Genomic DNA, 141,612 nt, shown 5'->3' with positions numbered 1-141,612 from the left:
ATTTGAATGTGCTGTTGGGTAACCATTTAATATGTAGGCCTTTGCCATGCCTGTCTCTGGTGAATTTGATCACAGTATTGAACTGTCCAAAGGGTTTAAAACAAGTATTATAGCTCTTCTAAATTATCTTATCTCACCCTTCTGGGGTTGAGTTGGTGCTCATTGTCCCCTCATCATTTCTGTGTTTTGTGTTTACTTATTTTGTAAATGATAAACAAGGTATTAAGATATACAATTGTGTGGCCTCTTTGTGGTGCTTTGGTTTCAATAAAGAATCATCCAATCATGTGAGCCACTTTTGCATCTCAAGACAGCCTGTATCTAGATGCTCCAGTTATTGCTCTTCATCCAGGCCAATTATAAGGCCCTCTTTAATGGCATTCAATTTGATCTTTCCCCTTTGTCCCTAAATGTCCCTGCCATTGTTTTCCCATTAGAGGTTATGAAAAAATGTAATCTGTGGAATACGGGGGACCTTGGAAGTACAAGGATTCTGGAGGTAAAACAGAAAGCTGGCACAGCAAGTGGAAAAAAAGCATATCAAAAAGTGCATTAGTTGCCAGTCTGTATGCTGCAGGCTGAGCCCATCTTTGTCCCTTTACCTTTTCTCTTGCTTGGAGTATCACAATGTGTTTTTTTACTTTATTTTTATATTTTCATCTCCTCTATGTTGCCTTAGCCAACCCTGCAACCGGTCCAAAAGTATGCTTGTACAAAAGTTTACAATTGTTGTTCTCGATTAGGAGAGTACGTGATTCATGATCATGTTTCTGCTCAACACAAGTAGTTTCATTATGAAAGTACTTTGTGAAAACTGAATTAACTGTGAGATCTTTTTCAAGAAGATAAATCGATTTTAACCAATGCCAATCGATTTGCGTCTGCTTACTTTCCTAAATGTTTTTCAACCTTGGGAACAAACAAAGCCTCATTTAATTTTCTCCTTTCTGTCGCTATCAAACCATTCCGGTAAAATGGGCCATCGCTTACATTCTGAACATGCTACAATACCTTCACCCACCGGTAAACTGCAAGAGCTCCTGCTAGTATGTTCTCATCCACCCTTTGTCTCTTTTTCCTCTTTTTTCACTGCTCTCTCACTCTCTCTCTCTCTAGTGTGCTATTTTCTCTCGGTCAGGTCTGACACATCCATGTTATTCATTTCTTAGACATTCCATCCACAAAGGCCGCAGCCCCACTTTCGCCACCAGTCTGTCCAATTAAAGTCTGTGTTTAGCGGCATTGTGGGATTGTGTAACATGGTCTGAGGCAAAGGCCCACATGACGCACCGATGAATAAAAGATGGCATGTGACATCAAACATGTTAAACTCCTGAGGCCCCTTGGAGCCAATGGGGTTCAAGCTGAAGAGGAAGAGACGAGGCGTGCGTGCGGGTGGGAGTGAGTGAGTGAAGATGCAGTGTGCATGGGTGGAAGATTGCCTTGTTCTCCAAGGTGTTTGGTTGACATCACCGTTGGCGGGAAGGCGTGGTAATAGCAGTCATAGAGGTGAACCCAACATAGATTGAGTTCAGTTCCCTGAGTGGAACAGCTGTTGTGTCTGTCTTTTCCGCCTACATTGGTTTTCGGTTCACCTGTCATTGCTGGTTTTCTCGCTATGTAAAGGTATGCGTCACCAAAAGCAAAAACAACAGGAATGCCTTTTTTTTAACTGCAAGATGTTGGCCGCCTTCTTATTCATTGAATATGCATCCAATGTTGATCAGCGAGGGATCATTTGCAACGTAGATTTACTTTGGCACAACTTAATTCCTTTGTTTCCTTGGCTTCTTTGTAAAGCCTTGTCTTACTTCGCTCCTTTATGTCCATGCTCTAAAGCTTCTTACCTAAATCTGGTGTGAATACCTCCCAATTATGTCAGCTAAGTTTGGGGGCAAGATGATAAATTAACCCTACTTGGTTCTCCCTTCTCCCATACAAACTGCTTTTTAAAACTGGCATCGAAAGGTTCATGGCCAAGGCATTAGGATACCCTCTTTGTCCATTGATGGTAGAAGCCATAATGTGAAGTCTGCAAACGTTTTCTTGTTTGTTTAAGGTCCCAGCTACAAATATCCACATACTTGCAGGGTTTTTTTCCATTTGTTTTGAAATATACAACAAACCAGATGTGATTTTTACAGACTTGAATAGGAGAGAAGATTTTAATATTATTCAATATAGAGGGTTTATATTGTGCAATGATGCTTATGCAGATGACTGGAATAGTATTTGTATATAAATAAAGCCTGAATAATACCCAATGGAAAGGACATTTAATTATTGAGAGGTCAAGAGCTGGTGAAGCAAATGTGAACAAGTGGGCTTATAGACATTAATTAGGAAGTCCAACACATAGTATTTTCCGCAGAGCACTAAAAAGCTGCAAGAACTGCCTATTGTTCCCCTGTATATGCTGCAAAACTTTGTTTTTTCCACCAGCGGTTTACCTCCCGCCCACCCTCTTCACCATAGATGATGGCCCATCTGATTTAAAGACGCATAACTTCCTCCCACATTCCAACATATGTCCTTGAAGACTCAGCATATTGTTTGGAGATATATACCCAACAACATTCACTACAGTAATGACTTTTGCCATGTTCACAATGAAAAATACCCGGAAAATGGCCGAGAGATTATTTCAGGTTATCTTAGAAAAGGGTGGGTGTTTTCCAATAATGCGCCACTAAAATGAGCACACAAATCTACGAAGGACCTTAATCACCCATGGGTAACATAGGGATGGTGTGCACAGTGAAACATTAGTCTTTGGTGTTCACTTGCTCGTGATGGCCAATACCCTTTTAGGCATTGCTTGAGTGCAGATACCAAAATACACACTTTTGTTTTTGATGTTTAAAGGAATATGTAACACATTTGTGAAATGAATACACACAGCAGGCCTTAAAGGAAATCGTTTAGCATTTTTACTTGTAGCTTCCTCTCCCTTCTCCCCTTCGGAAGCTTCCCTGTACTTGTTTTTCTAAACCCCTATCTCAGACACACAGACAGGCCTACGTCAGCAAGATGGAGGAGCAGATTGACTATGGTTGGTCCTGGAGTCTCACTTAAGTGTGAGATGGGGCTCAGGGGGAGAGAGAGAGTAAAAGTGTGAGAGAGAAAGAAAGAAATTGCAGCTGTGCTCTATATCATTCCAACCTATTATTCTCATCCTCGTCTCTTTCCCAGTGACAGGTGTTAAAGGGGAAACAAGTGCGAGTGGCGCATTGAAAATGCAACATTAACATTAAAATACCCACTTGAGTGGGATAAAGAGAAGCATGATTTGCCTGCTAATACCTGAACCGAAGGTCTTTGTGTGTAATGGTTTATCCGTTGTGTATGTGTGCGTGTGTGTGTGTGTGTGTGTGTGTGTGTGTGTGTGTGTGTGTGTGTGTGTGTGTGTGTGTGTGTGTGTGTGTGTGTGTGTGTGTGTGTGTGTGTGTGTGTGTTAGGCAGATGAATGGATGTGTGGTTGGGCGCTGTAGACATAAGTTATTTAATTCTCTTGTTACCGTGATGAGCATCGTCTTTTAAGATTTCCTGTGACTGTTATAGTCTGACTCATTTCTGTTAAAAAGCTTCAAGATCACTCATGTCGATCTATGTACCAGAGTTTGCCACGCCTAATCTATCCTTAAAAAAATAAAGACTGTGCGTGTGGCTTGCCTGCAGCATCAATACAGACACAAATTCGCACACAAGCATGTTCTAAATGTCAGTTTAATCCTGTATTTCCATCTGTTCAGTATTTAAGAAGAATGTGAAAAACATATTTATTAATACACTGGCTCAGGGTAGACTTACCACTTGCTTGACCTGGTTAAAAAATTCCTTATCTTCTATTGAGAAGCTTTTAAAGAGAGAGAGCGAGAGTGATGGAGGGAGAGATGTCTCACCTTTAACAACAGCATGTCTCTCACAGTGAACCTTGGAAATGTAGGCTTAAATATTATACGTTAATCACTGAAAAGTGAGCACACATGAATGAACACCTCCCAGCGAATAGCCAAGAACATACATCGGACGTGCATGCAGACTGCAGGGAAATGTGGATGTGGGCGTTGTCGGCGTTGACATCTCAGTGGTAATGAAAGGTGCGGCCGTGGGATTTAATTGACAGCCCGGCTGACAGCCTCTCCAGTCCCGTCTTCTCAAGCTATCACTCAGGCCATTCTTTATTTTTATGACTGGTGTTAAACTGCCATTGTCACTTTTTATTCATGGGAAATGTGTTCGATTTTTTCTGCTCTCAACACAACTGAAAACCATTAGGCCTACTCTTTAAACAAAGGCCTGCAGGCGTTTTTTTTTGTCTTGTAGAGAAATGCATTCAAAATGAGCTTGAAGCATTGAATAAATAAAATACTGTGCCCAGACCTGCACAAATGTCATGTATTAACCAAATAACAAAGCAAAGAACTAACCCTCATGCATTTAACGAAAAAACAACACTTGGTATGCAACCGCCAACCCATTGCTATCACCTTTTCTTAGCGGTTTTTGATCTAGTAGTTGTGGATCCGTTTCTTTTGCGTCTTGACAGCAGGAAGATAGCCGACAAGTAGGATTTACAATCACAAATTAATTTCATTGTCAGTGACTTTTGCGGCAGTATGACTTGTGGAACAAAAGATAACCGAAACTGACGTTTTGAAACCACTGATCAGAGCCACACGCACTCACGCGAGAACACACAAACACACACACACACACACACACGCACACACACACACACACACACACACACACACACACACACACACACACACACACACACACACACACACACAAAAGCACATTGATAAACCCCAACATTTCCGAATAAAACACCATGCAACTTGACACTCTTTTTCGAAGTTTGGTTACGGGGTGTGGCTTAAAGAGGAGTCGCAATAGCTCCCTCTGCTGGCCGCACGACCCAGTGAGTGAAGGAGTAGTACCAGCTGGTCACACTGCAGAGTTACGTTAGTGCCGCCAGTGTAATGAATTATCCGACGTCTAGCCAAAGTGAACTGTCAGTCAGTGAGTCACAGAAAGCGATAGCCATACTGCAAGCCTTAAAGCGAAGCGAACCAGCAGAAGGCCAAATGTTTAAAGACAAAATGTGGAAAGTAATGCACAGCCTGTCTTTGTTTAGCACATTTTACCGTGGCACTTGTTGAGCGTAACCATTTTTTTCGAGGGCTTGTGAGGATGCATTACTAACCCCTTTTAAACTGAAAGCAAATATTTGGGGCCCAACAAGGATAGCCCCCTCCAGACGAAATGTCCGCAGCTGTCCTGCGGCTCATTCAGGAAATGGAAACCGTATCGTTGACTGCCCTCAGAGCGACCCCCCTCCCCCTCCCCCCTCTCTCTCTCTCTCTCTCTCTCTCTCTCTCTCTCTCTCTCTCTCTCTCTCTCTCTCTCTCTCTCTCTCTCTCTTACTGTCTCTCTCTCTCTCTCTTTCTCTCTCTCTCTCTCTCGCTCTTACTCTCACTCTCTCTCACACTCTCCATTGAAACAGAGTGTAGGTACAGAATGGAGAGCGCACACTCTCCAGAAATCAGCTCCATTGAGCATCTGGCGGACCATAATTACCACCCACTGCATCTGAAGTGTTACTATTTTGGACGCCTTGCCGTGACTCCCACACCAGGGACAAGGGACACATTTTATGATTACAGATCCACGACCATGCATCACTTGGTTAGGCTCCCAATACTACAGTTAACAGCCTGCTGCTCTCTATCTGTGTGTGTTTGTGTGTGTTTGTGGGTGTGAGCCTGTGTGTGTGTGTGTGTGTGTGTGTGTGTGTGTGTGTGTGTGTGTGCGTGAGTGTGTGTGTGTGTGTGTGTGCAGACAACTGTTTGTTCGGTTGTGTGCGCGTGTGTTTGTGGGTGTGCGGCATGCCACTATCTCACCAAGTGAATTTGCATAGTTTGTGTGTGTGTGTGTGTGTGTGTGTGTGTGTGTGCCTGCGTGTGTGTGTGTGTCTGTGTGTGTGTGTTTGCATGCGGGTGTGTGTGTGCATGCGTGTGTGTGTGTGTGTGTGTGTGTGTGTGTGCGCATGTGTGTGTGTGTATGTGTGTCAGTGTGTGTACACATGGTGTGCATGTTGAAGGCTGGGGGATGGTGGGGGGGGGGGGTGTGCTAACAGAGGGACGTTCTCCTTCATTGACACTCGCTATGTGCTCTGCTGTGGGGGTGCGGAAATGCCTTTCTTGGCAAGGTGCGCGTAACATGTGTGCCCGGTAGGTGGCTGTTTCTACACGTGTGCCGCGTGCCAACTCAGATGCACCAGGCTTCGGAGAGGAAGCCATGCCAATCTCCTGCCCACTCCGCAGGGTTTATTTAGAGCCGGAGACGGGCGAGCATAGAGGTGACAGCAATAGCATCACGATAATATGGACTCGCATCGGAGGGTGTTTTCACCCTTCCTTCGTTTTCTCCCAAGATATTCAACCGATACATTCCAATCCAATCCAAATATATCTCCTAATGAACGTAATCCCAGTGCACTTTCTTTGTAGCTGCTCCGGTTTTGGTTTTGTTCTCAGCCTAACCTTGGAAAAAAGCAGTTGACTACATAGACCAAATGTAAATGTGATCATTAAATCCTGAGGCCTTTGTTATAGTGATCCGAATCGGGTCTAAACCGTTGCCATGCCATTGGCCCTCTCGGTCTCTCTTGGGTCTGGTGTCATCATGTTTTCAGTCTGCTGGTTGTTTTCTGGTCTGGCTGGGGTCTCCTCTGACTCGAGCAAAAGGCTTCAGGAGGCAGAGTGTCGTCTGAACACGTAACTTGTTCTCATTATCGCAAACAGCCTTGAGCCGGCCACCGTCATTAGGGAGCATTAGTCTCAATCCAATCGCCTATCGGTAACGCTACGCCACTGAGGCCCGAAATCTGTCCTCATCCGATAGGCCAATTCTCAGAGCAATGTGGACTGAATAGCAAAGACGAGGGAGCGAGAAACACAGAGAAAGAGAGAGGAAGAGCGAGAGGGAGTCAGCAAGTGAGACCGCGAGTAGAAGTAGAAGTAGTAGTAGTAGTAGTAGTAATAGTAATAGTAGAAGTAGTGGGAGTTGTTAGAAAATTGAAAGGTTTGTGATTGTGATGAGTTTTTCGACCTTGCTGTTCCTAACGGCTTTAGAGAGCCCCTTTTAATATTTCCTGTTCCTATCGAATCATACCATTTTCTAGAGGTCAAGCATTACAATGCCCGCCATCTACTGAACCCAACATGCTTATCTGATGGGGCCTTCTAACCTTCAGTGTTTTAATCAGTGAGATAAAACTTTCTGCAGCTAATTGCATCGCAGCTACGCCAGCCTCAAGTGCAAACTTCCTCACTATAACAAAAAACTTGTCGTTTAACGTTCCTCTTCGGTGACACACATAGAGTTTAGGAATCACTTGAAATGATTCTGTGTTGTACCACGGTACAAGTTAAAGACAATTGTACCAATCTTTCATTGAACTGGTGAAGACCTGAAGTCTTGTGTTAGTGCCTTTGATAGCTAGCGGCCATGGCTATACATCCATGCAAGGTCCTAAGAGACCACTTTAGGGTGTACTTGTAAGGTAAAATCCACCAGTCAAAGCAACACCAGCTTCTTTCACGGCTTCTCTGTCACTACATTATGAAAGGCTACTGGTATATTTATGCACGTGTGTTTATGCATGTGTGCACGCAGCACGAGTGAAGGGCTAGTTGCATACATCTACGATAAGTAGCCTGATGCTTAGATATGGCTGCCACAAATAAGTCAATACATGGAAATGTTATTGAATGAAACATTTAGAAAGGCCAAGATCAACTGCATAAAGATCGAAGAATTATAGAACAGAAGAACGAACAGAAGAATGAAAGAAACAAGTCAATAGAAATAAGTCAATAGAAATAAAACAAAGGGTTTTCATGGTCTTCTATTTTGAAAAAATATTATTGACAACTATTTTCCTGCAATGGCTCCTTCGGACCTGAGTATTCACCGGGTAAGTCTTCAGGGTCACTTTGATATACGCTCCCAGGACAACCTTTCCATCCACAGGGACAACCTTTTAATGACCTGTGTCACTTATTCCCCCTCCATTCCATCATTGAATGTTAGGTAATGACGAAATATTGATGAAATCCATTTACCTCTTTACAAAAAGCTCAATCTACTAAATAGGTCTGCCAAGAAACTGGCGGTGATCTGTATTCTCAAGTATCATTCAGGACCGGAGAGCTAGCATGACCACTACTTAGCGCCATGCTGTGAAGGATATTACTCTAACCAGCCTGGATGGATGTCACAAAATGATACCCATCACGTAGTTTTGTGCCTCAACCACCCATCTTGGGTTGCAAACTTTGATTGTTGAGATGTACATCAAACCATTATAAGCGTAAATATGTGCTTTTACAGAATTGGAGGGGATTGAAAGAAATGCACCTGAAATAAAGGAACAGAAAGCTTTTTTTATTATTTGTTTAACAAACACATCTATTGTAACTGGAGGGAAAGCATGCCTTTTGATTAATTTGAACAAACAGACTCATTAACTATAATCAAACGTAACTATTGATCACACATTCATCTGCTCCCAAGATCTTGAACCGCATTACAATTTAATTAAAGATTTTTATTAAAATGACAAAAGAACAAAACTTGTGCATTTTTGTCCACAAAAGTTTTGTGCATTTTTGTGCACAAAAAACCCCTCTCAACTTGTTACCCAAATCATGTGTGTGTGTGTGTGTGTGTGTGTGTGTGTGTGTGTGTGTGTGTGTGTGTGTGTGTGAGAAAGTGTGTGTGAGTGTGTTTGTATGTGGTTGTGTATGTGTATGTTCAGGGTGTTACAGGTAGGGAATTTGAATTACCTGGCAACCAGGCAACCCCGTTCTGCTTGGACAGCTGCTGTCAGCGGGAGTTGGAGGACCTGTTTGTGTACGTGCGCGCGCGCGTGTATGGTGTACGCGCACATGCACAGCTGTGTGTGGAGGGTGGCTGCATTGTAGGATGGATGAGAAGAGACAAGAAAGGAGATGTGAATGACTGAGCCCCAGACGCAGACACACAAGCATCTGGTAATGACCAATAAATAAAACAAAATTAGACTAAACAACGCTCCTTCATGTTTATTGAGTCAGACATCCTGTTAAACCGACACTTTGCTGCTCTTCCCAATAAATGCAACACAAAGAGAGAAAGAGAAATATTAGGTCCGGTAGGCAGCAGTTTTCTCTTCTTCACATCTGTCTTCAGTCCTCAAAAGGCGAAAATGAAAGCATCTCCACGTGCAACATGATTGGCTGATACAGAATCAAAGGCGCCTCACTTAAAGCAGCGAGTCGGCAGTGGGAATACCGCTGGTCTCCGCACACAGCTCCCCATGTGGCAGCTGTCTTCTTGCACTTGAAAGACTCATTAGTTGGACTTTTTCCAACTGGGTGTAGTGGAGGAAACTCCCACTCCAGCCACAGCCTCAGAACTACAGCACAAGTTCTGAGGCTGCTGACTACAAGCCGCACGCTACGTTGGGGACCACATGACAAACTCTAGTATAGAGCAAACACTGAAAGTGACGGATTTGCTTTTGTTGACTCAAAAAAATGTTACGGTTAGTCTCTTGGTTAAGGGGAGTTAAACTCGCAGTGGAAAAGGATTCGGCTATCGGGGGGAAAAAGGAGGTGCGGAAAAATGATGCAGAGAATACAAAAATTTGAAAAAGGGGATATAGACAAATTATGGAGAGAATATATTTTGTGGAAAAAGGAGGTGTAGAACAATTATGTAGAATATTTTTGGGGAAAAGCGAGGTATAGAAAATGGATGTAGATAATAAACAAATGAGAAAAAGGAGGCAAAAAATAGAAAAGAATCTACTTTTGGGGAAAAGAGAGGTATAGAAAACCGATGCAGAGAATAAAAAAAATAGAAAAATTAGGTATAGAAAAATGATTGAGAGAATATTTTTTTTGGAAAAGGAGGTATAGAAAAGAGAGAATAAAAAAATGAAAAAGGAGGCATAGGAAAACTATTGATAGATAAAAAAAAAAGAGAAAAAGGAGTTAAAGACAAATTATGAAGAATAACAATTTTGAGGAAAAGGAGGTAAAGAAGAATTTCGGAGAATAAAGAATCGAGAGAAAAAGGAGGTAAGGGAAATGTCTAATTACTATATCTTGTTTTATAGAAAAAATATGGAGAGAATACATTTTTTTAAAAAGGAGGTATATAAAAAAATGAAGATATAGAGAAATAAGGGAGAATAACAAATCGAAAAAATAAGGTATAGAAAGTTGATGGAGAGATTATATTTTTTGGAAAAAAGGAGCTATAGGAAAATGATGGAGAGAATATATTTTTGTGAAAAAAGGAAGTCTGATGGCTAATCAAGGTACCTTTAAGGATGTCCCCCCAAGGTGCTATTTAACCTTTGAAATAACTTATTGGGAGCAAGACAAGGACCTGAGCCAGCAGAGCTGACCACTGCTTGTTTAACCCGGTTACCACAGCGACTCATCTCGTTATGAATCCATGGATGTATTACAAATTAGTAAGTAGATGTCAGACACACACACACAAACACAATCAGAACACACACACATATATATTTATAGATATATGCCTATATATAGACACATACATACATACATAGAGAGGAAGCGGTATGAAAACGTCACCATCATGGTTATCTTCATCATCATTATGTATACATACATCACTTGAAAATCAGCACAGAGACTGTGAGTCTGTGTGTGTGTGTTAACATCTAATCATTAAAAAATGCTACAATAGAAACACTTAAAAATAGCGACATGATGAACAAGGATAGTAGTTTGTAGAAAACAATTTGAATTAAATATTTTATACCTTTTGGGTTAGCATATTGGGTAAGACATATGTATTTAAACTAATTGAATCAAGAAAAAATAGAATCATTCCAGTTTCACACCTTTCGTAGCTATTCAACGTGCATAATGCAGAGTTTACGAAGTGCACTTGAATGCAGCGTGAAGTCCCTTTCGGTGCAAAATCGCTTTACCATACAAACCAATATAGATGTGCAATCGCTTTTTCAAGCGTCAAAGCTTCTCCGAAGTGCCAAAAGTGGGATCGCAGATCCATGGCATGGACGGCGCTCTGAAGCCGTTTGAGCCGCTGAAAACGTGTGCAGGACAGTGCAGGGCCTTGGGGTGTTGGTCTCCCAGCTGAAAAGTACTCCGTTCGATCCCTCATTCCCTACCACCTAACCTGTAGGCATCCTTGGGAATACTGCCTAACCTCTAATAAGCTCGATGTTGACCTTGCCTAACAGCAGCCTTACCTAACCAATCAGAAGATGCCCTGACCCAAAACCAGCTCCTTCATGCATGACGGGTATTTCGTATTCCGTACTCTGGTCCTAAAGTCTGTCTAGGGCTTCTGAAACTCAGGGACTCCTCTGATAAAGTCAGAACCTGCCTTTTAGCTCTTATGATAGGAGACTCTTCACTGTTGTTTTAAAAGTGGGCTATATTACATACAGCCCTGTTAGACGCCCGATTTGCTCTAATACTGAAGCAAGAGAAAGTTTGTGTGTGTGTGAGAGAGAGAGAGAGAGAGAGAGAGAGAGAGATAGAGACCTTTTCTGCACCATCTCTTATTCCTTCTTTCGTATATGCACGTCACTGCTTATAATGTACGTCAGCGCATGCAAAGGCAAGGTTAAGGGAAAGTTAATAGCCTGTAGTTATAGCCTGCCTTCACAAAGCAGTTAAAATCAGAACGGGAAGAAGCTTGCCCTGGTGATATTCCTTATCTCTGGTTTCATCCAGCCACTGCTATGATGCCCCACTTTTGTGTCACAACTAGAAACCTTTATGTAGCCTACTTTTCTCCTTTCTCCTTGAAATTGCCTCAAGATCGCTGTAAAGTTCTTCCTTTTACTTGTCTCCTTCTGTTTTTTAACCTTTTGCTTGCTTCTTTTTTAACCAACGCCTTCCATCCACCACTTATTTTTCTTTCTGCTGTTCCCTCTCTCTGCTGCCGGTACGACTCTGGTGTCTTTAAGCTGAGGCAGAGATATCAGGCAAGGCAGTCATGCAGAGATCCATTAGGCAAAAAACCAATTTCACACGGAGCCAATTTCATAAATATGGAGCAAGGGGCCCACCTTCAGCTGTGCTTGACTTGCTTCGAAAGGGATATACCCAACCATAAACAAGGAGGCCGGAGTCAGAAATCCTTTTTTTATCCCTCTGATGACACTGAGGGTGCAACTGCACAATTTGCAAACAGTTTTAGCTGGTTTCAACATATTTCGGAGCTACAGAATGTGAGGAATGTTCACTATAAAATCCCTCTTCTCTGGCTCTTACAACTGAGGTTAAACGGGGCAATGGGCAAACAGAGACCGAGCAGAATGGAATACACACCCTAATCCTGTGGGATGAAGACCCCAGCCTCTTCAGCCCATCTTAACGGGCAAAGCAAGAATCCTAATTGAGTTGAATTCTTCCCAGGTGAGAATCGAGAAATATGTGTATGTGCACGCGCACACACAAACACAAACACACACGCACTTTACAGGGCTGGACTGGCCATCTGGCAGACCGAGGACTTTACCACTGGGCCGACGTGCCTTCTTGGGACAAAGACACAACCGTGCTGATTTGATTTTCTTTGTGTGACCGATCAGCCCATTGTTTCTTTTGTTTAATTTACAGTGGGGTGGACTAAATCACTTCTTTAAACCCCTTCCCCTTAGGCTCAGTTGATTCATTTGCATCTGCAAAAAACGATGGTCAAAAAGGATAATTTATCTTAACTCGCACCTCAATCCTTGTAGAACCTGGTCTAGTGTTAGATAAGTCCAGTATAGAGCATCATGGTATTACATGGCCCTCCTGGTGCCTTGTAGAACCTGTTCTAGTGTGCTATGAAGTTAGTTAAATGAGTACAGTATAGAGCATTAGGATGTTACACGGCCCTCAACACAAATAGAAAGCGCAAACCTCCTTCCAAAATGTTTTGAATTGGTTTGGGACAAAATACCATCCCTGTCCATCCCTGACACACAGATGCAACCACTGATACACAGACACTAATGCACAACCAATCACAGCTAATGCACCATCCAAAAGTTGTACCAACAAACCCACAAAGGGAACAACTCGTTTCTGCAAGCCAAGATGAAAGATTTTTCTTGATATGTGCTATGAAAGCATTCAGCAGAACTTGAGGCAGATTCAAGCAAGGAAAGTAAAACTGGAACAGAAGGACATTGGGGCATGAGGTGAATGGGCCGGTCCATTTCAGTTCAATGTGAGGCTAAATCAGCAGAGAGCAACAACTCACAGCAAAACCATTCTTCAATCACCCACATGTCCTCAAAACACAAAACACCCAGCCTAACTTGAGGCATTTCTTTGCAGTTTGTTTTCAGACACGTAGTTGTTATTCTCAGTGACTGTGTACAAGTTTACCTGAATAAACAAACACTTTTATATGATGACCATCAACTGGCTCTCATAAAGCCTTCGATCATCTCTCTCTCTTTTTCTCTCTCACTCTTTCTTCCCCCTCTCTCTACTTTTTATGACATTGTTTGTCATAAAAAAAAAGATTTACCATGTTAGCTAATTGAAAAAAAAAAGCACATGAAGACACATTTTGTGATCCTGTGTAGCGACTCGGCAGAACGGTCCAAACTGACCTTTGAAATACTCAGACTGGGTTTGGATGTAAAACATACCAATAGGGTAATAATAAACCTTGAACTCTTTTGATGCACACAGCAGAGTACACACACACACACACACACACACTCACACACACACACACACACACACACACACACACACACACACACACACACACACACACACACAAACACATCCGAATGTACCTATTTTAGGTCCATGTGACTTTTCACAGTGTCTTTCTGTACACCTCTGTTTATCATTGAGGTTTCATTACTAAATAGCCATTGTTCATGGTCCTCGTTCACCACCCTTGTTGGGTTCTGATCTTCATGTGCTATCACGTTTTGAGACTTGTGGATGAACGTCACATTTCCTTTTGCTGTTATTTAAAAAGGTATTTGACAACACCAAAGCCACTCATAGTCTCTCATCCAGTCTAGATTGATCCTTATTTTCTATTCCACTACTTTCTTGAATGTTTTCCTCCTGCTCACAACCAGCATCTGGCTATAGATGGTCAAAGAAACGTTTCATTTTTGATGTCTTCCATTGTTGTTTTAAATGCATCGAAACAGGTCTCTGTGGTGCATTGGTCAATGAAGGCGATGCAATTTTAAGCCTGATTGCTTAACACTGATGTTTCAGGAGAACTTTAGGTGATCAAAGCAGCAGGCTGACTCTATTTTAAAGTCAGCCTCCTTCATGCTTCGGCATGGGTCCAAATAGTCATCCACACCTGTTTTATGGAGTTCCCCAACCTTGAGGAACAACCGGTCAGATGGGACCTAATTTTCATCGAGGACAATTGGAAGATAATGTCATGTAGTGACTTTTCCTTACTCCACCCATGTGTTGAGATTCAGAATCCTCCAGGTGGTTGTTGGAGGCATGTATGCCTGGCGGCTATATTATTCTCGATTGGCTGAAATATTGGTATATTGTTGTTTTTGTATTTTATGTCCTATCCTGATCTCTGTTGTGAATGAGTCTTAGTTTTAGGTTTAGAAATTGGTTTTGGATGCCTTTCGAGATGGAAAGCTATCAACAACTCCTTGGATTTTAATTGTGGCATAATCTGCTTGTTGTCTTTTTGGGCTGGTAGCTTGCTTTCACAGTAAGTGTGAAAAGCCAAGTGTTTATGTTGTCTAGCTGCATTAAATCAGCTTACTCTATTATTTTGTTAATTGGGTCGATTCAACTTCGGGGCAATTGCTATTTTCGAATGTGGACAGTTGGTGTGGAGTAGCTTTGTTCATTAACCAAAATTAAATAATGATTAAACGCTTTGAGACATCCAGTTTGACACAACAATAGAGAAAATTGGAAGGTGATCAAAAATTCTTCGGCACATATTTAGTTGGGTTTGGAATGCACTAGCATCTGATATTTATATCAGGGTTGTAGAATTCCCTGTCATTTTATCATTATGTTTTCTGTATCTCCCCTCTAAACACAAAAATGAATGATCACACACACACACACACGCAGACACACACACACACACACACACATACACACACACACACACACACACACACACACACACACAAACACACACACAGAATGTGGCTTGATTCTTGTCTCAGAGAACAGAATACATCTCCTGATTTGTGACCACACCGTAGTGATATCATACACGACTACAGCAATACAGTGTTCGTTCTCATTTGGTAAAAGTTATGTCTTCAAAAGGGATCCGCTTTTAGTCTGCTTTACCCTGGATCCAAAGCAAAAATGGGATCAACATTAGCCAGTGTTAAAATATTTACTCAGCCTGGATTCATTTCGAATGAGCTTAAAGAAAGCAAGGTCATGTTGAATGTTTAATATGTTCTGCTGTTGTTTGAGACTCACTAGACTTTTCCAAATGAGCACATCTGCCTCATTCATCCAACGAAAAAAAGACGGATAGCATTAAGAGTGCCAATTTTTTCACCAAAACAAAAATAAAATAATAATTTAGGACAGCATCGAACACACTGTATATGTAACTGCTATTTTGATGTAAATTATGTAAAGACCTGTGTTTCACCTTAAATGACGCTAACAAAGACGAAGCAAGCTCATTAAGATAAAGTAGCTTTAGAACAACTTGTCACCGACTGTAAGACTGTAAACATGTGTCACATGTCTCTGTCTATCTTCCTACCCCTTTAATTTTTCACTACACTCATATTAAACAAATTCTCCACTATATTTACTCATGCAAATCTTACTTCCTGCATTTACCTGCATTCCCTCCATCCTTGTTCCTTGACTCACTTTCTCCCTATACTTTAGCATCTATCGAGTTATGAGTGACTATTGCAGGGCTACTGTTGTTACTTCATCACATAACTAATAAAATGTTGTGCTTCTTGGCACCTGGCTTGTTGGAGTCCCCTGGACGGTTCAAGGCAAGCTCAGTGTTCAGAAATGTGCTCACAGTGTTCAGATCTGTAGACAGCAATAGAGAGAGAGAGAGAGAGAGAGAGAGAGAGAGAGAGAGAGAGAGAGAGAGAGAGAGAGAGAGAGGGAGAGAGAGAGAGGGAGAGAGAGAGAATCATGGCTCAGATGCAGAGCCTTTGATGATTAGCTTTTTTATGAAAAGAATTAAAGTAAAATTAAAAAATGCCTTTTTGATATGGTTTTGAAGCAATTTTCTCGGGGGGCCACACACTGTCAGTGTCATTGAGGGGCCAATAGAAGAAATGTCATTTTATATTATCATTTATCATTCCTGAGGACTAAAGTGTCAGCGTAAAACTGCCTTCGGCTTGAGGTACACACTTTGTTAACTTTGTTAACAAAGTGTTGTTAGCTTACTTTGTTGGTCATTTCAGACAAAGGGGTCGATTGGGACCGCTCCCTTTTTTGAAAAATATGCAAATGCTCAATACACAGACGATTAGGCGGTGTGCCGGCTACACTAACCAGTTAATGTTTTAATGGTCACGGAACAGAAACCATCAGTGATTCAGATCAGACTAGTCCACCACCAATGATATTGACCAGGAATGCCTAGTAAAGAAGATGGATGGATAGATGGATAAATAAATAGATGAGGATGAATAATTGAGGGAAAAATATTAGCATAATGTGTATGTGTGTGTGCCTCCCCGTGCTTACCCATCTGACTTCACCTTTGCGTTCTAGACCAAAGTTGGATTTAAACCTTAACGGGCCGCATAGGGAAATATCCCTGATGCTGCTTGAATTTTAATAACAGAATTAATGGTAAATTGCCCCTCTCTCTCTCTGTCTCTCTCTCTCGGTCGCTGTCACTGTGTCTCTCTCTCTATCTCGGTCGCTGTCACTGTGTCTCTCTCTCTATCATGGTCGCTGTCACTGTATCTCTCTCTATCTCTTGGTCGCTGTGTCTCTCCCCCTCTCTCTCTCTCTGTCTCTCTCTCTGTGTCTCTCTGTCTCTCTCTGTCTCTCTCTCTCACTTACTAACTCTCTCTTACTCATTCTCTCCCTCTCACTTACTCGCTCTCTCTCTCTCACTTCCTCACTCTCTCACTCATTCAATCATACACTAACACACACACAGACACAGACACACACACACACACACACACACACACACACACTCACGCCACACTATTTCTTCAACTGAAACAAGAGATGTAATGGCAATAAGTGCAGTTTTTATGTGCTGATTGCTGAATGCATTCTTAGCATCCTTAGTCTTGAGCCCATCGTGTGAGGCACGTAACGAGGGGAGAAAGAAACAGAAAATGGGGGAATTTTTTGGCTGTAATTGCAGCTTAACAAGAGAGACGGTCATTTAGGAAGGTATAATTCCACCGAGCTCATCAAGCGAGCCAGAGCGGTTGATTTTGAAGCAATGCTGTGGCAGTTAGTGTGTGTAATACAGTGTGCATACGCGGGTGTTTGTGTATGTGTGGATTACAGGATTTGTGACTTGAGACGGCTTGAGGGGGCTGAACAATAGGTTGAATCCCCCCATCCACACACACACACACACACACACACACACACACACACACACACACACACACACACACACACACACACACACACACACACACACACGCTTTACACAACCCAATATCTAGTTAATCCTATTCTCATTTCCTTTTTTTCCAAAATTGCATCTCTATCGGCAAAGGATGATTGAGTTCATAAAACTGATCACATTTTCTTCCCTCTTAAAAAAGGCCCACCTTGACTTGGCTGATCTTTTTTCATTTACCAAGAGATTATTACGGAACCTGTAAAGGGACATGGGGTAAAAAAAAACGTAAACGTTTTTTTGGTATAGAACGCAAAGGTAAACGTTTTTTTTTAGATCTGGTTAGTCAGATGGTTTTTCACGTCAGCTGAGCTACGAAGCTGTCCATGGTGCTGACATGGCAAATGCGGCCCAAACAACTTTGCTTTCCGATATTTTGTTTATTTCCAATAGCCTAGGCCAGAGTCCTGCACGGGTCAATTTTTTGAGACCCGCACCCGCAGAGTTCAGCACCAGATCCGCCCATCACCCGTGATAATATCAAAATGAAATCCTCACCCGCCCGGACCGTTAATATTTGTCCCATTACCCGACCCGTGCCCGCGATAAATCACACACAAGTTAAAATCATTCAAATGAATGTGCTATATTTTTTATCTCGCACTATTGGAGCACGTATACTCTATTTCACTCCGCCTCCAACTACGAGATGGTTAGTGTTATAGTGTGTTCCTGAATCCTCGGACGCCAGCCTTTCGAGTTGCACTTCTGACGCTCCGGTGCTCGGAGCATTTATAGCGTTCCCGTTCAACTTTGTGATTGTGTCATGAAATTGGCCAGTCATTGTTTACTGTTAGCTACATTAGCCTCTTTAGCAAATCAGCCCGGAAACAAACAACACAACTTTACATTGTATTGTACGCACAGCAAGACCATGCAATGCATAAACTGGTGCAGGAATAAAGTAGCAATGTAATCAAGTGACGTCACACAAGATAACTCCACAGAGGTGATCGCACGAAGGATGAGGTGCAAAGGAAATGCCCTGTGTGGAAAGCAAGCTCTACTGACTTATAGATGAACAGCAACCGTGTGAAGGAGCTGCCGTGAAGACTGATGAGGAGGTGTGTGGTTGGATTCTCTGTCGAGGGTCTTCACAGAGAGGTAAGGGGGGATGTGCTGAAACTTATTGCTTTCAGTAGGGACTTAAACTCTTCCTGGTATCTTCCGGAGATCCCCTTCTTAATGAAAATCCCACCCCACCCCCCTCCCCACATACGCACGCACGCACACACACACACACACACACACACACACACACACACACACACACACACACACACACACACACACATGCTCTTCCTGTTACATGCTGAGCTATATAAATATATATAGTATGTACAGCACACATGCAGCTCTCCACTCCCACACACAGTGTGTGTGCAGGCTGAGCTACAACTATAGCATAAATATGTTATTGTATGTGTATGTGTGTGTGTGTGCCTGATGAAACATTACTTCCTTTCATTATGTCCTGGGGGGGGGGGGGGGGGGATTCACGCAGCGGTCGGTCAGAGGGGCTACGCCCGGGGGCAGACAGCCTGTGACGGCCCCCTTACTCTGCTGGCCCCAACGCCTGCTCTCCAAACCCATTCCACAGCCCCACGCAACACCCCTTTACCCTCATCACACCACCAAACAAATCAATGAGAAGGAGAAGAAAAAAGCGCCGGGAAACACCCGTCACTTGGCTCCAAATCCCTGCTGCTGGGAAGCAAAGCATATCAGGCCACCCTGTTCTCTCCCCCCGCTCTCATAGATAATTCATTTGGCCCAGCATGAAAACGCATGTCAATTAGCCAGGTAGTCTTTCCAACCCCCCATCCTTTGGATGAAAAACAGCAGGGGCCCCACTCTTCATGTCATCGGAGCGCAGTGTGGACACACAGTGTGGTTTAGCATTCCTGGCCACGGCTGACTGAACTACACACTGTTGCTTAAAAGGAGAAGCAGCAGAGCCCAGCAGATCAGGCGTTTATTTGGTTGTTTTTGATCCAAGCAGGGCCTCATCTGGGCCTTTTTCCCCATTCAGAAGGGCTTTGTCAGAGCTATTACTTTAACAAGTCCCTCAGTATCTATCTCAGAGATACAAAACCACAATTCACGAGAGATCCAGGACTATTATTATTCTAGACTAGTATTATTCTTTTCTAATTCAATACATTTTAGCAATTTCATGCTGGGTGTGTCAAATCGAAGAAATACATCAGTTGTCACTTAAAAAACACCATTACCTATCGTGTATGTAAGCGTGTCCAAATGCAGTATACACAGAGCTGCTTCCGAGAGGTTACATCAACTGATCTCTCCCACTCCAAGCCCCGGGCGATAGGCAATTCTGAGGGGGATGTCTGTCTGCATCCAACCGGTGATCACTTTCAAATTCGAGCCATGTGCAAGCAGTATCAAGTCCCAGACAGAGTGAGCAGGGGGCCAGGTGGAAGCGAGAGGAAAAGGCATTTCTTTGCTGTTTGTGACTCAAACATTAATTCTAGTGTAATGAAGCCTTTATTTTTTTGTAATCAGATTGCCAGTTTTGGCTAAATTTTGGATACGTTTCCGGGCCCTCAGGAAGACGCGGTTAAATACGAGTTAAGAATCTAGACCCAAGATGCACTACGGGGCCCTTTGAACCAGCAACCCGGCAACAGGCAGTAATGTCAAAAGCAATCTTTTCCAGTACAACACAGTAAGGTTAACGTTAACGATCTTGCACTTTAATCAAACAGGGATTTGAGACCACTGAGCAGTACACAATGTGGGGGCCTTACCAGGGGGTTATTGTCATGGGACACCCTTGTTGCCGGCACTGTTGCCAGGTAACCATACCGGCAACGAGAGCGTGATCGCTACTGGTGTGGTCCTTTGTTGAATAATTGTTCCACCACCTCGATTGAGAAAACCAGCTAGTGTAGTTATCATGAACAGAGAGCATTTTTTGGTTTACGACTTAGAACAGCCACATGCTAGATCTGTAGAGCTTCTCGTACATCTTGTATGGGAGGTGAGGTGAGGATCAGTGGGCATCAGGAAAAGAATATATAAATTGTCTCAGACAAGACACCCACACCCACACCCACACCCACACCCACAGCCACACACACACACACACACACACACACACACACAGGAACATAGTGAACCATAGTAACCTGCCATAATAGAAGAAAAAAAGACAATTCCAGAACCTTGTTGATGTTGTTTTATAGATGTATATTTTTAATGATGGACAACAATGTATTCAAATGCAAAGCAGCTTGACATTTAGTCCAAAAGCTATACATATATACACATAAACAACTTAACAGACCAGCAATCATAACACTGTAAACATCAAACAGATCAGTTATCCTAAAATTGTAAACAGTTAGGCTGAGGACTATTTAACTCATTATTTCGTTTGAGATATGATAAAATAGTACTTTATAAATCCCAGATGGGTAATTTGGGTCAAAAGAAAATGAACTACTTGAATGCCAGCTCCCTTCGGCACCTTCCAAACGGTGTTTCGACATACATTTTTACAGTTCAAAAGCACTTTCGCTTTAATCTGAATCTGAAAAAGAATGGAAAATCGGATATCCAGGGAGGCACTGAACCATCGGCCTGCAACAAAAGGCTATATTTAGGGTGCTAAACGCAAGAATTACAGAGATTTTGGGAGGAAGGTCATCAATATAAACTGTCCAGCTTAGAGAAGATCTAACCAACTTACCCCCCGCAGCACACAGTGGAGTTCTGTCGGGAGAGGAGTGTACTGGTGGAGTGTAAACAAGTATAAATAAAGAAACACCACCCTGAGGGATGTTCTCTATTATTCGCAAAGTAAACATTTTTGTAAACATTGCTGTTTTCTCTCGACGCATCGGCAGACCACCCCCCACTTGACCCGTGGGACCAGAAGGACAGCGAAACGCACATCAAAGCCCTTTTCTACATATACAGAACACAGCAAAGGTAGACGCGTGAAACGCAGTGTGACAGATCCGAGGTCAGACCTCGCAGACACACACACTACAACTGACGAGCGGACGAAGTCTGTCTCGGATGATTCTTCCGGATGAGCCTCAAGTTCCAAGGATCAATCGACTGTCACCCCTCCCCTGATGGTGGTGTCGGTGGGGGAGTTGGGGGGGTTCTTGCCTCTACAGCAGCAGCCGCCTGGATTCTCTCTGTTGGCTCTCTCTCTCGCGGTAGTGGAAGAGGCTGGTGGTGTCCAGGTCCCCGGCGTAGCTGATGGCCTCGGCAAACAGCTTCACCACCTGAGGCGGGACCAGACACACAACAGCCTCAGGGTTTTGTTTTTGAGTTGAGCTTTTCTGACGCTTTACAAGGATTTGTTATTTGCCATCGTCTCGATGACTACCACGGTGCTGTGTTGCAGACGCAAAAGAACTGAAAATGATAAGACAATCGCCACATTCCCAAACAGAATATGATCATAGATAAGCACGCCAAATTATGAAAGTTTAGTCTGAAAACAAGATGGAACCAGCATTACCAACCCTGGTTAGAGGAACCGGAGTATGCCTATTACTGTAAATTGCTCCAGAATTGAATTTAATAGTCGGTAGAAGTCACGCTAGGCTGAGAAGGTCATGTTGAACCGCTTTACTGGCCTGCCACAATTCAATTTCAGATGTTTAACTTCCTTTGAGCTGTCAGTGACGTCAGTTTACAGTCCCCAGAGGGAGAAGAAGAAAAACATTACAAGAAGGAAAACCACCAAGAATGATACAGAGTTCTCTGATAAAGGATTTGACAAAGCAATATCCAAAACATGCGCCAGAAACATATATTACACTAACAGAGTTCCTCTCTCTTGGATATTGCTCCCTCCAAAACATGCTCTGAAGTCCCTTCCTCCGTCTCGCTCCATAAACCTGGAAAGTCCCGCCCACTCTCTCGCCACGAAACACATGTAACGGCAAGTCCCGCCCTCTGTTTTGCTTGCCGCTAAACCCATATAACTGAAAGTCCCGCCCGCTCTCTCACCACTAAACCCATGTAACTGAAAGTCCCGCCCGCTCTCTTGCCTCTGAACCCATGTAACGGAAAGTCCTGCCCTCTCTCTCTCTCGCAACACTTAAGCCATGCAACTGAAAGTCCCACCCGCTCTCTCGCCGCCAAAGCCATGTAACTGAATGTTCCGCCCTCTCTCACGCGCAATACATGCACATTGGAAGCACCCCGTCCCAGACGTCTGTGGTGACGGGGTAACGCCTGTTCACCTACAGGCATGGGGTACAGAGAGCATACTGACCTGGTAGTTGGTGATGAGTGGCACACTGTGGTCCACCGCCATCCTGCGAATCAGGAAGTTGTCCTTCAGCAGGCGCGTGTTGTTATTGGGCAGGTTGACCACCAGGTCAATATGGCCCTCGTTGATCAGGCTGCACAAAAACACACACACACAAACACACACACGCAAATTTGGGTAGAGGTTAAGCAATATCCATTTTAGTGATGTGAGAGCTAAACTGATATGGAGGACCTGGGCCTCTGAATGATCACTCAAAATTAGAGGGCTGTGTGAGTGTCAAGTTAAACAACCCCCCCCTCCCCCACACACACACACACAGGTGAAGTATCAAGAATTACAAGTGTTATCCCTGTCAGGGATATGAGATGAGTGTTGTATGCTAATTAAATCACAGAAGCACAGACGTAAACATGATTGGCATGAATGCCACAGGCATTCATTCCTTGCTGTGAAACAATGTCCTTGCCATGTCCTTCCCATGGAACAATGCATTCAGGTGTTAAGTGTTTAAAAAACATTAGCTACAGCTGATGCAATTGCCGTCATTGCTGTGTGTGTGTGTGTGTGTGTGTGTGTGTGTGTGTGTGTGTGTGTGTGTGTGTGTGTGTGTGTGTGTGTGTGTGTGTGTGTGTGTGGATTATTTTGCTATTATATATTCTCGTTGGCGTTTTAATCCTCCTTCCTCACCAACTCATTTCCAGACATACGCTCCAGATGGCTGTGTTTCAGTACGATCGTGGCTTGTTATGGAAACCTCGCCGCCCTACAAATTACAGGGTTTCTCTTCTGCAGGCCGCTTGCCATATATTATGTGTTACTGTTTTTTAAGTATGATGCGCATAAATGGAATGATTAAAATATGCCTCCAAAAAAGGGAACGAGACTTCCATGCTTATTGACAAAATAACAATTATGCTCATCAGAGGTAAGGCCGTTTACCGCTGTTGGATAAAGCAATGCTCTCTTTCTTTCTCTTTTTTTCTTTCTATAAACATTTTTATTATATTTCTATTTTGGTGACAACAATGGACATGAAGTCCAACCTGAGTTTTTTTTTTAACACAATCAGTTCCATTGACAAAGGACTGCCATTAGTCGTAGACCTCTTTTCCTTGCTGGTAAATCATTGTCGTGTATTCTGTCAGACACAATGTTTTGATGGGCAAGCCAAAACAGGTGCACACATGTATTTTGTTATCTCTTTGGCAGGTCTGTTGCTGGTTACTACAGCAACCTATTTGGATTAATCACAACATAACCATTAAAAGCCCAGCGTTAGAGTTATAGCTAGTTTGCTGAACCACTCATTGCCACTATGCCAACTTCACTAATCATTCTACATCAATCAGCCGTAGGAACTCACCTTGCCAACGTTTACACACACAAAGGTTAAAATCGGCTGTTAAACTGTTTAGCTTTCCCCTAATCTTCCAAAGCAAACGCAGAGTCCTGAAACTCATCGCAGTCCTGCCATGTTGGTTAATGAAATCAAGCCAGGCCAATGAATCCCTCCCCCAAAGGAGGACTCGGTCAGCCAGAAGGTTCTACCCTGCAGCACTGATGAGCAGAGTGCACAGCGTGCCAAGATAAACGAACTGCGTGTGTGTGTGTGTGTGTGTGTGGGGGGGGGGGGTTATTCTTCCATGTTGTAGTGTATGGTCGGACACAAACACAGCTCTGTGGTGGGCTGTGCTGTGGAGGTGTGTCTCAGGGGGCAGTGCCTGAGGATGGGTATGGGGCCCTCACCTGATGATGCTGGGCAGACTGCTGTGCTCGTCGTCCTGGGAGGGCCAGGCCACGGGCGTGGCAGGCACGTCGTTGGCCCCCAGCCAGGCCGAGGTGGCCTCTGTGGCGTACAGCTTAAGGACAGAGGAAACAAGGGTGACTCTTCCGGGGGAAATAGATATTGTGCGATTGTTTACAGGTAGGGCTCAACACATGGATGAGCATCCGGCAGATGTACTTTCACCTCTTTCGATCAGTGTTGAGGGGGTTTATGCACAGCGGGGAAGTCATGAATTTATTTGTTTAAGGAATAGACGAGGAAGTCTGGGTGTTCCCTGTTAGACGCAGAGGTGTCTTCGGGTACGATCAATGCTTACCTTGAAGCCCTCTTCTTTCAGCTGATGTGCTGTGGCCAGGAAGTTGGGCCGGAACGAATGCTGCGAGCGAGAGGGAAAGACGGATGGGAGCGGATAAGGAAGTGAAAGTAAGACTTAATTAAAGAGTACCGGTAAGTAAAAGAGCTGTCTCAGGAGTGATGTTGAAGTAGTGGAATGTCCCATTCTCACAAAGTTCAGCAGAAATTGGCTCCATAATATCATGCTACGGTGTTAGCCACAATCGTGCATGTATCCCCACTCAGTGCCAACCACCATAAGGAAATCACATGTTAAATCATCTCCCTATCCCATCTCACTAGACTATCCCAGTTAGAATGTAAATGTATTCTCTTTGAAACGGTGTATGGGTTACAATGTTTGTAACCCGTTTTGGGTGAAATGTTCAAAAACGGTTTGAGTGTGGCCATTTTGTAGTCCTGCTTGTGAATAATTATTGATATTGTTTATTGAAACTCTAGTCTTCTCATTCTACATGTTTGAAGATTCAAGTAATCTCATTGTAAGTGTTGAGGAGTGAAGGAGGAGAGAGGGATAGACAGCCTAGGTGTGGCTCTGCTAAGAGTTTTGCACTTCAGGTTTGGTTTATTCTGTATTTTGGTGACGTACAGTAGTAGGGAATTACACACTATCATGGCTCGATACACTACTGTACGATGTGTGTGTGTGAATGCTTAGAGAGACCTCAGTTTGCTCGAGAGCTGGGGGTTTGTCCGGGCAGCCAGGAGAAACTCAGTTGCATCTTATTTAAATTGGATTTCATGGGGTATCAGAGAATCAGCCTAGCTGCTGTTTTGCACTAGGTGCGGCTTTCCAACCACTGTTTTTTTAGCAACTAACCATGCCACTCAACCCTAATCTGGGTGGGATAGTGCTGTTGTTTGCAGTAATTGGCAAATAGTGATGTACAAAAGAAAGAGTGCCTATTTTCCACAAATACGTTTCTTCTCATTTTAGTAACCAAAGGATTTAGAAGTCACATCCCAACGACCGCCTCCATTTAGGAAGCATAGGAGAATTGGAATGTTAGTTATAATGTTGGTAGTAAGGTTTTTGTTACGTCATTGTTTAGTAGTAAATCATGAAAATACTTTTTATTATGAGAGACATTGTTGTGTTTGAAACTGTTACATAGTTTTTATGCGTGACGTGGTAAACCAGTTTCTATTGGTGTCAGTCACAGAGGCAAAGAACCTTGGGGAATTCCACACTGTATATGTTTCATGTCAGATAAGCTACCGTTCAAAATACCTCTGTATTCTGTAAGATATGCAGCTTTTGATCCACGCTCTGGCTGGCAGGGCAAAGCCATAACATTTGAGCTTCTCTTACAATACTTTGGGATCGATTACACCTAATCCCGCGCTGAAATCTAACAGTACTGCTCCCACCACTTTCTTTTGATCAATTTGTTTACTCCAGTCATCTGTCAGATTGAAGTACTTAACGCTCCTCTGTGAGTGTCATCAGTTTGAAATGAACAGCATACACTCAAGACACATTTCGCTAAAATGATGATGTTCTCTGTAAAATGTGTTTTGACGTTTACTTTTGAGATGGAAAAAAAAAGTTAGATTGTATTTTTCTTTTTGCTACATTGGGTACGATCTAATTGGATCAAAATCCAAAATGAAATTCGTTCTGAATATCGACAGCCAGATGATCAAAGGCCACTCACTACCACCTTATGCTAGTCTATTGCCTGTGACCTTTCAATATGTAGGTATTTTCTCTCAAAATATGCAGGATTTATATCTCTCCAACACACCAGCTTGTTGTTATACTCCCGATTGTTTTTTCTTTTTATATAATCAATATTTTCCCATCAACAGCTTTATAAGGTGGTTGAATACATTCTGTTTGTAAAAGGAGCATCAGTAAACAGCACATTGGGTAGGCGTGAGGCAGCAACACATTCTTTACGGGCAGTGCATTTCTGTCTAGACGTTGGAATCTCAAACACTGAGCTGAAAGTGAGTTTTAAAGAAGGAATACTCCCCCGAGAAGACTACTTCAGCCCTGATATAGCTTCAACATTAATCTTAAAGATCTGCAAAACTGATCTGCAGTATCCCCATATAGTGGTACATTTGTGATTAGTGCGTGAATGTAATTTCACATTGGCACCCAGTATGCCCTTCAATGCTCTTTTTATATGTCAAGAAGCCGAGAGAGCCATGCTCTTGTGTGATCCGATTGCTAAAGTCATGGCCAGATTCAACTTGGTTCTAGCAACTACAGATATTTCTACTTTGTCATGAAAGATAAAACTTTCACAGGCCTTGTCTGCTGTTCTTAAATCTGAACAAAATTAGAAATTTCTCACAAATGAGAAATGAAAGGCAAAGAAAGATTACTTGGCAACACATGCAGAGACATGTTTTTGCGTTCTTACAACAGTCCTGCACAACACACATGCTTTCATTTCGTCAAGGTTGTCTGTCGAGAAAAGGTAGACTATGCATCCTCATTCACGATTACACAATACAAAAGTACAGAAGCCGCAGCGACCCCGTGGCAGCCTAGCGAGAGTACTGTGGTGAAAACAGTGTCTTCAGGAATACATGTTGCAGCGGTGAAAGGCGCGATGCTTTGAGAAGTCTGATTTAGAAGTTATAAAAATAAGTATGGTCTACGGAGGAAGAAAATGTGAAAATATGTAGTTTTCCGCATGCAAGAGTAAACGGGGAATGGAAAACATTGCGTGGAACACGCGCACAAAGGTATTTGGAGGGCCTCTCTACCAACTGGCTGGCATGGCCGTGGACTTACCTGAATGCCGATCAGAATTCCCTTTTGAGGCAGCTTAAAACCTGTAGAGAGCATGGCCTTCAGGAAGGCAGAATAAATGTTTGGTCCAAAACAGGCTACCTATAACGAGACAAACACACACACACATATACACATCAGCTACACACAAAAACAAGTGTGCAACGCAAATGTTTACCTTGGCCGTCTCCGTCGAACTTCAGGAAGTACAAATGCAAAACAATAAGAGGAGAAGCGAAGAAGAAGCGATACTTGGTGTGTGTGTGTGTGTGTGTGTTTCCAAATATGCTCACTTCTCCGGTGGAGGCCATCTCACAGCGGAGCACTGGGTCCGCATCCCTCAGGCGAGGCCAGGAGAACATTGGGGCCTGACAAAGGGGCGGAAGATAAACGAAATATGGATTATTTATTTATTTAAAGATGGAGGTGTAGGGGTTATGCATTCACGAGATGTCTCACACTTTTTGTATGAAAAAAGGCCCCTCAGAAAGGTATAAACATTGTGGCAGATTGGCCTTTTTTTCAAATAAATTGATGGTATATTGTTGTGCACGTTCATCATCATGACAGCATCTGCTCCGTTTGAAACACTTGTTGATTGTGGGAAAAGCCCTTTCTTTTGCTTCGCCGATGCACGGGAGTGCTGTGTGGAAGGTGGCAATCACAGGTGATACAAATCATCCTGCATTGTGATACTATAGTTTATAGGCTGGGACAGTAGTTTGCTCATGGCTATATGAATCATAAGGCAGTCAATGCGTATGACGTCTATGAAATGGTTCGCTTTAAATTGACCATCAAATATGTATAGCTTATGTCAGCCATCTCCTGGGACCCCATAGTGATATAAAGCAACCCAAAGTGGTACCCCGGACCCACGGTTGGGTACCGCTGGGCTAGGGGCCACTTGAGAGTAAATTATTTCCACCAAAATAGGGAACAACTAGGCTGCCACCGAGGGGTGAGACAAAGCTAGCATTAAAAACACCCCACAAATAACAGAGACAGTGCACGACGCCTACGGCAGCGTGTTGGGATATGAAAACTATGGAGCAAAATGGTTTGAGTTAAATGATGCATAGAGGGTCATAAAAAACGTATACATTCTTATTTTATTCAAGCAATATTGTTTGTTTATTTTCCCTTTACACACCCACCTCAATATGCAAATGGTTAACACAACCTCCCCCATTTCTACAGCAGATATAACAGAAAGGTAGTCAGTTCAGCCGAGTGAGGTAGGAGACAATGATAACAAACAAGACACAAGCACAAATATGTCAAACCTTGACATTTCAAACAAACTAGTATGCATTTTATTTATTTGTACACATTATATTTGTATAGCATTGCAGGGTTGTAATTTTTGGTCAACTCTTTAAGAAATAAGGTCTATTTTATGATGCAGAAATTCCCAATCCTTATTATGCGTGTGCCCCGACATGGCCGGTGGGCTTTGGGCTTAATGCAGCCACAACAAGAACAGGAGGAAGCAGAGGGAGACTCACTGGCCGAAAGCTTTTGAAAATTGGCATTGATGGCAACCCCTGAGACACACAAACCTTTTTTCAAGCAGTAGCCTTTTTCGTTTGAAGTGTCATCGGCTCTATCCTCTTCCTCACTCAAAAATTACATTTTTATCCAGTTTGGGTTTTTCCAGTTTTACAAATGCCAATGCTGTGGTTGCCTTAGCAGCCTATTATACACAAATAAATATATATATATATATATATATATATATATATACTGTATTCATTACTGTGTTAACTGTAGATAAATATACCTTACATACATACATATAATTCATAGTATAATCAATGCGGGAGTGTACAGGTACACACAAATCAGCCAAATACACTCGCCCTGTCCCATGTGATGACTGCCCACTCTGAATAAGCATTAAGATAGAGATGTGGAAATGTCACAACATGAACAATGTTATCTTGGCGCTCCAGACAAGCTCGCCTGGAAAATGGCAGAAAATAAAGTGAGACGTCTCTGTGAGATGTTTCTTTTCTTCTTGCTAGGGAGTTTTGTCAGATATAAAAAAAAATGAAAACATGATACATGTCTCCATCTCTCTATGTTCTTTTCACGCTGGGTGGGAAAATGAATGAAAATCTGTATGTATTATCCCCATCCAGCTAGCATTTAGCACCAATATGGCCGCTCCGAGAATAAGGCTTATACCGGGGCATGCTAAATGGAACCGTTAGCCTTTGGAGGGAGCGTTTTCCTATGGCTTTCTCTTCATGTATGTCAGGGCTAACCACCACTGATCTGCCACCAGATCAACCCTCTTGCCACATACACACACACACACACACACACACACAAACACACACACACACACACACACACACACACACACACACACACACACACACACACACACACACACACACACACACAAAATCGTCAACAGACACTGAACCCAGGGCCGTGGATAACTGTTGTGTGGATGTTGCTGTACATCTGTATACATAAGCCAGAAATTGCACAAAGGGGACTTGTTAGTGGCTAGACATCGCTGCGCAGTGACTATGGGTTGAGGCATGGTGGTTGAGGAACGGATCAGTTCTGGTTCTTCCCGGGGAGCCGCTGAGCTGTGCCGGATTGCCCGGGCCCTGAATGTTACAGAGGGGCCCCAAGCTGCAACAGGAGGCCTTGTTTGAACAGGCTTAGTCCTGGCATTGAGGGATTTGGGCATTGCAGAACCCTATTTTAAAGAAGAATAAGACTGAAGGGAGAAAGTTGCCAACAACGGGACCAATAAAAAGTGGTGGTAAACCGACAAGAGAGATAGGAAGAGGATAATAACAATCTCTTAAAATATCCTTATTTTCTGAATAAACTATATTTATTTAATCGTCAGAAAGAAATGGGATTGTAACCAGCAGCAAAAATCCATCATAAATATATGGCCTGTAAAGGCCTTTAAGACTGAACTTGTGATTAAGGGCTGTACAAATAAAATTGAATTGAACCAAATTTAAACAATTACAAAGGCAAAAATGGCTGCTGTCAACTGTCTGAAAGACTTAATTGAAAAAAAATGGTTCCCCTCCAAAAAAAATCTAGCAACCAACAGAAATAAAGGGGGAGCCACAACACAGATTATCCAAAAGCGTGAATGGTTAATGACCCCCAATTAGTTTGAGGTGGCCGATATCTTTGACTCAGGAGTAAACTCTGGCAAATGTTCTCCTGAGCCCGGTGTCGGGAAATATTTGCCTCTCCTTGTTTAATATTCACTGCCAGGGTGCAGGGCAGAAATTGAAAACTTCAACTGAGCGGGCGGGGGGGATTATGCCTGCGCGATTGCCTCTCGACTGCGGCCATTGTCAGTGGGCTGCTGTTGTAATTAGAGGGAGAAATGACTTTCGGAAGGGAAATTTCTTCTGGAACAGCTGGGCGATACGTACACTCCTCCCACACACACACACACCCAACCTGAGAGGTGAGCGCCAGTGCAGGCCTGGCTGTTATCGCCCCCTCTGTTTTCACTGCAATGCGCCTATCTGCAGGGATGAAGCCGTAATTGCTACCTTCTGTTACGCGATCTGACACCGTTTCCTTATAATGATGTCTTGCTGGTAGGGCTCTGCTCATGGTGGGGCTCTGCCACCACGCCGCCACATTCAGCCTACTGAAAGACGCCCGACCGGGACTCCGTTATTAACATGAAGGCGGTGACAAGTGGCGATTACCTTTTTAAAAATTGCCTCAGATCTCTCTTTGGTCTGTTTCCGGATCAACCGGGGCTCAAAGAGGATCTATCATTAGACTGTTGCAGGGCACGCGAGTGAAAAGCTTGCTTGACTTGATCAAATTGTTTCAAAAAGCATGCCACATAACGGTAGTAGCACCCCAGCAGAAAACAGGCTGAACAAAGTAATGGGTGTGGGGGGGCCTCCAGTCTCTAAACACAATTGTTCTGTTTCACTAAAACGCTTACACTTTCACACACATACTGCATAACAATGTCTCATGAATGTGTGGGCGCCCGTCTTGATTTGATAACTAGCCTTTTTTTGTAGAACTGCTGTTTTCTCATATATATAAAACACACAAAAAAAGCAACAGAGGTACCAATTGCAGTGTGTGACAGCTCTCCTGTCACACCAGCAGACATCACGTTAATAAAAACTAATATTGGATTTTTCGTGCAAATTCAAGAGCCAATTCCCTTTTACCACTCACACCAATCACGGCCTAGCGGTTTAACGACCCATCGCTCACCTTGATGCCCACGTAGTCAACAGGAATGATGGGGTTCTCTAGCGACGGCAAGCTGGCCTCATCCAGTGGCTCACCGACCATCACCTTGGTAGCGGCGTTGATGAAGTCCACGCCGATGGTTTTGGACACGAAGGGGAAGGAGCGCGAGGCCCGGAGGTTACACTCAATAACCTGCAGGGTGGACAAGCGGGGAAGACACGCTAAATACACAGTTCATTCATAAAATATACTTCCAGCCCATACAGACGTCAACGTCAATCGTGTTCAAACACACATGGGCAACATCTACGAATCAAACGCAAGTGCAATATTAAAACATGAATGCCACAGATCAAGGGAATGCCACAGATCAAAGTGATCAATGGGTAGGATATGACAGGTGGGGTACCGTTACTTACCATGACGTCATTGCCTTTCACCAGGAACTGGGTGTTAAAGGGTCCTGAAATCTCAAAGGCCTGAGCAATTTTCCGAGTGGAATTCTTCACCTGACGACAAGAAGAAAAACACACATTAAACCCAACTGCTAAACATACTCAACATATGAGTCTACAAGTGTCTACGAAAGACCAACTGTATGTTGCAGGGGGACTGATTAAGTTCTAGCTTGGGAATTGAATGTGTGAGGTGTGTTCATACCTTCTCCAGCGCCCCCTGGCTGATGCTCTGAGTGGGCAGCATCAGGGTGGCGTCGCCTGAATGTACGCCAGCATCCTCCACGTGCTCTGTGATGGCGTGGACCAGAACCTGGAACGGTCAGCAGTCACATACAGTCAGAACCTATTTCCATTCTTAAACATGAATAGGGGAAATGACTGCCTTTTCCAAGAGTGAGGTTTGAGTAAGATTTTGTTAGTGTGTGTGTGTGTGTGTGTGTGTGTGTGTGTGTGTGCGTGCGTGTGCGTGTGTGTGTGTGTGTGTGTGTGTGTGTCTGTATGTGTGTCTGTGTGTCCGTGTGTGTATATGTGTGTGTGCAGCGTGTCATTTGCAGATTTACACTGCTGCTACATTCATCAGCACTGTTCTGATAAGGCCTATAATCATCTCACTCATCCAAAAACCACACACACAGCAACACACACACACGCAGGCACGCACACATGCAAAGTACCACTCCAGGTCTAACAGAAATGTTTGGCATTCAATGAAGAACATTCTGGAAATATGGTACTAGAATCAAAGGAAGGCCTGTACGTGAATTTAATGTAAAAGAAAAAACATTACCAGGCCATTGCACATTATTATTAACAAGAAATAGGAGCGGTACTACTCGAAGGCCCTATTCATTCTGGATTTAAATGGCCTAAGTGTAGAATATCTTCACGTAAAAATCCCTCTAAATTGGCAATTCTTGAAGAGGTTGCCACATTACTTAAATAATGTGACTTTCCCCGTCTCTCTCTGTTGCACAAAACATCCTGTTTGCTTGTTTCAATTATATTTTAAAAGGGCGGATTTGCCTTGAAAAAGAAAGGAAGTTACGTCCTATCGAGGATGATGGCAAAAATGTCTGTTATTTCATAATCGTTTTATTTGTACGACATGCCCTAACACAGTTTCTAGTGAAAAGTACATTTCACGGTTGCATCTATCAAATGTCAGCTACTTTGGGTAGCAATACTGCAGTGGAGTGAATATCGAATTGAAAAGCCATCCTGGCCTTGTGTCGGTTAAGAATGTTGGCCTGACCAAAAATGGTTGTAAGGTGATCTCTTGCACTTGTGGAGAGTGATGTCAGATGACATTGTCCAGGGCAGTTATCCCATATGAAGGGCCACCCCGTGGCCCTTCATATGGGATAACTGCACTGGGCCCCTGAGGGTCCTCAGGGGCCGATGGCTGCTGACAACTCTTGTACACTAGAAAAAAGGTCTAAGATAACCACACACGCGCACACAGACTCCTCACATTCCTGTTTCACCAAGTGTCTTGTAGGTATATGTAGTAGTTAACAAGTGGATCATTTGATACTATATATACTATAATACATAATTTGAAACTTGGGACAACACAAAGCTAAGCCAAGATACAAGATAAAGAATCGAGGAAAAGGCATGAACTTTAGGCAATCTAATAGGAAAGAGAAAACCTGAGCTACGTCATGTTGATTCTAAACTCATTTCCCGGGTATTGGTTTCATTCTTTCTACCCCCCTCGTCAGGTCTGTCAGGGGCCTAATGTCTTTTGACTGGAGATGAAGGAAAGTGTCCTGCTCTCGTTGTGAACCGCAGGGAGAGTGAGTGTCTGCCGCTTCGCCTTCATGTACACAGCAAAATAATAGACGACGGGGGACACGGCAGAGCTACAAAGCAGGGAGGGCTGGGGCTGGAAATGTGATGGATCACCGTGAGTAGGTGGAATTAAATGGAATGGGAGACACATTTTTCTGAGCTGTTTTTCGGAGTTGTGCAACACAAGGCTGCTGTTGGAGGAAAGATGTATAACCTCAATAAATGGGCTCTTTAGCTACTAGATAAATGCTCTTTAACTATGGTAAATGATGAGCAAACAGTTTTCTGCATGCTGAGGGGGTTTCGGCCTACGCCTGATGGATACATTTAAAGGGAATAAGGGTTATATATTGGACCACATTTCTGCAAAACCACGATATACAGAGGAGCCCGTACCACATATATCATATCATGGTATCGCTAGTTTGCTGTAATATTACTTTTCATTCCTTGGTTGGTTTTTATATCTGTCTCTGTCAGCATTGTATCATTGGGTCTTAATTTTTTGTCAGCGTTTCGTTTATTTGATATGTTTCTATCTAATTGTATCTACTATTCATATATTTGTGACTATTTTGTATGTTTCTATGTAAATGATGGGTGGAACCACAAATGGGTTGTCTGCGCCAAAGCCTGAATTCTGAAAAATGTTATTCACGCATCTTGTTTACTTTTAATGTTTGTCTAAATAACACGATTAAGTGAGTATGAAATTCAGATAAAATCAAGAGGAAAAAAAGGCAGGCAGTGAAAGATCAATATGCTGCTTTCATACAAGAAACGTTCATTTGAACTTGATTACTGTACTTCTTACTTTCTATGCCGTCAAATCATTGTTTGTCGTTGTGAACAATAGTGGAAAAGTAATCAATGCCCTTCTATGAAGGTCTTTCTGGTCTGTGGCTTGAAACATAAAGTATGCTCTCATCTCGACCACCCCCCCCCCGCATGCATTAGATTGGCCTCTCACTACTGCTAACACCACTGCGATCCTACAGCTATTTACTTCTTCCATTACATCCCTGTTTCAAGAATGGCTTTGGTTTAACGTTTATCTGACCACTTTTACAGCACATTTTGTCCTGTTTGACGCTGACTCAAAAAGCAACCAAATCATAAACCAGGCTTTGTTCGAGGTTAAAAAAAATCAACCGGGTCTAAACACCAGCCGCTTTCTTAGTTCTGATGGCTGGCTATGTTCCAAACACCCGACATAAGAGTGTCCAACGCTTTGCTCATCATGTGTGGACCGCTTTAGCGGCTGATTGCTTCAGCAATCAGGTGCCATAGGCTTTGGAATGGGCAACCAATGGGAATTAAGGCTTGCAAACAACCTTTGTGATTGCTAATCATTGACATTTAAAATGATACCCAGAAGCTTTGTTCTGCTGATGCTTCAGTAAGCTACAGCACTAGCGTCTCCAGGAACCCTGTTTAAGGGTGATCCACTATAGCTAGTCATCATATACTTGAGATAAGGCAACTGTGCAGGTCTTACCTTGCCCGCTTTTGCCACTGCGTCCACCTCAACTTCTCTGGCACCAATGATGAACTTGGTGATGACCACAGGATGCTCCTGGGGGACAGAGGCCAAGACACAGAAACATCTTAACAACAGCACATAAAATAATGCTTGAACGCCCCCCCCCCCCCCAAGGTTGTAACTGTGTGACATGGTGGTATGATTTACGGTTGATAGGGTTTAGGGTTCGGATAGAACTGGAAAAACGAGGGAAAAGAAACAGACATAATGACACGCCTAAGAAAAGGGAAAGACCTCATGAATAAATGGTAATACTCTAGATACTTTTTAATAGAGATTAGTTTGACGTACTGTGCTTGAATACGTACAACTTTTAATAAGGGTAAAATAATCAATCAGGGCTTTTTATGCGATAAACCAAACCAAAAAATGACTTATTCTGAACATATAGTAGAATAAATGAAAATAGGCTCTGTATTCGAAAAGAGCCCATATCACAGCTTTTGCTGTTTTGTTATGCAATTCATATAATGATATTGATCAAATATATTATGCAGCCTTAGGCTGTCCACAAAATCTGGAATACCCACTTACACCCACACCATCTCACACACACACACACACACACACACACACACAGACACACACACACACAGGGGCTAGTACCGCAGCTCACCTGGGACACCTGAGAGGCTTCTTCCAGGAAGCGCTTCATCTCTTCCTCTCCATATGCCACATTCATGGCAGAGCCGCTGTGAAAACAGATCAGCACTGTTTGTTTCCCATCCAGAGAGATAGAAAGAAAGACGCATCCGTCTGCTTTATCATTATTAGGGACATGCTACATATTTAATAACATAGCTGAGAATGTGAAATGAGAGGCAGAGGGAGAAATAAAAGGAAAGAGAGGCTGAATAAATTCAATAAATGGAGATTAAGTTGATATATTTAGGTCCGCGGACACCAGTGTTTTTAGAAACAGTGCAGAGATAGTCATTACAAAACAGCACATTTCAGCACATTATTATTTGTTGTTGTTTTCGGTTTTAGATTGCTGGGCCCTCCACCTGTTAAAGGGAGGTAAGGAGAGACGAGGAGATAGCGAGACTAGAGAGAAAAAGGAAAGGACGAAGGCTGGGTGAGACAGCAAGTGAGGAGACAGACAGGCAAAGATGAAGAGGGACGAGGCGAGGGGCTAGGGGGCTTGTAAATCCGAATGCAACTTGGGATTCTCTGTTGGCGGTAGTCTGCAATGTTGAGAAGAATCAAGAGAGTCGTAGTACTATAATCCCTTAAATCAAAGTAAATAAACAACAACCTAGGCTAATGAAAATGTTATTTTGCTTATATTCCTGATGAATTGACCAAAGTACCATTACTACCAACATAAAAAACATTTTAACCGTCCGATGCATCCAAAATAGCATGTTTCGATGTAAAAGCCCTGTAAAGACACCACAGGGAGCTCATCATCATCGTTTACACTAAAGCATTAATTCACGCAATAATGTCTAGATTTATTTTACATATGATTTTTGCATTCCCTCTGGAATGATCACAAATACCATTTAAAGTTCAACAGTGCTCAAACAATCATATGCATTTGTGGGATTCCCAAGGTGGTGTACTCGGTAAAGTACAGAGAGTCTAGCAATGCATTTGCTAGACTTACCCATGGCTAATGTATTGGTCGAGAAAATGTTTTTATCTAAACCTGGAAATGAGCAATGTGGGGTGTTCATAGGTTTTGGGGTTCTATGTCTGTGTACAAAGACTGCAGGAAATAAAACACTCAAAACCCATTAGCTTGGATGTCAAGATGAGAAGATCTAAAAGGCTCTGATGCTGGGACACGATAAGAGAGAGTTCACACTAGCCTGAGGGCATGGTATCAGCACCGATGAGAGGGTGGAGAGGATCAAGGAGGGGAGAGAGTCGGGTGTAGGAGAGGAGGAGAGAAGGGTGTAGGAGAGGAGGAGAGAAAAATGAAAACAATGGAGGGAAATAGAACAGAATCAGTACAGAGGGAAGGGAAGGAGAGGAGAGGGGAGAGTATGGAGTAGGGGAGGAAACAAGGAGAGAAAACTATGGAGGGAAAGAAAACTGGAATGAGTACAAAGGAGAGAAGAGGAGAGTTGAAGAGGAGTAGAAAGCAGGGACTAGGAGAGGAGAGGAGAGGGGAGGCGACGAGAGGAGACGAGAAGAAGAAGGAGACGAGATAAGAAAGACGAGAAGAGAAGAGAGGAGAGGAGAGGAGAGGAGAGGAGAGGAGAGGAGAGGAGAGGAGAGGAGAGGAAAGGAGATGATAGGATATGAGAGGAGACGAGACAAGAAGAGAGGAGAGGAAAAATATGGAGGGAAAGAGATTGGAGTCAGTATGGATAGGAGAGGAACAGAAAATGATTCAGAGCTGAGCAGGGGAGAGGCCGAGAAGAGAATGATTAGGAACTAAGAGGAGACAACATCAGAGAACACTTGAGAATGAGGACATATGGGAGGAGAGAGAGAGAGAGAGAGAGAGAGTGTAAGGATACGGAGAGAACAGAGGAGAGAACAGAAAATAAACCTCTAGAGGATAGGACACTCAAGAGAGCAATAGAGGGATGAAGAAAAAAAACGCTTGCATCCACAAATGTGTTGAGAGTAGGGCACTCAAAGGAATATGACAAATGCCGTCCTTATGTATGTATGAACAGAAAAGTGTGTTTTGGAGCAGTTACCTGAGAACGTAGGAAGGTCTTAGGAGACATGGGTAGCCCACCTTGTTGGCAAAGGAAATGGCATCTTCCTGTAGGGGCAGAGAGGAAGAGTGGGGTCTGAGAAGGGGGTGCATGCCAGGGGCAGACTCATTCAGTACAGACACATGACGACTAGGTCACCTTATTAATACGGAACAAGCTACGGCCTTGTTTTCATGCTCAGCACTATCGCAAGCAAGGACAGAGTGTGTGGAAGGACGAGGGGACTTCAGTGTGTTTAATATGAAATAGTAAAGGCATGCTTTGGAATATGAATGGAGAATATGAATATAGAATAGGCTCTGGCTACAGAGTACTGCCTCTGCTCTTTTCCCTCCAAGGAATTAAATCTTCATCTCATGTTTAAGGAAAAGTAATCACAGGGATTTCATTAGATAACCAGAGAAGTTTTCTGAGGGTGTCAAATGGTAATTATTTTTGTGGTTTATCAAAAGAACCCTCAAAGACAAATGTTCACCTTATGTCTATATTTATTAATATAACCAGAGGGGCGGGATTAATTGTTCCCTTAGAATAGCAGTAAAAGAAAATGAGTTTGTGCGTCTGTCTGGGTGGATTGAAAGTGTATTTACACTGGACTATAGTTTTATCTATTGACCTGCTCGCATTTTGAAACTAACCCCTTCATCTCTTTTTTCTGAGCTTTTTTGTTGGTAAATAATTAGCCCGTTTGGACTTGACGATATCAAGAAGAAGAGTTAAAGGTCAGGATGTCACACATAATTGCACACTAATCACCCTTATTTATCTGTTTATTAATTGTCTTTCCAAGCTGCTTATGGTGCAAGAGCCACTGGTAGATGTCCTAACGGCCACTGAGTCGAAGGGCATTCTGCCTTAGTAAGCAGCACCGATACACTTGGACTGAGATAACCCAGTCACGGAAAGCCATTCCATTCTACAACCCCTTGAATTAAAAGGAGGGTCTCCAACGTGGTGTTCGAGTACAAGATAAAACTTTAATACATTTCATTTCTTCTCACAGGGGGGATGTGGACTTAGTGAATGACATCACACACACACCCCTTCCCTGTTATCACCAGGTTCTTTCTTTGAACCTATTCATGTTCTAAGTTCTCCATCTCTTCCCTTCATCGCTCCTTCACTCTCCTTATTATCAAGTCTCTTTCCGGAGACATTGTGCTGCGTCACCAGTGTGTCTCATCTTAGCCCATTAAAATAAAGAGGCGGTGAGCTCCAGAGAAGACCGCCTGCGAAGCCAGCAGTGAAACAGACTCTGGAGATGGCGGATGGCGTATGGCGGGACAGCAAAAGGGGAATTCTTCACCAGCCAAAAAGAGATCCAGGCCCCCTGATGCAAGCACACGGTCATGTCTGCCCTACACAGTAGTTCCCTCCACTCCCCCCCCCCCCCGCCCCGTCTAGGCCTGAGGGGCCAAGGTCAGCCCTAATGGAAGAGGCACATCAAAACAACAGTTGCCAACACACACGGGTGCTGCAGAAGTTTCAGCTGGGGCAGCAGAGGTACTGCGAACATGACAAAAATAACTTGAGACATCCACAGAGGGAGTGAGCTGTACATGCTGTACACATTGTCCGTAGGTACGCAGGAAAACTGCAGTTTAGTTTGGCTGTGGGTCTCCTTGCTGTATGGCAGCTGAAGTTATGACTGAAAATGATTGGCAATGTGACTTGCACAAGGGTATTTATAACATTCACTATACAGCAGCCATTTATCCTTGCTAACTCCATTTTATAGTGTCAACGGAAAGGGGTTATGTTTTCTCTGTGTCAGTTTGCAATTAAGAATGCATCTACCAATACAACATATACTGTATACTTGTCACCAGCAGGGGGGCTATGGCTGTTGGATTGACACATCAGGGGCTCATCTCATTTGATTGGCCTCTTAGGGAGCTGGAGAAGCTCTACCTTAGTTATAAAGATATCTGATAAAAACTAAAAATCTGAGGAAAACTTAAAAGTTAACACGGCCAGCTACTTTGGATCCTAGCTTTAGGATGTGTTTTTTTTACCCATGGGACAACCACACATTTTACGGGTTTTGTTAATTAATTGAAGGGCTATATATAGAATTTGTCCAATGTATTATAGCTGTATTTCCGTGTGATTATTGTAAATAAACCTGCCATCATTCTGTATCTTAAACAAAATGTACTCAGTCATTCAATCAACCAAGTGCCTAGGTTACCTTCGCCGTCTTCGCTGCGAGTCATTATGATGACTGGCGGAAGAGGCCAGGCGCTACACTAACCAACACACAAGCTGCACAGCGCACAGTGCTTCAACACGGCCCCTGTGTGGGCCCTCACCAGGGAGCTGAGGGCCCTCCAGGGTGCCTGGGCGATGCCGAGGTTGTCCAGGATGCTGGAGAAGACAGAGCGCTCCTCGGCCCGGTCGATCTGCAGGGGGCTGGTGCCCAGGATGTTCACCCCGTTCTGGTGCAGCGGCACAGCCAGGTTGTTGGGGATCTGGCCCCCCACCGACACGATGCTGCCCGAGCAGCCCTGGAGAGGAGAGAGAGAGAGAGAGAGAGAGAGAGAGAGAGAGAGAGAGAGAGAGAGAGAGAGAGAGTGAGAGAGAGAGAGAGGAGAGAGAGCGAGAGAGAGAGAGGAGAGAGGAGAGAGAGAGAGAGAGAGAGAGAAAGGAGAGGAAAGGGAATGACAAATAATTGGAGGGATTGCCAAAGGGATGGAAAAGAGATGACAAACAGGTTATTATTGGTACGTTAAGAATTTGCAACGATGAAGTTGAATGCAAAACACAACCAACCTCTGCCTAACCTTATGCTTTACACTCAGAATAGATTAAAGGTCATCTAACAGCTGATGTTGGTCATTCCTTGGCATTACTTGAAAGAGTGCTTATGCGTGTGTGTTTGTGCTTGTGTGCGTGTGTGTGTGCAAGCGGGCAGGTGAAAGTTCTCTATAATGGAAACTCTACGAGCGCCTCTTCCATCCTGCATGATCCAGGGTGGATGCCGTTTCCATGGCAACTACAGGTTGCACCTCTTCACTATTCATGGTTCACTGTCCCGGGTTTATCTCCCAGCACTAATGCTGGGTTTGCGCACGCACGCACGCACGCACACACGCACGCACGCACGCACGCACGCACGCACTCACTCACTCACTCACTCACTCACTCACTCACTCACTCACTCACTCACTCACTCACTCACTCACACACACACACACACACACACACACACACACACACACACACACAAACACACAAACACACAGCATGCAAGGGACGGTGTTTGTGGGGGGGGGGGGGGCATATGTTATCCTAGTGAACAAACAAACACTTAATCACACTCTGATCCTATTGCCACTTCTACTGGATTACATTTCCTCTGGAAAGGGAAAGTCAATTGGCATTAGCCCATGATCACAGAAAGAACATGGGATCAGTTGCACAAAGAGCCATGCACACACCTGATAGCGCTGGGGGATAAAGCCTATATACAAAGCCTCCAGCACGTCTTAGCAAACTTTCAGTGGGCAAGATGCGCCCAGACACATCTCAAAGGCTTATTTTGAGTTGAAAGCCATAACCAATTTACTCAACTCAAAAACTGCATTTTGAAAATGTCTAGTTTGCCAATTGTTTCAAAAAAGAATAAAGGTAAAGTTATTGAGTGTTACATATATAAACAATTGCTTGGCCTCAAGCAGGTACAATTCTATATGTTATTTTGGACCGTTACTAAATGGCAAATTTAAAATTTAGTTAACTTTTATTTCTGTACAGTTCAACTTTCACAGAATCTTCCAGTTTAGAGTTAATATACAAGTTTAAATAAAAACAGGAGTCACCAACAAGGATATTTGACAATGAATTGATGCATCATCCATGCGTACGTGAGCCGAGTCGTTGTTTTTCTGGGGGAGATGAATGGACTGCCCGTCCAGTGCTCTGCAGGAATGCTATGGTAAATGACTTCCTCTTGGAAAGTTTTCGTTGCAGTAGTACTGTATCGGTAAGCAAATTCAAAGCAAATCATAATAGTGGAGAAGAATGACTCTTCATTAAAACACTAATACACATGGCCACTGGGGCCCCACTTAAAGTGCTGCTCGGCGTCACCGTCAGCGTCACTGTGTATGTGTCCCCGGGGAGCGTCACGGACCGCTACTTCCTCCATTGAAACCAATCAATGCACAAACAATGATGTCATAACTTAGGACGAGTGATAGTGGTGAGTTGATGCTAGTGTTCGAGAACGATCAGTTGGTGTTGGCGTGTGCCTGAATGTGTGTCTGTGTCATTGTGTGTGTGTGTGTGTGTGTGTGTGTGTGTGTGTGAGTGTTTGGTTTGATGTGTGTGTGTGTGCGCGTGTGTGTGTTGCTGTGTTTGTGTGTGTGTGTGTGTCAGTGGGTGCATGTGTGTTGCTGTGTGTGCGTGTGTGTTGCTGTGTTTTTGTGTGCATGTGTGTTGCTGTGTGTTTGTGTAGATGTGTGGGTTAGTTGGTGTGTGTGTGTGTGTGTGTGTGTGTGTGTGTGTGTGTGTGTGTGTGTGTGTGTGTGTGTGTGTGTGTGTGTGTGTGTGTGTGTGTGTGTGCGCGTGCGTGTGCCCACTCTAACCTCTTGTTGGGTGATGTCCAGGACACGCTCCAGGGTGAGCTCCTCAAAGTAGAGGCGGTCACACTCATCAAAGTCAGTGCTGACCGTCTCCGGGTTGTGGTTCACCACCACCGTCTTCTTGCCCATCTGCCGCAAGGCCCGGATGCTGGACACCGCGCACCAATCAAACTCCACACTGCTGCCTGGTTGAGGGCCCACAAAAAGGGCCTTATAAGGCGTTCCTGACACAAAGGTTCTAATACATAGAAAAGCACACGACTGCTATTCAAAAGAGGTGCAGGAAAGATAGATGTATTGGAATCAGAGGAGCACGCAAGCAGACTTGAACACAACGACACGTGCAGGATTTTCTATCAGGAATTAAATGAGCGATGTAAAGAAATCCATTTGAGGATGTTTTATAAGAGTCCGTAAACAAGCTGGCATTTGCCAAATACAATTAAAGGTTATTACAGGTTGAACTGCCAGATAAATGAATGTGCGTCTATCACATTTTAACCGCAAGCAGTGACTTTATAGCGATCTTTGAACCATGATCTTAAATTTGCTCGGGATTACAGTCTTACACTCTGAACACAAATTGAGGTTATGGAGAATTATAATAAAAGTAATCAAGAATGACTCTTGGTGTTGCTTGGCAACCATTCAGTCGTCGTAACATAAGTAATAAAGCTTTACTGACAGCAACATTTTGACATTTGAGAGTCCTCTTTTGTGTTTTTGAATAACAAATGTACCATGAGCAATATAATAATAGTAGTTTTACGAGTTGGTTACTTCACTCTTAACAGTGTGTTTTTCTAGCGAGTTTTCTAAGAGTAATGCATTCATTGTTATGTATAGCATATAGATTGCTATAATTCAGAACATCCACAGAATGTCTCAATAAACCATGACAGTGAAACAAGACCGTACCGATATGGTAGGGCCCACAGCCAAGGACCATCACACCCCGGTCTTCGAAGGACAAGTCATGCTCCTGTTGAACATTTACCATGAAAAACAATGTTTTGATGCCCAGTGTTTAGATCACATCAAATAAAGCATGAAGCATAGCATACATTAAATATGTAATATTGTAAAATAGGATAAAAAAATAAATCAATGTTAATTGTGTGAAGCAATATTGAACATTTAACAGGTAGGATCTTTGTCATGAGTGTACATAATCATTGCTGTTTGGGGTGTATATCATTTGGTACCGTTGTCAAACACAGGTCTGATGCTAGAAAATATTACATTTTTCACACACACACACACACACACACACACACACACACACACACACACACACACACACACACACACACACACACACACACACACACACACACACACACACACACACACACACACACACACACACACACACACACACACACACACACACACACACAGACCTCTCCGTGGTAGGTGCAGTAAAGGTAGTTGGTCATGGCAGGATATTCTGCTGCCAGAGTATCAATCTACAAAGGAAGGGAAAGAGGATATTAATAATTCAATCAGTAAAACAAACTGTTTTCCTGCATCCCTAAGTTCATTACTAGGGCACGCTAATTCTTCTACTCCTGGCCAGTGTTTATGTGACTCGTAAGTTCTCCAAAGCTGAACATTAGTACTGGGTATAATACAATATTGTGATTGCGATTATTCATTGCGATGAGCAGATTATCGATATTATATGAAGCTAACTGTAATACAAAACAATAAAAGATAAAGCAATTGCTGAGTTGTGACTGTGTGTAATTAGACTTGAACGTGACTGCGCACAACTTCAAATGTTTGTTTTTTTTTAAATAAATCTATTTAAACAAATTAACGACAACCATTCACAATTAGCTCAATAAAGAAGCCTAAATCACAATTTCAATTAACATGCAATTAATTGTGCAGCCCTACAATGTATATAAGGAAAAAAAGCAATGAATAAGGAATAACATATTGAGCGATGTTTTATTACTACATCAATAATGTATCTACTTCCCAGCTGCAGAACTGGTTCTTTGTATCTGTATCTCACAAAAATGACAAAAAAAAAGAGTCTGTGTATGTATGTTTGTCCTTCGATTTTCTTGACAACTGTTCATCCGACCGACTATGCACTTGTCGGGGGCTGCGTCGCTGAGGACCCAAAGAAGTGCACTGTTGAGTGTCGTGTTGTTTGGATGAATGGTTCTCGACAAGTCTGCAAGCACGGGAAGGAATCGGGCCTGTTCCGTTAAGGCACGTCTTTAAAGGGAAACAGGCTCTGCCCCTCGTAACCATCGAAAAGGTATAGACACTGTCACTCTTAATACGACACCTTAGAGGGACGCAATTAATGGAGGTGGGTGGTTGGTCCCCACCACCACCCACCACCACCCAGCAGGACTTGCCTGTTTGACCCAGGGTCTGATGTTGTGGGCCAGCCTCAACTCCCTGGCGGCCGAATCGCTGGAGCCCATGATGTGACCTATCTGTCGGTCCGAGAAGCCGTCCTGCTTGGCCTTCAGCAGCAGCTGCCTTGGCACGGTGACACTGCAGGGGGACAGATGGACACGGTGAGGGGAGACAGATGGACACGAGGTCGGGAGAAGCTCGTTGGATCTGGTAAGGTGTCAAGACAGAAGCATTGCGGTATGACAAATAGCGTTTACCGACTGTTTAAGGACGTAAGTGAAGGGTGCGTGTGGGTGTGTGTGCATACATGTTTGTTTGTGCGCGTGTGTACGCCTAGGTATGTGTCTATATGTCTGTCTGTCTGTCTGTCTGTCTGTCTGTGTCGGTATGTGTGGGTGTTCTGTATAGGTGTTCCTCCAAGTCAAGTCAACCAGGAGTGTCAGAAGTAAAGCTCCCGGGTCGCGGCTGGCTCCCCCTGTCCGACGGACCCGGGCAAACAAGGCCGGCCGGGAAATCGATGCCCGGGCCGGGCGACCAGGAGCCAGCACGACAGGTGGCCAAGTGCAGCCGTTTAAAACCCCTTTACCAATCGATAAAGGTTTCATGCACATGAGGTTTGAAGGAGCATTTGGAAATATATGGGAGCAACGGGAGAAAAGGGAAGAAATCCTTTCCTTCCCCCTCTACGGCACAGCCGGCTCTCTCTTCCCCCGTGTGAATTATTTATGACCCGGTACCGTAACGATATTGGAAATGTCAAGTGTGTTTTAACTCCCACCGCAGCCGGTTGAGTTGAGAAATAACAAACCCCTGTGAAACGGCCACGGGAGAGAAAGAGAGATAGAGAGAGATAGAGAGATAGAGAGAGAGAGAGAGAGAGAGAGAGAGAGAGAGAGAGAGAATGGGGCTGCGAGAGACAGAGAGATAAAGAGAGAGAGACGGGGAGGAGAGAAGGGGAGAGTAAGGCAGAGGACTTCTCTATGTTTGGAATCACAGAAAGAGCTTCAAAGTGCAGACATTTGATCAAGAGCACTTACTCGTCTTCCTTACAAGAAGCATCATCGGAAAAAGTATTTTATTCTCAAATAGGCTTGTATAGGAGAGACACACAAACATTTCCCAATCATGTTTTCTCAAATGTATTTGATCAAACGCACACAGAGACGGATGGAGATAAAGCACAAAAATGTGCCCTGCCCGTCTATGGGGTTGGACCTCACATCATCATCACAGCAGCGTTGACCCTTACAAGAACCATAAATACCTCACCTTACATCACCTCAAATCCATTAATGAAAATGGTGGTAGATGACCATTAAAGAATAGAAAAACCAGTTGCTGTGCACTTTGTCACTGGCTTTCAACTGACTGCCACTTACTATCCAATTCCTTTAAAGTTGTGTATAAAGGAATACCACACACCCCGGTTTGAGCCAGACCACGCCCACTATCACATCTAAAAATAAATGTATTTAAAGGCCATCGTGTGATAGGATGACGGTAGAATCACAACTCCACAAGAGAACAATGTTCAAACATGCACCTGCCTGCCCACACACACACAGACACCCCCCTAGGCCCACACACACCCCCCACAAAGACACCAGACAGGACGGCAGCGCTGCAAGCCCACCTGCGCCCCACTCTGCGATCAATCAGATCTAAAAGCCTGTTTCCCACGTCCTGAGTCTGTCCGTCCACTAATCTCCCCGCCTAGCGCGGCGGACCACAGCCACAGCCGGTGCGCTTTCGCGGTGGCCAGCGGAACGGACACCGGCCCATTAATCATTGAAAGGACTGAGCTTCCAAAGCTGAGATAGAGTGACCCGTTGAGCCCAGACCGCGGGCCTGAGGGCATCCACGCTGGCTTTGAGCCTTGTGCAGTGGGGGGGGGGGGGGGAGACGTGGTGGTGCCAGTGGTGGTGGTGGAGGAGCTGGGTGGTGGAGGGGCCAGCTGAGACCAACAAGGTGGGGAGTGGAGAATCAAAACAAAAGCAAAGAGAGAGAGGGAACCGGTAAGGGAGAGGAGGAGAAAGAGGTCTTGAGCCGGAAAGGAGGAGACGCGGCCTGAGGACCCTTGGAGTCTCCGGGAGCGAGGTTAGGAATAAAGAGTAGGGGACGGGAGGAAGAGAGCCGAGGAAAATAACCGAGATGGACCGAGAGTATAGAATGTGCAGACATCCCTATAAAGATTAAAGATCATAGATAGGCTGGACAAGAGGATGCTCTATCCACCACGGGAATAGTTTAGAGTGTAAACTTAAACTTTATAGGGCTATAATTTTACACACACTTTGGAGTCAATGCTAAGTGTGATTTTCAGGTCTTGATTTCAAGATGATTTAAATTGTCTTAGTCATTATAGAATATTACGAATAATGGGAAATATGCACACAGATACACACAAAAGTGTCAGATTGCAAAGTGAGTGAAGGAGAGGGTATTCATGGGGTAGCATCGTTTCTAGTGTTCTTAGGAAGTACTTCTAAACAAAGAATTAAAAGTACATACACAAATGTAGGTCTCAAAGGGACACCAAGAAACACGCACACAGACAAACAGACATACAGACACACACCGTCCTCAACTGACACACAAACAGCTTTCTCAATCCAACAGTGACATCTAGTGGGTCAGGTTATGAAAAGACTCAATCTAAATCCTCTCAACCAATACCTTATGTGCTATGGGATACCATCCATCAGAACAAAACAAAGATGCTGCAGAAAGGCCGACTGACTCCTTATGGGCCGTAAGATTAATTAATTATATCAGTGTTTAGTCTGGCATGTTAAAAAATAACCACTACAGTTCAAAGGAATTACAAAAGCCTTAATATCCGACTGGTATAGGCCTACTCCTAGCACAACATTGGCAAGAGTAGGATCGTCCAGTTTGGTTCCATGCTTTTTATCAATCTCAGTCCCCTGATATGTTAATGTAAAAAAAAAGAAAAACATAGATGGTAAAATGATCACAGGTAAATTGTAGTTTGATTTTGGATTGCTCTAATGATGGGACTCTTCTCCATGTTGTGCAGTGCAGTGGGTGCCAACAGCACCAGACTGATGTACCTTTCATATGACCCATAAGCCTGGCATGGTATGTGTTTCTGGGTGGTGTGTTACCTGTTGAAGTTGGTCAGGTGCTGCTCCAGCAGTGTGATGCGGTTGAGTTTGTGCAGGAACCACTTATCTATCGCTGTGAGCTTGTGGATTCTGTCCACGCTCATACCGCTGTGGAGGGCCTGGAGAGAGAGACACAGACTCAGACCGAGGCTCTCCTTAAAACAGTAAGACAGCAGCTTCCCTTTGTCTAAGGATTTCATTTTCAGGACCCTTCTGTTATTCTGCACAGTATATCCAGCAGATTCTGACATACAAATGACTGGGATAGCCGTTCTGTCCCCCAAAAGCCTTTCTATTTGCTTCGGCTGGTTCTGGAACAGAGCGATCTGTGTTAAATCTGTGAATAAAGACGTGAACTTGCAGTAGGTGAACTGACAGCCACCTTGAAAGGGGGTGGGTGGACGGGTGGGGGTGGCGTTCTGTGTTTGATGGCCCGGCAATGCGACGAGCATCATTAATCCATAATTCCCCCCACACGCACACGCACACACACACGCGCACACCGACACGCACAAACCCACACGCACGCACGCACGCACGCACGCACACACACACACACACACACACACACACACACACACACACACACACACACACACGCACACACACACACACACACACACACACACACACTCACACACACACTCACACACACACTTCCAAACGATCTCATTCCACATTTAAGGGGACCATCTATCTCCGGAGTCAGGGACGCCTGGCTGCTCGCTATTGGGTCTCTGACAGCGACTCACGGTCGCTGACGACCTTCTCACCGCAGCAAAAAAAAAGGATTCACCTTACAGCCATTAGTCCTAGTGAGCTGGTGGAGATAGCGACGCCCCCCCCCACCCACCCAGCCCTCCACCACCAGACAGATGAATGGACAGCCCCGGCTGGAGGTCAGAGAGCACGCAGCAGCACCTTTGCCAGAGAGAAGACGCGGGTGCTGGAGGGCACGGCCAGCTCCTGCTCGAGGTCCTGGGCAGCGCCCCAGGCCTTGTTGAGGGGCAGCCGCGGCATGAAGCCGTCCACGGACGGGTGGCACATCCTCAGGGCCTTCTGCATGCTCTCCTCAAAGGTGCGGCCCACCGCCATCACCTGGAGGGCCGGCGGCGTCGGGGGGGGGGGGGGGGGGGGGGGGGGGGGGGATGATGAATGGGAAGGGCGAGAGAGAGAGAGAAAGAGAAAAAAAAGTGAGAGAGAGAGCCGGAGACAAACAACAAAAGAGATTTAGGGATTTGTTTGGGGGTTGTGGTTGTGGGGACGTTGCGTCAGCACTTAAAGCTGCACCATGTTTTCTCATTGGCGGCCTCTAGTGGCTGGGGTTGTAGATATATTTATGGACTACGATACAACAATTTATTGAGAGAAATCCCCCAGACAGTATTTTATATGTGGATGGGTTTTATTCCTGATAGAGTTTCTAGGTCAGATATTTTCATATGGAGTGTACAATGTAGATGAAATAGAAAAGTTCCATAGTGCAGGGTGAATTTGTCCTCTTATTATCTATATTGCATACTAGTAACACGACGTGTGCAAGGAAAGGGAAGGCACTAAGAAAGTAAGTAACCCCCCCCTCCATCCCACCTCTCCGACGCTCTTCATAGCGCTGCCTATTTCCCGGGACATGCCCTGGAAGCGGTCCAGGTCCCAGCGGGGGATCTTGGTGACGATGTAGTCCAGGCTGGGCTCAAAGCAGGCCGTGGTTTTCTCCGACACCGCGTTCTTGATCTCCGGCAGGGGGATGCCCAGTGCCAGCTTTGCTGCCACAAATGCCAGCGGGTACCTGGGAGATGTATCCCGGGGTCCAGGGACAAACACATATGAGTGAGTTAACAGTGATAACAGGTCATCCAAATACTATCGCAGATACGTCAGAGGGACAGGGGGAAAAACATATTAGAGAAATAAGATGTGAATGCCATTTCACTATATCTGTATAGTGACACATTCAACCATTTGGCAGGTACAAATTCAGGGCTACACACTAAAACACTCGCTTTTGGCCGGCAGAATTTTCCCACTCTGGCAGGAAAAAATGTTCGAAAATTCAGAGCCAACATTTCGAATGTTGGACCTTGGCGTTCACCGTCTTACCCGGTGGCCTTGGAGGCAAGGGCTGAACTGCGGGAGAGTCGGGCGTTGACCTCGATGATGCAGTAGTCCAGGGAGAAGGGGTGGAGGGCGTACTGTATGTTGCACTCGCCCACGATGCCTAGGTGGCGCACCACCTTGATGGCGGTCTCGCGGAGCATGTGGTACTCCTCGTTGGAGAGGGTCTGGCTGGGGGCCACCACGATGGAGTCACCTGGCAACGAAGTTACCCGTCATTTCTCCCATCACACACTCTATCGCCAATTCGTGGTGAATCAATCGGTTCTTGACACTGTATATTTCATCCCAATAAATTGTTTGCGATGCGGGTATGGTGCCTCAGTATTCTAATATCTTATTTAAATTGGATCCCAGCATTTTATTCAATATCACAATAGCCAAACTCACAGGTAATGGTCATTCTTAGCCTGGATATGCATGCATAATGTATGCATGTCATCGCCTACAGTGGCATCCAGGTCTAATGAGCAGATGGGTGAATGAATTAAGCAGTAGTGAGACACTAGTGGAATCTTTCCAGTACCGGTGTGTATGCCCAGCGGGTCGAAGTTCTCCATGTTGCAGACGGTGACGCAGTTGTCAGCGATGTCCCTGACCACCTCGTACTCCACCTCCTTCCAGCCCATCAAGGCCTTCTCCACCAGGATCTGTCTGCTCATGGCCAAGGCCTTATTCACACACACACACACACACACACACACACACACACACACACAAACACACACACGCACAAATGCAAACACTTCAAATATCTGACCATGACTCGTTCTGAATAAATAATACAATCCTCAAAGTCTTCTCAAAGTCTTAATTACTTATATTCCCTTTTTAGTATAAATGAATAGCCATACTTGATGAGCAGGTTCACATTGTGAAATACGACCGTCAAGATCAACAGTCAAGTTCCCTGCAGGCTTCGAACAGAGCGGCAGACATCCTTCTACCCCGTATGAACCAAGCCTGTGTGCGTGCGTTCATCGATGCCCTTTGCTCGGCGCACCTTGCGAGCTGTGTCCTCCAGTCTGGGTCGGTCGCCGCACAGGCCTGAGCCCAGACCTCCCAGGGCGTAGGCCGAGCGCAGCATCACAGGGTAGCCGATCTTCTCCGCTGCTTTCAGGGCGTCCACCACCTGGGGGGAAAACACATTCATCACGACACCAGTGCTTCTTCTGGGACATTTTTCTAGACTGTCTGGGTCTCATGTCTGGTTTGGCTTTCACTTTGGATGTCGCTTGTTCAGTTGCAATGGGTCGGCTAGTTCCTTTTTATAAACAACTAGCTGATTGAATGGCTTGAATTGTAGCTGGAGTTGAGCTTGAAGGAGCAGTGACATCCCAGGATCCTTTAGTAGAAAAATAAATAGTTGTAGTAGTTTCCACATATTATTTAGAACAACAGAAAGAATATGTGACCTGTAATAAAACAGTTACAAAGTACAGGTTTTACCTTTTTACTTAATATGCTGTAATATAGCTAATGTTCTGCCCCACTCAGTCCTCAGGGTTCCTCTGTGCTGGGGCGGCTTGGTGGCTCAAACCTACAAGTGCGCTAAGTAGGCGGTAAGCCTACTTAGTGCACTTGTAGGTAGCCTACTGGTCCTAGGCAACATGTCCTTCTGTCTCTTCTTCAACCTAAACTCCCATCTCCGTTCACTCATATCACATAGCCCATCATTTTTCTTTTAAAAAGGTTTCCTTTTTACCGACTCCACAGCGAAACTAGGGGCGATCTTCTCGTTGATCTCCATCAGTTTCTCAGCAAAGAGCTGCCTGTCCTCCGTGGCCATGATGGACTCCACCGGGGTCCCCAGCACCTTGACCCCGTACTGCTGCAGGATCCCACTGTTAAACAGCTCCACACCTGCGCACACATCACAACATACACAGATGGACCTATATCAGGAACACGTTTTGGCGGAAAATGAATACCTGCCACGAGTAAAGGTGTAACGGTTCTGAAACCCAGACCATAACCTTGCTGCAAACGTCCACGGGCCCCAGTCGCGGTTCCGTCCTGCCGTGTCGCGGGCGTGAACTCCTATGTTTTTGCTTGTCTCCAGCAAACGTTCATCACCCACATCGCTCATTAAAACACTCACACGACAACATTGCTAAAAACGGTTCACAAAGTTGCCGTGGGTTGTAACCACGGGAACCCCCTCCTTGTCCTTCCTAGAACTATCGCCCATAAATGTATCTTTTTAAATCTCCTCATGGTCAAATGATGTTCACACAGGGGGAACATGAGCCAAACGATGGGATCATTTACGATTTAAGACAATTGATTTAATCTGTGTGGAAGTTCATTTAAAAATGTCCGTCATTCTTATTCACCGCCAACCCATCAGGACGCATAAAGAATACATTTAAATCGAATTCTGACCTGAAAGATGACAGAAGAATCGTTTCACTTCTAGCCACCAGCAAATGGCAGACATGTTGTAACACTCTGCAGGTTACATATATATATATACAACATACAATATATATTACGCTAATGGAAAACACCAAAACATTGTCAATCTGCCGATCAGTGTTTAGCGTGCATGTAAACAAACTTAGCACTGTTGTTGGAACACAGTGCCGTCCCCTCACCACAGTTGAGGGCGGTCTGGCCCCCCATGGAAAGCAGGATCCCATCGGGCCGCTCGGTCTTGATCACTTCCGTGACAAACTGAGGCGTGACGGGCAGGAAGTACACCGAGTCGGCCTGCTTGGTGCCGACCTCGTTGGTCTGCACCGACGCTATGTTCGGGTTCATTAGCACCGTCTTCACGTTCTCCTCCTGAGGCAGCCCACACATTATATATGGATCGTGTTATGAAACCCGATTAAAAAATGAGATGAAAAAAGTCACACGATGAGAGTTAGAAAGTAGGTGTTATTTATTCACGGATTCATTCAGCCCCGGGTACATTCCGACAATTGAAACAATCATTAAAAAAATTACAATGCAAAGAAACGAACAAAGAATTCTCCTCAGATAAATCTATATGAATGTTACGTTTGACTTTGATCTTATTTTCTTATCAAAGGCGAGGACAGGGCAAAGATTTTTACGCCCTTCAAATCTCCTGAGAAGAGTTGTATCATGTTGGCTGCTAAACAAACAGCCATCTGATGACAATGTAGTATGCCACAAAATGCAGCTGCTCACATCTCAGGCAATAAATGGCCGGTTTATGTGTCGTCCTCTTTAGTTAATGAATTCAAATGTCAAAGTAGCCGGCAGCATAAATGAGCATTCCTACATGCATTGAAGATGGACAAATTAACAAGCCTCTCTCGAAAGTCTGTCCCAAATTATCACACATCACTAAGACGCTTTCAGATTGGTGTTATCTTGAAATATTAAGTATTATGAAGTTTGCGTGTACCAGAGAACACTCATTTGACCTTCTGTTCTGAAAGAGGGGCTGTCTGTTCGCAATAGAAAAGGTCCAAAAGCACAATTGTCATCAAAGGGATGCGCAGCTCTTGTTTTTTTCAATTTTACTGAATAATAAGTTACATTTTGTTGGAGGCAATTCAGGCAAGTCTGATTCAGTTTTTTCAATCCCATAAGACAGAGTTGAGTAGTGCACAGAAACTGATCATTGGAATTGACAGTGGTGCTCCGTCTGGCCTGGGGTATAATTAAAAGTGTTTTCAAATGTTTTATACCCCTGGCATAGTCTTAAAAGCCTTGTGAATGTACCATTGACGATATCCAACATAAACCTTTTTCGATTTGCTGTATATATTTTACAAACACATTTCGAAAAGTGAAATGCAGATATAAGTGTGGAAAACACTACATTTTTACCACATCATTTTATCCGATCTGGTATATTGAAATAAATGCAACTGCTTGGTATGTAGCTAAAGACAGGAGTTTTGTAGCTAGCGACCGAACAGATAAGCCGCGTAGACGTTTCAAGGACGAAATTAACATTCTTCTTCTGCAACAATAGAAAATAGTTTTTCCAAAGGCTTGGTATTTTTTTTGGTTTCATTAAAAGCTGAATAAATGGGTTTTAGATGTAATAATCATCATCCCTATGCTAATGTGTTCATTGTTTTGACCAGTGTGTTTCTTTATGTAAATTAGCCCTTTGTGTTGGTGCATTGTTCATGATTGTCTGTATCTGTAGCCTGATAGGTCTCTACGCTGTCCATCATTCTTGCCTGTCAGTGGGTTACAACTTTCAGTCAATTCTTTGAAATTGTTACATTTTTAGGTTTTCTTAAAAAATACCCCAGGTGACCTCTGGGTAAACTACGTTTGTACTTAACCTATATATTATGTTTTGCAAAACAAATATATGTCCTTCTTTTCTATTTGTTTTGGAAAACAGTTGCAGTTGAAGCTGTACTGTGTAGGTTAGCAGGCAGGTGGGTTGGGTGGGGGGGGACCTGGATGGATTGACTCGTGGATGGGCCCATCATATTCTATAAACATTCTAGTTCAGACGTGTTTTAATGGAGTTAATAGCCGCGGTAGTAAAATGTGTGCAAATTAGTGCAGGTTTAAGATGGCAGTATACTTAATATATAAAAGGTGCACATCTCTCACCTTCAATGCTTTAATGGCCTGGGACCCAGAGTAGTCAAACTCTCCTGCCTGGCCAATGGACAGTCCCCCGGAGCCCAGCACTAGGACCTTGGACACCTAGAGCATTGCAACCATGCATCACACACAGACCCTCAAGCAAACGGCTAAACATAGAGCAGTTTGAGTCTTAAAGCCCAAAGCACATGGCTACGTACAGCTCTGCTACATTTGGGCTACGTGTGCTTTGTTCTTTTAAAGATAATATGACCACACTACAAGTATAAACAGGAATTTTCTAAAATAAGTACTTTTGACCTTGACCATTGTACTGAAAATCAATGCTTACGACTGGTTGGATCAAATAAGTAAAAGCAATATGGTGACCTTTTAGGGGTGTGAATGGATTGGTATCTCAGGATTAGATTCCATTTCAATCCCTGGAGTCACCATTCAATTAAAAATGTAATCGTGATAAAAAAATAATATATTTTTTATATTTATCAGTTGATTTAAAAAATGTAAACGCACAAAAGCAATCGTAAAACACAATTTAAAAAAATGGAAAACAAAGGAATTTGATCTGTGGAAGCTGTGAAGCGATTAAGAATCGTAGAATGTAAGACATTGAGATTCTTAGGTGAATAGATTTTTCTTTCACCACTAAAACCTTTGGTACGTCTGTGTGTTTTGAAGTAGTTTATAATGAGTGCCTTGACCAACCTTTGTCCTAGGAGGGATGATAGGCTTTTTGGGCATGACTGACACAATGTTGCCGTCCTTGCCCTTTTTGATCAGCGATATGAAGGTGTCGAAGAGAAACTGCAGACACAAAAAAGGGACAACAATCCAACCCACCACTATTCAGTTAGAATGATAATCAGCTCATAATATTCCATTGTATTTGTTTGACCCTGAAATAATATTTGCAGAATGGTGTTCCAGTGCAAGGCTGGCCGTCTAGTTGAGAGAGATCTGCCATCAAGAGAAGGGTTCTGTGGAGTGTTCAATGCGCAGTGTTACCTCTGTGTCTGTGGGACCTCCTTTAGCCTCGGGGTGGAACTGGGCAGTGAACACTGGCTTTGAGTTATGCATTATGCCCTGGAAACAAGGGTGGTTGTAAGAAACAAAATGACAACCTTCAATCAGACATATTTTTAAAAAAACATTGGGTTTAAAAAGCAATATAATACGGAATATAAAGGTAACAGACTAAAGGGAGATTCTACCGCAAAGTTTGTGGCTAGCTATTGTGATTGTTTGAATAGAAAAACACGAGAACTAGCTATCGTGTTAAAAGTATTTTTTAATAAAAGTGAAAATACATTATTTAAATAGATATCCCTTGGTATAATGGTAGAATAGCTTGTTGTCTATTTTCTGGGATGAAAAACAGAAGCATAACCACAGTCAACACAATGTGGAGTTACTGCATGGAGAGGGATAATGACGTGTCTATTAAGCAGGTAGAACAGGTATTTAGGTTCCTACTAGTTAAAAAAGACCTGTATTTCTTTATTCAAAGGGTGACACCAAACATCAGACTTGTTTGCACATTAGAAAGTCAGGTAAATTAAGAAGAAAGAATAAAATATCTTTGGGGAATTCACCTCATTGGTGCCATCATTGGCATTGACAAATAGCGGACTCCATCCTGGCGGTAGAGACTCAGTGTCGATGCCGTAGCCGTGGTTCTGGGCTGTGATGAACGCCTGGCCCGTCATTACATTCAACACTGGCTGATTTTGCCCCCTGATAGACGGCAAAGACGCATAACAAGATTGTCTACGTGCTCTTTCTTTGCAACATGAGGTTCGGATTAACGGTAAGTTAAAAGCATTATAAAAGGGCGTTTTTCCCAAGAAGGTATAGGAATGTGTGAATGCCGGGTATGCAGGTCACCTGTTGCCCATGGGGAGCTTGTAGGACTGAGCTCCGGCCGCCAGAGCAGTGATCTGGTTTCCCATGCAGATCCCAAACACTGGCTGGGGACGGTCACTGTCCAGAACCTTTTGTAGGACACACAAATGCCAAAATTGGCAGTGATGTGTTACGTTCTACAGACTCAACCAGTGAGTATGATGAGTTTGGTGTCATCTTAAAGGATAATATCTCTATGAAATCTGAATGTAAAAGAAGCCTGTATTTGTTTGCATGATATGTCTCAAGTGTAAAGTGTTAATGAGACATCACCTACATTGCGGACATTTTGAATCAGAGCCTGGGCTAGGGAGGGGTCTCCTGGCCCATTTGAGATGAACAGACCATCATAGTCTAGGCTGATGAGGTCTTGGTCCCAGGGAACCAAGTGGACCTCAGCACCACGCTACACACATAAACATAAACACACACATTTTATTTTCAATGCAACTCACTACATTTATTTTTGATTTGCTGAATATATATATATATATTTATGGATAATATAATGCTAGCATGCCTAAAAAATGCATGCTATCATTCAGGTTGCATTACTGGTACAATATTTTTTATATGAACAAGAAATAAGAATGTATAGATGAAATGATCATGGAAAACTTAGCCATCAGCCAAAACGTACGTTTTGGAATAACGTCAATGAAGTCTTTGATACAATGTTCTACTTGTTCAGCATTTTTAAGTCTCTCACCTTGACCAACAAGCGGATAATGTTATGCTTGATACCACAGTCGACAGCCACTATTTTGATGGGGTTTCCTTTACCAAACACTTTGGTTTCCTGGCAGGGGGGGTCACAGGTTATTCGTACTTCAGATTATACATTAAATAATAATAATACATTTTTTCAATAAAAAGGTTTATTGTTTATTACCTTGGTGGAGACATCTGCCACCAAGTTTTTCAGGTTTGGGTTGAATATATCAACCGGCTCGCCGGCAAATTCAATCTTGCCCAAAACTGTTCCCTGTTCGGGGTAAAGATCGGAGTGTGTCCTAATGTGGTTCACTTAACAGTTCTTAACAGTTCACAAGAATTCCACTATTGTGTCTACCTTGTCTCTGATGATCTTTGTCAGCATCCTAGTGTCTATCCCATACAATGCAGGGACCTGTATGAAGAGAAACAACAATTAGCACCTTTTTTAATAGCTCCCATTATTATTTAGTTTGTATTTCTAGGCAAAAAAACTCCAAAAAGTAAAGCACCTCTTTGGCGACAGGTGGCTCTATAACTCGCAATAAAACCAAAACGATGGCCGTCCTCGCTCATTAGATAGATATAGATCAATAGATGAATAGATAGGTCTACTTTATTGTTCTCCAGAGGGATCCCCAGGGGATCAATAAAGAATTTGCTAGCATTTGCATTTAAGGTTTCACACAGAACATTGGGGCCCACAGCGAGTCTGCTCACGCAGAAATTGCACAGGCGGTGACATGTCTAGTCAAATTACCTTCTCCTCCTGAAGCCAATGTCCCAAGGATTTGACCGAGTTCCAGTGGCTGTACTCGTGACTGTAATCTTGCACCAGGAGACCAGAAACCTGAAGACCCAAAGCATATGTGCGGTTTATTACTCTGCTCTTGTACACTGTGATCTTATCTATCAAAAATTCAAGATTATCAAGCATACTTGGGTAAAATAAGCCAATAATAGGACAGGAGCCTGCAAAATCTGAATATAGGTCTCTAAAGTGTTGTCTTTTCAGACCACGCTTTAGTGCATGTGAGTGACCTGTATGCGCTCAGACTCCACGTTTCTCCTGAGGCCCAGTTCATCCAGCTCGTGGGTGTTGGGGACCCCATAGTTCCCCACTATGGGGTAGGTGAGGGTCAGGATCTGGCCTCTGTAGCTGGGGTCTGTCAGCGCCTCAGGATACCTAGTTGGCAAACAGGGGAGTACAAGGGCTAGACAAGATTTCATAGCAACGTAGCATCACTATCCTACATCACTTTACAATAAAGCTGACATGAATGCCGAAAGTGTTTGAAGAAATACACAAACGTATAATACGATACAATATTAAAGCTGGTAAAAAGGTAAAGTAATATGTAATTGCTACTATTTGTTCATTTGGATGACGCTTTTATCCAAAGCAAAAAAGGCCTACTGATAATTAGGCAGGGAATGGAAGAACCGGCCAAGCCATTACACAATCCTGTCCCATAACACAGGCTTCTGAACACATGCAGAGGTTAGCATGTGACCTCCCCATTGTCTAGCAGTAGGGGATTAGTTTCTTTAGCTAGCAGGGGTTTTGGTTAAATCATTAGGGTTGTAATGATGGACCTCAAAACTTCAGAAGCAACAAAAAGTGGACATCTTTAAAGCATAGTATTACATTGCATTGTAACATTTTATGTGGTTTATTTCTCGTTAAACGCGCACCATCAAACCAGAACATGACGCACAATATTGGCACGCACAATATTGGCATACACATATTACAGCAATACTTTTGAGGTATGGCAACCACACACAACGTCACAAAATACTGATGACGTCATCGTATTTCGAGATTCTAACAGGCTTTCTACCAGAGGTTATATTGCACTTTCAAATATATTGAGTATTTAATTGGCCATGATTGTCTTCTTACCCAACGAGGCCAGTGTTGAACACTAGCTCCCCAGCAGCGGAACCATCATGCCCGAATGAGTATCCCTTTATCCTTGTCCCATCTTCTAGAACAAGATGGGCAGTCTGGGCCTGGATGAGATGGAGATACGATAGAGCGAGAGAAAGAAAGAAAAGAGAGAAAGAAAGAAAAAAAGAGAAAGAGAGAGAGACAATGTCTCCCCATAATGGTAAAATGATTTAACAATTAATTACTGAGCAAAGAACAAGAAAACCTTACTTCGAACATTATAATAACATCCCAATGCAAGTCTGAATTGGGCGACCTGACTGACTGTAATCAGTCCATAGGCATAGATTGCTGCATTATACAAATGATTACCCACATCACATTGTGACGAAGAGCATATACAATTGCCTATGGTCACGTTTAGTCTATAATTGCAGGTTCTTGTTTAACCACAGAGTGTCACTCGATAACATATCGGACCCTGGACAAGCGACACTGCCAGCGGGAGGGCGTACGGGACCATTGAAATCTGGAGCTTGTCAGGCTATCTGGGATAGGCGCAGGGGGGACCAGGCCCCCCTAATGCCCCCACACAGCGCGGAGCCTGCAATGCTTCCAAAATGGAAGCAGTCTGCGACGTTAAGTCCCGATGCACAAGATGCTGAATGAAATGTAAGGTTAATTTATCAGATGAAAAATATTATCAACTTAGAATTTAACTCTGATGGATAGAACCCAGTGGACTGGTTGTTAAGTCGGCTAACCTATCTTGTCGAAATGATGCAATACCACTAGAAAAACAAATCCACCAACCACATGTGTAAAAACTTTACTGAGAAATGACCCGTCTGGATAGCCTCTTTAACTGAATAAACTTGTTTCAGGCACATTTACTTTGGCCACGTTGTCCACAGCACATCTGCAGCGCATAGCGATAATAGTTTTACTTTTATGAATGACATGGTACATAAAGTCCTGCCTTGGTAGAGTATGAGAGAAACACACCGCATATCATAGGCTGTCTTTGGCTGCTCATGAAATCCTATGATAACCAGACAAATGACCCCATACGGGACGATTGCATGAACTAATTTACCTTCACACTGAAAAGTTTGGTGCAGGAGCGCATCCATGAGCTGGTTTTCCCCAGCCTTTTGCCAACGAGACATCCATGCCGGAGGGTTTTCACAACGTTGTAAGCGAGCAGGATTTTTGTCATATTATTTCGTGGAGAGAACTATACTCAACCGCTGTTAACGACGGAGTCAGGACGCTTGGAGTAGAGCGCACTGCTTTCAAAACGTGCACTGAACTATGTACAAAGTTAGGTATACTTGCTGCTGTGAGTTAGGCTCAACGAACGAGAATTGAATCCGCGCCGCCCCGCGTGTACTACGATGGTACTACTACGTAGTTGTTGTAACCACAAAGTGATCTCTGTGGTGGATACCGGTTGTCTTTCTCATCGCTTACGGCACCCATCGTTTTCATTGGTACGAAGAGCCCATAACAAATAGGAAGCTCTTAAACTCGGCGAACGACTTTATTACAAGATACAATATTCATGAGCATTACTTGTGGGTTATGTATACAACTTAATCTATCACCCCGTTTGAAATATAAACAACATGTCCGATTTATTAGAGAAAGCTTATTTCTTGTAAATTATGTTTTGATTGGTTTGATTTGTGTCGGCCTATAGTTACTACCTACTTTCAAATAAGTCTAACCTGCTTTATTATCAGTGTTGGCTCGGTGACTGCCTGGAAAACTGACAATGGTCTTTATGAAGTGGGATTAGAGCCGGTGCCACTATGTGCTGATCTTGTACAAAAGGGCCTTCAGTTGGAAGACTTTGCCTGCAGACTGCTTGGTTCAGCACTTTGAGCACATTCTCTTTGTAACGGGACTGCTTTTATGGATCACATTACAACAAACCCAGCCACCGACCAACTGGCTGTGATAGGGCTATTAGGGCAATAAATAGGCCTACCTAAAAAATGCATGGGTCTAAAATAAACACCGTGATTAAAGATATAGGCCTACCTATTACACAAAAACTAAACAAGGGGTCCCGAAGCTACACAGGATTTAAATCAAATTTATATTATGTAATTGTTAGGCCTACTCTTATATCAACACGATTTTGACACGAACATTTTTGATATTTTTTTGTTGAACAAAATCGAAGAACCAGCCAAGCGCAGATTACTTTTGAACAATCGGGACACTAATTCCCGTTGGTCCATGGTGCACTAATGACCTCCAGTGGTCGTTTTCTGATATTACCGCAATCAGAAAACTACAGTTTCGTCAGTTGAGGTACACGAGTAAGTGTAGTGTAGTAACGGTTACAATATCAACATGTGAAAAGTATACATGACAACAGCATTTAAGATTTATTTATTTCGACTGGATTGTGAGGCGTATATGTATTATAGTTAAACGGTTATGACAGGTAGATGCCACTGTCTTTTCAAAGTTTATTGTAAATAACCACTTTCCTGTATCTTGATTTTGAAAAATATAATTAATCAGGGTGATAGGGTGTGGAATGGTCATAGCATACAAGCTAGAATAATTATGCACTTGTAAACTATTTAGCACACTAGTCATGTCAGCCTTTAAAACCATGTGTTCATGTTGCTAATGTTCAATGATGTATGATTGACACTGTATGTCGTGTCCTGTTCTTTTGTATATATATATATATATATATATATATATATATATATATATATATATATATATATATATATATATATATATATATATTGTGTCCAAGCCATCTGACATGAATAGTTTGTTGATTGATTGATGTCTTCACTCAAATGTCCATCACGCAACAGTCAGAAATCTGTGTTAAAACAACTTTAAAATAAAAAAGGCCACTGATAACTTTATGTCACTAATACAATAATATTACAATAACGCCAATGTAAGAAACATGAAGGAAAACTATTAAGAATTTACACACAAATGCAATACATACAATACAAATAAGTTCCCTATTTATAATAATCAATAAATGATGGAGAATGATTTGTGAAGTGTTGTAAAGGATCCTGGCAATCAGTATTCATTTCATTTTAAATGTGTTGAGGACATGACGATCTTTATTGTCATTAGTGGTTGAAACACACATGTGTGGGCGGGGCCAGTTAATGACTAGGGCTGTCTGTTGCTATTCTCAGAAAGTAAAAACCCCTCCCCAAAAGCAGCACTTGCTATCCAAAATAATTCACTCACATAAGATTGAAAGATTGCGAGTGGATGCCTGTGTGCTATATGGCTCTGTAGGATTGGGAGGCTGTGATTAGTGACTTTTAAAAACCACTTACCCATTGGCTGGCCTATGACCTCATGAGGACCATCGTCTGTTAACAGTGAAATGGACTCCGCATTGTCAGAGATCCCAGTGCAAACTGGAGTCGGCCACAGTCCTAAAGATATATTCATCTGGGATTATTATCATCTTCTTTCCAGCTCTCCAATTTGAGAGATGATGCTAATAGAAATACTACAATATGACAGTGTTAGCATCATGTGCTGTGATTTTTTCATTAATGTTATCCTAGATAGAATATGTTAAAATATGAGGCCAATATGCCCCCATGTTAACCACCATGTTGAAGAGCTATATATTTCCCCTGCAAAGTAAAAAAACAAGCTTTTGAGATCAGGATTTGCATATATTCTACACATTATTTAAACTGAACCTGAAAAAGCATGTTATATGTAAACATGGTAAAATAGGCATTGAACTGACAATACAAAGCAACATTAGATTACTAACAGTATTTTTTTAATGTAATCAACATGTAGTCCTTACTCAAATGATATAACGAATTGTTAATTACTTGTGTGTTCAGCACTCTTCATGAACTTAGTACAGCAAATACAGAATAATATCCGGCCTAAGAGCCTCATTTTACGATAGTGAAGAGTAAAAGGTTGTCCTTTGGATGCTACTCCCTGTGTGTCCCTCTGAGAATAGTTGCCCTGCGAGGAGCTTAAAACAAACTGCCAAAATATTTTCAATGTTTGGGGTAAGCCCTCATAGCGGGTTTCAAGCGCTATGTCAAGACGATCCCTAGCAATCTCCAAGTCATGGACGGGCCGAGGCTGCCAGACAGCATCTCCAACTTCTCTCTCTCTCTCTCTGGGTACTGATGCAGAGTCACGCTCAAAAAAGGCCAGCGACTATATAGGTTGGATTTTGCCAAGCCCCAACTCAGTCGCTGTCTGACCCTGTGGGCAGATTTGTGGGCATGAGAGAGAGAGAGAGAGAGAGCGAGAGAGAGAGAGAGAGAGAGAGAGAGAGAGAGAGAGAGAGAGAGAGAGAGGGAGAGGGAGAGAGCAAGAGAGAGAGAGAGAGAGTTTGTGTGCGGGCCATAGAGACTGGATCAGCCCCCCTTAAGGAGCCATGGCCCCCACGCGCTGAAATCCCAAGAAACTTCACACCTCTACGGAGGCGGGTATAAATAGGTCCCATCTGTCCCTCCAGGCTCAGTTACAGCTTCATTCCTTTTTGGAGTGCTTGGATGTGGAGGGTGGGCGGGGGTTGGTGGAGGCAGTGATGGCGACATGGAATGAATGAGGGAATCAACGGGGGGCTGTGGGTGGCAGGGGTGGGGGGAGAATCCTAATTCTACTCTTCAGTCATCTCAGAAGCTTGTCTGGCGGCTTTTATGCATATATTTGTATATATCCTGTGGGAACATTAATCAAAGTCACTTTGAACACTCACCTCATTTCCTTGGCACACAAACATACAAACATGAGGGAAAAAGGCCAGTGAGAGAGCGTCTGCTGTCTTAAGGATAGGATACACATGCCTATATCCTTATAGCCACAGTTCCTATAAGGATAGGAACTGTGGCTCTATTCTTCAATTGTGTTTCACCCTGTTGTTAACTCTCTTATTTCTGTGGTGCACATCGTCTTCAAATATAAACAGCACAACTCGTATTGTCTGAGCAAACGTTTTTGAGGATATGGTGTGTGTGTGTGTGTGTGTGTGTGTGTGTGTGTGTGTGTGTGTGTGTGTGTGTGTGTGTGTGTGTGTGTGTGTGTGTATAGACACATCCATTTCCTGGATTCACAATGATGAGACCTCTATCATCTAGCACCACATCTTATCATTCCAATGGGGGACATGTAATGTATTAGGCCTCAACCTGTGCAAGAGGAGACTGTGGGGTGTGTGTTGATGATTGTTGGTGTAAGCATCCCCACCTGGCCCGAGTCAGACTGATTGGACCCCGGGGCTGGGTGAGGCTGCACGCCTGTTGCACAATGAGCAATCAATGTGTACAGGTTAGACCAGCCATCACCCACACACACACACACACACACACACACACACACACACACACACACACACACTCCACAGTACACATAAAAAGTTTTCTTCACAGAAGAGGCTGAAATATGAAAAAAAGAAAGATCTTTGGCCCCGTCTACACGACGCTGTACGTTTTTAAAACAACGTTTTTCCTTCGCAACTTCAAAAAAGATTTGCACCCATGCGACTTTCAGAAGGAAAAATACGTAACGTAACTTAGAGTGAAAATTGTGTAGTAAGTATGCAAGGCCAGTAAGTACGGAAGAGGATTAGGGCCACACATAAAAAAAAAGTAAGTTCTGACTTTATTCTCAGAATTCTGACTTTAAACTCAGAATTCTGACATTAATCTCAGAATTCTGACTTTAATCTCTGAATTCTGAGAAGAAAGTCAGAACAACACATGTTCCAGTTTCACTCACCTTTTGGTGAGTGAAACTGGAACATCTTCTGGAACCCCTCGAACCCGCAAGAAGTCGCTAAGGGAAGACATCTTGGCACAAGTAGGCTTGTGCTACTGGCTGCTCTGCGTGTGGTTTCCTCCTACTGCATAAAGCAAAGTGTCTCCCACGGAGGGTGGTCCTTACAGGTAGTTCTGACTTTAAAGTCAGAATTCTGACTTTTTTCCCAGAATTCTGAGATTAAAGTCAGAATTCTGACTTTAAAGTCAGAACTACCTGTAAGGACCAACCTCCGTGGGAGAGACACTCTGCTTTATGAGTTTTAATGAGTGGCCCTTATCCTCTTCCGTAAGTAGGTGATAGTGTAACTTTTCAAAAAAGTAAAAACAACAAAAAACAGTCATGTACTCACACCAAAAGTGAAGCAAATATTGTAGGCTACTCGGGCAAGGTTGCTCGCGCAAACTGCAAACATTTCTCGTGCGAGTGATTCAATATCAAGCAAAATTCTCGCCAAAGTTCAAATACTTGAACTTTGATCACGGCGCAGCATTCGAGTCATTCAAGCCATCTGGGGCGCCGGCTTAACAGTTTAGCGTTACATTTGGCCTGCTATGGTTTGTTTGTCTGAATGAAATAATTGTGTCTTAATATTTATGCATAATTTGAACAATATTTTTTTCCCCAAAAAAGATTTGCATCTCAAATTGTGAATCTCTCGATCCAGACTTCCCCATCCTTCTATTTAATGATATTACTGTGTGGTAACACCCTGTCACACTTGTTTGGAGCAGAACCACGTTATGCCATTCCTCAATTTCAAGAGGTTTTCTGTTTTCAATGCACATTTTCGTACTCCCAGGGCACAGAAATGAGACCCATTGACCTCTCAGCTGTGTTTTTCTGCTTCCCCTGGCACAGCCCATTGCCTGCCAACTGCACAATAACGGTTGGCTGTGAGCAGTAATTACTTAAAGTGATACACCAACGATCTACCTCCCTCTTGGGTGCAGACCTGCCATGCCCTTGGTTTTAATGTACACTCAAGCTACTTGCTCCCTTTAGATTACTTACTGACCTCATGTGAACATGATACAGCTTTTGCGTCTGGTGGTGGCCTAGCTGGTGTTATTGAAAGGAAAAGTTGTTTGCTCAAGAGTCCCGGTGCAGATTACTTCAATTCACTGATGCAGTATTTGGAAGGGCGACATGCCAGTATGGTTAAGTGTTTAAGTGTGACTCTTGAGGATACCAGTTAGCCACCCTAACTGACCCGGCTTCCTCTTTTCTCATGGTCTTTTCTTTCTGTATGATTATGAAAAATGGTGGTTTTCAGGTTGGGGCATTGAAACGGCGTATATGATCAACTGTAAAATAAATCAAAACAAGAAGAAAACTGCAGTGAATAAGATCTTCTTGGTCTACTGCTTCAGTGAGGCGGGGGAAAACATTAAGACCTGGGGGGACAGGTGCAAAAAAGAAAAAATAGGGCAAGGTTTGCCCCTGTACGTCAGCGTGCGTGTATGCATGTGTGTTTGTGTAAATGAGCGAGAGAGAGCGAGAGAGACAGAGAGAGAGAGCGAGAGAGCCCATAGGACAGCTGAGCCCCCCTTCCGTCCCACTCAGAGGGAAATAGCTTGGAAGTCATGAGGAATCTTTCCCAGTACCTTCTATCCTCATATACATGGGTCTGGGGAGGAGAGGAAGGGAGGGGGGGGGGGGGGGTCCAGGACCGATATAGATAAGAATGAAAGCAGGCAGAATGTGTGGTCTTAGTCCTGCCTGAGTTACTGGCATCAGCAGCTGAAAGGCCCTCTGGATTCATTAATTCCCCTCTTGATCCTCCACATCTACCAAAGAAATCAGGGTGGTGGTGGTCAGGGTCACTGCCGGGTGACAGTGAAGGACAGATCGACAGTGGTTGAAATAATGCCCTATAGACGCTCAAAACTTATTGGAAAAATGCTTTGGAAAATGAAATAATTATATATACTGTAAATATAGGATTACCCGTTCATCTAAAGGCCTACTTACACCCATTCCACCAACACTGTTGTATTCTCAAATACAAAAAAGAATAACAAATAATTGTTAATTTGTGTGTTTTCACCTTTTAATTAACAACTTTGGCAATTTGTTGTTTTGAAACTACTAAATTATATGGTTTGGAATCATATCAGTTCAACCTAAAGGATGACCATACATAGTGCTCCAAACATATGACCATGAGAGGGTAAATCTAAATTTGACCCTTGTCTCTCCTAATTCTCCACTCCCCTAGATCCCATATGCTAAGGGTGAATTTGCTATGACCCTATTCATACAGAGACTTACAGGTAAACCAATTGCACTCTTTAAATTTAGAACATGAAGTGTGTATTGTGAGTTAGTTAAACCTAACAAACTCGTTACAAATATAATGAAAATTCATTGCGATTCTGGAGTAACGGTAACGTCGCCTCTAGATCGGCGGGTAATCGCTTTCAAACGTGTCCATAACGCATTTTCCATTTACAGGAAAGTTTTACTTTGGATTAAATCCGAATGAATAAGGGAATGGATATTAGCTTTGCCCTTGTATGAACCGTTGTGAATGCCTCAAGTGGAGATGCAAGATACGTTATCAAATCCATTTACCTATGAACTATTATCAATGAGTCCATGAACTATTCCACAGACATGCGCAAGGCCAAGGCAGTGCATAATTTGGCACACAAATGTTGCATTGAGAGGGGACCGAAATTGCCAAGTGACCTAATTCAACCTTTGGATCGTAAAATCGTTTTCCCAGGCTCGATAGATGGCAAAATAAACAGAAGTCCTATGTGGAGTAAGGACGACTCCGACGCTATTTACAGAGGGGTACCCGGGTACCCCCTTCCCTCCCCTTTCCCTGCGCCGTCCAATCCACTCACAACGACTTCTTTGACGGAGGTAACGACCAACATGCCCCATATATATACGCCCAGAAGACAATTCCCTGCTCCGAGTCCCCTCCACTCTTGTGTCCTAACCTCAAACGGGAATTTCTTGTCAGGTCCAACCTAGACTCATAACACAGAAAAATGGCACCCAAAAAGGACGTTAAGGCTCCCGCAGCCGCCGCCAAGAAGGCTGAGCCCGCCAAGAAGGCCGAGCCCGCACCCGAGCCCGCGGCCCCACCTCCACCAAAGACCGTGGACCTGTCCGCCGTCAAGGTAAGAAGCCTCCCTATGGACTGAGAGAAGCGTGGACATAGCCTGAGAAGAAAATACCAGTTCAGAACAAAAACTGGATTGGTATAAAAAGGTTATCTGACGATGATGATGATGAGTAGGGTGGTGTGAATATGCCTAATGAACTATTGACCGTTTGCGTTATCTCGGTGGTATATATTAACATTAAAATTGAAGTTGATTCTGAACAGTTCATTTGCAATGGGATGACACACGTTTTGCTGGAGGTGCACGCACTTATTGGCCTTGATGGTGCACCGAATAGAACAAGTGCGGCTCATTGGTACCCAGTGGTACTACCCAGTAGGACTGCCCAGAACCAGGGATAGTGGCTCCGTGAGGCGTTGCATCCCACTTCGACCTTAACCACACCCATCGCGTCTTGTGATTGGACTAAATGAACTGGGACAAAAAGGCCGACTGCTTAAGTGGCACCAAATGAGGAGATGTTACTGTACCTTAAGATGGACCTCCGCGTATCAGTTACCTCCATCTGACTATGAAGCTAAATTTGGCCAAGACATTACTTTAAGTCACGATTACACTCGGTCCAGACCTTTATCAGATCTACCGAACCGGCGCGTCATGCGCACACACGTCAACGTCCCACCGAGTGGCGGGATGTGGATGAAGCAACAAATAACTTGTTATGGAGACATTTTATCACGCATCATATTTCTTAGATTTCTTTGGGTTTTGGGTTGTTTGCAAAACTGTTTGTTGTATAACTACAATCAGCCTATTTGGACTGTGTCACCGAAAGCACATCACTTAAAGTCCATTAAGTGTGACAGCTCATAACTTCACAGTGGGCGCGCAATTGCGCAAACACGCGCACACATATACACGCAAACACACGCGCATACACATTTGCGTGGGTCCATCACTAGTGCCACGGATTTTCAAGTAGTGCCACTATGCTAGCCCTTGATGTAATAACTACAGTTCCATAGCATACCTGACTGAATGGATTTGTTGCATTGGTCTCTAGGTGGAGTTCACCCCAGACCAGATGGAGGGTGAGTACACTTTTTCATAATATGTTTTCCTCATGCATACTTTCATTCAACTGTTGGTGACTTGATCCCCTCAATAATAATATGCAAAAGATAAAAACAATCAAACAATTCATTTTCGAAAATTCAGGACGAAAATGACTAGAAATGATTGACTAGAAACAGAGGGATGGGCTAATTATCGTAATGCTATGCCATTCATTCATGATATGGTGATTGAATGAATACAGGAACAGACAGTATTTCCATAGTATTTGCGGTGGGCGCTAGACCGCCCCTCAGCCATCCCGACATCAGCGTGTATACGCTGCGGTCAGCATTCCCTTCCATTACCCAGGTCATGCGGGAGCACCTGCCTTTAAAAGGAGGGGGCTCATGTTCCCAGCTATGTTTATCAATTCCAAGGCGGTCCTTTTATAGGGACCCTTGTCCTTGTAGCCTGAGAGCGAGAGAGGGAAAGAGAGAGAGAGAGAGAGAGAGAGAGAGAGAGAGAGAGAGAGAGAGAGAGAGAGAAAAAAGGAGAGAGAGACAGCTGAGCAGTGCAGGCTAATAAAGAAGCCTCCTTTATATGATACGCCTAATGCTTGTGTACACAAACTCGGAAGTCAAGGCTATGGCGATGGCATCCAACCCATTTCAACGTCTTGTTATTATCATACTCATTCTTGATTCCTGTCGGCCTGTCCAAAACACATTTTCAACAAGTCTAAACTCTGTCCCCGTCCCTTCATTCCACCTCATCCACAAAACCAGGACTAACCTCCAAGTTTACTCATACATGTCCAGGTCAAAGTGACAGGTCATTCATGAGTTGCATCGGCCACCTACAGTTTAAAGTCCACTACTCCAACCGTTTGTAGGCTTGTCGCGTAGGCCGGTTCATACCTCAATTAGGAATATTAATTTCCTATTTTGTTGATGATTGTCATTTGATCCCCTCTGGAAGCTATTAGGCCTTAGCAGTTATAGGCTACAGCCTGTATAGGTATTTTTGTTACGCAAATTCTGACTCCCTTGTCTCTTCTGCCCACATGACAGATTACAGGGAGGCCTTCGGTCTGTTCGACAGGGTGGGTGACAACAAGGTATGCTACAACCAGATTGCCGACATCATGCGCGCCCTGGGACAGAACCCCACCAACAAGGAGGTGAAAGCCATCCTGGGAAACCCCTCAGACGAAGGTAGGAGACACCAGGGGAGGAAGAGCATCCTTAGTAGAGAGGAACCGTGTTACATATTTATGCTTACTTTGATCCATTTTAATGTGAATAAATACAACATTTTAATCCCTTGGGGATACAGCCAAAAGCAAGTAATTTGGCACTGTCTTAAAAGGGACTAGATGTGTATGTACAATTAAATGAGTGCAGGGACATCATCACATGCCCTTCATTTGAGTCATTGCAAATACCTATACCACAGATATGGATATGATTTGTTTTTCATTCTGTGTGATTACGAAAGAGTCAACACCTTCTGAAATGTACACAATGTGCGGCATCAAGTCTCACCCTACCATTGCTCCTGCTTGAAGTCTTCATCTGAAAACACCCTGTTGGTCGTTTTTTCTTCCACCACAGACATGAACTCCAAGAGAGTAGACTTCGAGGGCTTCCTGCCCATGATGCAGACCATCGTCAACAGCCCCAACAAGGGAACACTGGACGACTACGTTGAGGGTCTGCGTGTATTTGACAAGGAGGGCAACGGCACAGTGATGGGCGCTGAGCTGCGTATTGTGCTGTCAACACTTGGTGCGTGGTGGCAGTACAGTTATCATGACAATGTTAATAATAATGAATGAATTGATATATGCTGGAACAACAAGTGGAGAAAGCAAGAAGAAAACAATAACATAGAATAATCCTATGGCCTTTGAGGCCAAAATAAGGTTTATATATATAAATTCTATATTATATATTAGGCTTTAGGCTTCAGTTTAGGCTTCAGTCAGGCTTCTTTTAGGCTTCCTCAAAACGAAAAAAGTTTTTTGTATTTATTTAACAAATTGTAATACAATCAAACCATATTTTATTTATTTACTTTACTTAATGCCTATTAAAGAATTACGTTTGTTGGATACTCTTTTTAAAGACGCAATGAATGTAAAGGTTATGGTGAGTAGGACAAGGCTTTATTCCTTCCATGTTGTCTCGCCCCCTATAGGCGAGAAGATGACTGAGGCCGAGATTGACGCTCTTATGCAGGGACAGGAGGACGAGAACGGCTGCATCAACTACGAGTGTAAGTCTCAAGATCCACTACACTTAAAAACTCATAAAAACGTTAGGTTTTATAAATACCATCTAAATATCTTCGATACCTTAACTGTACTCCACTTTGACAATGACATGTAGTCCATATATTAACTTTTAACTTAAAATATAATATGGCATACATAATATATTGATTTATAATATGTTAATAATACTGAACTACCCGTAACATTGTTTCACCTAAATCATTTTCACTGCAGTCAATTTTGTTAAAAAAATAAAGTACTTGCTAGGTTTCATTGTAAACATAATTATAATCTTAAAACATTAACAAAACAGCAACAATATATAAACACTCTGAATTTGAGGTAAAGGTCAAAGTTTTAAAACCTTTCCATCTTTCTTTTCTTACCCACAACCCCCATTTCCCATACCTCCTTCTCCTTCGGCTGCGGTCTGGTGTTCAGCTTTCGTCAAACACATCATGTCTATTTAAGGACCCCGTCCACGGAGCATGGTTTCATGTTGCAGACCCCATGGTGTCGAGACATCTACTCGCTGTTGCCCACCCCTGCCCCGGGGGAACTAGGGAAGGGGGGGAGGGAACAAAGGACTTTGAGATGTCACTCGTTTTATTTTGTTTTGTTTGGATAGACTTTTTTGTCTTCTTTATCTTCCTACTCTCTCTTGTCCAATCGGTGCTCTCCATGCATTTCATCTCATCTCACCTCATCTGCTCTTCCTCATCCCCCTCTTCTTCCTTGCTCCTATGGAAGACGTTATGCTAGTACACGTCAGGAGACCTGGCCCACGTGTGTTTGGGGAGGGGAGGGGAGGGGCAGTGGGGCTCAACGATGACCATGAGTCGCTGGCTTGGCCCAGGACTTGCCGTTCAAATCAACATAAAACGTCCTAACCTGCCCCCTTAAGTTATAGTATACTCTCCTCTGCTGTTTCGCAAATAAACTTTTCACAAACTCCAGTTTTAGTTTAATCTAGTTTTTTTGGTGTGTTCTTTCTTGGTTGTAGATCATGCACCACGGTGCTAAGATTAAGTGAAGCCAGGTTCATATTTGTTGCCAGACTTAAAAAGGAAATAGAATCCCATTGTTTTGAGGGAGCCAAGCAAACATTGCACAAATCTCAAATTTATTTTGGACTGGGAATTTTACCTTTTGCGTCTTTCCAGACATTAGTTTTGTGCTTTGGCTTAATCATCAAATATATTGATTTCTTTTTTATTTTACTAAAATGACGACAGCACTCCGATATCAGTTTTTGTCCTTATTTTATTGTTATTAATTGCTTTACCTAGAGTCATATCAACAGGAGAAAAACTGCATACATCAACTTGACCTTTAAAATACATTTACAGTTGCTGTAGGGTGGGTTGGCAGTACAGGAATAAAGGGAATGCAGAAAAAACACAGAAGCAAACAAACACTAGCAGGTGAGGGTTCTAAGAGCTGGGGAAGGAGGCAGGATGTACCACAAAAGTGTTAGCGGAAAAAGAAAACTAGATTAACACGTCCTAACATATGATAGAGGAGTATTCCCTTTTTTGTCATTTTTCTTTTCTTTTATGAAAATGTCATTTTTTTAATGCGTTTTCTGTTGGTTTTCTTCCATCGTTTTCTCTCTTACCCTACGCATTGCCACAAAACGGTCCGACACAGTTGCATCCTTATATCAAAAACAAAACAGAAACAGCTTGAAATCTCCAAAAAAACTCAAAACACACGCACAGTTTCCGGAGACTTTCCCCATTGAATCTCAGGTCCAATTTGTGTTCTGTCTAGTCCAAAGACCCCTTCTTACGGGCCCGGTGACAGCCTGCCTGGGATAGTGGTGCTGTAGGGGGGGTCCTCACTATCCAATCTATTTACACTTTTATCCAAAGCGACCTACAGGGAATTCAAATACATGTACTTAAGGAGCAGGTCGGGGTTGGGGCATCTGGCACCAGGATGACTACTACAGGTATACGGCGAACAGTGAGGATCCAACCCAGTATCTGTTTGAACCCAGTAGCCACTACTCTATCATGCCCCGATACATACACCATCCAATCCTCTCGCTCCAAGGAAACAATCATCTACAGCAATCGGAGTCACTCTGCAAGGCATCACAGTTTGAAAGACACATATATTCTTTAGCCGTTATTGGTTGTTTGTTTTCTTCCTAAGTGATATGTGTGGGGTGATGGATTCTTTTTCTTACGTTTGGTTCTCGAGTGAAAAAACACAAGCACAGCACATTTCTAGGAGGCCTGCTTGCACACTGTAAACGGCTAAAAACTACAAAATATACTTTTTTTTATCCAATTATTTCAGGAAATAAACAAATGATTGTAATACTTTGAAGTACAAAATAGCTTCTTTTTCTACAAGAGCTGATACATGCTTGCATATCATGGACTTGTTTTTTAGCAATTTTGAACTTTGAATGCATTCTCACAGTTACCAGACAATTATCCAATCGTTTCATTTTCGAATCAAATTCAAAATGATGGAGGTGTCAAATAAGTTGTGTTTTATACATGTATTTATATATATATATATATATATATATATATATATATATATATATATGTATATATATATATATATATATATATATGTATATATATATATATATATATATGTATATATATATATATATATATGTATATATATATATATGTATATATATATTTATATATATATTAGTTAAATATAATATCTACGAATGATGATAAGAATACTTGATTATTTTGCGACGGGGGGTGGGGGTTGTCTGGCATCCATGCACATTTTAAATAATACGTGCTGCTAGGGATCGGTGGTCACATGACGTGTCTAATTAGTGTGTAGCGAAGAAAAAGCACCGCAGCATGTTCCTAGCACTGATCCCGGACCTGCGGAGCTGCCACCTGGACAATGTTCCATGCGAACCACGGTGAGCAGGTCTCGGGACCAGTGCTCAGAGACCAGGACTATTCTATTGACAATCGTAGTGAAAAGATACCAAAATGGAAGGGCCAACGCGCATTGGGGTGGACTGGATAGGAAAACAGAGGAACCAAATGATGGCGGATCCTTCCTGTCGTCTCGTAGTTGTTATGATTAATTCACTTTTTTTAGATGTGTGCGTATGTGTGTGTGTGTGTGTGTGTATTTGTTTGTATGGGGAGGGAGACGCAGTGGCAGGTGGTTAATAAGTAAGAGCTGTGGGTAATCATAGAGCGTTGTTGTTGTGGGGCGGTGGGGTAGATGGAGGGTATTCCTGGCTGGCCGTGAGAGGTGACGGTGGGCTGCGTGGTTTGGCAGATCTTGGCGGGGAGGAGGGTTTGTTCGCCAACGCGAGGCCCTGTTTTAGTCAGTGGGCTTCTGGAAGGAGAGCAGTGGTGGAGGTCGTGGCTGGGGGGTGGAGGGGATTGGGGCATGGGTGGGCTTGGGCGCTGGGGGATAAGGGTGGTGCACCTACGGTGGCTCACAAGCCCTGTTTGGCCAGGGCGGCGGTGACGTCCTCGGCCAGCGTTGCCAGCTGCGGGGACTCCAGCATGTCGAGGCTGCCGGAGGAGGACAGCAGCCGGCCCCCCGGGGACCCCCCCTCGACACCCTCGCCCTCCGACTGCGACGTGACCACGATGTCCGCGCCGGGGTCCCGCGGCTTGGCCTGGAACATCACCTTGTGGCTCTCAATCTGTGAGGGCGGTGGTGGCAGGGGGAGGAAAGGGATCGGATCATATTAAGAAATCGGCTCATCGTTTCTCAGGAAATGGCGACACCACATTCACATCAAATGTGTTAAGTGTACCCCCTGAGCTGGCCTTTGAGAAATGCTTTTGGGTTCTTTTCCCCCCTCCAAATTGGTTTCAATAGGTTGAAGACAGGTGTGTCGCATCAATGCTTAATGAGCAGGTACTGGTAACTAAAAGAGCCAATCCCAGTTAGAGCATGTAATAGCATACATTTAACCTATAGGGCGTAACATACAATGCAAACCAATTTACAAATTGATTTTGGAGATTCATGTCCAAATGGCGGAATAAAGTTTAAGTATACACAGAAACGTACAGTTTATAGAATAACCCCGTACCAAAATGCAAAACAGCACAATCGTGTTTGTGTTTGACATTTCCATGAACCTAAGTTTCGATTTACGTTTCTGTTATTGAATAAAAGAAATTGTGAATTGTTCTACGCGTTGGGAAGACCTTAGGATTGAATGGAGAATGTCGGGTTGAGGGTTGTCTGTTGTTATGGGTGGGCGAGGCACTTACCAGAAAGGGGCCGCGGCCGATGGGTTGCCCTGCATTGTCCAGGGAACCAACCTTGGCCTGGGCCTTGTCTTTGAAGTCCAGCCTGACGCTCTCGATGCGGATGTTGCCGCCCCCTAGTATGAAGGAGGAGGGACGTCGAGGAAGGTTACACACTACCAAAGACACACACTGAAACCAGCGAATCATTTAGAAAGTGCGAGTGTATAGAAATTGTCTGAGATGCTATCAAGGTCACTATCGATTGACGACTGATAGCAGTAACACAAGGTTTTAGTTCTGGATGCGACAGATTGCAATTAGAAATGTCAGAGCCTCAGCACATCTATCCATGTCATGACTAGGCGGACATGACTGTACTACTGTACATTCTCTTGTACAATGCTGCTCTGAAGCCCTATTTTGTTTTTCAGACGCTACCATGACATTCCCCCACGCCAATTGTGTTTGTTGGGGAAATAAATGCAATATAACGCTATATGCAATGACACTTAAGGAAATCTTCCGCATTTTGAAGTGTTACGTCATGATGATAAGGTTCAGAAATGGCCCAGCAGGTGGAGCTGTAGCACAGACATTATATATATATATATAGCCATCTGGGAGGCAATCCCAGTCTCCCTCCCTCCCTCCTTCCATCTCTCTCCCTCTCTCTCTCTCTCTCCCCCCCCCCTCTATCTCTCTCCCTCTCTCTCTCTCTCACCCAGACATTGCAATTAATTGATAGGTAATTTTATATCTTCATTTGTTGTTCAGTTAGCTTAAGACAAGATGGTGGTACTGACATGGAATTTAAATACATCCTTATATCAGCTCTGCCATCACATTTATTAGTGAATTCATTGGCAGAGGTTGTACTTTCCGTACATTAGATAAAAACCAGATAGTCTATTTCATAGAAAGCCCTGGTTGTACAGATATATTGGTTTGTTCCAAAAGATTGATGTTGATTTGGTTTGCATGTGCTTAACTCATCATTTATTTAAAAAATGTTGTAGAGGGCAGAGACTTGGACTGATAAAATGAAGACCATTTTGGTTAGCAGTGGTAAAAATTAAAAAAAAGGAACAATTATGCAGTGGTCCTTAAAGGTTATGCAGTGGTCCTTAAAGGTTCATCAATTAAACCAATGACTTAAATTAAATATAATAGGAAATATATTCTACTACAATAGAACACATCCTTCATGGGGTCTTAGTTCACGAAGATTACATTTAATAACTCTGGGACTAAATGCAGTGTGGTCACATTCACGTTATACCAGGAGAACGGTTGAATAACAAGGAAATCGAATTTGTGTAAGAATCAACAGCACAATTTAAACGTCCACAAAAATGCTCCCCTGGCCGCTACCTGGTCTATGGTGGATGTTGTCCAGGGATCCACATTTCGAGGTCACATGACTCAAGTCTATCTTCTTGTTCTGGATCTGTACCTGTAGTGGAAGATGAGGGGAGATTCCAAAGGAAGTTCTCAATAAGGTCATACAAACTCTCAAAGCTACACATGATGTTCTCCAACGTTGGACGTGACAGAGATGGCTTTGAGAGCATGAAGGTGTTCTAAGCCATAATTGCTGCTCAATATAAAACTTCTGTAGGGGGTGAACAATTATAAAAACAGCGTAATATATTGTTGAATAACAGCCCACTATTGGGAAACGTTACATTTGTCTTTTTGATTCACATTGTCATAATATTGCAGAAATATATATAACTGAATGAAGGTTAATTAAGTGAGTTCAGTTGTTATAGTAAAACACAAATTACTTATAAACACTGTGGATACCTCAAGCGTGAACGAATGATTGACACAATCTGGGACGCAAAAGCCACTGATCGTACAGAAAAAAAACTGAAAACTTAAGAAAGTAAGAGAGAGAATAGTGTTTAAATTAAATATTCGACAGGGAAATGACACACATTAAATACGAGGCCGGTGTATTTCTGTCCCAATACACACCCTGTGGATCTGAAAAGAGAAATGAATCAATCCATTTATGCAAGATTTGCTAACATATTCAGAGCGCGAGCGAGCATTCCACGCTTATGCAGATGTTCTACCAGATAGGGAAATGTTTTAGGTTCACTGACCTAGCTGCAATTACTGCAATATCTACATGTCCTTAACGGCTTTCTATTTGATACAAATTTGTTTCTCTGGTTGTTCTCCATACCGAGGTGTCACACAGAACTAAATGTCTGCTGGAGTAGAAAGCCAATAAATCGCTCAGTGTTTAAAACAAGAACAACAACAAGAGAAGCTGAGTTCTTGACAGTTGACTCTTGTTAAGTTCCTTGTGATCCAACACAAACACTCACACACACACACAAACACACACATGCACACAGCAGTGTGTCCTATGGACCATCTCTGAAACCGAGCAACCCCAAACAGAACAACAGCGCCGGGGGAGGGGGGGGGTACCGATCTGAAAACAACATAATGAATGGCTTGGAGGAAATCACTTGATTCACACACACACACACGCACACGCACACACACACACACACACACACACACACACACACACCACAAATGTTTACACAGCAGAAGCACTAAACAAACAGTTTCCTTGTTTCTCACACCTAGGTTGAGAACGGCTGTGATCCCGCCCCTCAGGATGAGATTCAATGCGGTAGTGGTGGGAGGATACGTTGTGAGACATAAACAGTGCAATCCAAGTGGTGCACGACGAACACGATACGGTCCACTTTACGTATGATAATCCCTTGTGGATCCGAGGGATTTTGGGGGAAGAGGGAAGTTGACTGAGGATGTCTGACATTTCCAGCGTCGTATCAAGTTGAAAATGTTCCAATTCATTCAAAGGCATTACAACTGAAGTGGAAGCCAATAGAAGAGACATGGGGAATGCTAAGTGAAAGATGCAATTACATTTCGGCTTTGGAATTGTAATTATATTATAGGTCCCTGTGCTCATAATGGTCTTTGTTCAGGAGAGAGTACCTACTCTAGTCTCTGTTTGCCCACCAGAGTAGTCTATAAAGAATACAATCCCTGAGAGCTAGAGAGTTTAGTAAGGTCAAAACATTTGGGATGTCTTTAGTTAATGAATGAATGGACACATTATATGAAGCCAACAGTATGAATATGTCTCGAGGGCTGCCGAACCAGCAATGATATACTATGGGGTGCTTCTACCTGTGGTTGAAAGGAGCAGGAACGAGAAACAGACGCAGAAAAAGCTGAAGCACAGACTTTATACATATTTTGAAATCGCATTCCTCATGTAAAAGACTGTTGGGACATTGATCTTTGGAGAGAGAGAAAGGAAAACCTCATGGTGAAATAAATGAAGATTGTGCTGTGGAAGAAGAGCTTGAAATTCAGGGTTGAGCTAAAGGACAGTACCGGTATAGGTGATCAAACCATTGTAACCGTCTTCAATAAAGCCCCTTAACCATATCACTTGTCAAAATTGCTTTCATGTACTGATTCTGCTAATCAATATTTGGCATGTTTGTACACTAGCCACGAAAACACTAGAAATATAGCACTTTCTTATCACAGTATTTGTGATGCTTGTATGGCACTGATTTTGTCAACAAACTCCCTACTGACCGACGCGCATTGATTCCAAAATACGAAAGGTGAAATATAGCCATTGTTTATATCTTTTGCAGTGGCTCGCTGCCGTCCGGCAGAATCCTTACAAGGAAGTAATTTTCAACAAATGGTATTGGTGCAGGATGTTTTGGTGAAGCCAGGAGAGACGGTAACAATAGTTTCATCACCCGGGCGGCACTGTATTCTATTACTAACCATACTGTAGTGATAGAAACAAAACACAGCTATACACTGATAATGAAAGCTGTGTGCCAATGCCTATAGTAAAGATCTGCGCAGAAGGGGGGGAGGGACTGCAAACATGGTGGTGGGGCTGTTGATGAGAACATCAAGAGCAGACTGTGAATACATATATACCATATGTCAAATTTTCAGGGGTATATATATCCAAACATAATGATCAACAAGAAGGTGAAACTTCACTGTAAATGTTGGGGGTTGGAGGGGAGGACAACCGTAAAATCTGAGAAACACATGTTTAACTGCCTCTGAACAGCGCCATTTGAAATCTTAATTTTAAGGGGGAGGGGGGAGAAGCTATTAGTAACTTCGTTTTAAATGGCAGTTCGCAAATTCGTTTTTAATGCAGATTATCTGCAAAAGGAACATTATAGAAACACTATGTATTACATATTCTATGAACATATACAGTCTTGACGTTTGCCAGAACACATGGGAGTTCTTCAGAAACATCACAGGGCAGTGCTAAAGCTATGACAGCTACGCTGGAACAATAGACACGTCAGTCTAAACGGGGGGCACCTAACACACCTATACTGGGCAACATCGGCATGTTGAAGCTAGATTAACGGGGAATCCTGCCTAAAGGCACTTCAACTATTTGCAAATACATGCCAGAGGAGGCCGGAAGGGAGCTGGCAGGAAACTACGATGTAAGGGCCGAGTGACAAAAGGGGGAGCCCCTTTGCCCTCCACGTCCTCAACGGAGGGAGAGAAACAGAGGGATAGAGGAGGGAGGGGAGGGAACAAGGGGGGGATGGTACGGTACATACATTGCCTCCGCGGGGAGTGTACTTCAGGTTATCCCTGGAGCCGCACTTTGACTGTACGCGGCTGAAGTCCAGCTTCTTGTTTAAAATCTGCATCTACGGAGAGATGCAGATAGAGATAGAGATGGGCCTCTTGACAGACACTGGGAGATGGATGTGATGACTGCCTAGTGAACCGTGGTGGGGGTGGTGAGGGCAGTGGGCGTGGTGTGGAGGGGTCAACGCATAGGAAGAGTGAACAGACGAATGGACATTCAGGGTTATGGCATAGCAGAATGTTAAACGATAGATGACATGAAGATCTGTTCGTCCATTCGGAAGTTAACTAAGCTGGAATTTTGTAAGCATTAATAATAAATAAGAAGTCAGTGTCAGGAGTGAGTCAAGAGCAGCAACGGGCTGAGGTATACCAGCGGGTCTTTGGTCCATGTCACACTGTGTGCAGCCGATAGATACAGTGTGACCGTGACCACACGCAGCAAGGACTTCCAGATCCACGAGGCGCCACGTTTTGCCATGGTTGGCAGATTGGGGCCCCTGCACTTCTACAAGCACAATCATTGGACAGGTCATTGTTTGGGGCAGGGGAGGGGGGGTGGTGGCTAGGTAAAGGAGAGAAACAGTCTATAACACGGCCTATGTGCAATAAACACATAACAACTGAGGGAACTTTAAGCCAGGGATGGGGCCTAGGGGTTGTTGCTAACCTAGTGATCAGTCAAACCAGACACATTGACATTTAGCCTCATCCTTTGTCATAATTTAAGGACTTTCTTTTGACACACCAGTTTGCTGCATCATGTGTGGTTCACTTAGATTCCATTTGTTCTACTAAGTTTGACTAAGAACTCATCTCGACATTTACTGAACGTCAAGCATATCCCAGGTCGATAGCAGGAGGGAGGTTTCATTTGGACATGGAGGACGACGGTTTATAAACACATCCAGTGAAAATTCACATGATCTAAGCCAAAGGTAGTTGATTATTATATTTTGTTTAAAGAACTGAAACATTATCCAAAATGATGGTGTGAATTTGTAACATTTTCAAACACACAAAATACTATACTTACTATACTTATACAATACTTATACTTATACAACTAGACTTTTTATAATCTTCTGCCCAAAGAAGGCTTAAGAATCACATATGAAAGTGAATGCGTAAGTATAACACATTAGGTGGCAGAGCAAGAGACAGGCCACTCTATCCCCCTCAGGGGGCTGGTTCTTCAAATATAGCTGCCATAGAGACCCAGGTGGCGTTTAGAGTCAAGTGTTAGGAGTCTAGAGGCTCGCTACAGAGCGCTCTGAAATATTCATGTTATGCAAGACCACTCTTGAGTCTTTCTATCAAAACAACACAGAGTCAAAGCCTTAAGGGAACAGATTAAAAGTTAAAATTGTAACATTGCCTGGGGCATTTGTCATTGGCTGAACACTAAAGAGACTTGGGGAAATGGTGAGGAACCCAAGGGGGAAGGGGCCGTTGGGTGTCAGGGGGGTTGGGGGATAGCCTTGTGAGACCGTCCAGATTTTGAGGTTTGCATTTCGCAATGATTAGCATTGTGGCGTTGTGGCTTGGTAGCAACTGATTTCCTAATACACAACCTTGCGTTGTTCAAAAATGGCAATCAGATTTAATAGCCAAGTGACACATTTGTTCTCTTTACTCTTGCCGATTCCGGTTGGAAGTAAAGCAAAAACATCTTCTCCTCCTTCTCCTCCTGTGATAAAGCTTGTAAAATAATTGCTTCTTTATTTTAGTGTTCTTTTTTACATTGTTATTCCGTCTTTTTGGGATGGCTCCGTCGATTTCTACACTTTCCTCGAGATCACCATTGTTTTGTAATTCTTCGCACTGCGGGGCTCCTTTTTCGTCATGAACTGAAACTCCATACCCATATAATGCTGATTGGTTCCAGCATTTTTTTTTACCCTTGGAAGAGGCTTTCATGGAGGAGCTCGAGGCCCAACAGAATCTTCAGAGAGAAGCACAATGTGAACTCGCAAACGTCGCACTTCACCTCCTTTGTTCAAAAGAGAATGCTGTCATAACTTCTTTAGTCTGCCAAGAACACATCCACACAAACACAACACAAAAATGCCTGTTCTGGGAAATGAGTCATAGCAGACGTACTCTTACTATTTGTAAGTGACACACTCATAGGGACATATTACAGCCGTGTCCATTCAGAATCGACACAACGTGATACCTCAACTCCACATGAAGCAGACGCAGAGGCAAAGGCAAAGGCTTCCAGATGCTCTCGGTAAAATCTATACCGTGTATCGTATCTTTTGTTGTGAATTTTTTAAAAATACAACTGAACTCTGAAGAAGTCAATTCTCTTGGCCTTGGTGATGGGATATTTGGCTCTATCATGAGATTCTCAATGTCTTGAGTTTTTACATTTTTAATGTATATAAAAAAACCTCAGGCATGTATTAAATAAAAACGTGTAACGTAGAATAATTACTGTGAAGAACCACGCCTATTTACTGATTGCTACCATACCACCTAGCCCTGCAAGAAGAAAGGTCCCACAGATGAATTACCAGAAACACCACTTCTTTGTACTGGTCCTGAAGTGCAACCAGCTACTCGCTTAAGGCTCAGTTATGGTTGAACGTCGACGCAACACAAGGGGGTTTACGGACCCATTACGTCCTTGTGGACCCTCCTTGCGTCCACCGAAAGGGCGTGAGGTGCCCCCCCAAAAACCTTGTAACCTTGCGTCGAGGAGACGCAGCAGCAAGGGCTGTGATTGGTCGGCTCACTAAAACCCGACGCTGAACCAAAACAGGTTCACGACTGCGTCGAAGCGATGTCTGGTCATTGCGTTGCGCCAACGTGGAACCATAACTAAGCATTAAGTCAGATGAATACTCAACAACAGAGTGAGGACAAGTGGATGAGTGAGGGGGAGGAGGCGGAGGAGGGAGGAGGAATTGCTCAGTACTATGGCGGTGGAATAAGCTACGACGGAGAGGACAGACGAACAGGCAAGTAGGAAGTTAAAACCACAGGCAACAACCGAAGCTGGGGACTTTGGGAGAACGTGAGAACAAACAAATAAGCATGTGTGAGAAAGAAGGAAGAACAGAACAGGAAGTGTTTCATCACATTTCATTTTTTTTGGGGGGGGGGGGGGGGGGGGTTGACGGTTGGGTGCATACCTGCCCTCCTTTGGGTTGGTACTTGATGTTCTCTGTAGAGCCGATCTTGGACTTGACGTTCTTGAAGTCGGGCAGCGGCTGGTTGAGGATGCGCAGCTGCTTGGGGGTGGTGGCCGGGGACTTGGGCGGCGTGCGCACCACAGCCACTGTCACCGCCCGGCGCTCCTGGGAGATGAGGCTCAGGGAGCGGGGCGTGGCCGGGTTGCGCGACGAGCCGGAGTGGCTGGGCGGGGTGCCGGGGGTGACGGCCGTGGAGCCCCCGGTGCGGGGGGTGGAGTGGCCGCTGCGGGCCGAGCGGGAACGCACCAGCGCTAGGCCTGATGGGAGAACGGCGGGCAGGAGTGAGTCGCTTAGCTAAAAGGGTTTGGGTCCACGGTGGACTTTAAAACAGCAACTTTCTGGGTGGCGTCCCGCCAAGGTTCGTTCAGGGAAGGGCGCCTAGAAAATCGATTATAATTTTTTTTATAGTATGTATTTCTGTATGTGTTCATTTTTTTACCTTGAATTATAGCTGGACTTGTTGTTGTAATGGCTTGATTAGATTGGACTGAGACTGAATCAACATTCCCTCTTAACTTTGGCTGGAGTGAAATGGCTTGACATGACATGACATTGCAGTTTTTTTGGGGCTGTGCGTGCACGTTGCATTACCGAAACGAGACCAACCCTTGTTGTTGTTTAACAAAATGATGCCATCATGTTCAAATTAAATGGTGAAGTACGTTCCCCCAATAACCGGTTGTATGTTGGGGTCCCTCCGTGCCATTAAAGTGGGAGACAAACACTAGAATTCAAACACTATGAGATTAAAATACCAAAAATGTTTTGGGCTGAAAGATCTAGGAAGTTGAGGGGGGGTTATGAGCATTATAATAAGCGATTTTGTATATGAAATATATAATTTTTGTATATGAAATATCCAAAATCCTAACCCTAACCCTAACTGTTGCATTATACTACAAGTGTCTGAGAAGTTAAACCCTCATCTAATTTTGAAATGGATTTGCAACATTCTTTCCCAGACCTCAATTACGACCAACACATTGCCCTCTAAGCCATTTCATATTATGATCTCGGGGTGCATTTAAAAAAAAAAAATGCAAACATCTATAAGATCTCGATAATAAATAAAGAAAACAAAAAAGTCAAGGTATATGGAAGGTTAAGCGATAATGAGCTATGGAGACTCTACCCGACATGCTAGAGGCGCGTCCAAGCCTGTGTTCGGCCTTCATCTCGGTACGGAACGCTACAAGAGGAAAACAAGAGGGGATTCAATACATTTGGTGAGAGAGGCCTCATGTATGAGGCGGGGGAGTGAGGAGGGTGAGGGAGGAGGAGGAGAGGAGGGTGGGGAAGAGGGTGGGGGGAGGAGTGGGGAGTCAGACAAGAGTAAAGTTAGTACTTTTTGGGAGTTTATCTTTAGTTGACAGTATCCACATGTTTACCGGTATATGTTGTGAAACAACTTATATCAGCAAAACAGGGCCAGTGTGAGGCGGCAAAGAGGAGGCCAGAGAGAGAGTGAGAGTGAGAGTGAGATAGAGTGAGAGAGAGAGTGTGAGAGAGTGAGATTGAGAGACGGACAGACAGAAGCAAAAGAAGGCTGACAGACAGACAGACAAAAATATGATATTGTAATGGTATTTCCCAATGACGTTTAACACTAGTCTGAAGCAAAGGTGGAGGAGGATAAGTGAGGGGGGAGCAGCTGGCTCACAGGTGGGTCTGCGTGGAGCAGTGGATCCCGAGCTGGTGATGGAGGTGGAGCTCTCCTCTTGGTCGTGGCCACCGTGGCGACCGTGGCGGGTCAAGATGGAGGCCGGCCGTGGCACGGAGGCGCGCTGCTCTGGGCTGCATGACCTTCCGTCCTGTCACAGAAACACGCAAACACACACACACGCACAAAGACACACAAATACTGTTAAAGCTGTACACTGACGTGTACAGTATGATGAAAGCATAGGTAGATCCTGAGGTAATGATTCAACAATTTTAAGTATTAATTACTAAAGTATTAGTTTTAACAATTTTAAGTCCTCCTTAAAAATAACTAAATAATCACCATGTTTTATTTCGGGCTACATTCCGCTACTTCCCTGATAAGGCTTACCTTTTTGCCTAAGGCTCTGTGGGACAAAGGGAACAGAGGCTCAGCTGACGATGGGCGGAGCCTAGCTAAGTCCTGTGCCAACGGTGATTTGCAGGAGGAGGCGGAGCTTGGCCGAGCTGCCAGGTGGGGAAGGCTTTTAACCACCCGTGATTTGAGTGCAGGGATCTTTGTAGGTTGCAAGTGTTTAGTATGGCACTGATGTGGCTGGATGATGAACATGAAGACGATGAGGATGATGATGAATATGATGACCACGATGGTGGTCATTCAATTCCATGTGTGTAGGACACATTTCACCCAAAAGACAGAAATAACAGAAAGATGGACACAGCAATTAAAATAGAAAGAGAAACAACAATGGATATGAATAGAACCGTCATTTCCAAGATGTTGTAGGAAGATGGTGGGAGGGGGAGGGAATTTTGTTGGACAGGGAATCTTCAGGACTGAATTGATAACAGAAATGGAACGAACAGCTCCAATTCCAGAGCAGTAACTCAGTTAAGGTAATGGTAATTTTAGAGGGGAAAAAAGCCTTCATCATGTGGAAAGAGTACAAGTGCTGGAGAAATGCCTGAAGTTGGATTAACACCCATAGTACGTAAACTAACACAATCCATCAATGATTCCCGTGGAAAACCAGAACATTACTTTCTTTTCCACCGTCTTTCTATCATCCAATTGAGGGTTGGCTTCACCGTTTTTCTCACTAAGGCGGCCAGCCGTCCGAAAAGCTGTCGTCATGAAGCTTTTTGTACGTCTGGCCGGACACTTTGTTTTCTCCACCAATGGGCATGTTGCGGTGGGACTACTCACCACTCGGTCCAGGGACTGCCTTGCAACGCTGAAGGGGTGGCGGCCGTCTGTGGAAGTGGCTGAGCGACGACAAGAAGAGACAGAAAATGAAAGAGAATACAGAACAACAGAGATAGACGTTGGTAAGCCCTGCATCACAGCATGATAGCGAGATGGTCATTTCGTACACATTTGTTCACACGTAGACCACTGCACATATACCCACACATACACACTTTCAATTAAAAACTGCACTTTTACATGCATGCCTACTTCAAATATCCATATCTGGCATCGTTTTGTATCTAGTTGATATTTGGCATGTTTTGTGCACGGTAATGTGGTTGCACGACATTGGCTATAAAATGAGCACCGGCAGGAGGGGGTTTACCAAACACAGCACGTCATCGTCAATAACAACATATTCTATATTGCGCAACACGCCCCCCCTCCCCGGGTAAGTCTGAGCTTTTCATGTGTCACAGCAGAGGATCCATTGGAAATAACATGCTAACTGTTTCTTTGACTGAAGAACATCAGACCCATCAGGCCAAAGAATACAACTGCATACACCGGTTGCCTGGCAACTGATGTGATTAACCAGAATGTGTGTGCTGCAGATCTGACATAATAGATCATTTTATACCCACACCTGAACCAAGCACGGCAAGCTCTATAAAATGGACTGGGAGTATCAAGATGGAGTTATTATCAAGGATTCAATAACTGGCACTTTTCAGTGCCATTACTGACCCATCTTCACTCAGGTGGTCAGCTGATGCTTCAGTATCGATCAAATCATTTACTTGGCATTACCATTATTTCAGGGTCATTTTAATGTGTATGACCATTTAACATAGATTTTTCTAGATCAGATATGATCGATAGAGCACTGGGTATTCCACTTACTTGACAAAATATCAAAAAAATTAAATAAAGTCAAATGATGAAAGAATGGAAAGATCTTTTTTATTTGGCAGGAAATGCAAAATGAAACACAAAGTGTTACAACACAAAACGAAAAATGGCAAAAACAATAATAATACAAAAATCATAATAATAAAAGGATGTTGGGGTTGAAGCATGGGGTGAAGTGGTGGCTGGTAGTTTGACGTGCCACAGTCCCACCTGTAACCCTCCTCCTGGGACAGGAGTGGTGCTGGACGGGCCGCGTCTGCCGCGCAGAGGGCTTCATGGTGCTCCTCCTGGCAGGGGACCGGGTCTCTGCCTTCTTGATCACCGCTGTCATGAGAGGCAGAGGACGCCATTCACCCCATTGGAAAGACCGGGATTGTCCCATAATATCTCATCTATAAGTGCACTTGTCATCCTGAAATAATAAACAATTAAAGTGAATTCATTTGACTCAAGAGTCACTAAAAGGAGACCAACCTTTTTTCTTTTTAGCCTCCTCCCTGGGGATGCAGACCGGTTCCTTGCGCACAGGCTTGCGTTCTGGTGTGGACATGCGGCCCTTGGCCCTGCCCTCTTTAGCCATTGTCTTCACTGCCTTCTCTTGCTTGTTTTGCTGCTTCGCCTGCTTCAGGTCAGACGTCTTTGCAGCATCGTGTGCCAATGGAAGCTGTTCCATCTCTGTGGCCATGCTCCTATCATCGTCTGCAGTCCAAAATGTCAGAGATATATCAATAAAAATATGCAATTTCTGACAATAGGCAGTAAAACAGTGAAGCAAGGATGATAAGAATGAGGGAAGGTAGGAAGGGACAAACAAATAAACCGTGATAAGATTTATAAAGAAAAACCAATAACACAGCAGAAGTGACCAAAAGGCTAACCTTGGGTGTCGATCCAGGAGCTGTCCAGGATGGAGTCGTCGATGGTGGTTTCATCTCTGTCGTAGCTCTCCGTCCGTCCCTCTGTCTCTGTGGTCTTGGCCTCCTTATCTGGAGAGGAGGGTATCTCTTGGGCCTCAGGGACATCCAATATCTCCTCTAGACTGCCAGCCTCCATCTCAGCCTCTTCAGCCTCCTCCACACACTCCTCTTCCTCTTCGGCACCAGGGACATGGTGGACTGCAGTCTCCGGGGGAGCGGAGAAGCGAACGCTGTGTCCTGGCTCCTCTCCTTCTTCATCGATGGTCTGGACGACAGTGATGAAGTCATCCTCCACGGTTACCACCGACTCGATTGCCGCACGGGGCTCTGGGATCTCCTTGCAAGCCTGCGTGGAAGTCCCAGCTTTTTCCCCGGTCCCGTCCAACACCTCGATATCATCCTCATCCTCCTTCGCTTCCAAAGAATCCTTTGCAGTGATATTTGCATCTTTTTCACCTAGCTTCACTCCTAGACCAACAACAGTTTCGCTGGCCCCCAAAGCCACCCCAACACTTGTCGCAGGTTTAGGCTCAGGAATGTTCTGGTTATTTTCTTTCTCTTCCTTTTCCCTCTTTGCTTTCTCCTCAACTTCCTTCTTTTCTATCTCTTCCTTCTCCTTCCTTTCTCTCTCTTCCTTCTCCTTCTTTAATTTATCTGCCTTCTCCTTTTCTATCTCTTCCTTCTCCTTCTTTTCTTTTTCTTCCTTCTCCTTCTTTTCTATCTCTTCCTTCTCTTTCTTTTCTTTCTCTTCCTTCTCTTTCTTTTCTATCTCTTCCTTCTCCTTCTTTTCTTTCTCTGCCTTCTCCTTTTCTATCTCTTCCTTCTCCTTCTTTTCTTTCTCTGCCTTCTCCTTTTCTTTCTCTTCCCGCTCCTTCTTTTCTCTCTCTTCCTTTTCCTTCCTATCATTCTCTTCCTTTTCTATTTTCTCTCTTTGCTCTCTCTCTTGCTTTTCCTTCTCAAACTCCTTCGCTATGTTCTCTTTCTCTTCCCGTTCTCTGTCCCCTTTCTCCCTTTGGGCTTTCATTTCTTTCTCAATCTTTTCATCCTCTTCTTTCTTTCTCATCTCCCTCTCTTTTATTTCTTGCTCCTCCTTCAACTTCCTCTCTGCCTCAAGTTTAGATTTCTCTTCCATTACCACCCTCTCTCTCTGCTCTTCTTCTTTCTTCTGTTTCTCTTCATTCATTTTCCTCTCAACCTCATCCTTCTTTTTCTTTTCTGCTTCCTTCTGTTCCCTTAGATTTCTATCTGCCTCGTCCTTGCTTGTACCCAACACTGGTGAGACCACTCTTTTTGGAGAACCATAGGCTTCTACTTGTCGCTTGGCTGGGGAGAGCACCGGAGAGAGCAACTTGTCGTCATCAATAACGCTGTCCACAGACGAGGCTGGGGAGGTTTTGGCAGGCTTGGCGATGTGGTCTTTGGCCACTCCGGTCAGCTGGTACATCTCTTCAGCGTCCACCTCTTCGTAGGCCTCCTGGTGAACCAGCTTGACCTTTTCTCTCAGTTCCTGGAGCTCTCGCTCTTCCTCCATGCTGAGAGGACGGTCCTCCATCTCCAACTTCCGTATCTGCCTTTCATAGTCTGCAATCTCGGTGTCCGACACGGAACCGTCGCCGCTGTGCTGCCGTTCGGCCTCACTCCCACATCTCCCGCCTTCTTCCAGAGTGACCGTCACAGTTGGTGTTATGAATGCCTCGGTGGGTGGGCTTGGTTTTATGGTCTCAGGTTTAGTTTCAGAAATATCCAGCTTCACTTTATCTGCCTCAACCTTTTCTTCATCTGCATCCTTTTTGCCCGTCTGATTTTGGTCTAGTTTTATGTCACCATCCACAGCCTCTATGGACTGGTTCTTGTCGTCCATTGATGTGTCTCTAACTGCTTGTATTCTAGCCTGCTCAGCCATTTTTGCCTCAAGGACCGATGGGGTAAAGACTTGAGCGGATGAACCTATAGGGCTTAGGACATCAGCAGGGGATGGCATGGGCCCTGAATATTCACTAAACACACAATAGCCCATCTCTTCTATCTGGCTGTCGGATTTGCTGACTGAGTGACTTAATTGTCCTGCGACAAAACTAGCCATCGGGTCACCAGTGAACACTTCAGCGGGGGCCTCTGATTTTTTTGGCATGATTTCTGGGTCAGTGTTATCCGACGCCAGCCTAGAGCGTGTCCCAAGGTCTAGCATTTCAGGCAGGTCTGGTGCCATAACTGTACCATTTTTATAGGAATACTTGGAGTCCTCAGGGGATCCAGGAGACTCTGGCTGAGGGCTGGATATTGTAGCTTGCCCAGAACTCTGTGGAGGAGAGGAACAATCTGAAGTGACAGAGGCGGCAGTCTCCAGGATCAAGGGAGGAAAGGGTGATGGTTTCTCTACAGAGGGGGTAGTCACTGGGAGGTAGTCTGCCGTATCATCTAGACTTCCACTGGTATAGGACATTATATCCGTAGCTAGAGGAGAGAAGTTTCTAGGTTTGCATTGCCCACTGGAATCCATTGCACCAATTGTAATATTAAGGGAGTAACTCCTCTGATCTAAAGCTAATTTGCCAGGAGACAACTTGCAATCATTATTTTTGTCAGGAGCCAAGATACTCCTGGTGTCTTCTGTTGAGCCTTTATTGGTTCCTGGTAATTCCTGGATCTGAGCAAGGGTGCTGTAGCTGATTTCTTGGGTCAAAGAATCAGTTTCAGTGTTCTCCTCTCCAACTGTGCTCAGTTCATAGTAACCTTCTGCTCTACTACGTGGAGCTTCGTCAACATCCACAGTAGAGGTTTCAAAATACGTTGACATCCCAGATTTGTCACGCGTCTCCACAGCGGCATCTCCTCCATGGGCTTTGACCTCCAAAGGAGAGAATTCAGACGGTTCGATGATGGTGGTGAATTCAACCAACTCCACCGAAGGCTGCTTCTCAGATACGGTTATGGGTTCTCCATACGTAGGCTGCAGGGTCATTGATTGTGTCGGTTCTTTGGCTTGATCCGGCGTACTTGCAGGAACAAAGCAGGGCATGTCCATGGTGGGACTCTCTGGCACCATCCTTTCCCCAGCAAAGAACTCCTGCATCTGGGGCTCAGCGCTGTCTTCGGCACGCTTGTCAGAGCCGATGCTGCATGGGCTCATGGACTCGCTCTGCTCACTGTCTTGCTTTTCCGATTCCATCTTCAACGCTGAAAGTACAACTTTTCAGTAGGATCTTTTTTTTTTCTTACAGATTCACAAAATGACACAGCCATGCAGAACATAATGAAAGCAAAGCTCTCCTTAGAAACTTACAGAACACAGACACAGCCATCGCTGAGGGAGAACGGCGAGATCATGGACTCCACCAGATGGATGAGACAATGGCATGGAATGTGAAGGAACCGGGATGGATCGACTGTGACGCTGATTTATGAAAACCGAGCAGTGATAGATAGGTACTCAGCAAAATAGCATTTCTGTCATTCTCTCACACTAAGGCATGAAATTATTGAATTATTTCAAATGCATTACTTCAGTAAAAAGTAACAGTACATATCAAATAGATTTGGTGCTTCAATGACATCGATACACCAAGTGATAACAGTCAAACTACAAAAAATCTCTGTGTTGAATGACAGAAAGATGCCATCTACTTACTCATATGACATGGATATTATACATTTCAAAAGGCATTTTGTATTGAAGCAACACAACATTTGATATGAAACAGCCAAGGCGACGTCCGGCTAGAAAAAGGGGAAACTTGAACCAATAATATAATGTGGACATACATCATCGGTCTAAAATCACTGACATACCAGCAGTATGCAATGTGTAAACATGATGAAACACAGACCAAATCGCTGCGAGAAAAGCATTATGATGCAGCACAGCTTGACATCACCACAGAAATTTTGGCCCCAAGAAATGCAGCTAGAAACTGAAACCGCAACCGTGAATAATACATTTGAAAGAAAAGAAAAGCAAAGGGTGAAGAGAAATACGGCTTCTCTCACCAACAAGCCTTTGTTGCCTTGCAGCCTTAGCAGAGCGATGGAAACATTGCTTGCCATTCAACCTCTATTCTAATGCTTGTACGCAATGTTGTATTGGGCCTAAGTGAGTGTGAGCAGTTCCTGCCAACAGTACAGATACATGCAGGTACGGATCAGAGCACAGGACACACCTTTCTCAGGGCTCTCCTCACCCTCTGCTTCCTGCTCTTCCTCCTTCTCATCCTGCTCCTCCTGCTCCACCTCCTCCATCTCCTCCATCTCTCTGTCCACAGGGCTGTCTGAGACAGCAATAACTGCTGGGACCTGATCCTGGGCCGGAGCCTGGACCTCTCCTACGGCCTCTGCCTGCCCTAAGGCTTCAGCTGGGGGGCTGTCCAGTTCAGGCTCATCCCCGCTCCACTGCTGCTCCTCAATAGCTGCCTCAGATTCTGCTGCTTCTGTACTCTCCTCCTCCTCTTCTTCCTCCTCCACTTCCTCCTCGTAGTCGGCTGTAAGAGCCTCCATGGTTTCTTCTTCTTAAAAACACGGCGAAGAGGTTGACAGATCAATACTACGGGCAACACAGACTTTGGTTATATGGCAGCACGGTGGCCACTGGGAGCCCTGGGAGCTAGTGCTTTTCAACAGATCCAAGTACACCACAGATGTATGCAGTGTGGATGTGTTCCCTTTCCATCCTTAGACCTGGTATGCTGGTATGTAGGTCATGATATATTGAAATGATTGGAATCCTTTTACTACCTCTTAAAAGGGGATATTTAATATCAGTGATGAGCAAGGTGACACGTATTATTAAGTTATTCTTTGATAAATTAGACTCTAGTACTATCAAAACTATACTATCAAAAGACTAAAACAGTTCAATTATGCTTGAGCGTTCCTCATCATAAAGTCTTGCCGAAATGGAAGCAATGTCTTTTTCAATTTTGTCTTTACGTTTTTTTATTTATATATTCATATATATACAGTAAGTAAATTGTTGATCTTTTGTTGAAAATTTCACTTTGAGGTTTTCTGACATTAATATGAGTTCCCCTAGCCTGACTATGGTCCCCCAGTAGCTGTAAATGGCGTTATTGGTGTTAAACGAGCACTAGGTACCCTGCTCTGCCTTTGAAAAAAACAAAACTCAGACGCGCCGATTTGTAATTTTCCCCGCATGTCGTCATATGGGGAAATGTTACCTCGCCTTCTCTGCTTTGCCCGCCCAGAGAATTTGGCCCGCCAATGAATAAGCAATAAGCTACGACTGTTGTACACCGTCGTAGAACCCGACACAGTCGTTTGAGACTCATAATATCGTCTGGAGGAACACACAGCTTTTGGCCGTGATAATATGTATTATATGATATAGATATCTATGTATAATATATTATTTAGATATAGAGCTCCAGGACTGTAATGCAAGTGTTGTACACTTCTTTGTTATTTGGATAACCGTTCCGCTGTTGGTGTTATGGCGCAGAACACGTCGGGATCTCTGACGTCTCTGGTATTTCCACAACAAGACTCGTAGTGGGGGTTATCTCAGCCATGGTTGAGAATGAATTGGGGGGAAAAGGAACTTTGGTTTGACTCCCTGACGTACATGAACCGCAACAAGGAGGAGAAGGGATTGTTTGCCCGTGATTGTCTCCCGCCGGAGCCCCGCTGCCCGCCACCGCGAGGCATCACCGCCGCGAGCCCCGCTGCCCGCTTCCGAGGCGGTGGTGCCTCGTCAGCGGGCAGCGGGGCTCCGGCGGGCAACGATCCCTTTCTTCTCCTTGTCGTGGTTCAGTCTACTTCAGATTGATGTGGAAGTGGAAGAACAAGAGATGTCGGAGAACCCAACGCAGTCGTTTGAGATTCATAATATCGTCTGGAGGCGCACACAGCTTTTGGCCATGATAATATGTATTATATGATATAGATATCTATGTATAATATCATATTATTTCGATTTATAGCTCCAGGACTCCCGCCAGAGCACCCGGAGTGTTCTAGAATATTTACAGAACACGGCCAAAGGCTGTGTGCGTCGCCATTGCGATACATCCACTGTAAACTGAGCGCACGGTACCGTGGCCAAAAGCTGCTCAGGGACCCCTCCTTGACCCGCCTCTCTCCTCCTCATTTGCATTAAAGCTACAGAGACGGCGCGTTTGGGGAAAGCTCAATGTGCGACTGACTCATAGTGGCTGTAATTCTGTACCACGGCTGAATTTCGGGAACGTCTTCTTATTACGTCTACTTATATATTTGGATTCAGGCTCATCATTGGTAAAGATTGTAAACATCCGTCGATGTATTAATTATGGTATGCTTATACTGGAATTAGATAATTGAATTAACTGCACATTGACACTGTGTTGACAACGTGTTTGAGGCATAAATAAAGCATAAATTGGACCACCAGAAGCAAATAGCGACAGCTATAGCAAACATTGACAAAACGTCAAAATGTTTAGAACCAACACAAGCCTTGTGCTGTCGAAACCCGAGCCAAATTTTTTATATTTAGTCATTTAAATGTCACGCATAGTTCAGCTGACAGACTTGTGTGTGCTGTTGCTAAATTGTTATTCATGTAGAAACGTCAAACAATCGTATCATTGAACACGGTTTTGAAATATGCTCGAGCGTATGTCCTTGCATCGGTGCTATGCCAAGTCCTACACATTGGTCCGGTCTAGATCTATCAAATTAGTCTCCAATGGACCTTGATTCAAAGTACTGAGTGGGCGAGAATAAATATGCTTATTTATGATGCTGTTACTGACCGAGAAAACCACGTTTTTCTTTATCAAAAAGCTCCAGGCAATCGTCCCTAACCCATGGCCCATGGTTACGTCAGCCTGTAATTTGATTGCTGTTGCTTTGGAAGGTCACCTACAATGCCTTGGCTGAGTGCTGCGCTTCATCGAGGCGAGAGATGCATTTCTCCTCATTGTTAAACAATGGCTCTGTTAGAACCGAGAGATGCTGGTGCTAGCCTTGGTTGAGCGGCTTAACCCACAGTGAACTGACCAGCCCACCTACACAGTCGTTTCGGCACGGGATTGGATTTTCCCCATGATGTTATTATCCCAGATTATAGGTTAGTTTATTTTATAGAAATATTTTTTTTTAAATTGTATTTAGATTAATTTTGAACATTTAGATTTAAAGATTTCCGATATGAGCTCTAGTTTTGTAATAATATAAATTACATTGCAACCATGAGCAGCTCCTAAAGAACATATAACTCTTCTTCTGACATCCATTTTATTACATTCAATAAATTGAGGCCTTACTTAATAATAAGCATGCATATTATTTCTAAGCATTTGCATTTTGCACAGCTCAAAAAAATGTAGGTAGGAAAAACTCAAAGATTCAGCTGAGCATGGTATTGCATTCGGGGGCGAGAGAGGAAGAGCCATAGGGTGGATAAAGTGTGATGAAGAATCATCTTATCGTATTTTTCATACAGGCCTGAAAAAGTCCACAGACAACAAGGCCATGTAAAAGATGCTGCAGTAAAGTAGCAGGCAGGACGATCTGTCAGCTTAAAATGTATCCCTGCACCACAGGTGTGAGTGCACAGGCATGTGTCTGTAGGTTTGTGGGTGTGTGTGTATGTGCGTGAGTGTGAGTGTATGTGTGTGTGTGTGTGTGTGTGTGTGTGTGTGTGTGTGTGTGTGTGTGTGTGTGCCATTATGCCCATGTGTTTATTCATTTGAATGTGTGTTCTTGGTACAAGAATCATTAAAGACATATGGTGAAGAGTAATGACAGTAGGGTATTGTAAGGAATGGAACCAGTATCATACATTATGATGGGTGAACACAATGAGGAGATATGACGTGCACAGACGTGCATGTGCACGGAGGTCATCACCTCGGGGGTATGCATGAAAGCCATTTGGATCTCACGACCGACAACTTAATGGGCAGAAACAGAATTTTTGCCGTTCCCTCTGATTGTACGTGAAGGTAGATCCTTGTAAACAGCCACACAAAAACGGCTGGTTTTTGCTACTTTCAGAGTGACGGTGCAGATTGCTCGATTTACAAATGTGTTTTGAATGAGTGTCACCTACAAGGGCTGCAAATGGCTTTGTTTCAGGAAAACAAATCAGATGGAAACAAAATGATGACAATGTCCCTGCGAACCAAACATTAATCCACCCCGTCTTCTGAGAAAACAAGACAACACACGCAAATACGTAAAAAAAAAACGGATGGACAGACAGACAGACAGACAGACGAGGAGGGAGGGACGGAGGGAGGGAGGGGGGAAAGGGTGGAGGGAGGGGCTAATGTGGCCCAAATCACAGAATAAAAATGAAAGGGATTCAGGGTGTGGGTAGGGGGGGCTGAAGACCAGTCAAAGGAGAAAGAGAGAGAGAAATGAGAGAGAGAGAGAATAAGTGATAGGGATAGGCGTTTAGAGGGAGGGGAGGGGGTTGGGGGGGGGGGGGGGAGGACAGTCAGGACAGGACAGGACAGGATAGGGGGGAGGGGGGCGGCGTAGGTAGTATAGGAGGAACCATGCCGCGGGTTCACCTTCGATCTGTCTAAAGGGCACGGCCTGCACGGGGCGCACGCCGGAGCGTGTCCACTCTGGGCTGAACAAGGGGTGCTCATAGTACTCCTCGTCAGAGTGGTAGGGCTCGTCCTCGGGCACGGACACAGAGATGGAGGGGGCGAGGAACTTGCACCTCTCACGGGAGTTTTGGAAGCGCCTGAGGGGCCCCGCCTCCTCCTCATCCCCTACATCTACAAACGAGACAGACACAAGGAAGAAGAACTGCAGGGGGAAAAGAAAGACCGGAAACACACGCGACTCGGAGGGCGGAGGAGGAGAGACAGACGGAGAGAGAGAGAGGGGCGGAGAGAGAGAGAGAGAGAGAGAGAGAGAGAGAGAGAGAGAGAGAGAGAGGGAGAGAGAGAGAGACAGAGAGACAGACAGACAGACAGAGAGAGAGAGAGAGCGAGAGAGAGAGAGAGAGACGGAGAGAGAGAGAGAGAGAGACAGAGAGAGACAACAGTGAGTGAGACTAGAGAGAGAGAGAAGGCGAATTAAGAGGAAGAAGATGAAGGAGAGAGAGAGAGGCCAAGAAACAAAAGTAAGAGAGAGTAAGACATGAGTGTTTTGGAGAGAGAGGAGAAGGGAAATCAAAGAGACACAAGGTGAGAGTGAGGTATAAAAGACATTGACAAAGGAGACACACTGACAGGAGGTGGATGGAAGCTGGGGGTGAGCCATTGCAGCCGAGGCAGGACATACGTAAATATGGGAAGCCATATGTGAAGAAATTAAGGAAAAAACAATAATGAAACCATGTTAAAGAAGACAACCTGGAAAACAATATATGTCCAATATATTTTCAGTTTTTCCAACTAAGGCGGACCCCTTAGCCACAGATTAGACATCAACAGAAAACGTGGTTGGCCCTCTTGCCTCTTTCCAACACCTGTGCTCATCTCAGGAGCCACAAGGACCAAACGAAAGACAAGAAACGACAACGGATAAAATGAAAACAAACAAGACCAACACAGTTAGATGTTCAAAAAGAAAACAATAAAACACATAAAACATACATAAAAAAACAAAAAGGGTTTCACAGGGTTCTCATATCGTTGGAACAGAGGTAAGGGGTAAGGGGAACGGAGCGAACGGAAGAAGGAGATAAGGAGTGACAGTGTGTCCTCCAATGATATACAGTGCTTTAATGACAATGAGTGTGTGTGTGTGTGTGTGTGTGTGTGTGTGTGTGTGTGTGTGTGTGTGTGTGTGTCGATGTTGATTACTCGTGCATTCCAAAGTAAACCATGCGACCAGCACAAGGTCAGGAAGGAAGGCGTGGTGAATACCAGCAGCTGAATCTGAAAGGAGAATACTTCCTTTCTAATTGGATGATTAGCAGAAAAGCTTTTCCAAAAGAAAAGAGAAATTGAGACACGTTTGTGTTTTTGGCAGCAGTGTACAAGTACGAACACACAAATCCTTGTGTGTCCTCAATTTGAGTGTAAAAACATCCGAAACAGAATTGGCCCCAGAAGGACCCCATGATCCCAAAGAGCCTGTGATGCAGTCACAGGGAAAAGTAGCTAGAATATGCATGAAGAAAAGCCCTGGTGTACACGGGCTGATCCTCACACACACGCCCAGGCATACACACATACACACGCGCGGGCGCGCACACACAATCGACCGCATGCACCCACACACAAGCCTTACCTCGTTCCAGCGGGCCGAAGTGTCGCGCGGCAGGGGAAGGAGGAGGAGAGGGGGGCAAGTTGGTGGTGTCTTCAACTGCAGGGGAAAATACAGATGGAGGGAGGGAGGGATCACAGAAAGATAGGGAGGGAGAATATATACATATATTTCAAATGTCTGAACAAATCTATTTTACCTTGGCATATCAGCATTAACATTTGAATCAATATATAATTATATATAATGAGATAATAATAAAGGAAATCATCATAATTAATATCATTATTACTATTAATAATATTGTTTACTTTATTAATTTTACCTCCATATACCATGTACCTCAGTCTATTTTGTCTAACCTTTATATAGTGTAATTAATTTAATGCTTTACAAAGAGAGAGTGAGGAGGAAGTTTGAGAGAGAGAGAGAAAGAGAGAGAGAGACAGAGATTATTTTATTTATATATATATATATATATATATATATATATATATATATATATATACACATATATAATATTTTTATATTTATTAGGTTGAGTAGTGAGAAACACCACAGAAACTAGAATCATCCAATCATCCAACGGGATTATGGGTCAGAAACAATTACTTGCAGGTCCTGGTGAAAATGGTCTTTATACTTTGTTGTGTTGTGTGTGTGTCTGGTTACTCAAGTGGTCAACAAACCAGCTTGTATTTGTGTGTACGAGTATGTGTCTGTGGGTACGGCAGACATTGGGCTCTGCGTTGCTTAATCCTTTGAGCTGCTCTAACACATGCTGTGTGTGTGTGTGTGTGTGTGTGTGTGTGTGTGTGTGTGTGTGTGTGTGTGTGTGTGTGTGTGTGTGTGTGTGTGTGTGTGTGTGTGTGTGTGTGTGTGTGTGTGCTGACTAGCTCTGGTGCCTGCCAATGGGGGTTGTGATCCTTAAAGAAGCGTTAGTTTGGTTGCGAGCCACATCAGGTCACAGTAGGTACTGCTTTCCTCTTACATAATGTTGACAAATTTGACAACACTGAGAGATCAATAAGAGATGGATCTGTCTATCAGACAGTCCACCATAGCTCAGAGATACATATGGAGAGCAGAGCATGTGTTTAAACAAACGTAACAAAAAATCAATACTTCCAAATAAAGAAATTCCGAATTGGCTATCAAAAGAATGACCACATTAGGATGCAAAAATAAAAGTTTTTGAGGTCACAAACTAATTAGAACTTGGCAATATCATTTTTATACTGCAAAAGCTGCAGCTGCATCAGATCAATAGGGCAGCGTTCCAAAAGAGAGATTCAATTTGCAGACGCATTAGATTAGACATGACTCGCCAGCCACATCGTCATTATTGTTAGCCTGGGAAGCTTGCTTGGGGAATGAAAAGCAATGCAAAGCGTAAACAAATACAACCCAGAAAAATACCAATACGTTATCAACCTAATTAAAATGCATATTTGACCAGATTCCAGTTCATCTACTGGCTATTGGAGGAATGGCTGAGCTCTTTGAGTCTCCATGAAATACAAAAAGTGATGACTACAGAGTTGTATAATGAGCTTTCTCAAATGTGTTCCTTTCCACACATGAGTAATCCATCATTTATCATCATCATTATCATCGTTCTGCACGATATGCATGTGTATGAGTTTACACGTTGCATAAGAATTACTGCTTTTACATATGCAGATACAGAGTCTGCTGCATTGGATAGTCAGTATACTGTCAGGATTCAGGGTTTGTGTTTATTGTAGTCTTTGTACATGTCAACTTTGGTGTTGATTCATTCATAACACAATGCAATACATGTTTGTAGTCATATCTGTGTCTGGTTAAAGCCCACCTATCACCCCAAGCCAAGGGAGTCCTTGTGTAGGCGTTATTTTGCTAGTTTAGCTTATTGTGCATTGAAGAATGTGGGCATGATGTTATTCTCTGTGTCTCTGTATGTAATATAGAATGTATTATATGTATTTAAGCACCTCTTATCCTTAAAAAGAAGCCTGATTGTGTGTGTGTGTATGTCTATATGTGTTTGTTTGTGTGTGTGTACATGTCTATGTGTTTATATGTGTGTGCGTTTGTGTGTGTGTGTGTGTGTGTGTGTGTCTGTGTGTGTGTGTGTTTGTATCTGTGTGTCTGTGTGTAAGAGAGAATGTATGTGTATTTAAGCGCTCCACATCCTTAACAAGAAGCCCGAGTGTGTGTGCATGCTCGCCTGCTTGCGCGACAAACCCACCTGAAGGAAGCCTCTTGGCTGTGTCCGCTAGGCTCTCCTGCTCTCCTTTCAGAACCGCCACCGCCTCCGCAGTCACTTCCTGTACGATCCGTGCGGACACTTGCTCTGCATGAAGCAACAGACAAAACAACAACATCTCATTCCTCCTCCGGTCTGAGAATAGGACCAGGTCGACAATTTCCATGGGTTCATACTCGGGAGACGGCGATGGGCAAGAGGGCCTTTCAGTGTAGAAGGAGTTGTTATTGATCCCCCAGGGGGAGATTGTGCTCTTCATATGTGTTTTGAGTCATCAGGCTAGACTTTAAGCCTAGCAACTAAGATTGAGTGACTGAGACTGAGGCTCAGTGGAAGAACCAGAGACAGGCCAAGAGTATGCCACGGCCCTGCATTGGGGGAAAACAAAGCCTTGCTCACCATTGACTTGGTAAAAGCTGAACGATTAACTTTGGGGAACATCCCTAGAAGCTGTATGAGGGAGGTTCTCCGAACAACAGCGCCATTAGACGTGACGGGACAGGAAATAAACGATCGGATCTTGGCTTCACCTTGGTGCCGATAAGCTTATCCAACAATGTTGCTGGACTCTTGATGCCTACATTCACGTTTGCTCATCTAAGATGTTCTCCTATATCAGGGATGAGGCTATGGTGGTGTGCACCATGCTGTTGTTATTTTGGTGTTGACAATTTCCTCCAAAATAATGAAAGAACTTGCGCTGTGTAATTGAATGGCAAACATTGCAGCCGTATACAGTATTATACACAGATATTTTAAATGTTTCCACCATATAATTCATTGTTCTGTATCATAAAGGAAAAAACGTCTTGCAGAAAACTTTAGACCTTGAGCCATTCACTAAGCTCTCTCTGACCTTCAGTGAAAGATAATTGCTTGAAATATATTTTTCGTACTGCTGCTAATGCTAACATATGGGCTGAATTGTTGACCTCAATACAAAAGGACACAAATAGCTGATGAAACTTAGTACATCAAAACACAATCTTTTTCTAGGCCACTTGTACATTCTCTAAAAAGATACAACTTTGCAGAGCGTCACTGTAAAAAGGAAGTAACAATGGAACACTATTTTTTGGCCCTGCAGTTTTTTTGTGTGTGCTATTGTTATTCTTTCCAGACAACATCGCATTCACCGTCACAAGTAAAAAACACTGAAAAACAAATGCACAAATACACAGCCGCGTGTCCCAATTCACCGAGCAGAAGCACACATCCACAAACACACTCACACCATCCAACACCCACACTGAAAATCTCCTTACATGAATGATCGTCAGAGCCTCCTCGCCCCCTCATAGTGTCTATTTTTGCTGCAGAGATGAACTGAAGCATTCACCTTGTAGTTCTTCCAACAGGGAAACGACAAAAAAACAACAACAACAACAACAACCTAAAATACTGCCGTACTGACAAACAAGCCCTCACGCTGAGACCTCATCATTTCATACTCCCGACACCCTTGGGTCTGACATCCAGGTCTAAAATAGTTAAGCCTCTTTTTATCTCAGTATGACACGTATGTCTTTATGTCTCTAGCGCCGGACCTGTTGTGTTAACATGTGACAAGGAAGCCAATACTGTGGCAGATTACGATTTAAAACATGCAAGATATATTGATATATAATATGTATAATTTGGAAAATCTTTAAAGTGATACTACACATTGATGAGACAACTATCCCCCATTAATTTGAGTATAAATAAGCCTGTTTCAGGTATTCCACAGCAGCCATGTTAGAATAACATGACATCCTGGCATGATACGTCATCCACGCACATTTATCTTCCCCATCTGCACACACATATCTCAGGTACACCTATAACCACACAGGCATGGTCATGGCCTATACGCGAGCACAGCAATTGATCCTGATATGCACTTAAAAGATGAGAAAGCAGGTTTGCGCACACACGCGCACACACGCACACACACACACACACACACACACACACACACACACACACACACACACACACACACAGACAAATCTGCAAGGACCCCGGGTTCAGTGATTAGTCATGCCTTTTGTCTGTCTCGAGTGCACACGCCCAGACAGTCACGAATGAACAGGCAGATGCACACACACAAGCACACACACTCAGACGAAAATTTGTGTAACAGTGCAAACATCAAAATATGGTCTTTGTCTAGAATGATAGATTACATTGACTGACACATGGAAAGACCATCGCAGCCTTTCATTAACTTGACAAAGACAGACACTAATTAAGACCTCCTAACATATTCAAGGTCCTTATAAGGTACTGCTGGCAAAATATTTTTCCAGAGGAGTTACCAATGTGTCAAGAAAACACACATGAAGCATCAGTAAAAATTAGATTTTGGCGTTACCTGTATGAGGGGCCGGCTGCTGAAGCGCAGAGTGTGTGTGCTCCCTGAGCTCCCACTAAGACTGGAGCTCTGAGCTGAGCAGCACACACTCTGTCCCCCCACACACACACATGCACACACACAGAGACACACGCACACGCGCAGCAAGATAGCACTGGGGAAATGGGAGAAGAGAGGGAGAGAGAGAGAGAGAGAGAGAGAGAGAGAGAGAGCTAAAGAGAGAGAGAAAAAAAGAGAGAAAGAGACAGAGCGAAGGGGTGGGAAAGAGAGGGAGAGAGAGGCGTGCTGCTCGGTTTCGATACCAGACATCCCGCACCGAGAAAAAAATGTGTCAAATCGAGCAGTTGCCATAGCAACAAAGCACACGGCCAGGATGGCCGACTGCGATTCCCTCTTATAATTAGGATGCCAGCGACATCTCTTATTGGCATTCAAGCCTGTCCCCTCTCTCCTATTGTCCTTTTTATCCTCTTGTTCATTTCCCTCTGCAGTCTGTTTCAATGAGCATGTACGCTGGATCACCCAGCCCACGATGGGTGGCATCGTAGGGACCTCAGGGTGCAGGCTGCCCGCGGTGATCTGGCTCAGATCGCAGTCCCCTGGTTCAGCCCAGTCGCAGACACATGCTAATATTGTCCCCATTTCAAATGATACAAATTTTGAGTTATTATTAGCATCATAGATTTGACTGATCTTTTGACTTTGACTCCTGCTTATATAATCTGTTTCATACTACATTTACAAGTTATATCTTCGTATAAACAATGGAATCGTTTTATTGATACCTACTATATAACTAATGCAAATGTAAAAACATGAAAAAGGCCAAGCACTGTATCTGGTCTGACTGTTTGGTAAAGCCCCAGGACACATCCATCTGTCTGGGCTATCAACACCTCTAGACACTCCTGGGTTCCTGGACCGTCTCAACCAGGTACAGCTGGTGGCTGCTCTTTCTCCAACCCCCCCCCCCCCCCTTCTCTCTCTCTACTCCCAATCTCTCTCTCCTCCCCATCTCTCTCTCTCTCTCTCTCTCTCTCTCTCTCTCTCTCTCTCTCTCTCACACACACCAGGACATGCCTTCATGCCCTTTATGCATTCATTCATTTCAGGGGATTTGTCATGACAGCACATCCCCAGCTGCTCTCAGAGATGTAGGGGACCGCCAGATGACCCCCCCTCCCTTCCCTGCCGCACCGGGCCCTGGGCCGGGCCAGAGAGAGGCGTGTTGATGTATGCTGACAACAGCATGTTAACCAGAGAAAGAAAACCCACACATGTCAACACCCGCACACATCTGTGCCATACACTGACAAGACACTTTTGTTTAGAGTAACTGTATTTGTATTGTTAGTTGTGCTTATGCAATTCTATCTACTTTAATGTCTATGGCTTGAGCTGAGCAACTGTCACAAAGGACTTCCTGAGGGGTCAATGAAGTCCTCTGCATCTGCATGGTTGTGGCTTATCAGCTTTGAAGAAGCCCAAGGTTATCCCCTTTATCATTGACTAGCATTCAGAGTCTTCTGATGTCTGCTGGGTGCTGCAGGTACGATCCTTCTTCTCTTGTTCATCTCATTATGAGTTCAGTTGGTGTTGCTTCTAGAGTAGAAGAACAAGTAGGATAAGACAACTACATTTCAGTGGCTGTTGTTCTTGTTCAATGCTTCGTGCCGGGCTGCTTTCTTGTTGACGCCAGATGAAGCCTGTAGCTGCGTGGCCCTGCCGAAGCTTAAGCACCCCTTCCCATGCCTTTGATATGCCGATAACAGGCGAGGAAACACATGCTGCGGCTCCAGGCGCTAATTATGCAAACTGCTAGCTAAGAGGGAGCTAGCCCACTCAAAGCGCTGACACGCAAGACTACATCACAAGCAACGTGAGTGGCTTTCTAGAGGTTAACTCATCAGCTTTGCATTCATTTATGCGTGGGTTTGTGTTTTGTGTTTGTGTTGTGCACTTCAACATGGTGTAAGGATAATTAACAGGTGTTTCTATATTCAGTATTCCGGCACCTTTCAAGCTAGCGTACCCGGCTGTTATCAAGCAACAGCGTGGGTCAGGGCCAGATCTTACCTCAAAAGGTACAGTCTTTCTGAAATCAAGTTTAGTCTTCACCTATTTTATTAGAAGTTATTCAATAATATTTGAATGGTGTAAGTTCCCTTATAAGCCTATCATTTTATTTGGAAGAGAAGTAGATAATTAGCGCAGGTGTGATCATCAGTATGAGTGTGGTTAGTCAAATTTTGATGGATGGTGGATTTATGGGAGGGTTGGAATCGAGACTTATATCAGACTGCTGTCATAGATTCTCTGTGCCAATGAATGAAAAACAAATCTGATGTTGATGGAGTTTAGCTGATTATTAGCTGTTTATTCGAATTGAATCAATTAATGTAAAATGATTGAAGGAAATTAGAAAGAAAATGTTACTTTTATACTATAACATATGAACAATACTATAAAAGTCAATTCATAGCGTCTTTCAACATGGCCTAAATGTGTTAAGTGGGCTGTGGCCAACTGCCTAAATGGTAGCTGGTATGAATAATGGGAGGGAAGAGGCAGAGCATAGAAACATTTCTAAAAGTGTATCTCGGTCTCCTAGTGATGCTCAGACAGGACATCTTCCCCACAAGTGCAGCTGTGACGCAAAAAGGTAAGAGGCATTCGGAGAGCACGACGCAGAGAACAAAAGCCCCCCATCCCACCCAACCCCTCTGGTAAAAAAGGTTCTATGTGTGTGTGTGTGTGTGTGTGTGTGTGTGTGTGTGTGTGTGTGTGTGTGTGTGTGTGTGTGTGTGTGTGTGTGTGTGTGTGTGTGTGTGTGTGTGTGTGTGTGGGGGGGGGGGGGGGCTTGAGGGGGCGTATGGAGCACTTTAATCACAGTGCCATAATAACCCTGCGTGATGCTAGCCAGCTCTCTGCCAGCTAGCGCCTACGCAGCGCAGCGCAGTAGGAAGACGCTGCCGTCGTGCAGGCGTAGGAGGAGGACTGTATAAACACACACACACACACACACACACACACACACACACACACACACACCTCCACACACAGTAGCACCCACACGCAGCGTAAAAAACATATATGTGTCACACACATCACACACACGACATCATAGGCCGCGCAAACACTTGCGGGAACAACGGACGCACACAATCTAACGCACACAACACATGAGTCACGCCACTGAAACCTCAGTGTGGGTGGCAAATTAAAAAAATGAGAAAAAAAACATATTTGTCCTTTATTCTTTAAACTGTTACAAGTAATACTGGGATTTTCATTTCAGCGAGTGGATAATTATATTCTTTTTTATACATATTTATTTCTAGAAAGGTCGAACACAAAGGAGGGTTCAATGTCTGTCCTGTTCTGTGTCTCCCACACGTTACAGTACCCTCGTTTTTAAAAGTTCCCACTAAGGTGTACTTAATATGTTCATTTGCTTTCCCTCATCTCTTTGTTTGTGACATTATCGCAAACACAGTATCATATATTTCATCATGTTATAATAATCTTTACAGTTTTGATTAGGCCTAATTCTCTCAAAGATGAAAGCTTGACAAAAAATGTGCCCTTTTTAAGTAAACTTTAACTTTAGTAAAGATAAAGCATTGCCTAAAGATTATAAAGGCAGAGGTAGGCATCTTGCTAAAGGATGACTACAAGCAGGCTGCAGACATTGAGTCTCATACCCAGTAGGCCTACCGTTAGGACTAATATATATAAATATATACACATTTTTTTCTTTTTAAAAAAACTCCAATCACTATAATAGCTGGTCAATATAAACACTTTGGCAAGAAGAAGATAAGAGAATGAAGGGAATTGATTGCATGTTAAATCAATGCAAGCTCAGTTAGAAGTCATGCTAATAGAGTGGCGAAGTCACGCCCTTTCCGGTAGAGCCCATGGGACCTATGAGATTGAAAAATATGAATGGGTTTCAATGGAGAGAAAGTAATTATCTTCTTGTCCCAGTCTTTATATGCCCTGGGTTACAAATGTTGTTAGTGGATTTAAATGATAATTTTTCATGTCAAGAGTTTGACCGTATATTGTGCAATTGTTCAGTTAAAGGCTGTAGAGAAAACACAATGAGAAAGACTACATGTCTCGTATGTGACGTCACGCTCCCTGCGACTGGCGTGGACAAGACCGACAATCTCCCCATCGGCATAACTGAAACTCTCCACATGCCCCGACTTATAATGGTTTTCACCTCTTGCGATGCTTTTATCCTCCCCTTGGAAAAAAGCGGTCAAGTGGAGCAGAGAGATCGCCATGTCTGTACCGGAGTTCCAAGTGCGGGTGGTGACGTTTATCATTCTCGTCGAGAGCAGCGAAGAGCTGTAGTTCACAAAGCGGCCTCACACGAAACCTAAAATCAAACTTCTTCGCAAATTTTTTAGTTTTCTTTGCATGAAAAACTAACATTTACATCCACCAACAACATATGTGTAATCCAGGGCATATAAAGACTGGGACCAGAAGATAGTTACTTTCTCTCCATTGAAAGCCATTCATATTTTTTGATCTCATAGGTCCCATGGGCTCTACCGGAAAGGGCGTGACTTCGCCACTCTATAGTATTATCCATTTACCCTTACCTTATCAGTTCACCTAAACAAGAGTTCGACCTGAAACAAGGATGAAAACCATGGTGTATTCCAGTCTGTATTTTTCTCATTCTAGATCAAAAAGAATTGCCTCCATTTGCGGACACAAATGCAGGCATTCATGATGGAGAGAAATAGGCTGAAAGATCTGCAGGAAAGTCATTACCAGGAGGAAACTTACCAGAGAGATCGCTCTTAAAGGAGGAAAAGGTCAACGATGAAGCATATGTCTTTGTGTAGAGTCTGAACGTGTTACAATATGTTATTACAACACTAGCTCAGCAAACACGTTGTTCTTCTGTATTGGTTTTCGAGAATGGACAGGACTACAAGCGACCCAGAAGCTGCTCAGGAAGAGAAGGAAGCCCTGTCTAAGAGTTACTATCGACTATCGAGGAGAAATGGCAATGCTGAGGTAGGCCGGCCTGAAGGGGAATAGAGAGATTTAGCCTAAGAAAGAAGCTTTACACATGGAGGAAGAGCACTTCGGCTTGAAACGGAAGCAGTCGAGGAAGAAGGGTCCGTGCACCGAAAATGCATACGGAGGAATAGGAATTGGAAGAGGAGAGTATTGCCAATAAGAGAGGGTAGCACTGTCAGAAATAGCAATGTTGAGGCAACTAGCTGAAGGAGAAGAGAGGCTTGGAGGTAAAGAGAGACAGTCCTCAACAAAGGGAATAACATCAAGGTCCTGACGATGGAAAAATAACGTCAATCACACGGGAAGGTCCTAAAGCAACTCAGAGAAGAAGAAGAAAGCCGAGAAAAGTCAAATAACAGCTGACTTTGACCCAGTTTGGCCATGCCAGGATAGGAACTACATACTTTCAGGCAAAGTGCGAATACTCAACTATGCATACAAACTTTTTGTTAGACCTCATTGTGTTGGAAATCGAGCTGAAACAGGGGCTCCACTTTAAATACCTTTTTGCCAATTCACGTCAACTGTTAATCAGTTGTAAATTGGCAAATAACCAAGCATTGGTGTGTTTGGTGCGAATCCATTAATTACTTTTTGAACAGACGGACAAACTGACAGGGAACGGTGATTTCATAACTTCCTTGGCATGACTAATAATATTCATAATATTAGAAATGAATCAAGTACATATAAAATAATACAAACTTACCGGCGGTCACAGGATGGGCCCCGCTCATGTCCCCGTTGAAGCCATTCTCCCTTGCCGAAGAGAAGGGCCCGGTGGCCCCTGGCTGGCAGGCCCTGTAGGCTGAGGCGGAGGAGGAGGAGGAAGTTGTGGTGGTGGTGGAGGAGGAAGAGGAGAAGCCGTTGGCGCCGTGTGGGGCCGACGGATCTTGCCTTCCTGAAGGGTTCCACTGGGGGGCGCTGTCCTCGGACCGCTGACCGTCCGCCATTCTGGAACTAGCAGTGAGGGCCGAAGGGGAGAAGAGTCAGGCTTCTCTCCTCTCTGAGTGAGGAAGAGATGGAGAGAGAGACGGAGGGAGATGTCATGTATTGGAACGGTAGCCCCTTGAGATAAAGCGTCTGGCTGCAGACACAATCCACCCTCCACCAATTTTCACCATTGCTCCCTCTGTCCCTCACTCCAAACAATACCCTCCCAATGTTGGGTAACCCTACACAGCATAATACGGGGGAAGTAAAGATATGCATAGAGATGAGAAAATGTGGTTCTGTGGAATTAACATATATACTATAGATACACAATATTATCACACACATAGAGTGACTGCATCCACCATGGAGGCAGATTAAAGAGGCGTGTGAAGCAAGATAGCTCCACACATCCTTTCTTGTGTGTCATAATCCATGCTGCAGAATCCTGTACTGCACTGAGGCTGCTGTGTGTGCAGTGTGCCCTGTCCCTGGATGTATTGAAAATGGCTTCTGCCTGAGCGGCTGATTTGTGCGGTGTTAGAAATGTTGCCGTTGGCCCAATTCACAGCCACAGTAGGGCAGTGAATCTCTCCAACACCCCCCGGTGAAGAGTGTGTGTGTGTGTGTGTGTGTGTGTGTGTGTGTGTGTGTGTGTGTGTGTGTGTGTGTGTGTGTGCGCCCAAGTATAATTGTGTGTGTGTGCGTGCGTGCGTGTGTGTGTGTGTGCACCTGCATGGGTTTGTGTGTGTGTGCAGAAACCCCAGCTCTGAGTATGTGAATCTCCAGATGATAGATAGTGGCCATCTTGGAGGTAGGTCATCTTTATTGGCCTTCGCTGCACTTAATGCACTTGAGACGAAGCCTGGATATGCAGCATCTTCATCTAGCAAGCTAGCAAGCTAGGTAGCTAGCATTAGCCTGCTCCCTCACCCACCGTGCAAATGCCTCCCCATAATCAAACAGACACACATAATCAGGCATCAATTGGTTCTCATGTAAAAAATACTTGTCCAGCCACCTGGGCTTACAAATATGCACACACACACAAATAGAGACACATACTCCTTTACACTAATATATGAGCACTTTCATGTTGCGTGTGGTTTGAATGTCAGCAAGATGTAAGGTTGACATCACACTGCTTCCGGTGCCGCTTTAGGGGGGCGCAGTATACAACACATTCAATCCAATGCATTGTTTAATGTATAGTCATTGATAATCACATATGCACACACACACACATGTCTATTAAGTTTAGGGAATGGAAGAGTGGACAGGAGCACTTCATAAGAAGGAATTAAGGTTGAGTCGTCAAGACAAAGGGGGGAGAGAGCCAGTGCTAGAGCAAAATTGCGAGAGAAACTGAGGGAGAGAGAGAGAGCATTGATCCAAGGAGACAGGCTTTGCAGGGTGCTGGTGAGGGGGCGTCATTCATTGCAAATATACAGGAGGCAAGCTGCTCTGACCCTGCTATTGAGCGATTTACAGAGGAACTGAAAACAATAGGCAGAGAGAAAGAGGTTTATTTCTGCTCTTTCTGGAGTGATTACGGTGGCATTGGAAAGGTAACTGCATACGCATAACGGTCGCCTTGTATGACAATACTGACATCCATATGGCCACGGCCCTTGCGTTGTTCCAGCCATTCGGAGTGATGGCCAGATGGAATTCAATTCAAACAAAATCCTCTTAAAATCGGAGAAATGTCTTCCATGCAGGTGTATGTTAATCTTTTAACATAGTTATTGAGTCTGTTTTGATAAAAAACTTTACATTGCCTCGTAGATTGCTACATTCTCCTTTAAACGCCGCCATTGTTTTTTTATTTGGCCAGACTGCGGCGCTCCTTATCTGTCAAGAACTGAAGCTCCCTCCCCCGAGCCCTGATTGGTCCTGGCATTTAAATATTTTTTGGGCAAGGCCTTCAACTGGTTCGTGGGCAGACTGATTCACAGAGAGAAGTGAATGTGAATACGCGCAATCGTGTCTGTTCACGAGGGCTATCATTGCGGTGGTGGCGGAGTAAGAGCTAAGCGCAGTCACCACCTGGCTCCGCTGTCTGCAGAGATCATCAGGCGCCACAAAGTGACAGTTGCTAACACAGCAAGAACCCTTGGTGTTGCATCGCTAAAACGCCAGAGGCACTTACACTACACTTATGAACCACAGTTAGAACTAGGAACAAATGACTGCTCACAGGAACTAATTAAACAGCACAATTAAACCGAATAGAAACACAAAACGGTAATGCACCAAATAACAGGCCTAAAGGTTACAGTTTGAACGTTCAGCATGCAATCCCCGATTTAAGAATGGACGTGCGATATGGACCATATGGGTTGATATCACCCAATTATCCGTGATGTTTTCACAATGTATGGGATGTCTCTGTTCCACACTTCAGCGGTCACGCATGAATGATCTCTGATGGCTTCTCAAGATCTCTAAGTGAACCACCTTACATCTGCCAGTTAACTTCACAACATCTGAAAATCCTACATGAAGACGTAAAATGAAGATAGGTCCAACATGGAACTGGGCCTCATCAACTGGGCCAATAGGCAAAATATGAAAAATATTCTCCTGCATTTCTTAATGAAAATAATATACTTACTCTCTTTATATAGATTTTAGTAGAATTATAGCTATCAGAAAGTGATTGTTTTACAACAAATGCACATGCATGACAATCACAACCACAAACAAAGTTGATCAGACATGCTGGCCATTGTCACGCACACACCAATGCAAATAAAATCCCAAAGGATCAATCCACATTAAGAAGTGTGCCCTGATATGAGATCAGTGTCATAACACTGAAGCAAACTCACTACAACCAGACGTCGGTAAGTGAAAGTGAGTGTCAGCCTCTGAAGGAGAGATGAATGTGAAGAAGGCACCCACAATGACTCGGCTAGACATCTAGCTTGGATGACACAGCATTGTGCGACCGCTCTCATTTAGATGTGAGCACTGGGCAGCCTGAACTGACATGACGGGAGTGCATTCAGGGACTTTTTTGACAAGACATTTGTCCATTTTGTGTAAAAAAAAAAAGCTTTCCTTGTTTCCTTCTCTCTCCGAAATCTGATTGGTAATGCACTTATAAGTACTACAACCAAAACATTCATAATTCATAATAATAAGATATTTATATCAACCAAACCCATAAGAATCCCTGTCTATCTTGATCCCGGATCAGACCAAAATGACGAGAATGAGATGAGACAGGATAAAACGACCCCAGATTATATTGTAACATGACACATCAGGATTCGAGTCTAGGGATTCTGTAGTGCGTCTTTTTCCCAAGTCTGACACAAAGAAAGTCTAGTTTTAAGTTGTACTATAAGAAGTAACATGCTGCATCTTGAAGAAGGCTTTTCTGACTACTGTTCTAAAACTGCAGTTCTACGTCCAGTCTTGTCTCATCTTCTTGTGTTAAACCAGGCAGCAACCATGACTGCCCGTTTGTGAAATCCCTGGCAGAAGGGACTACCATGTAGTTCCTAAGCCGACCTTTGGATGGTTCGGAGTGGCTGGGTGAAAAAAAGTGTTCACTTTTGTAAGTCTTTGGAAAAACCATGATTTAATTCCTGTAATACAAAGCGAATATCCTTTTTCTTCGTTTTGGATAAGAACTCAGTGACAGTTCTTCTCCACATTATTTATTTTGGAAAAAGAATACTGCGAGGCATGGCCAGCTACCTCCCGACCTCCATGTGTTAAATTCAGAGCAAAAAAAAAGTATATCAATGGCGGAGCCCGTAATGCAAAATCTATGGCTTCTTAGTGTGACATCATGGATGCAATGACCACATGTTTTACAGCCTATGGTCTGAACCTGCCCTCAGTCTCTCCCCTGGTCTGTCTCATGCGGGTGTCGCCGTCTGTCGTCATAGAGGCAAGGTGACTTTGAGCTGCGTGGCTGAGGACCAGATGCACCCCAACCGATGTCTGGGTACAGGGTGTCAAAGAAAAGCAGAGCGAGGAGGCAAGAAGGCACCCTGCCATGCAGCTGATTACAGTGTTTAGTTCACTATTGGTGTGGGCTTATGTGTGTGCTTGTTTGCATGTGTGTGTGTGTGTGTGTGTGTGTGTGTGTGTGTGTGTGTGTGTGTGTGTGTGTGTGTGTGTGTGTGTGTGTGTGTGTGCGTGCGTGCGTGCGTGCGTGCGTGCGTGTGTTTGCATATGTTTATGTGTGTGTATATGTGTGTGTGTTCATGCATGTGCGTGCATCAGTGCTCCCCTTGCAAGGGTATCTTTGGATTGAGGGTTCATTGAAATCCATACACACATTCTAGTAGGCTGGTTGGTAATACCAAGCCGGACTAAGATAGAGAAGAGAACAACACAATGCAACAAACATGAACAACTCAATGGGATGAAGAAGAAGAAGAGGACGAAGACGAAGACAGGAAGAAGAAGAAGGTAATCCAGATAAGGGGACAGGGGGTCAATGGAGACAAGGGGGCAGGGTAAAATAACAGAGTGGGTGTGGCCAAATGAGAACAATGGGGTCGATTAAAGCAGGCGAAAACTACATTCGCCAGTTACAACAGCCCAGACATCTTCTGAGGAAGCAGGGTCGCTGCGGCTCTTGGCAGGAAGTCTTGGCGTGGTAACAGACGTCGTGCTGAGGTGTGCTGCCCTTCAAGTCAGCCAAGGAATACAAAGACACGCTCAAAGCATCTGGCTGCTGCAGCTCAGCGTGGTCAGACCAGCAGTAGGATTCAGCTGGCTGTAGTCATTATAAAGCAATGGGCGCGCAACAGTTCAATGCTACAGATCAAGCTCTTTATACCCAGATCATCTGCAAAAACTGCACCATGCTGCAAAAAACAAACATTATATAATTGCTTCTATGGTGTTGCATGTGCCATGCACATGCATGATCATCATCATGCATGCGCGTGCTAATATAATACATAATTAATCCCCAGAGGGAAATTCTGTTGTCTCGGCATGCTGCAGTAAAAATATAGATACATAGTCCCACAAGGAGGAATGAAATACAATGGCCATATTATCTAAACGTTGGTCTTAATATTGTACACACACAAAGACCTCTCTAACGAAATCAAATAGTTGAATGTGATTTTGTTCTTAGGATAGAACAGTGAAGTGAGTGAATAATCAAATATGACCTAACATAATTGACTGGAGTTGTTTAATGAACCTAATTAGACACGCAACAAACACTGGAAAAGTAAGAACGACCACACGGGGCCTGAGGAAGCTGTGCAGACCGCAGTAAGCAATGGCTCTTCTTGCAGAGAGAGGGACGAGGCACAAAAGAGGCCATTTCTGCTGACGGGGAGGCCAGAACACCACACACACAAACACACACACACACACACACACACACACACACACACACACACACACACACACACACACACACACACACACACACACACACACACACACACACACACACACACACACACACACACACACCAACTTCCCTGGAGACTTGGAGCTCTAGTTGATCCAGAGCCAACGAAACAGAGGTACGTAATTCATGGTGGCAAGGGCAAGCTGCTGTTCGTCTCATTTCGCTGTCCAGCCGTTAACCAGGGCACACACACACACACACACACACACACACACACACACACACACACACACACACACACACACACACACACACACACACACACACACACACACACAAATGCCCTCACTCACACACGTACACAAACCTGCACACACCCAAACACACACGTACATAATTAAATAAATTCATCCAATTAACTGTTGCCGATTCTTTACTCTTCGTCTTTAGGGTACGAACACACTAATTAATATAATGCATCTATGAATTATAAAATAGAAGTAAGACCAATTCCCCCAATACATACACAAGCACCCTTGCGGTGCGTGACGTAACATCAAAGACCTTAAAGAAAATAGCTTTATTCCGGACACCTTGCAAGATAATTACGCAATCAAGCCCACACACACACACACACACACATCCCCTTTCATTACATCCATTTTACTCAGCCTCTCCTATTCTGATTTTCTCTGTTCTTATTCCCTCTAATGGTTCTGCCTCCCACCTGCTATTTTACCTCTTTGCTTCTTGTATTCAAACCACTCCAATCCACCTACTCATCCTTCCTCTCCACCGCCTCCTCCGCCGCCTCCTCTACTTCTTCTTCTCCTTCTTCTTCTTTCCTCAGTTATATCTCTCTCTCTCCCCCTCTCTCCCTCTTCCTCTCATTCTATCTATCCCTCTCTCCCTCTCTCTCTCCCTCTCACCCTCTCTAGCCCTCTCTCTCCCTCTTCCGTGCTCCCTCTCTCCCTGCAACCCCTCTCCCTCTCTCTCTCCCTCTCACCCTCTCTAGCCCTCTCTCACCCTCTTCCGTGCTCCCTCTCTCCCTGCAACCCCTCTCCCTCTCTCTCCATCTCTCTCCATCTCTCACCCTCCCTTCGTCCCTGTCTCCCTACTTCCCTCCTACGATCCTAGCACTTTGCCACCACTGCCCTTAGTCTTAGTGTGAATATGTGCGTTGTGTGTGTGCGCTGTGTGTGTGTGCGCTGTGTGTGTGTGCGCCCGTGTGTGTGCGTGAGTCCCACAGATGCTGCATTGCGGGGCTCTTGCCTGCGCTGGCTGGCTCACTGCAGGCGACAAGACGAAGGAGAGAACACACTTGGACATAAACAACCAAGGTCCACCGTCTGCACGTGCGTGCGTGCGGGCGTGCGTGCGTGCGCGTGTGTGTGTGCCTGCATCTGGTGGTGTATCAGTTTACAATTATCGTACGTCAATACTATCAGAGCCCAGTTTTATGCACATAGCTCGTTACACTAGACAAAAAATAGATTCCTGAATGAAGCCAGACCACTGCCAGTGTGTTTACATAATACGTGATTCTAGCTGTCCAGTTTCAGCGCAGGAGTAAACATACAGTAGACTTGACAGCAGACAGCCTAAATCTAACGACACGACTCAGAAGACAAGTAAACCGGGTCTGGTCGCCTGGGTTGTTTTGTGGCAGTTCATGGCAATCGGCCTTGAAATGAAAATGTAGCTGCAAACCAGTTAATGTTTTTACGCTTTTGTTTGAATATGTTTGGATGCCAGTCAGAAGCGTATTGAGCCTGTTGGCATCTGCATTGTACACACAATGCTTGATTGATTTTGCATCACTTCTGAGAATACATAGTGTACTACTGAGTATACTATGTAAGACAACAAAACCATTTATGGAGCTGAATAATTGAGAGACAAGTGAGAGAAGGTGTTGTGATGTGTCTCTTGGTTCTTAATGTATGAAATACTACAGCACCCTTCCTACTGTCGACATCTCTCTGAATATCACATGTTTGAGTCACCATTGATCCAACACAGGTGAAAATGATTCGTCAACCCTTATTCCTATTAGTATTCCTAGTGAGTACTCTATTGAGAAAACAATTAATGTTGTTCTTGGACAGTTGTTTGCTCATATAAAGCAGAGGAATGTTTTACATGGATTAACAAAAAAGAGGCAGCGGTATCCGATGTTCATGTCCGTTCAGTCTTGGATGCCTGACATCATTTTTTAAAAGATAAGGCCTGATACGCTATTATGCAAAAAGGGCAATCATTACAGTGATGCTGTCCATTGTTAAATAATACATTAAAGCGGAGCCGCACATTCAGGCCAAATTTAAACTCCTCAGCTATTATATGTAGAGAGAACATGCAAACACCACAGAGAAAAAATTACCAGGAACAGGAATCCAACCACTTAGGGTTGATGGTGACTGCACCCAGGCATCCCTGAGTAGCACTCCATCGCTTCGCTGCGATGGCTCTGAGGATCTGACTTGTACAGCTCAGTGCTTTGCCATCACGGCCTCCAGAAGTCTCTTCAGAAAGCGAGCACTGTATCAAAATAAGGCAATGCACGACAGCCCGGTTCGCTGGCAACTGCATCTTGTTGCCAGGCAACAGGAAGTAAATGGTAGACTTTCCTTTTCATAAGATAATACATTTGTTTCTCTTCAGTTTTCCGTATCTCTTGTCAGGCTTCACTCAAACACAATTCTACACCTTGATGTGGATTTCGAGAGCTTTTTGGAGTTTGAACTTGTATGTTTTTATACATACAAGATGGGAACACAGCATTTGCAAAAACTGTGAGAGGAGAGAAGACGGGGAAAGAGAGCAGAGATAGATTTTGCCCTCAGGGTGTTAAAATCAATGACTCGTTATACTGCAGGCACCACAGATTCATGTGCGCACACACACACACACACACACACACACACACACACGTTTAGTTATGACTTAAGGGCAATACTATTAATCCCCTGGAAGCACTATTTATACAGACCTACCGAGTGTCTGTGGGTGTGTGTGTGTGTGTGTGTGTGTGTGTAGACATTCCTTTGTGCATCTAGAGCTAAGGTGATACTCTAGTCTCTCACTCTCTGTGGTGATGGTGGTGGTTGTGGGGATGGCATTAAAATGTTTAAGAAAGGGCCATTTTCAAACGTGTGTGTGATTCGGTTATGAATCTGTATTTGTATAATCTGTGTATAATAATGTTACTGCTTGACAATTAAATATTGGCAAACCCAAAGCTGTACTTCCAAGTTTTGAGATAAAACACAGTTGCAAATAGGGAGGCTTATTTCTTTCTTTGCAAAAGACATTGACAAATGCAGTCAAAGTGCGCACACGCACACACACACACACACACACACACACACACACACACACACACACGAAAGTGTAGCTCTTCTTGCCTTCCCACACACAGCTCGCAGCAACGAGCACTTACATATACAACCGCCTACACTGTCATTTCAGCTACAGCGCTGACAGAGACTGCTGGGCTCTCTGTCCGTCTGTCTGTCTTTTCTGTCTTTACATGTGGCTGTGAGTGACACCTAGAAACATCCTTGACTTGACACAAACCACCTGAAACATGAATAATTCACTATTTTGGTCGAGTTATTTACCGTGTGTTCATGAATGCATCCACGGAGAATAGAACACGCGTCACTAAAACACAATTGAATGGGTTGGTTTCAAAGCTCCTCACAAGCCCGCTCTCTCCTGCTTTTCCGTAACATTCATCCCTGAAATGAGGCCTGCTGCAGGTTTTATCGAGGAAAGCACATTTCCCCAGAAAGAGTTTCACATTCAAGCTGTTTTAGGTAAGATGGAAAAGGGCAATATTTTGAAAATAAACCATAAAAAAAACGTCCCCTCCCTCTCTGCTCTCTCCCTCCCTACGTTTCTTCCCTGCCATTAAAAAGTGTTGCATTTCACAGACCTGTGATGGACAAGCACATGGATTCCCAAAGCCAATTTCCCAATGCCTGAATGATCAGAAAAGAGCCAGGAGCAGTCTTCAATCTAAAAAGGCTTATACAGGGGCAGGCTCACAGTCAACTATAAACAAATATTCTCACATTGCAATTCACTGACTATTTTCCCCAAAGCACCATTGATGTTGAATTGAAGTTTGTGATCCTGACTCTTGAACTCTAAAGATGTCAATAGGATTGAATGAGATCCATAATAATCTCACTGTGGCTGTTTCACCAACCAATCTCTGTCCCTGCAGTCCCACTGTCTCTATGTCACTCTGGCATGCGGCCACGCCGATGTTTACCTGGTGAGGTGGTGACTGACTTCCGGTGTGTTGAGTCAATCAGAGCGATCCTCTTCTCTCTCTCGTTCGGTTCCTCTCTTTGTGCTGGTCTCTCCGGGCGTCGCCAGCCGGAAGTGGACAGTCGGATTAACACAGGAACGCAGAGGGGGAGGGGGGGTAGGGTTGGGGGAAATGGCCTCTCTGTGGAACCTGAAAATACATAAAAAATAATTTACAAAAAATAGATCAACACTTCTTTATTGAACTTGTTCATTTCATTTAAATACTTCGGCTCCATGAAATATTTCACAGTTTTAAGAAGGTGACAGCACAGAAAGGAAGTGTAGGAGTCTGACACAATATATATATATATATATATATATCGATATAGATATATAGAGAGAGAGAGAGAGAGAGAGAGAGAGAGAGAGAGAGAGAGAGAGAGAGAGAGAGAGAGAGAGAGAGAGAGAGAGAGAGAGAGAGAGAGAGAGAAAATACTGTTGTGTTGGCACCAGTATTGAGTGTACATTAACTCTTAACATTTTACTCTTGTTGCCTCCTAGTCGCTTGAATTTCGCTAACCGCAGCAGTTTTCCTCTCAGCAACGATGAACACATGAATGAGCCTGTATCCAAAGACCAACCGTAAACATAGCAGTGTAGGGTGGGTTAGGCCCTGTGGAGCTGGAACGTTATAGCGGGCACTGAAGTGTTGAACACAAACAGCCGAAAGTTCAATGAATAAGCCCAAAAAGGGCAGAATTAATGAACAAAGAAAGTATTGACCAAGCAAAAGCATCCATTGGGCCGTCTAACCTAAGACACTTTTGGACTAGAGATCCCCATTGACAAAGTCAGGGCTCAAAGGAATTGGATCACTATTGTTCTGCGTGCTTTGACTCTGTACCCTAGCTTTTTCCTATAGCTTCTTCAATGTGATCGGCCAATGGAGCGGGTCTTGGAGAACCATGCTCTGTATGTTGTGATTCTGTCCCCTAATTACAGAGAGTGACAGCTTGATTAGACTCCCAAAAGGGGCACTGTCCAACATATGGCTGACTTCGGGAACATGTTCAGATTGAAATGACTATTCAATGTCACAGTAATATTTTGATCACAGCAGCCTCAAAAGTGGAAGTTGAAACTGGATGAAGTTTAATATTAAAGTTTTCTTTAAGGCTTTCTATTTGAACTTTCAGTATCCAACAACAACATAAAAAATATGGAAAATGCTATGACCTTAACAGATGCAATTATGCAATTAAGCCTGCACATTAAAACACTGATGCTGAAATGGATGCTGCAAACAGTCCCAGAGTGAAATGCCATGTTTCTAAAGGGTATTTTCATTCAAATGGTGTAATTGTGAGTCACGAGTTCCCCTTAAAGCTCCCCATTATGGCTCCAACACCATATGCCGGGCGGCGCTTCCATACATAATAAGCATTTATCCAGAGGATCTCACTGGTTATGGGAGCTGCCACTGTTGCTGGGTGTGCTGATGTATGAGTCAGCAAGCCCACTGGCTTTCTTCTTGCACTGTGGGGAAAAAAAACTGTTTGATCTCTTCAATTTCCCCCCGAAAAACAGACAGGGGAAAAGCAGAAGATATGCTAATGGGGGCTAGCTGTTTCATAAGAGCTGTGTGAATAATGTCACCATTAGCGGGAATAGAGAAACGACTATCTGGGCTCCAGAAGGAGAGAAAGCGAATTCAGCGATCAGTGCTGAAGAATTACAGGTGCCTGTCATGTTTTGTTATCACCATCCATTCCCTGGCTGATTTCCCAGAGTAGTAGTTTATCTCTAGATTGCTTCTACTCATAAAAAGGAGCAAACCGGTCTTTGCGATCGAGCCACGGTAACTGTCTCCATTGGCTTCATTAAAACATCTGTTACCAATATAATTAGTCCAAATTACTTCCTCTTACCTATTCTGCTGGAGAACATTTAGCATGGGCAGGCCTGCCACAAAACAGATGTTTTTGTGACTCTAAAAGAGAAGGCTACGATGGTTTGATCACCCAGAACAAATGTTGTCTTTAAGTAAGCCCAGATAGGCAGAATTCTGCAGTTGCAAGCCAGTAGGAAACTAGAGATGGGGCTCAGAGACAACTCAATAAATAAACACTATTATTCCTTTTTATATATTTCAGATTTCTTTTATTTCATGATTTAATATTTTTGAGGCGCAAGGTTAGGTAAATTTCAAAATTGTGGCTAATAGTATAGATGGAATGGAATGCAAAAGCCCTAGAAAAACAGGTTAAAGAAGGATAATGATTTGAATCACAACGTTAATGCACAAACTTTCATAAATGTAGGACAATTTCCTCTAAGGGGAAACACACACTATTCCATGATACATGGTTACGGTGAAACGTCAATCAAATGTTCTGGGTACATCCACCCAAATCCGATGCTAGTGAGGGGAGACAGAGAAAGAAATAAAGCTCTGCACCTTATAAGCAATGAAGTCTACCAGAAGTCCAGGAGGAATCATTGTAAGAAATGTGATCGTGGGCCGGGACTAGCTAAAACAGAGGGGCTGTGTTCTCTCTTAAAATAGTATAATGTACACAATTTGATGATACATTAACGGAAACCACACCCAGCTTCGTACATTATGTATGTCTCACAAGAAAGAACTTACAAGAAAGTAGATCAAAATTCACAAACTTTATCTATTAGATTCATTTTCACACTTTCCAATAATAGTCTATTGATTAAGTTTTTTCCTCGTTTGTGTCTGACTGAGAGTTTGGGCTTCCTGCACCCTTTATATACTTCATATATATATATATATATATATATATTTTAAGTATATAAAGTGTTTGGTATACACAAACATCTGCTTGTAGCAGATGGTGTATCCATGTTACACTTGGTCAATTTATTTAATTCAGGCTTTCAGAAAGTTGACAAAGGTATTTTGTATCACAGAAAATGTTCTATTTGATGATGATGAAAATACACATACACAGCTTTTGAAGTTCAACTAAGACAAATTGGATGTGGGTGTGCGTGCGTGCGCATGTGCATGTGCATATGAATAAGCTGATGGACATTCTAGCTACACCTGTGCAACACTGTGTTTGAGGCATTTTGCCCGAGAGCAGCATGGGCCAAAGACAGTACCCCCTGGACAGCACAGTGCTGATCTCTATTTACAATAAGAGTATAAGGCGTTTGTTCCTCTGTCTGAGGTGAAGTTATATATGCCTTTGGGTCATTCTACGTCATCTTTATTGTCAAAGAGAAGAGGAAGGCATTTTGTTGAATAAAAGCTGGAACTGAGCTAGACAGGGATGCAAACACAGATATAAATAAGATCTAAACAGTTCAACAGTTTTTGTACCAGAATCTGCGCATGGTTTAAAAGGATAATTAATAATATATTTATCAAACCTTTCAAACCTTTATAAAATGTGTATTTTTCTTGGCTCCCTGTTCAAAAAAGGGTTACGCTAGCAAAGTCTTACACAGCTATTTGGGTGAAACTAGGTAGACCACATTTTCCCAGATTCAGCATAGATTATTTACAGGATGCATTTTCCATGCATTGCAGGTTGTCTCTCCTACAAATAGCGTTGGGGAATAATGAAAAAGAGTAAAAACCAAGAGTTTAAAACTTTTAAAGAGTTTAAAAGTTTTAAACTGCAATACCAATGTTATTTTTAGCAAGTGTAGCTGAGTAAACTAAATATTTACTTTCAGCCTTCCTCCTTTCTTCTGCAAATTAAAAATTGGGCTACTGTTAGTAATTGGAGGCCTGTGCCTTAGCAACAGAACCTGACAACCGCATATATATGAATACGCCTATCGAAAGAAATAAGTGATAATAATTTCACAGTAAGGCTACGCCGGCTTTTGCAATCACACTGTTTAGGAGCTCAATTTTATTTCCTAGAATCCGTTGTGCTGCCGATGTGATCAGTGTAACGCCATGGAAATTGGAATTGAAAAATAGGCAGAGAATGCAACCAATTCAGAAAGAGGCTGTTAAATCAGCGTCTTTATTTGGCTAGATAAAGTAAGATAAAATGTGTCTTGAATCACATATATCTAGGACAATGTTTCTTATATATAACGGGATATTGAGCCTAAAGATGGTGAGCTGGAAGACGAAGCATTGAAACACACAGACAGACACACAGACACAGACAAAGAGGCCAAGGAACAAGGAGAGAAGAGAGAAACTAAGAGGAGGGGGGGGAGGTAAACAGTTTGAGACTTGGGGGAAGGGGGGGGGGGGGGAGCGGGGGGAAGGGGATCTTTGTCTGGGAAATGACATCACTGCTCTCTTCTGCTGCAGTGGACCCACATTCCCAACAAGTCCCTACCACATGCTTTCCCTATCTCTCCATCTTTGTGTCCCGCGGCCCTCATTAGCACAATCTCCGCATCATATCCTCTGCACCCTGACTCCGGTAGTCTAATGTTTCCCTCACAAACATTAGTGATGAAACATGTTGTGTCATTACGCAGATTTCGGTGCCATCTCCTGTATATTAAACCCAAATTAGTATGATAACGATGTTAATATCAGGTGGTGTAAATCAGAGGCGGTGCTTTAATATTCATTGTTTTAAAAATGCGTATTTCACAGCCCCATCACACGCTGACACCAACGAAGACACGAACAGACAGTTATTATCTAATCTCGTCAGTGTCCTCCGTTTCCATCCCATAATGCTTTGCTTTAACCTGTTCCCTGATTACGAGAATACGCTGGAATGGCGTTATGATTCCATGTCCTCTGGTGGCATATTTTATTAAACAGGTATTATGTTATGTACGCCAGTATGGTGTGAGTAACTGTAAGCATGTTCCTCCCGTTACAACGTGATGACATCAGTCTAGACTCTAGATCCACTACTGCTACCCTGCAGATGCTGTCCTGTAGCGTCGCGAGAAAGCTACTCTCTTTTCGTGTGAAACCTGATTGTGTTATGTGCCATGTTCTTCTACCTATGTGTCTGCTGCAACAAACATACGGTCTCAGTACAAAGAGGTTGTTTGACCTTTGTGTTGAGCTCTTGGCAACACGGTCCTCTTCTCTACCCAACATTGACAGTACGGCCCTGACCTAAGGTTGCACCGCTCCTGGCACCAGAAGGAGTTCAGGTAGTAAAGCCTGCTAGTATGGGTGTTGGTGCGTTAATCACTGGGCCAGCGTTGGGCACGGGCGGTGCTACATATGTGGTGCTGAATAAGATGTTCCCGGTTCTGATTAGTAAGAGGAGGTTTTAAAATTGGCACTGTAAATAGGTAAATCAGGTAGAGGATAAACTCAAATGTCTAATACCCATATACACAAAATCGACCAGCAACAATAAGCAACATGAGTTAATAATATGCATGCTGGACTTGCTGTATTGCTATAGTTGTTCAAACAGCCACATATTACAAATAACTCATGTAGCCATGGCAACAGTTCTTCCCCCAGCCCGACTTGCGTACTATACAATTTATGTATTCATTATAATTTAAAAAAATGGACAACATAACGTCATCAAACATCAATCAGAACAATTCTAACGATCAGAGGCCAACATGTCATATTCAGCTCTGGGTAGGAAGGACCCTCAGAGCTACAACCCTGGCAAAGCGCTCGGTTTACCCAGAGCGCTTGAACAGTACAGCAAGGTACAGCAAGGTACAGCAAGGTACAGCCAGGTACAGCCCCAAAGCTTGGTTTACCCACAGGGTAAACCAAGCACAGCCAGGGCTGTACCTGGCAGGGCAGCCAGGGCAGTACAGCCAGGGCTGTACCTGGCTGTAGTGTTCAAATTCAGTTGTTGGGCTTTCTGTGCTGAACAAAAGAATAGCTCTACAAAGGATTCTGTCAACCTCGTGCCAGATGTTCCAAGTTTGGGATAACAGTTATGCCCTTAACACAACCGTTCATTTTTGGATCTACGGATTTTTTTTAACGTGTCTAGTCTGCACGTATTACATCATGTGACCTGAAACATTAAGAAGTGGGCTTGTCTAATATGTAAAAAAAAAGGAAGACCATAAGCTTAATGCAAGATCCAAACTGGATGAGATGGCATAGGAGGAGGCCTGATTTGCGAACTCTCTGTAGAAGATGAATCATCCTACAATAAAAGGCCATGTGGGATTTTTCTCCTCCATGCGATACATAGAATGAATTACCACTATGTTTCTTTAATCAAACATCTGCTATTGCCCTAATTATGTACAATTTCTAGCTGATGGCATGACATTCAGCTCCCTGGATATAGGGAACATGAATGCTTTTACAAATGTCCTTGTAAGGGCGATAAATACTAATTAATACAAGATATACAAACAGCCACAAGAGGCCACACTTGAACATGTTTTGTTGCAAATTGCTCTCCACAATTTGAATTGTGTGTGTGTGTGTTTGTGTGTTTGTTCGTGTGTTTGTGTGTTTGTTCGTGTGTGTGTGTGTGTGTGTGTGTGTGTGTGTGTGTGTGTGTGTGTGTGTGTGTGTGTGTGTGTGTGTGTGTGTGTGTGTGTGTGTGTGTGTGTGTGTGTGTGCAACCAATCAAACCAGCCATCCATCCTTCTGGGCGACCGTGTGACAGCCAGCCAAACTGCAGCGAGCCTTAGGAACCACTGTCTGGGAATGTCTAGACAGGCCCCCTCCATCCCCTCCATGCACGCACGCACGCACGCACGCACGCACGCACGCACGCACGCACGCACAAAGACGCACAAAGACGAAAAAACGTGCACACACAGATGAAAAACGTGCACACAGACACAAAAACATGCACGCACACACACAGACGAAAAAACCTGCGCACACACACACACAAACACTCTGGCGCTCTCTCAGGGCGTAATGTGACATGCTGGGCTATACTCTGAATGAGCAATGTCAAATGGGGAGCGCTGTGTTGGGGCTGATGAGCTCATCCAATCTGCCAGCAAGTATTACCAAGTCATGGCAGACACACAGAGTCTGCCAATGTCTTATGACGCAGTGTCTGCCCAAATTCATGCACCCATACGTTTTTTTCGAGACGTACCTGAGAGGGGGTGAAACCGTCAGTCCTGGGGGATGATAACAGCTCAGAGTTCCACGCACGTAGACGAAAGAAACATCAAGCAAGACCTGAGAGAGAGAGAGAGAGAGAGAGAGAGAGAGAGAGAGAGAGAGAGAGAGAGAGAGAGAGAGAGAGAGAGAGAGAGAGAGAGAGAGAGAGAGAGAGAGAGAGAGAGAGAGAGAGAGAGAGAGAGAGAGAGAGAGAGAGAGAGAGTTACGGCAGGTATCGCAGTGGATGCAAGCAGTACAGGATGGCACACACATACACATGCACGCCTCCGTTCCACGGACATACACGAGACACACACAACTCACGTTTTCTCCCACATGAGGTTGGAGAAAGAAATATATAATTACAGTATTCGTGAGGAAGTGTCAGCCAACACTGAGCGAGTGAGGAAGACAGGGAGGGAGGGATGTTGTTGCTTGATCTGTTTTGCTGTGGTTTACAAATCAATAGTGGACCACACGCATATGCGCCCCATTGTCACCAGGAAGATGCAGTTAAGGTGTATTTTTAAATAGATATAGGCAAGAGAGTGTGACAGAGAGAGACAATAGCATGAGATGGTTTGGACTATGCATTTCTTCACTTGGTTTTTCCGTTTGCCATACTTCCAATTCGTCCTCAAGTCATTGGCACCATTCATTGACAGTGCTGACCTGGCAGTCTCCAGAACCTGGGGCTGATCTTCATTGGCCTTTCCTGGGCTCTCTGGCTTCCCATCCGCCGTGTTTATGCTATGTTTAACTGCATGTACAAAGACACGGCAAGCTACGTGACATTTATTGACTAATCAGCTCTTTAGCATAAATTAAAGCTGTAAATAACCGTTTTCATTGTCACGTTGTGTATTTATTACTCAATGACACCATAAAACTCAAATGTCAACAATTGACCACTCCTTGTGATTTAATTCCACGACAACCTGTTTTTATATGTTGTGGTTCTGACGCAGTTGTTCCACTAATTATTAGGCCAACTCAAAATGTTTTCAATCCATTATCCCAGTTCTAACTGACACATTTGCGGTCGACCGACGACTCGATGTGGAGTTATGTAAGCCAGCAGGTCGGGGCAGCGCTTAGGACAGCCGTGCTGCGCAGAAACCACTGCAGCGTTCACTAGGGAGGCTATTGGTGGTCTGCACCTCACAGCTGGAGAGGAGTGCGTTCATTATGCAGGCAACCCGGACATGGAGGTCGAGGGTAAGTTCTTAAAGATCGGTTTTCCAGAGTTTGCTAACTTAAACGGAGGGCTTCTATAACCGAGCAGAATCGCTTTGTGGTCATTATTCCAAGGCTCGGAGGGCAAAGAACTTATGCGTTTTGAAGACACACACAGAAAGCTTTGAACGAATAAAACACAGCTTCCCCAGACCTCTGCCGTTTCTAGAATCTTCCTCTGCGTTTAGCTCTATTGCCTGTGAAGCAACCTGCTTTGAATAAGTGGGGGGAGGGTGAGAGAGAGAATAAAAAGAAGGGGATTGTCAGGTCACCTCGTCAGCAAGTCTTTCGAAATAATCTCTGTGCTGCCTGCTATACCTCCAAGCCTCTCTAAGCCTTGACCTGACAAACACTGCAGGTCACAAACCATCTCATGTGTAGAAGGCTGGAAAATATGCACCTAGATGACGTAATAGCAAGGACACAAAATGCATTACCCTCCAAGATCATGATTGGCTGTATAGGAAACTCAGGTAATTATTTGTATTGCATAAAAAAGTTTTTATTAGTATCTCTCTAAACTTAAATTAACAGCATTTATATAGCCTCACTTATAGAGGCCAGACAGTCCAGGATGACAGCCTAAATTAATTAGTGACATCACAAATTCCAGACATTTATTAATTAATATTTGAGAGACTTGCTCAGTACTTCAATTGGCTAGCATCCTATTGAAGTACTGTGAATAGAGAACAGTTTCTAAATCGGATTCCATAGCATATGTCAGACTCAACTAACAGCACTGTTGGAGATTAGTCCCACAAATGGGTCAAAGCGTCAGAGCAATTAGCTACTTTACTTGGAATGCTGATTGAAACCTAGGGGTGTTGTCGTTGAGGGATTTATACAATTTGTTCAGGGTTTTGCAAGAAGTGCATAATAAATTAAATTAAAATAGAAAAAAAAAATGTTTAATATAAATATAGCTAACAATATCGGCTAAGGCTTCGACCTCTAAGGCCTTTGAGAGGGACTATGCATGTCCTTGTTCCATAAAATAGAGAGCCTAAGTCCAGCTGTCCCTCATCGGACCTTATTTTGGAAAAATGTGTACGGTAGTTTGATCCCATTTGAATTGTGCCATGATTAAACATATATAAGGTGCCATGGATGTCTACCAGAAGGGGAGGGGCTCTCTATAGCAGTGGGCACACCCACTTTCTGGTATCATGCTGCCCCCTATTTTGTGTTTGCCAGTTTGCCACAGTTTGCCAACACTTACACGTCACACCTTTAAACCTAGTAGTACTTTAATGTACTGCACTTTAAACATCAGCCATAATGAACAGTTTCGTAAATTCAGCGATGCACAATCACAACCAATCACTGTGTCCCCCAAGGGCGGAGGGGCAAAGGGAGGGGGGGTCACCAAGGAAGACACATGAACACACAGAAGTACGACCATTAATCGATGGTTGCCCTGACCTGCGATTCATCCCCGCAGGATTACAATTTGTTTTGAAACACCTTGGCACCAGAGAGAATAAGCTTCTAGAAAAGGATCTTCTTATTGCCAATGTGGATGTGGATGGATGGATATAAGAACTTCAAAAAGGGAAATAATGGAAAGTTATGGCTAGTTATGGATCTCAAAGCCTCAAATTGCCTACATACGGGTTTTTACTGTACAAACTGTGAAACACACAATATACATTTAAATGTCTTTGCAATGTATTCTCATTGATAAACTACATGTTTTACATTAACACAGTAAGCGCAGCAATATTGGTCTTCAGGCTTTAATTGGTTGATCAATAAAGTTGGCAATATCCAAATAAACATAAATCGAATAGCCTACCAAGAAATCAATTAAATAAAAAATGTAAAATGTAACACATTGTGTGTTCATTAAAATCATTTTCATCTAGCTGCTTAGTATGCAACCTAAATTCTCTTGACTGTACGGATGAAAATAGTGCTCAGAATGACTTCTAATTTACATTCCAACGATAAAAATGAATGGAAAGTGTGGGCTGAAATTTGCTGCCGTTAATTAGACTAATAAGAAATATCTCTTTCTAAAAATATATGGTTAATAAATGACTTATCATGCATCAACTGGACACTATTATAATCCTATGTCTTGTGAGGCCTGGCATTATGGAGTATATTTGGGTCAGTGATGGTTCTTCAACTCCCTCGCTGCAAAACTAGCATATACCAAGTAACACGAAAAAAAACATTGGTTTTACCCCCTGCAACGAAACGCAGAGCCAATGGTGGACTTCAAGTAATGGAACCCATTACTTTGACTTTGATTGCCCAAGCATCAAAACTGGTTATAAATGTTTATTGTTAGCATGTTTCAATCCTCCATCACAACATATTTGAATGGTGCATCAAAACCTCCAGTGAACTGTAGTTTCCAGAGGCCCTGTTACAATCCTCAAAAGCTCTAAAACACAATCAAATAGTGAAATGGACTATATAATACGTTAGTAATTGACTCAAAGATGCATTCATTATGATAAAAATATGTATAAAAATCATGACTAGATATACACATGGCATTATCATATATAAATAACATTTTTCATTAGACTAGCCATTCAAAAGATGCATGTGTTTCCTACAGTAAGCCATGCGCAGTTTACCATACTGCTTCTTCCCTTTCTCTGATGTGGGCTTTGACAAGTCATTTTCTTGTCAAACTGCTACGGCTGTGCATTAGCTGGACCAAACCACGTGGCAAATATACTTCAGATTTAATACAAATACAACATTATTGAAACACATATTATAGTTTAGTTTAAAAAGGTACAATAATACGGTGTATGAAGTGTTCTAAAATAATATTCAGTGGTCAACTAATAATTATGGTATATATCCATGATATGACTAGGTACCCATAACTTAACCACACCCCACTTGCACTGCCCCCGCCCCACACACACACACACACACACACACACACACACACACACATACACACACTCTCAATAACAGTGCCGCTGGATGTGGCGTGGGTTGCAAAGAGCAGCCACTCTTAACGGTTTCCACGGCAACAGTCCAACTCTGTCAGTCTCCATGGCAACCAATAACAGCATTAACTGCATCAGTTCAAGCGTCGCTTGATATCAGAATGGATGGGGATTGTGTTCATATGAAGAGCTACTGATTAGTGGTACTGGTAGGGGTGTGTGTGTGTGTGTGTGTGTGTGTGTGTGTGTGTGTGTGTGTTCTCATCTACTTATCCTGGTTAAAAACAGGATGTAGAAGATGACAGATTTGATATTGTATCTGGTCGCGATACGTTTGTGTGCATAAACAGGACAGCGTTCCCTTTAAACTTTTATTTAGTCAAAAACAACGAGATTTATGGTGCATCAAATCGAAATCAACGAAAAAAAAAAAGATTTTCATGCGTGTACACAGGTGAACCTGCAGATCGGAGGCGGTGACCCCCAAAAATCCATTATGCCATGCTCAAGGGCAGTGGAGTGCAAAATGGAGCTTGAACCAATACAACATGAAAATAGAGCGAATAGGTGAAAGGGCTAAAAGTCGAAACAGCGATTCAGTATAAAAATAATGTGTTTTCCAAACAGAGATGGAACTGAAAGTGATTCCTGTTAATAGACTGAAGAAAAGGTTTAAGGGACTCAAGAAAAGGGACAGTTCCCTTTAGCTGATGGTTAAGGTTCAATATTTTGGGTGGTACCACAGAAAAAAAAAATGGACTTGAAGCTTGGTATGGGTTGAAAATTGCAGCTGCCACAGTTAATAACCGCATTAGCAGGAGCAAATTACATTAACAGCATAACAATGCTTCTATTTACTGGTCACTTGTGGCCAATATTGAATTTGCTGGCCAACAAAATACAGGGAAGATTTAGTTCTTCCATAAGTAAATCAATAAAAAAAGATTGAAGGACAGCTTGAGTTGTAAACCTTGATAATTTATACGGAGATGAAACTACAGGAAGGAAAGACATGACAAAAGAGAAAATGAAGGTGTATATAAGAAATACGTTTAGCTGCATATATACAGTTTTTTTGTATCTATATATTTTGTTATATAATAGATACACATCATTTTCTAATGTTACGTACATTATACTCATCTGTGGGTGCGTGTGTGTTGTGTTGTGTGTGTGACTAGTGTTCATGAAGATCACCGTATAACAGACATTCCTGCGGCCTCGGCTATTGGCTCTGTGGCGCTGCGTTGCCATGGTAGCCGTGGGGGTTTGTGGACTGCTGGGTGATGGGGATGAACAAGGGATATGAACGGCAGGGGGTGGGGGTGTTTGTGTGTGTGTGTGTGTGGGGGGGGGGGGGGTGGGGGGGGTTGCTTGAGTGGCAACAATGAACTAGACAGCCAGCTGTCATGAGGTGGCGAAAATATGATGCATTAAAAAGGAGCATCCAAATGTGCAAGAGAATAAGACGCAGAGAGAGAGAGAGAGAGAGAGAGAGAGAGAGAGAGAGAGAGAGAGAGAGAGAGAGAGAGAGAGAGAGAGAGAGAGAGAGAGAGAGAGAGAGAGAGAGAGAGAGAGAGGTATAGATTGCTGAAGGCACTTCATAGAATGCAAACACATGTCCCCTCCCATCCCTATACTGCTGAATAACAACAGCACAGTCGGCTCAAGGCATGCGCAGAGACACAGACAACAAGAGGATAAGATATAGCAAAATATTGATCCGCTGGACCAATCAGAGTGGAGAGAGGAGAGCAGAGGCTCTGGGAGCAGCCAATCAGACATCATCTGTGAAAGCTCTTTGCTGTTGCATTGTTAGGCAATTGATGTGCAACAACGAGTGGTTTTGTGTTTTTGTTTCCGCCACTGTGTGTGTGTTTTTAGGGGCTCTGTCTGTGTCTATGACTCAACAGACCCATTAACACACATACCACACACAGTCATTTGCTAAAGATTGTCCGCTTCAGGTTTACACACCAGCAAGCCACCACGCCTTCCCCCATGGGCTTACATCATGAATCTGCCCTACACGATGGGTGTATTACAGCTAACACGACCCTGCCACCGCCCCCCTTATAATCCTGTAATTTCTCCTTCAACTGGATTCCAACATTTAATCACATGTAAGGTGAGACCCCCACTCATAATCGAATAACTCTCTCTCTCTCGTGTGTGTGTGTGTGTGTGTGTGTGTGTGTGTGTGTGTGTGTGTGTGTGTGTGTGTGTGTGTGTGTGTGTGTGTGTGTGTGTGTGTGTGTGTGTGTGTGTGTGTGTGTGTAACAGACTTTTAAGACAGGCCATAATGTAGTCCATTACAGAATTCAATTTTTACATCATCCATCATTGAGTTGGGTTCACCTATCATACTTTCACCTTAAAAATCAGTGTGAAAGGATGGCATTATGCATCATTTGCTGAATTCTAATGACTACATACAATTTGTGACCTGTTTTGATGCAATTCAGACAAAACTCAAACAAGCATTACAAAAAGGTACACATTGAAAGGTAAACATTGACTTACTGATCGCAAAATAGAAAGTAGTTGGGCACTTATCTTAAGATTGGCTTTTACATATGGGCTCTTATTTAAATATCACAGTCAAAAGACAGAAAGAAGATTGTTACAGGGTGGAAATTGTTCTTCACAATCAGCCTGCTGCTTTTCAAGTCCCCTCAATTCACCACTTCAAGTCCTTCTTCAATGCAGTGGGACCAGCATAGGCCTAATCCTAGTCTTTTTTGCCAAAATGGTGGTATCCAAAACTTCCTCTGGTGTCTTCAGTGGAGCTTGCGAATATTAAATATTAAATTAATTATAGGTAAGAACCAAGAAATGTGAAGAGAGAGCAGTAGAGTATTGCCAACAGCAAAAAACGATTTTAAAGATGTCCCCTCCCCCTCTGCGCCCTCCCTCCCTTGGTTTCCCGTTATCGAGTTGTGCTGCATTTCCCGCCCCTGTGAGCGACATGCAAGATGCATTACCCGAACCAATCAGGGAAGAGGTGCCCTGATTGTTTGGAAATGACCATCAAACATTGTAATTGGCTCATAAAGAGCAGCCGCAGCCAACTCCACATGCCACTCACTCACTGATAGCTGACTTCTTACCTACAGCACCTACAAACGTGCAGTCAATTTATTCTCCAATACATCTTCTACTTTATGGGTACACTATACACACACAAATATACTTTTGATTGCCATACACCCTCAGTTAATTCCATAATGTCTCTTGTCTAAATTGCAGTTCAATTTAGATAAGAGACATTATGAAACATACAGACTAAACAACCTAAACAACCCTCCCAGACAGACATATCTTTCCCATAACTTGCTAACATTTTTATGACCATGCCTTACTGTCCCATGGCCAACCCTGAATAACCATTGTGGCCAATCCAAGAACATATCAGTGGGCACATTACACATACAGTCTGTTAGTGTGTGTTGGGTTCCTGTACATTTGTTGTGTCTGAATTTTCCCTCTAAAGACAACTTGTTTGGTTAAGACAGTAGGACACTGAACAAACGTGAGCTCTTGAACACAAACCAATGAGGCGGTAATCCATCATCCCTTATGTACTCAAAGAAAGAGAATCCAACCACAGAATCAACAAAATAAAGAACATCAAATAAGAACAGTTGTGGGCACAAAAGATAAATCAAAGCACCAACATGTTATTTAGCTGTGGCTCTGACTTTGACCCTGACCCCCCACTGTGAGCTGAGCTTCCCACTCAGCAAGCACAGTGGGATCACAGAGAGCCAGGCCTTTCGCAGAGGTGTCCAATGACAGCCTGTCAATTTGGTGGTATATGCGCCCACTTGTGTGAGTGTGTGCGTGCGTGCGTGCATGCATAAATTAAGACCTATGAACTCAAGATATAAAATACTATGTAGAGAGATTTTAACACTATGCTACATACACAGCTTGACTAAAGACAATGAGAGAACTAGACAAATCAGCCTTTTCATTTTGGTAAGTAGCATAGCCCAGCTCCCTACATGTTGCCATGACGATGCAATCCACAAAGTGATGCCCCAGCTATAGAATGAACCAGTCTCCTTTACCATCTCAACTCAAGGACTCTCTCCGGGCGATTGGGCTAATAAGCATGGCCAGTCCCAGCCAACCAGTCAGTACTCAACCATAACCCAAACACACTGTATGGCACCCCCAGTACCCCATCTCTCACACATTCATTTCAAATCGCCATAAAAATTGTGTTTCACACATTGTGTGTGTGTGTGTGTGCGTGTGTGTGTGTGTGTTTAATGTTAATCTGAGTGCCACCACACACCCCCACACGGTCAAACAGACAGACAGATTAATCATACACAGCCTAGAGAAAGTGAGAGGCAAAACTGAATGAATAAGCAAAGTGGGAAAAGAGATGAGAAGTCAGCCGTAGAGTGAATAGAAACAGTGGCAAAACAAAAGTCGTTGCATAAAAGGGAACACAGAGATAGGCAGAAAGAAACAAGAGGCAGAGAGAGACACAGAAAGGGAGAGAATAAAAAATAAATGGTAATGCCAGTCCATTATGGTTCCTCAGGCTCAACCCACACACACACACTCCTCTGACAACACTCAACCCACACATACATATCTGACCACACTCCCACGAGTGCTGGGGGAAGAGGCTAGTTCATGAACATGTATTGTGCAATCTTACCTCAACATGGATGGACAGTAATAAGGGCTAATGGAAAGAAAAATCCCCGCACATGGTAGAGCCACTGCTATACACAAATCAGCAAAGCATATGTTGAGGCTGTAGTTATAATGCCAGGTGTGTGTTTGTTAATTGGAGTGTATTCACATTTGGGCATTGGTCGGATTAAAGATGAGGGGGTCATAAGAAAGGCTTTTGTTTGTGTTCCAGATACCTGAAAAAAACAGCTTATCTTAAGTCTGGCCTACAACTTTCTTCTAAATGCCCAAGTACATACAAGCAACCACTGCAGATAAACTCTCTCCTTGTCTAACTGAACGCATCCCAAAGCACTTGCAGGGTGTTGCATCCTTTGGCATTAAGGGAACTTTATCCATTAGGGTCATTTGTTGTGTCACCCACCCACCCACCCACCCACTGACACAGCAAAGTGTACCAAGGAGCACACCATTTGACCCAACTCTGCTCCTCCCGGGTCACTGAGCACTGCCCTTCCTGTCACCTGACTGTCATGAAGAATTTGTATCGTAGAACTCTGCAGTATCAACTCAGGTATGACTGGTCACCAGCAGTTTCTGGTCAGCCCTCATTGGGATTTATGCTCTCCCTGTGGTATGATTTTATGATTTGGTGCTCTTCAGCTTTCTGTAGCCATATACTGTATGGTTCAGGCATGCTAGGTTGAACTCTTGTGTCGTTTAGAATGAACGATCCTCCAAGCTAAGGTTGTATGCCTGTGTCATTTCCTACACCAGAATAGGGCTGACAAACCTCATTTAAATTGGATCTGCATAACCGCGTCCGTAACCACTCTTACGGGTGCGTAACTAGTAACTAGCAACAAAACCAAATTTAATCCCTGTTTCACAGGATGTGATCGTCATCAGGACAATTCTAGCACACTGGACCACCAGAAAGGCATCAAAGAGCTGCTGCCCCTCTTGGCACGGGGAGAACAGATGGGGGACTTGTGCAACCCAAGTGGCTTGCTCTCTCCACTCCATACGAGGGGAGAGTCTCAATATGTGGCAAGCGGTTCAGTGGTTAAAACCGATGGCAAAACAGCAATGAAGGTCCTGGTTTTCGTGCTGACTGGGGCCTTTCAATGCTACTTTTCATGTTCTCTTCGTGCTTCTTCCTGGTAATCCCAGACCCCCACCCGGTCCCCACCTCCACAGAGTTGAGTGATAGGGTGGTGGTGTATAGGCACTATGAGGCCATCCTACCCTGGATGAAGTTAGGATGTGGTTGTTGTGGTTGTAATGTTTTCTATCGTCGACCTCTCCAATGAAGTGACCAACATTGTTTTTACCCTACTCCCTGAATTCTTTCTGGGTTTCTGTTTCTGGGTTTTATATAAAGGGTTACAGAGACAACTTTGTCCAAGTGAGTGGTAATGTTCATTATAAAACATAGATTTCCCAAAAGACAATATATATTTGCTTTAGGAATAAAACTTAGCATTTCCAATATCCAGTTACCCCTTAAGATTCACAAAGTAATAGGCCTCCCCTATATTTTGAGTGGCTAATGGCTAATTTGCCCAGCAAATGATGAAGTCCATTGTCTTGGTGCAAACATGGCAGGATGCGTTTTTTCTAAACCTGGAAATTTTCCATTGCTGCTGCTGGACTGCAGCATGCATATCAATGTGGGTTAGACCAAAGCAGGGCACCAAACAGCTACTTGCGTAATGGTCTGGTTTAACCAGGCCAGGCAAGTTTTATATATTTAAATATGTATTTATTTATTCATATATCTATATTGAAAACGACCCATCTGTCAAGGCTGATAAAGGCACACGGCACTCGGCAAAAATCGCACATTTCTATTGAGAAAGTTGAGAAATATCCAACAAAAGAAACATAAGCTGATTGCACACGTTCTGTATCTCAGCGATGTTATAGTGGGCCACGCATGCAGTCTGGAGAGTGACATGGACATGAGATGTGGAGCCAGTGTTACACGCCTCGCGGGGTTTACAGCCATTCACCGCACACAGAACCAGAAGAACAGAAAGTTAATCAGCCATCCTTGATGTGGACCCACCTCATACTGCACTGACAAGCAAATAAGCAAGGATGGGTAGATTTAGACCAGACGTTCTAACACTAGGTGTGTGTGCATGCCTGTGTGTGTCACAAATGGGACCCCCCCCTCCCCCTCCAAACCTCTGGACGAGCGAGCACCAAGATGCCAGCCTGCCAGACTGACTGTAGCTCTCCCACTCCATCTTGGCCTCATTCCGAATGCAGGGAGCGTACCAGCTACCTGCAGCCGTTGTAACAGAGGGCAAGTGACACAGGGAAAATTATAGAAGCCCCCCTCCCCCCACACACACACACACACACACACACACACACACATACACACACACAAACTGGGGGTTGATATGCTTTACCTGTCTTCCTCATCATAGAATTTTGCCATATATCAACGGTTGCCTTTGTCATACAACGAAACCGGTGGCCATACAGAAAGACAGACAGGGCAAAATCGTTCGTCAAACCATACATTGAATTGTATTATTGGCAAAATATGTATTCCATCCGACATCCATATTACATTGCAAGAATATTTTGTAAAAACAGGCAACATATAGAATATATGCATCACACAATCATATTATGCTCGAATAACTATGATTGATAATTTAGCCCTTATGACTCAGCACCTGTACCCCCCCTCCCCCACCCCCACCCCATCAACACACACACACACACACACCTTGAAGGTGTATTGTGTATTTTTTGTTCTCCCCCACTGCCTGCCGTCCATTGTGTTTTTTTTCTACCAATAGCGAATGGATCGATGTTAGATTACTGGCTGTACCGGTACATCGGAATGGCGGATGTCCCTCCCTACCCAACGACTGAAGCAGATTACCATCCATTGCAAAAAAAAAAAAAACACCGGCTAGGCGACATATGACTGACTTCACCCGTGTACCACTGAAATTATAACATCCATGCAACACACACACGTCGACGACAGGTACTGGTAGGATTCCCCGCAGTGAGCAATGAGTAAAGCTTCATGAACCCATCGCAGCAGTTATGTCCCGATGACAAAAAGCTTGTCATATTGCCTTGGCAATATGACAATTAGACTAATCAATAGCTTCTCGAAGTATTCCTTGCCTTTGTGCTGAACACACAAATACACAAAATCCTCCGAAATTAAAGATGAAACACTTCCCAGGCAAAATAGCATTCGAAATCCATAATCAATAAGACTTGACACGAACAATGCGCCCATTCCCCATCAATGAACAGCGACAGTCCATTATTTCAGCCTCAATGCATGCTATAAAGAGCAGATAATAGAAATCAACTCAAACTTGATCATTCCTCCAATACACCCGGCAATAATGCATATATGTAAGCCATATAAAGACTCTACGAATATCACCTTTCTAGTAGTAGTATTCCATCGATAAATATTTAAAATATTTACCTGCCCAGCAGTGCCTTTGCAGAGGAACTCAGTACCGGAGCGCAGTGTCAGACAGGCGGGATTTTAATCAGCACAGAGCGCCGCCCGCAGTTTTGGCGCTACCGTAATGATTGTATCAGAAGCTCAATGTCCAGTATTGCTATGGATACTGTTGAATTCTTATGTTTCACATGCAAGTCCACCACAGAGACAACCGTAACCTCCCTACTGCTCAGTCCAAAAGCACTGTAAGAGAGAGTCAACGTCAGGAAGACAAAAGACAGAAACACACATTTCGTATCATAGGCTCATGGTACAATGTCAATTTATTAATGACAATGTTTTGATATTGTGGTTGATCTTCAAATGTAGCTAGTATGGACAATTATTGTCTTCAAGATGATATGTGAGCAGGTAGGCCTATAGGCCTAAATATATAGCTACAATGGCACCTTTATCTCTTAAATCACAGGTTGAAATATATATATGTATTTAGGACTAGGTCTACCTAGTCCTAAATACATAAGCCTACATTCTGAATGCTTCATGCAGACTGTTACAATGTGGCATTTATTATTTCCCCGATGCATTCACAGCGCCCCAAGGAGTATTATCGTTGCAATGACAGCCAAACAAACGTCTAACAATATACGACACAATTAAGTGTTTAAGAAATAACTACAAGTGGCCATGCCCTGCCTACACGACATTTCACAATGGATTTGCAATTTAAAAACATATTAGGTCAATGTTTACTAATTGATTTTACAGTAAGTCCATGTGACGGCTAGACCTCTCACATCAGTAGGCAAACATGGCACAGACAAACCCCTTAAATGACTCGGCACAAAGACCTATTAGTTTCATAAGAGCATGCTCATTTGCATTGGATTTAGGTCTATAACGCTACAATTTGGTGGGACAGGTGGGACCCACGGAAACCAACAGGCGAACATTAAATATACTACGGTAGGCATATGCTGTCGGTTTCAGGGTTCAGTTAAATGTAATGTTAGGACCATTATGAAAGCAATTCAAGACCTAATTCACTTCTAATACACTGTACCAACAATAACGCCACATATGTTGTTTCATTCATTGTCTTACATGTTCACCTCTGCTTCTGACATGGATTTTCTGATTCACCTGACAAATGTGGAGCGCAGGAGGATGTTGGAACACACAAAGTGTATGAGGAGAGGGTGTTTTCACATTTTCTAGCCTTTTGTAAAATTTTATAGTACACTCATTAGCAGGCCTCCCCTCTAAATTAATTTAGAGGGGAGGCCTGCTAATGAGTGTGAAAACACCCCCTCTCCTCATACACTTTGTGTGGTTCGGCCTTTGGGATAAATAATCATACTCATTGGGTTGATCTTACAAGGCGAGTTGTTTGTAGCCATATATCGCGAGACCAATTCGCAAATACGTCAAGAACATCTCAGTTCATTTTCGATTTCCAAGGGGCGTTTATAGGCCCATGGTTATCAACGGGTGCAGACCGAAATTTCTATGTATGATAACCAATCAGAGCAAAGAAACGTCCGAACAATCAGTGGCAATTTTTTTCCAGGTTTGCTGGATGGGCCCTGGGATTGGATGGGAAATTAACCTTAATCAATTCATAAGATACTTCCCTATGCCTGAATACTTGTTGCTATATTGTCCCAGACATACACATTACACAGTGTGTAGGCCTATTACCTCCTATCCACAATCCCATAATTGGCTCTTCACCTCTTCGTCCTTATGTATTTAAGATGCTTTACTGTCAACTCTTAAAGTTCAAGGAGATTTAAAAAGGGGTCTTTATTTAAAATTATTAAAAAGAGAAGGAATTGTTTTATTTTGTTACATTATGAGCAATTATAAACATCAATCTTAGTGATAAAAAAAATGTTTCCAAGGTTAAAATCTAATTTTACAAGTTACAAAAAGTTAGGTAAGATGTTGAGGTTCTATTAACAGTTTTTATATCTACACATTTAAAAGGAACAAACAGTTTTACTGTCATCTCAAAAAGTTCAAGGAGATAAAAAAAGGGTCTTGATTTAAAATTATTAAAAATAGAAGGAATTGTTCTATTTTGTTATATTATAAGCAATTATAAACATCAATCTTAGTGATAAAAAAAATGTTTCCAAGGTTAAAATCCAATTTACAAGTTACAAAAAGAGTTATGTAAGATGTTGAGGTTCTATTAACAGTTTTTATATCTACACATTTAAAAGGAACAGACAGTATAGACAACAATAATAATTCTTAAAAAAGATATTAGATATTTTTTAATTAGATATTAGATAAATTATAGCAGATGTATTTGATCCATGCAAAATGGATGTGGAACAAATCTTTTGTTCAACAGTAAAAGGGGGATAGATCAGAGAAGGAAATTGCTTGTCATGTCAGGATGCTATTCAAGGGATATGGGGTATGATCCTTCGGACAGTTTGAAACAAACTGCAAAAACTGATAAAACAATAAAAACACATGTTGACATAAAAAAAGAAGTAGAATGCAACCAAATCAAACCAGTGTATCATCTAAATGAAAAAGCTCTAACAGAAACATTAACTGAGTCATTTGTGCCACTCCCTCAGCAGCTGCACAATGGTACCATGCTGTTCCTGTTCTGTCCAACAGAGGGCACTGACGAAGCACCGTAAGAGGACAGGATAGAGAATGGCACAGCGCGGCACAGGACTGTGGGCTCCTTTGCATCCACAGAGGGCAGAGCATTCTCTTCCGCAGCCTCGTTCAGGGGAAACGAGCGAGGCTCCCATGGGGATGCAGGCTACAGGTACAGGTACAAAGGGGACGGCACACACAAACAATCATATCAGATGCAAGCATGTATATGATTTGATAAACTTGTGCACACACTAAACACAAGGAAGCATACTTCCTCGCCACACTGAACTTAAAAACGTGCAGTAGGTTAGATTTGAAGAAGCATAACTTGAGTTTAATTTGTTAGAAATGCCATAGCCTTCAGTCAACTATGAGTGAGTGAAATGCTTATTTATTTATCTACTACTTCAATTAGACTTAGTTCACGTGGCCGTCAATCACATAAACAAAGCGCTTTGGGCAGTCCATTTTTCTTGCTCTCTTAAAATTACGCTCTTTTCTGCTTTTTCTTTTGACATCCCTCAACTCTTGCCT

General features: G+C 43.5%; 3 protein-coding genes across 3 annotated transcripts; 1 reads left to right on the top strand and 2 right to left on the bottom strand.

The window, feature by feature from the left end:
* Positions 1–21,830: 21,830 nt before the first annotated feature.
* cps1 (carbamoyl-phosphate synthase 1, mitochondrial) lies at positions 21,831–61,025 on the bottom strand (the record flags this gene model as incomplete). Its single annotated transcript, XM_079731301.1, has 38 exons — positions 21,831–21,947; positions 22,949–23,078; positions 24,695–24,807; positions 25,051–25,110; positions 27,841–27,939; positions 28,131–28,205; positions 32,080–32,250; positions 32,478–32,567; positions 32,719–32,826; positions 35,809–35,886; positions 36,470–36,545; positions 38,514–38,581; positions 40,847–41,041; positions 43,124–43,305; positions 44,039–44,102; positions 44,524–44,589; positions 45,499–45,640; positions 48,631–48,749; positions 49,552–49,728; positions 50,221–50,419; positions 50,731–50,941; positions 51,272–51,416; positions 51,749–51,877; positions 52,451–52,608; positions 53,343–53,532; positions 55,303–55,398; positions 56,002–56,100; positions 56,302–56,379; positions 56,889–57,030; positions 57,181–57,287; positions 57,476–57,604; positions 57,908–57,997; positions 58,091–58,183; positions 58,271–58,327; positions 58,673–58,762; positions 58,954–59,098; positions 59,819–59,928; positions 60,903–61,025. 38 exons carry the CDS (start codon positions 61,023–61,025, stop codon positions 21,831–21,833), a joined length of 4,521 nt encoding a protein of 1,506 aa, XP_079587427.1.
* Positions 61,026–68,554: 7,529 nt separating this feature from the next.
* On the top strand, positions 68,555–72,810 carry myl1 (myosin, light chain 1, alkali; skeletal, fast). Its single transcript, XM_079732797.1, has 6 exons — positions 68,555–68,751; positions 69,761–69,788; positions 70,824–70,967; positions 71,367–71,540; positions 71,953–72,030; positions 72,470–72,810. The coding sequence occupies exons 1-6, from the start codon at positions 68,620–68,622 to the stop codon at positions 72,496–72,498; spliced, it is 585 nt and encodes a 194-aa protein (XP_079588923.1). The 5' UTR covers positions 68,555–68,619; the 3' UTR covers positions 72,499–72,810.
* A 2,663-nt stretch (positions 72,811–75,473) lies between these two features.
* On the bottom strand, positions 75,474–109,563 carry map2 (microtubule-associated protein 2; the record flags this gene model as incomplete). The annotated part of the gene is made up of 18 exons (XM_079732795.1): positions 75,474–75,686; positions 76,267–76,379; positions 77,617–77,698; positions 80,868–80,960; positions 81,275–81,409; positions 84,045–84,361; positions 85,237–85,293; positions 85,765–85,915; positions 86,158–86,361; positions 86,974–87,032; positions 88,081–88,194; positions 88,330–88,569; positions 88,749–91,964; positions 92,945–93,289; positions 97,301–97,513; positions 98,979–99,053; positions 101,188–101,292; positions 109,320–109,563. 18 exons carry the CDS (start codon positions 109,561–109,563, stop codon positions 75,474–75,476), a joined length of 5,976 nt encoding a protein of 1,991 aa, XP_079588921.1.
* Between the last annotated feature and the right edge of the window lie 32,049 nt (positions 109,564–141,612).

The sequence above is a fragment of the Pollachius pollachius genome (genome assembly GCF_949987615.1).
Source record: "Pollachius pollachius genome assembly, chromosome: 3".
In the NCBI taxonomy this organism is placed as follows: Eukaryota; Metazoa; Chordata; class Actinopteri; order Gadiformes; family Gadidae; genus Pollachius; species Pollachius pollachius.
Note: the sequence above shows the minus strand (reverse complement) of the source record. Positions and strands in the feature narration are given on the sequence as shown.

Excerpts from the sequence above, each read along its gene's own strand:
- myl1 (XM_079732797.1), top strand. The coding sequence starts at position 68,620 with ATGGCACCCAAAAAGGACGTTAAGGCTCCCGCAGCCGCCGCCAAGAAG. Across the intron at positions 69,789-70,823 it reads CACCCCAGACCAGATGGAGG|ATTACAGGGAGGCCTTCGGT; the intron begins GTGAGTACACTT and ends CCCACATGACAG. Across the intron at positions 72,031-72,469 it reads CGGCTGCATCAACTACGAGT|CTTTCGTCAAACACATCATG; the intron begins GTAAGTCTCAAG and ends TCTGGTGTTCAG.